Consider the following 121,896-nt stretch of genomic DNA (forward strand, 5'->3'; position numbering starts at 1 on the left):
TTGTCTATATCCTTCCATAATATAAACATGTTTATATTAACTTTTCCTGCCACAGAAAAGACACGCTTACTAGCTTCCATCAGATGACAATATTTGGGGGAAGGACTAGGTGCATGCCCACCCTATCTGACCTGGTAGGATAGATAGATGTCCTTAAGGAAAGAAGGTCCCACAGATAGCCTGGCCCCATGCCGTATAGGGCTTTAAAAGATAACAAACAGCTTGAATTGCACCCAGAAAGAAACTGGAAGCCAGTGCAGTTCATGCATCAGAGGTGTTACATGGGCAAACCTAGGAGGTCCCTATTACTGTGCATTTTGGACCAGTTGAAGTCTCTGGGCAGTCTTCAAGGCCACCCCATGTAGAGCTCATTGCAGTAATCCAGATGCCATTTTACTTGTAAAACAACAGCCATATTGAACTTTTCTGTATAATCCAATTTTGTTCATCTCTATAACAAAGACATTTACTAAATTTACTTTTCACTAAATATCACTATCTCTCAGCTGGATCTCCAGCATGGGGTTCGACTTTGCTGCATGCTTGCTATCGGCTGCCGTAGTAATGGGGAGCGGGGGGCAAGACATTTGGGTTGGGGAAGTTTGCTGGTGAAGTGAAGTCTCATGTGAACTGAAAAGGAGGTTTGCTCTCAAGAATTATTGCACGACTGAGTGGAGTTGTTTATACCCTGTCAAGGCCAACAGTCCTAGGACTCCAGATAGATGAAATATCTGAAGATGAGCTTCACACAACATCATACTGTACATTGATTGGATCCTCAGTGTTGGATCCTGGGGGAAGGGATTTGGAGAAATTTTCAATCTGTTGTTATTGTTGTTGTTGTTATTTCTTTTATTCATTAAACATGAAACTCAGTCAACTGAACATTTAAAAATGTGTCACAAATACCATTGACTAATGGCTGATATGGTTTGCTGCCAGTGTCCTAGGTATCAACCAAGTATCTTCTTAAGATATATGCTGTTCCGAGTAGCACAGTTTTTTGCAGTTCCACTGGTGTTATTGCAGGAAGCTGCAATTTCTTGATGTGTTTGGTAAAATTATTTTTGTAAAATTATCATCCTCATCATCATCATCATCAAGAAAGAACAAGGCCTACCAATATATTCATACTTTCAGTACTATCTGGATGAGCTGATTTCCAGATCTGTGACATTTTTCTGGGTTTTATTAACTCAAACAGGATAAGAATGAAGATTGGCATGGTGGGACTGCTGTGATTAATAAGAAGGATTGATTTCTGAGGCTTGTATTATAGTGTCAGCAATGTTTATAAAACAGGACAAGGAGAAAAAATGTACAGCACAGATGTTCTGATGTCTAGAATATACCAGCTGTAACCGATATAGATCCAAAATTGAGAACAAATACTTCATTTATGAATCACATAGATACATTTGATTTATATATTTTGTTGATCACCCATTCAGCATTCCATGCTTGATTAGTTTAGTAAATATTTCAAACATCTGAAGACCAATCAGACTTCAATAATAAATTTATTTAGCAGTTAGCTAAATCCACTCAAAGGCCAGGATCCAAAAGTTGGGATGCAAGAGACATAGCATCAGCCTCCGCTCTTTCGTTGCTTACTTGCTCGGCTGCCATGAAACAGGGGGAGGGGGGAGCTATTGGAATTCTTGGGAGGGGGGAAGTGAGCTGGAGGAGAAAGAAGAGAGAAAACTTTGCTGCAGCGTTTTCTTTGAAGCGGATAACGTCTCAAGATCAACGGTCATGGCATAGCGGGAGGATGACACTGCCAGACATTTGCACCCACATGACCCCTGGAGAAAATGTGGATTGGATGATTTAGGCTGGACAGTTGGGGGAGATGCTTTCTATATGGGATTTTCACACCTTTGCTTCAGACCTTGCTTTTCTTTGGTTGCATTCAGTTCTCACTAAGTAAAAGTACCTTTCTCTATGAAAATGGAGTCTGGGTTTTTCTTTCTTGAGTGCTGAAAGGAAGCATGCCTGACACATAGAAGTTGGGTTCAGATGATTTCTTCCCCCAGTTTACAGCAAGAAAAATAAGAAGCTGTCCACATCAACATGGAGAAGCCTTCTCCAAGTTGATGCCTTTCAGATGTTTGTTGGAATTCTGTAGCTCCCAGAATTCCCAAACATCATGGATAATAGTGATTGAGAAATGTGGAAGCTATAGTCCCAGAATATTTTGAGGGCACCAAATAAGGACATGCTGGCATGGCCAGAAATGGAATGAAGCGTTAACCCACACAATGAAGGGATGGTTGAAAAGATGTTGGGAGTGGCGAAAAGATAGTGAAACTGACTGCATTAAGGATAAGAATGTAAATAGTTTTATGGTTATTACGTCTAGACTGGAAACTACTTCTAGACTTTCTGCTTGAAAGAGAAAAAAATGAAATTTTTACTTTGGGTTCTGACATGAGAGTTATTGTTATTGAAATGGCAAGTTATTATTTGGCATAACTAAAAAGTTGATACTATAAATGTATTATGTTTCTTACTGCAGAGGTCCCCAACCCCCAGTCCATGGACGGGCACTGAGCTGTGGCATGCCAGAAACTGGGTTTTGCAAACAAGTGAAGCCCCATCCACAGGATGCAGGCAACAACAAAACCTCTCTCCATGGAACCAGACCTGGTGCCCAAAAGGTTGGGGGCCTACTCAGAGGTGGGATTGACTTACTTTCCCTACCAGTTCGCAAATGTGAGCGCACGCACCACCTCTGTGCATGCGCACGGCCTTCTGTGCATGCACAGTAGTCATGCATTATGTCCGGACAGGTGGGCGGAGCCTCCCACCGTCACCGCTCCCGGTTTGCGCGATCTGGAGAGAACTGGCTGAATCCCATCACTGGGGCCACTGTCTTACTGCACCAATAAAAGTTGGAAGTCACTGCTTTTTGTTTCTTTTTTATTTCTCCCCCCCTTACTTTAGCTTCTCCATTCACTTTCCGTTCCCATTTTCCCATTGTCTTTATTTCTATTTTATATTAAGAAAAAGTAACTTTTAATGCACATACAGAGACTAACACATCTCTCTATCTATATGACCTGATTAATTCATAAGAAGCAGTCACAGATGTTTTGATCTATGGACTCAAAATCCATTCTAAACTGGTATTTTTTATCAGAGCTCAATCTGATATCAGTTCTCCATCATTCTTTGCCAGATAGCAAAATGTAGAAGTGGAGATTCGAAATTTCACATAAATATATGCCGTACACCTGTAAATTAAAACCATCATAAAAATCACAAGTCTCATTAACTTAACTCTATTAAAGAAAAACTCAAAACAACGGGGGAATAGATACAAAATAGCTATAATTTTGAATAGTGGGTATTCAAATATTATATATACCACTAACTTGAAATCACTGGGGTTTTTTTAGCTTGAGAAGGAAAACAAAAATAAATCTCATAATTTTAACAAGTAGATTAATTATCTTAACTAATTAGTTAAGATAGGTAAAATTATCTAGTAATATAATTGATTACTAGATAACAGTCAGTGTAATCCAAAGTAGAGAACATTAGCTACAAGTTATAGGGTATATAACACCCAACAAGGATGACACAACATCATCTTCCTCTAATTTCAGGATAGGCAAGTAATAAGATTTATAGTTCTACAGTGCAGTATGAAATACAAATTCAACTAATGATGCCCTGTCAGTTGTCAGACCCATAAATACTATAGGCTTCTAATATTTCAGTTTTTATTCATGGTATTCTAATATAATTCTTTTCCATACTGTTCCATCAGTTAAAAAGTACCAGCCATCAAAATCAGCTGTTACAATCAGTCATCAAAATCTCAGTAGATTTGATCTTTTTCATTTATTTGGCCCAAGGAAGAAATATGGCTGTGCAAGATGGATTTATGAGTTTTGTCTGATTCACTGATCTGGTAGCCAGAAAGTTTTAACCTAAAGAAATTTCGTAAAGCAATTATAGAGTCATATTATCAGAAAAGATGACTGAATAAGTAATATTGTTGTTAGATTGTGCATATTTATATAGCTGTAGGTAGGTGGGTGGGAGGGGTGGGTGGATAGAGAGAAAGATTGAAACAGACAAACAGAAAACAAAATTTCTGGTAGTAATGCAGATGTTAACTAAGTAAATTATGTTGCTATCTACTTCTGCCGAATAGCACCATTATACTGCATTATTTAACTGTCCTAAAACATATAATAATTTAAACCAAGCAAACTGCAAGGTATTTTATAATGACAGTACTATCTATCCTGAATGGGCTTTGGTTTAAATTTTGGATTAATCATGATTGATTGAGTGATTGATATCTAAAGCCACTCAATTTTTCGAAGATTCTGTATAGAGTACAAATGGAAAACCAAGAAATAGCACAATAACAGACAACAGAAAAGGACAGTCATCCCAGTGGAACAGGCATTGGAAACCCTCATAAAGGATTTCCACAACCAGAACTAGCCTAAAACCTGGGAAAGACTCAAGTATTCAAGCCTTGTTTGATGACAGCAAGGTTGGGATAATTCACATTTTGATGTACATCTGCTCCCTATGTCAGAGGGGGGTTTGTAGATGATGACCAACAAATTGAATTGCACCTGAAAGCCTACAATAATCAATGCAGTTTGTAAAGCAGAAATGTTACATAGACATATTGTCGCATGATCATAACTGCTCATCCCACCAGATTCTAGATTGAGACCCAAGTGATCTTCAAGGTAAATCCCAAATATAGTATGTTATAGTAATTCATGCATGAGGTTATCATGGTATGAGTGACCATCAGAAGAGCCTACCTGCAGTGGTGAAATGCACTTACCTTCTCTACTGGTTCGGGAATGTGAGCATGTGCACCTCTTCTGCTCACATGCTCACATGTTTGCATTTTTGACCCTCTTCTGTAGAGGGTCAAAAATGGGATGTAATGATGTCCTGGCAGGTGGGCGGAGCCTCCCGCCGCCAGTGCTACTGGTTTGTGCGAGCCAGATAGATCCAGCCAGATTTCACCGCTGTCTCCCAGTCAAGGAACAGATGCAATGGACACACAAGATGAATTTTTGCAAATTCCTTCCAGGAAAGTCCAGGAAAATCTCAAAATAGCAAAAGTTTCATTTTGACCATTCAATTTTATAGTTTGCTGCTATAAATATGAGATTATGTCCTGTCTCAGATAATTCTAGTTATCAGTACAGATGAGTAAGAGCCTCAGATGGTCCAACTTGTCTTCTCTGCAGAGGCCCATGATATTCAGAGACTGATTACAGATTTCCAGTTTGGAATATAAAAATATCAAGAGGCCAAGCTCTCTTTTACCTCTGCGTTCCAGTTTTGACCTATTATATGAAGCTAGCCAAAGTATAAAGCCATTATTATTTGGAAGTGGCACATGAGACCCCAAAATCATCAAAGCTGTGCAAAATAACTTGCCTTCCCATGCAGAACTCCTCACCATTAATCAGTGCTTAACTTTCAGAATACCCCAAATTGTTCATCCCTTCCAATGTCAGACATAACAGGTATCTAAAAGTCCATACTTTAGAGCTAACACCTATGATTCACTGAATTCCCAGCCTACCCCACCCATTGTACAATCATTGCAGTAATATGTTCTCTTTCTCAGTATATGGAATATAATTGGTTGAATTATCAACACTGTAATCTTTCAGCTGCTAATCATTTTTTTTTAAATGGTATCTTATTTGTACAAGAAAATTGGATGTCTTGGATTTTCCTGCCAAATTGATATTAGTGGATTCTATAAACACTTTACCAATATGTCTCCAAGTAAAAAGGAAAATGGAGTAAATGGAGGCTTGGCCATATTAATCTCTACACATTTTACAAGTCCTTCTTTGCCCATTTGATTAAATTGCAGAAGGGGTGATAGCATCCCTTCTGCAATTTAATCAAATTCATATTCTTTGATATTTATTTAGCTCCACTTCACTCTCAAAAGCAGATTAAACAAACTTGGGATAAAGTAGCAAATTCAGTTGCAATGATATCCATCTCATAGCTCACATTTTAAGTGGAGATAATTTCAAATGCACAAATAAATCCAGACAATAAAACTTTATATGTCTACAATTCAAGACTACAATTTAGAGGAAGTTGAGGGTTTTCATCTGCCTACATGCTTGGCACAACTTATAACTATAAGACACAATTTATAATTTTACAAGTTATTTACCTGTCTTAATTAACCAAATCATTTGATATTCACATTCTAAACTGTATAATCTCTAAAAATAAACCAGCAGAATTTATTTATTGTCAAGATCATGAATATGGGTGATTGGCTTGTTTCTCATGACTTATTGGCAGATAAAGTCAAGAAACCCACCACTCTTGACAGCTCTTAAGCTGCTGGCCGATCATCAGAACACCACACAAAAGTGGATAGAAGTGTGGAGTAGCTATTTCCCCCAAGATATTTCTGAGCATATTAATCCTAATAGTATACCTCCAGGATTTAATTTACCCCGACACATATGGGTGACATACAATAGAATTAGAACGACTCATGGGGTGTGTGCTGACTCCTTGTATAAATGGGGAAAGACACCTTTAGCACAATGCGATTGCGGGGCCCCCTGACAGACTATCCAACATATAGTGAGGGAATGCTCTAACAGAAGGTATCCAGGAGATTTTAGGGACTTCCTCTGCGTAACAACGACAACTACTGACTGGATCTCCAAACTCGACATTAAACTCTGAAATGTTATTTCTGTTTTCCTCTTAGGTTTTCTTACTGCTCTTTTTCTAACTGTTTTTAATTGTTTTAACCTGTAAAAATGAAGTGTTTTAATATTGTGTGTGACCAGCCATACGCTAAATAAAATAAATAAATAATAAAATTGGCAGATGTTGTTCAAATGACAGGTGAATTGTGGGCACATAGTGGGGAATTCTCACTAACTCTTTACATTACATTATTAATTAGTCCACCATTTTAACACAGAGAATGCTTCCCTCATGGCAACTGTGGCAGGGTCTGTCCATAACAGATGGAACTAAAACAAGCTTCTCTGATATCTAAACTGTTACATTCTTCTAGACTGTTGGGAATTCAAGCAGAGATAGCAGCAGCTGGATTGAACAAATTAGTCATTACTCAATATACATTTCTTATCCAAATTTCACAAGAATAGCTTTGTTCCATCCAGAGTAATCATACCACTCATTTGAATGTCAACTGTAACAGTTAACTTTGATCAGAACTGTGTTATAGCAAAGATTGGATTGTTGGCACATATTTCCTTATATCAAATAATGCCTTTCAGGAGATGCTTGCTAAATTAGTGGACAGGAAAAAAAAACAATAAAGACCCATTTGGGATATTTTTTAAAAGAATCACTCTGATGGCCATTAGTTTACAAGCAATAAAGTTAAAAGTCCCTCCATTTTTTGGCAAATAAAAGCACATTATAAGAGAAATGATCTGCCCTCTCCAATTAACAATGTTCTCCTAAAATACTCTGTATTTCAAAGCCTTTTGCAATTCTTATGAAGAGGAATGGATGAATTTAAAAATGGAGATAAATCAAGAAACTTTCCCTAAATGACTCCCGATATCAGAGAGCAAAGAGACTCCTTGAACTCAGATCAAGTCTCTGGACACAATTTAGATCACATGGGTCATCTTTCCCCAGTTGAGATTCTACTAACATTGTGCCAATTTAAAAAGAGACACACAGAGAGAGAGACAAACAGAGGAGCTCCACAAAGTTATTACCCCCTAATTTTTAAAGTGCTGTTAGTAAATTTTATGTCCATCATTTGTATTGGGAATTATAAGAGTGGATACAGGAAACAGGCTGATAATCTGTCTCAATTGCTCTGCATTAGATCAGCTGCAAGAACAGGTCCACACTTTTTGCAAATAGAACAGAACAGAACAGAACAGAACAGAACAGAATACAATACTAGGAAACATTCAATATAAATCATAAGGATACAAGCAACAAGGTTAAAGTCATACAGTCATAAGTGGAAGGAAATGGGTGATGGGAACAATGAGAAGATTAATAGTATCCTATTTTCCCCAAAATAAGACATCCCCTGATAATAAGCCCAATCGGGCTTTTGAGCGCATGGCAATAAGGCAAAGCACTTATTTCAGGGTTCAAAAAAAATATCTAAGACAGGGTCTTATTTTCGGGGAAACACGGTAGTGCCGACTTCATAAATAGTTTGACAATGTTGAGTGAATTATTTGCTTAGCAGAGTGATGGCGTTGGGGAAAAAAACTGTCCTTGTGTCTAGTTGTTCTGGTGTGCAGTGCTCTATAGCGTCATTTTGAGGGTAGGAGTTGAAACAATTTATATCCAGGATGTGAGGGGGTCTGTAGATATTTTTACAGCCCTCTTTTTGACTTGTGGAGTATACAAGTCCTCAATGGAAGGCAGGTTAGTAGGAATTGTTTTTTCCACAGTTCTAATTATCCTCTGAAATCTGTGTCTGTCATTTTCCCCAGATAGTTATAGACTTCAAATCATCCTTTGTCTCCATTATGAGACCAGTTCTTTGGGACAAGCCAATATTGTCCTATTGGACAATACCAATAGGAATGAAGCTTTTTCTTTTCCTAATTCAAGAACTTTACAAGAAAGCTACAAGAATCAGATAGAGAGAAAGAGAGAAAGCCCAACAGGGTCAGATCTTTTACCAGCCAGTAAGGCCCCTTCAGAAGACCCCCCCTCCCACTGCCAAGAACACAGAGTTACAATGCAGAATGGGATAAAAAAATAAATAGAAGGGAACAAATTCTTAGTATAATCTTTTCTCTCTCTGCTGTCTTTATTTGAACCCAACCTGTACGGGCATGCAGAACAAGTATGCCCGTACAGGTCCTTGAAAACATGGCCGCAGTGCGTTAAGTCTCTGCCTAGGGGCAGGTGGCTTTGGACAGAATTTTGGAGGGTCGGGGGACCTATTCTGTTATCCCCCAACCTCCAGGGGATTATTAATGCTTCTTTGAGTGAGGGTGTCTTGCCTTCTGCCTTGAAAGAGGTTGTGGTGAGGCCCCTCCTCAAGAAGCCCTCTCTGGATCCGGCTGTTTTGGCTAACTACCGTCCAGTCTCCAACCTTCGCTTTGTGGCAAAGGTTGTTGAGAGTGTGGTGGTGTGACAACTTCCGCAGTACCTGGATCAAGCTGTCTATCTAGATCCGCTCCAGTCTGGCTTCAGGCCTGGGCACAGCACAGAAACAGCATTGGTCGCATTGGTGGATGATCTCTGGAGGGCTCGGGATAGGGGTTGTTCCTCTATCCTAGTCCTGTTAGATTTCTCAGTGGCTTTTTATTCCATCGACCATGGTATCATGCTGCGCCGGTTGGAGGGGTTGGGGGTGGGAGGCACCGTTTTATGGTGGTTCTCCTCCTATCTCTCTGACCAGTCGCAGTCGGTGTTGGCAGGGGGGGCAGAGGTCAACCCCGAGGTGCCTTGTTTGTGGGGTGCCACAGGGGTCAGTCCTCTCACCCCTCCTGTTCAACATTTATGTGAAGCCGCTGGGCGAGATCATCTGTGGTTTTGGGGTGGAGTTCCATCAGTACACTGATGATACTCAGATGTACATCTCCACCCCAGGCCATCCCAATGATGCCCTTGAAGTGATGTCCCGGTGCCTAGAGGCTGTGCGGGTCTGGATGGGGAGAAACAGGCTCCAATTAAACCCTTCCAAGACCGAGTGGCTGTGGCTTCCAGTGTCCCGATATAGCCAGCTGGTGCCATCACTGGCTATTGGGGGCGAGTTACTGGCCCCCACAGAGAGGGCTCACATCTTGGGCATCCTCCTGGATGCACGGCTGTCTTTAGAAGAGCATATGATGGCCATGGCCAGGGGGGGCTTTTTATCAGGTTCGCCTGATTCACCAGTTGCGTCCCTTTCTGGATTGGGACTCCTTGCGCACGGTCACTCAGGCACTTGTCACTTCCCACCTGGACTACTGTAATGCTCTCTACATGGGGCTCCCCTTGAGGAGCACCCGGAGGCTCCAACTGGTGCAGAATGTGGCCGCGTGGGGGATTATGGGAGTGATGGGGTACTCCCATGTGACACCCCTCCTGCGCGAGCTGCATTGGCTTCTGGTGGTCTTCCGGGTGCGCTTCAAGATGTTGGTTACCACCTTTAAAGCGCTTCATGGCTTAGGGCCTGGGTACTTACGGGACCGCCTTCTGCCATCGATAGCTTCCCACTGGCCAGTACACTCCCACAGAGAGGGACTCCTCAGAGTGCCATTGGCCAGACAATGTTGGCCGGTGACCCCCAGGGGGAGGGCCTTCTCTATGGCAGCACCTGCCCTCTGGAGTGACCTGCCCCCAGAGATATGTAGGATACCAGATCTCCGTGCTTTTCGCCGTGCCCTTAAAACTTTTTTATTTCATCAAGCTGGGCTGGCATAATCCCCCCTTAGATATTTTTAGATATTTTTAACTGTAAATTGATTTTAGTTGGGGTGTTTTAAATTTATTGGGCCAAAATTGTTTAATTCTTTTAAAAATTTTAAATTTTGTATGTGATGTTTTTATTTTTGGCTGTTCACCGCCCTGAGTCCAGCAGGAGAAGGGTGATATAAAAATTTAATAAAATAAATAAATAAATTATCCTCAAGGTACTTCATCAGATTTGATTGCTGGCCACAAGAAACGGGGCTGTAATTGAATAGCTGTTTAAACTATCTAGTAGATAGTCTATCCAATTTGAGCTTCTATCCTCCCACCATTGTGGAGGTGAATATCTCAGTTTGTTTTTTTTAAATGGGGGTGATGTTTAAGTTTATTTCAGTGAGACTCACATGAGCTTCTAAAGTCTTTGCCCATTATTGCCAAGAACATCTTCCAGTAATTAAAGACTAAAGAAAGGTAAAATGATGGTGTTTGCTAGAAAATGCAAAATGTTTATTTGGGCCATTGAAGAAAATGATGCAGAGCAGAGAAAAACTTTCAAATATTTAGGCCATAGGGAGCCAAGCCACAGGTGTTTATAATGCACACCAATCATGTTGCCTGACAAGTACAAATGCACAGTTATAACAATTATTATGAGATTTATCTGAACAAAGGGCAGGAATATATTCAAGCAGCAACCAAACATTTTGTAGAAAAACTGATGGCTGAAATACTCTATAACCTTCAGTTGGGACCCTTCACTCATAAATCTCATAAACATTTTTTTTTTTTGTAATTGTTTCAAGTATCTAAATCATTCTTTTTCAAACTTGGCAATTTTAAAAGGTGTGGACTTCAATGCATGGCTAGCTGGAGAACTCCAGGAATTGAAGTCCACACCTCTTAAAATTGTTAAATTGGGGGGGGGAGAGAACCTTGATCTTTATTAATATCTAATATGATTCTTAAAATGGAAACAAGGCAACAAAATTGGAGGGGAGGGCCTGATTATTAACACTAATTGTCAACAGTCAATATTGATGAAACTTACTCAGTATGTTACTTACTCAGCCATTCAGGTAATTGTTCCTTTTGGGATATTCTAAGCTAGGATAATTGTTAGAGAAAAGATTTTAAATATTGAATATCATAGTTAGGTTAGCCATATACCAAGCAATATTAGAACTTAGATGTCTTATCCCACATGACAATCAACATTCAATATGTTTGCCGGTTTCTGTCCCCCTCCCCACCCCTGTTACAGACTGATGACAAACTAATCTACATTTGTGGATTACATGGCCAATATCCATTATAGAAGTCTGATTAATGACTCAATTTATAACCAGGTAAATATTAATCATTCTGATGTAATATGCAAACTTTCCTGGATTCTGAAACAAAATGAGTCACTCAGGTTGTCAATACTTAAGGTTTGTTCAATCTACTCAATCATTTCCCCTGCAAAGATTCAATATATATCTTAAGAAAACTTGATTAGGTTTTCAAATGAAGTGAAGTGAACCCCATTTGTGTGACTTCAGTAAGTAAAAAATCCTGTACCAATTTATTCTGGGCATGTTCTTTTGCTTTACAGAGGGTCATTCACACAACCAGTAAGTCACATTCATAATTTGTGGCAGAGAAAGAGGGAAAGCAAGGGAAACTCTTCCATGGCTTAAGTCACATTCTCAAAGTGGTTGAATGAATTGCCTGTTTGTTTCTGAACATTAGTAGCATTTTTTTAATTACATCATACAAGTTTGGGGAAGTGGGTTACAAATGATTATCTAATTTAAAAAGTGTCACTATATTATTTTTTCCCTTTTTTGTTATGTTTATATACAGCCAATATATGTAGGGTTTTTCTCACAGTATAATTACTGTTGTATTTTTTTTTAACTTTTAACTTTTACTATTATTAGTAAACTATATTGTGTGTTATAGCTATGAATACTGTGTGTTGTATCTTTCAGAAGAGAATGAATAGTATTTCAGCCCAAGGAAAGCAGACAAAGTCATACTGAGGGTCAAATCATAGACTGGGTCAAATCTTTCTTCTCTTCCTGTTTAGGTAAGTCACAAAGCCCTCCTGTAGGCAGTGAGATGGTGGCAAATAAACTTTAAATTGTCTGGTCCATCCATTAGTTAAATTACATAATAGAGTAGCTGCAAAAACATTCCAATTTCATGGAGTAAATGAATCCTCTGGTGGCTGGCTCAAACTCTTTTGACTTGCCTTCCCATTTAGTAGCATTTCCCTGCATTCCAGTGTAAACTTATTTTCAAATAGACCTTGCATGAAATGTAGGTTTTTCTACTTTATAGTTACAGGTATAAAAATACAGAGCAGCTGGGAAACACTTCACATGAAGGAGATCCTTATCTTGAACCTATTTTGGCCCACAGAAGTTTCCTTCACAGGTTGCACAAGTACAAAGTACAGGTTGATGCCAGCTAATAGGAACATTGTCTAAAATGCCCAATATTTCATTAAGAACTGCTTTCATACCATGGAACACAGTGAATGGCTTCAATGCCCTGTTCTGAGGATAGAGCAAGAACAAAAAGTTGCTGAAATAGGCAGCTGTGAAAATAATCATTTTATTGCAAGGTCCCAACCTCTATTGAAGTTCACCCTACAGCCATTATATTATTATGTCACAGACTGCTTAGATCCTGAGAGCTGTTCTGAACATTCCCTCAAGTTGATTGTGCATTCATCACTTCTATTAAGACTTGCTCTTGCTCAGTTCAGGCTTCACAATCTGAATGGATAATTGTTGATCATTCAAGATCCATTTATTTATAGTGCCTGTTTATCTAAATTTGAATTGTGGTTCTATAAAACATAATATCTCCGAATTAATAAATAGTGCTGCCCATTGCGGAGACCTAATACTGAAGAAAAACAAGTGCCTGAAGGACTTCTCCACGTTGGCATTAAACTGAAAAAAAATGGTAGGGAGAATATTCACTAACTAACTTGTTTAATAGGACTTCAGTAATATTATCTTTCAGGATAATTCAAGCTAAGGAAAAAAAGACATCCTTTTTCAGATACACCTTATAAGCAATGGGAATCCCATCAACCAATTTCAGAAGTAATAAATAATCCTCTACTTCCATCTGATTTAGTTCCATTTGTTTCTTGATATTTCAGCATTTCCCAAGTTTTAAAATCAGATTTATTATTGTTCATGGTGAAAAATGTCTGACTTTATACTTCGGACTTCTACCATTTCAAAAGAGCACTAAACAATTAATAAAGTAAAAAGATTAGGATGTAAGAATAGTTCGTTCTTCTCTTAATGTAAGTGATGCTAAATCTGTAAAAATACAGATGTAATTTTTTTTAATAGCAGCATATAATCACATTGAACAGTATTATAAAAGAGTAATGCAAGGAGTTTGTGAAAGAAAAATCTTTGAGTATAATTTACCATTATTATAGTGAATTCCTGCCACTGTTTTGTCAATACTGCCTTTGCTCAAAGCCAGTCATGTATAGATCATTATTTTTGTAGCCTTTATTGGCTACATTATCTAGCACAACTTTTCTCCCAATACATTTTGCCAAGGCATGCTTCTAGAGGAGACAGAAGAAGTAGAACCATGCCATAAAAAGAAATACCAACATAGAATATAAAGTCTTAATGCATGGGATAGTGTGTGATAGTTACAAGAGGCAATGCAAGCTATAAATCCTTATATTGGGTTTTGAAACACCATGTTATTCCTCCGTTGAATTAAAATATACAATCCATTTCAGATTAACACTACTCTTGGCCTGTCACTGACTGAGCTTTATCAAGGGGTGTAGTAAGTCCATTCCTGTAGTTTTAGTACAGTAGGAAGTTGCTATGTATGTGAGAATTTGTCCTGCTTAATTGTAAGGTCTACTTCTTTAGATCATGCTCATCTACTTCTTACAATGAAGCTTATCAATCCATGATGCAACAAGATTTTTTTATTTTGTTTTTCAGCTAGCTTGTTGTAGATCAGGGGTGTCAAACTCACATTGTCACATCGGCATCACGTGACATATCGGGACTTTCCCCCCTTTGCTAAACCAGGCATGGGTGTGGCCAGTGCATGACGCATCCGGCTTGTGGGGCAGGAGTTTGACAGCCCTGTTGTAGATGATGAAGCCTGTTATGTATTGATACATTTCAGCGGGAGTTTCAAACCTGCCTTAGTTGCTGATTGACAGCCTCTCCAGGATTGTATATAAGGAGGGCTGCAGCCTCAGAGTTTTTGCTGAAGTCTCACTGTATATTAAAGACCTGTTGTCACTTGCTTGCTTGTGCCTCTCGTTATTCCCGAACCACTTCATTGGCAACGAAGGTGGGATTGAGGCCACAAGAAGCGAACCAGTGAGACCACGAGCTTCAGCTAGGCGACGAGGTGAACTACAGGAGGCATACCGAACATGTCTGCCTACGTTCCGCCCAAGCCTTTTGATCCGGCCCGCGAAAAATGGGTCTCGTATCTAACGAGGTTTGACTGCTCACTCGAAGCCAGCAACATGCAGGGACTCTCCGCTAATCGAAAGAGAACCCTCTTTCTAAGCCACTGCGGACCAGATGTGTTTGAGATGGCAGAGTCACTTTGTGAGCCAACACCAGTCCAGACTGTTTCCTGGGATACCCTGATGGCAACTCTCCGGGCTCACTACGCTCCCGTGCCCTCCAAGTTCGTGCAACTATACCAACTCAGACAGCGCGTACAATGAGAGGGAGAACCGGTCAGTGCGTACATGGCGAGCCTGCATAAAGCCGCAACACATTGCGACTATAGAGACTTGGACGATGCGCTGCTTGAGCAGCTAATCTGTGGCGTTCGAGATATAAGACTGCAAAGGCGACTACTCGCCAAGCCTGACCTAATGCTTGCTGGGGCCCTAGACGAGGCCAGGGCTCATGAAGCCTCCACAAAAGCCGCAGAAACGCTGCAGCATCCGCTGACCAGCAAAGACAGTCCCAAGTCTGCACCAGTGCACAGGGAAGACGCCGGATCCAGCTCGGAGTCCGAGTCTGATGAGGACGTCTTCCGCACAGAGCACCAAAGAAAAGACGCAGGCAGCCCCCGGCATAACTGCCCCAGCTGTGGCGGGCATCATGATAGACTGTCAAGCAAATACAGAGAGCCTATTTGCAGGTGTTGCGAGAAAAAAGGGCACTTGGCGCGAGTCTGTAGAGCCATTCTGCCCAAGAAACACCAACCACGTGAGCGCCGCAGCCAACCAGAATCAACGCGCCAGAAGTATCCAATGAGAGAAGGTGGCGCTAGAAAACGGCGCAAATTTGAACTGCGAGACGGCCGCAGCATACACATCGACCAGGCCAGCACGGCAATCGAAGACAAAGTCAGCACGGTGGTCGAGATCAACGGCAAACCATGCACGATGGAGATCGACACTGGATCAGCTCTCTCCATAATGTCATGGGCGACCCTGAAGACCATCCTGCCATCATTCCAGAAGGACCAGCTATCCAAGCAGAGACTGCGCATCCTAGACTACCAGGGGAACCGGGTCCCCCTCGAAGGAGTAGGCACGTTCTGAGTCACCTACGGAGACTTCGAAAAAGACCTGCCACTAACCATCATCACAAAGCAGCTGCCCAGCCTTCTGGGCATGGGGTGGTTCCAAGCCCTTGGCATGGGCTTCACCGGCGTCCACCGAATGTCCAAGCCGTCACTGAAGGACAGCCTCCTGACCGAGTTCCAGGACGTCTTCGGGGACACGTTGGGCAAGTATGTGGGGACCCCTATCTCCCTAAACTTAGATCCCAACGTAGCCCAAATAAGACTTAAAGCCAGACAGGTGCCTTTCGCATTGAAACCAAAGATCGATGCAGAACTGGACAAATTAATTAAACAAGGGGTGTTGGTCCCTGTTGACCATGCGAAATGGGAAACCCCCATAGTGACCCCAGTTAAATCTGATGGCTCAATCAGAATTTGCGCCGACTACAAGTGCACGATCAACAAGGCTTTGCAGCCGAGCGCCTATCTGGTGCCGATCGTGCATCATCTACTATACTCCCTGGGGCCCGGAAAAATTTTTGCCAAATTAGACCTAGCGCAGGCCTATCAACAATTACCCGTTGACGACGCTACGGCAGAGGCGCAAACAATTGTGACTCACAGGGGTGCATTCAAGTGCACCAGGCTCCAGTTTGGGGTGAGCGTCGCACCCGGCCTATTTCAGAGCACCATGGAGCGCCTCTTGCAAGGGCTCCCGGGGGTGGTGCCCTATTTTGACGACATCTTAATCAGCGCCCAGGATGAACGTCAACTAGGGGACAGAGTGAGGAACGTCCTAACCAGATTTAGGGAAGCGGGACTTAAATTAAAAAAGAATAAGTGCATGATCGCTGTCCCCTCTGTCAAATTTTTGGGGTACAAGGTGGATGGCACAGGCATCCACCCCACCGAAAGCAAAGTGAGAGCTATCAAGAGCGCACCAGCCCCCAAAACCAAATCGGAGCTCCAAGCCTTCCTTGGACTGCTCAACTTTTACTCTATGTTTTTAAAGAACAAGGCTACCGTCGCAGATCCCCTGCACAAACTGCTAGGGAAGAATGTTCCATGGGTTTGGGGTAAAGCAGAGGCAGCCGCTTTTGAGGCTGTAAAGAGACTCTTATCTGAGGATAGCTTCCTCATTCAATACAACTCAGCGCTACCGCTTGTATTGGTTTGTGACGCCTCCCCCTTTGGAGTTGGTGCCGTCCTAGGCCATAGATTGCTGAACGGCCTAGAGGCGCCCATTGCGTTTTACTCTCGCACTCTGTCCAGCGCAGAGCACAACTATAGTCAATTGGACAGAGAGGCTCTGGCTGCCATTGCGGGGGTTAAAAAATTCCATGAATATCTCTATGGCCGTCAATTGGAACTTGTGACAGACCACCGGCCCTTGCTGGGACTTTTGGCTGGTGACAAGCCCACCCCCGTTGCCTTGTCCCCTCGCTTGACCAGGTGGGCCATCTTCCTATTGGCCTACTCGTACCAGTTTGTCCATCGACCCAGACGGACTTTAGACCATGCGGACGCCCTCAGCCGCTGCCCCCTACCTGACCTGCTTGCCAACCCCATGCCGGAAGCCCCCGTCCTTTTGATCGACGCTGTGACTTTGGGACCTATCTCCTCTTGCGAGGTGGCTAAAGCCTCTGCTAGAGACCCTGTGATTCGTACTGTGATGGGGTGGGTCCTTAAGGGATGGCCAGTCAAGGTGGACGGTGGAGAGTATCAGGGTTATGTTAACAAACGTAACGAATTGTTTATGCAAGGGGGTTGCTTATTGTGGGGTGATAGGGTGGTGGTACCAACGAAACTGAGAACGAGGGTCTTGGAGTTACTGCACGAAGGGCACCCAGGGATAGTTCAGATGAAAAGTTTAGCCCGCAGTTACGTATGGTGGCCCAACATGGACCAGGTCATCGCCGAGTGGGTGGGGAAGTGCAGGCCCTGCCAGGAATCTCGCCCCGATCCCCCGATATCGCCCATCCAAGAGTGGGAGAAACCAAAAGGGTCATAGGGGATGATCCATATTGATTTTGCCGGGCCCTTCCACGGGCAAACTTTCTTAATCGTAGTCGATGCCTTTTCAAAGTGGTTCGAAATAATACTAATGCCTTCAACCACAGCTGAAGCAGTCATTAAAGCTCTTCGGAAACTGTTTGCCACCCATGGGCTACCGGATACTCTTGTATCTGACAACGACCCTCAATTCACAGCGACCCTGTTTGAGGGCTACCTGGCCGGACTGGGCATCCGCCATGCCCTATCGGCCCCTTTCCATCCGGCTTCTAATGGCCTTGCTGAACGTTTCGTACAAACGGCCAAAGAAGCATTGTCCAGGCTAGATAACAGGGACTGGCAGGCCAGGATAGATCAATTTTTAGCAGTCCAGCATGCCACACCATGTACGACCACAGGGAGAAGCCCAGCCAAACTCCTCATGGGCAGGAAGCTTCGGTGCGTGTTAGACAGGCTTCACCCTAATTACTCGCACGAGAATTTTAAGGGAGAGACCACCGGACTAAGGCAGTTCCAAGTTGGGTCCCCGGTGTTCGCTCGCAATTATGCTAGCGGACCTCTATGGGTTGCAGGAACCATAGTGGGCATAACGGGCCCAAAATCTTACACGGTAGACGTAGGGGTAGACAGAATCTGGAAACGCCACATAGACCAACTAAGGAAGAGAATAGTCAGCAAGGCAAACATCAACTTAGATATCTCCGAACCTAACTACAACAACTTTCCCAAAACAGCTAACTCAAGCCCAGGTTTGAGGGAATACTTAGCTGACAAGCCCTGGTTCCAGCGCTGCCCCAGCGAGTCGCCACTCCCAGCCGGGGATAACCACGCCCCGGACAAAATCCAGGAGGTTCCATTGGCGGAGCCGGGAGAGACAGAAAGTCCCTCCGACCAGCTCGACGCCCCACCAAACACTGAACTGCGCAGGTCGACCAGAACGAGAACTCACCCAGGTCACCTGCAAGATTTTGTGTGTACTTATGTAAATATTTGAATATTAGTGCCTTCTGGGAAGGGAGGGGTGTTATGTATTGATACATTTCAGCGGGAGTTTCAAACCTGCCTTAGTTGCTGATTGGCTGACAGCCTCTCCAGGATTGTATATAAGGAGGGCTGCAGCCTCAGAGTTTTTGCTGAAGTCTCACTGTATATTAAAGACCTGTTGTCACTTGCTTGCTTGTGCCTCTTGTTATTCCCGAACCACTTCAAAGCCTGATGATGATTTGGACTGAGAGGGAATGACTGGTCTAAAATCTCCCAAATGGTTTCCATGAAAAGGGGAGGAATAGAACCAGGGAAATATAGAGTATTCCTATATTACTAGCTACGACAGAGTAGGGTTTTTTAGTTGGCTAGACTTGCAATAAAGGTCTTTTTAAATAAGCATAGAAATATAACCATTATTTTTCTGCCCAACAAGCCCTTCAGACTACAGGAATCGTTCAGGCTCTGGCATATAAAGTACTGACACCTGATTATTGCTTAGTGCACTGAAATGAACTCTAGGACAAAAACAGATCCTAGGTCAGTCTGATATTATCTATGCAGACATGTTATGTATGTAGTCAATAACATTCTGCATGTGCTTCAATCAAGAATGAGGCTGTGGCATGGAATGCTTTCATTCAACATTGTTTCCTTCCCAGTGATACTGATAAAAGCCTTTTTCCCAATGCAAGTAGCATAGGTTGAGGGAAGAAAGAGAAAGAAGGGCTCTACAGAAACAAAAAGTTAAATTCTCCCACTCATCATCCTATTGCAATCTTACAGTCCATATTCCAATGACCTATATCTATCAACCTTTCAAAAAAAAAAAAGTGCATAATTACCCAATAGTTCTTTTGTCAACATTCTCATTTTAAATAGCAAGGCTGCACCAACCTATTGGTCAAATTAATGAATTAAAAGTTTAAAATTAATTGGAAAGGAGGTCCACTTAATTACAACCACTCTCTTATTTCCTTCTTTCTTACTCAGAAAAGAAGTCCTATTCTATAAACACACACACACACACACACACACACACACACACACACACACACACACACACACACACGAAGACAATCTGAATAGTTTGATTTATCTGAATTTCTGATTACTGGATTTTTGCAATGGATTGACTAGTTCCGGCAAATTAATCTGTGCAAACATTCAAAAAACAAGCTTTAGTTCACATATTGGAGTTTACCCAGAAACGAAGAAGGAGAAGCCTTCACTACACTGTATATGATATTGAATACTTTGTCACAATCTCTGTATGTATTTCAAAGCAGATTATCTCAAATCTACTCCAAAATATATTAAGAAAGGAAGGTTTGGGACCCAGAAACAGGAAAAAAAAAGTGTTATGTTTAAGGGGGAACAAATGTTGCATACAGTGCCCTTGATGTCAATAGAAATCAATGGAAATCTTTAGATTTATATCATTCTACAACAGCCAATTTGTCAGATTAAGTGAAATGAAACCAGACCTTTGCCAGTGCTGAAAGACTTTCCCACCCATTTAGTTTAATGATTCAGAACAAATGCATGAGCATACAAAGGTGTTCCAAGCTACCTAGACCCACACCATAAAAGCAAATTTACTTTTTTGTATTCACTCCCAGGTGCTCCAGATGAGAGAAAAAAAAGAGCTAAAGTGGGTCACCCACATTTATCTTAAACCCCATCATTAATCTAAATTCCAACTTTTGCACAAAATGCCTGATTTATTTATTTATTTATTCTTTCATTCCACAGCCTCTATAAAGTATCGTTCTTATGCCATTTCTGCAGCAGAAAATGAAATACTTACAGTCATTTTGGGGCGTTATCAATAAAGTTGTCAGGTAGATAAAAGTTAACGTCTTAAACCAACCCTTTGGGTCAATATTAATATGAGATCAACTGAAAGGCTTTTGGCACATTGTATACAGTGTTGGTAGTCAAAAAAACTACCTTCTCTCACATATTAATTTGGCTTTGAGACAAGGTTTGATATTTTTGAATGTTCATATTCTTTTGGACATAATTATTATATAAAAACTGATTGCTGGACAACAAAAATAGATTCTCCTCATGCTTGTTGTCAACAGACTAGTCTTTCAACAATGGAAAGATGAATTTTTGGCCTCAGTTATTCAGTAAATGGAAAATTTGATATTATTTGCAATTTATAAATGCTTTGCTTACAGATGTACAGGGACACGATGGCTCAGTGGCTAAGATCCTGAGCTTGTTCATCAAAAGGTTGGCAGTTCAGCAGTTCAAATCCCTAGTGCCGCATAATGGGGTGAGCTCCCGTTACTTGTCCCAGCTTCTGCCAACCTAGGAGTTTGAAAGCATGTAAAAAATGCAAGTAGAAAAATAGGGACCACCTTTGGTGGAAGGTAACAGCGTTCCATGCGTCTTTGGCGTTTAGTCATGCTGGCCACATAGCCACAGAGACATCTTCGGACAGCGCTGGCTCTTCGGCTTTGAAATGGAAATGAGCACCACCCCCTAGAGTCGGGAACAACTAGTACATATGTGCGAGGGGAACCTTTACCTTTACAGATGTACATTGTGTATGAATATGGTCACCTTTTACTGAAACTGTTTTTTCACCATGGACTCCCTTTTGTGGTCACAGACCATGGCCATGGATCCCCAAGACTTAATATTTAAATCATAAGATTTCTTCAAGCCTTCATGAGCCTCCTGTGATGACATCATGCCTCCCCAGGGGTCCACGGATCAGTTGTTGAGAACCACTGGCTTATGCAATATAGATAGAATCTTGCCAGGGGTGAAATCCAGTAGGTTCTGACAGGTTCTGGAGAACCGGTAGCAGAAATTTTGAGCAGTTCTGAGAACCGGTAGTGGAAATTTTGAGTAGTTCAGAGAACCGGCAAATTTTTTTTTTCATTTTATTAAATTTGTATACCGCCCTACTCCCGAAGGACTCTGGCTGGCCCCAGAGTGGGGAGGGAATGAGGATTTTGCAGTATCATTCCCCTGCCATGCCCACCAAGCCACACCTACCAAGCCATACCACACCCACCAAGCCACGCCCACAGAACCAGTAGTAAAACAATTTGGATTTCACCACTGAATCTTGCCAGACTAAACCTATACTACTCCAACATAACAGATATACCCTAGGAGATACCCTAAATCCCTTCCTCTTCCCATGATCCATCCCCTGTGCTATCTCTTGTCTCTCCCCCATTCTCCTCCGACTTGAAATGTGCTCTCTCCTTCCTGGGAACCTGCTGCATTATTAGAATCTATCACATCACCTTCCTTTTATAGACTCATTCCATCACATTCTAAAAGTGCCAAACTAGCACATAGCGGTTCAAGTAGGTAATTTTAGATTTTGGGTTAATAATCTCCTAGACTCCCCTATATATGGGACGATACACTATTTTATGTATTTTCAGACTTGTTATACCAGTTGCACTGGTTTGCTTATGAGTTTAAATGCACTCCTGATAGCTGTTAACTCAGGAATGCTTGGAGGGCTTCTCAACAGCTACATTTGCATGGCAGAGGCTGGCAAAAAAAAGGATATCTTAGATAAAGACACGACCAGAGATGTATTTATAGCTGTGTGGAGTAGCCAACTTGTAAGAGTGAATTGAGTTTGGACACACCATGTTCTACATATTTCTTTCTTAGCCCAGCCATGATGTTAGATGGGATGCTACTTCTTTATTTTTCTTAGGGATTAAAGGCACCTAACATTGATGCTTTAGAAGATCATTGAAATTACCTTGATTAATACAATTTTACAGCATATTTCTTGTTAGGGCTTCTTGTTGCAGTTGTCAGAGGTAGAGGAAAGCAGGTCGATGATGATTAATCTAATTTCCTATGGAAATTTGAAAATTCTGAAAATTTTGCTCTTTGCAAAAGATGTGCCTTTTTCTTATTTTTAAGGCAGCTTTAAATTTTTCATCAGCAAATCTGAATTTCAAAGTAACTAAATTCCAGTCCAAGGGGCAAATCAAAGTATGGCAAGTGAGTGTCGTTATAGTTCAAAACTTCCTTTATACTTAAGATAGGAGCAGGAAAGGGGATTTAGCATGCACAAATGTAAGGGATTCTGAGGATTACAAGATAAACTAATTTTACTTTGTTATAGGGTTACATTAACAGAATATTGTAAGTCTGATAGTGCAAACCTGCTGTCTGTTTTTACCTTCTGATTAGGAAGGGCAATCCTTTCTAAATTTCTTTATCTACCCATTACACAGTTGAGGACAATTTGATCATTCTTGAAGCAGAAACTCTTCTCCCCGTCTTCTGAGGTCATTCTCACATTCTCAGTCAGAACAGAGCTGGAAGGGACCTTGGAGGTCTTCTAGTCCAACCCACTGCTCAAGCAAGAGACCCTATACAATTTGTCCAGTCTCTTCTTAAAAACCTCCAGTGATGAAGCACCTACAACTTCTGAAGGCAAGCTGTTCCACTGGTTAATTGTCCTCACTGTTAGGAAGTTTCTCCTTAATTCCAGGTTGCTTCTCTCCTTAATTAGTGTCTTGCCCTGCCTACAGGTGCTTTGGTAAATAAGTTGATCCCCTCCTCTTTATGGCAACTACTCAAATAGTGGAAAACTGCTATCATGTCACCATTAGTCCCCCTTTTCTCTAGACTAGCCATACCTAATTCCTGTAATAATTCTTCATATGTTTTTGTCTCCAGGCCTTTAATTGACTTAGTTGCTTTTCTTTGCATTTTCCCCCAAAGTTTTTGTAATGCGGTGACCAAAACTGGATGCAGTATTTCAGGTGCAGTCTTACTAAGGATTTATAAAATGGTACTAATACCTCATGTAATTTTGATTCTATGCCTCTTTTACACCATCACATCCTGTCTGAACAGGTTAATGCCAAGTGTGAGAGAGATGAGACAGTATCCATCCATCCATCCATCCCTTCCCCCCTCCCTCCCTCCCTCCCTCCCTCCAACCATCATGTCTGGATCCATCTGCTGTGAATAAACATAGCATTTTAAGGTTAGGATGGTCCTAGATTCAGTTGAGAACAATTCTACAAAGAGTTGTGAACCATTTGGGAGCTAATTTTTGGCTGGCAAGCAAGATTAATGCATATATGTTCCTTTCAGTAAATTCAGTCCACCTTGTGTGCTAAAATCCTTCTTCCAATCACTCTTAAACAATGGAAGCTGAATGACTCATTGCATATATCTGGAGTATTAATTCTTACTCAAGAAATATGTCAGAGTTTTCCAGTAATTTAATCTTAATCATATAGGCTAACTATCAGAAGAAACTGATAAGAAGATCTGTAGGGATCTCCTTTAATGTTGCAAATTCACCAAGTGTACAGAAATACAAACACTTATCAAATAAAGTTATTTTTACAATATTGCATCACTTCTGTTTTATCAATTGCTTTATTTTATATTACATTTCCTGATGACTTAAATGAGCAGTTTGAGAGCTCTTGGGGGGATAAAACAGGGAACAGGTTTAAGCAAATGAAAGATATTTCCAAAGTACTGCATGTGGGGAAGGAAACAATCACAAATCTTTTTTCAACAATGAAAGTGATCCTGCCAGAGTTAAATACATCATTAAGAGCACATATTCAAATCTCCAATGAAATCAAAGAGTTAAATTTTGGCTGTATTTTGGAGTGTGCGACATCGATTTTGAAAACTACATATAATCTGTACTTCCATGCTGTGGTTTCTCATGGAGAGAGATCCTTATTAATTTGTATCCGTATACAAATTAAATTAGTAAAAATAATAATAAATAATTCATAATAAATGTATGACAAAAGTAAAAGAGGCATTTTCATAGACTGAAGCAGGGAGTGGAAAACAAAAATGTGGCTGATCTCTGTATCTTGTTTGCCCCAGTTGACTTTCTTAGGTCGAGAGAGAAACAGGCTTAAGACATGCCAATCATTCTGTTGCAAGTTATTCCATTGCTATTAGCTATATTTTTTTCATTGCATCATAAAATAATTTTCAGGTCACTGCATAATCTGGGTTTTCCCTCTTCTGTTTCATTTCTAAGATTCTCTCTAGCATGAAGATGCCAATCTAGTCATATAAGCAGCCACTCAGTCTACAGATTACTGATAATAGGCCGAGCACAGCAAATCTATGAAAAGCTCATGTTGGAAACAGGAATATTGTTAGTTCCAGTCCTGCCTTAGGCACAAAGCCAACTGGGTGTCTCTGGGCCAGACACTTTCTCTCAGCCCTAAGAAGGAGACAGTGGCAAACCATTTCTGAAAAAATCTTGCCAAGAAAACTGCAGGGACTTGTCCAGGCAGTCTCCAAGACTATGACATGATTGAATGGAAGAAAAGAAATGCTTCAAGTATATCATACTTCAAGGCCACTTCATGGACCGATGTGAATTTACAGACAAATTGAAGCTGCTGCATAGCTTTATGTGGTTCCTCCACCAGCTGGGAAGCTGAAAAAGGCTTTTCAAATATTCCAGGAATATATTGTGACTGTTGGAAAAGGGATACTAAACACTTTGAACAGGGATATTCTGTAACTTCTACTCCTTGGCAAAGCAAATTGCTTCAAGGTAAACTGCAACCAGCTTGTTCAAGCTTAAATCAAACTCCCTGTTCTATAGATATGAAATATGAAATATTATAGTGACAGCATACAGTAAGTTATGGTATCATACTGAACTTGAGCAGGAAATCCTTGTTTGAATTTCTGTCTGCATTTTGCACTTTATGCAAATGCTAAAATGATTTTAGCAGAATAATTCCTTAAAGACATCTGTTGCGATCTTTCTTTCTTTCTTTTTTAATTGAAAAATTTTACAAAAAAGAAAAAAGATTTTTTTTTTCAAATATTTCCCCGTCTCCCCCCTCCTTTCTTTCCCTCCCCCTCCCCCCAGACTTCCCAGAACAAAATACAGGGTAAAACAATTAACAATCATGTGCTAAACTAAGCTAACTAACTACAGATTCCTATCCCCCCCTCGACCTTTAACTCACCTTTTACTTAACTAAATATACATACTCTTAACTTTTCTATTCATTCATAAGCTATTTGATACTTTTTAGTTCAATATTTGTTTTGAATGTAATCAATCCATCTTCTCCATTCCGATATATATCTTTCTTGTGAATGATCTTTCAAGTATGCTGAAATTTTTGCCATTTCTGCCAGATTTGCCACTTTGAATGTCCATTCTTCAATAGTAGGCAATTCTTCCTTCTTCAGTATTGCGCCACCAAAAGTCTAGCTGCAGTTATTAAATTTAAAATCAATTTAGTCTCTATAACCGTACAATCTGTGATTATACCCAACAAAAACAATTGTGGAGTAAACTTTATCTTCTTTTTAAGAATATTTTGGATAATCCACCATATTTTAATCCAAAATGCTTTAACTTTTTTACAAGTCCACCATATATGATAATAAGTAGCATCATCACAATCACATCTCCAAAACTTAGATTGCAAATCCAGATACATACAAGCCAACATTTTAGGATCCAAATGCCATCTGTAAAACATTTTATAAAAATTTTCTCTTAAATTTTGTGCTTGCGTAAATTTTACATTTCTAACCCATATTTTTCCCCAAGTTTCCATCATTATTGGCTCCTGAATGTTTTGTGCCCATTTTATGTTGTTGTTGCGATCTTTCTGAAGTATGCCTTAAAAGGGGATAACTTTATTTATTTATCAAATTTAGAAACTTGCCCATCTCTTCCCAGAGGGAATATTACACATTTATATTCTCTCTCTCTCCCTCCCTCCCTCTCTCTCTCTCTCTCTCTCTCTCTCTCTCTCTCTCTCTCTCCCTCCCTCCCTCCCTCCCTCCCTCCCTCCCTCCCTCTCTCTCTCTCTCTCTCTCCTGCTTAAGGGCAGAATAACTTTAATTGAGATGGGTAAAGTATGATATGGCAGATTAGCCATCATTTCTGAAGCCCTGATGATAATGGTGACAACTCATCATCACTCCAATCTAAGAGAAGAGTCTGTTCTTGAACTTGCTAGAAATTTTCTGACATAAAAACCGGTGAGGCTTTTTTGCCACCTAAATGGGAAGAAGCTGAAATTTTGGAAAGTCAGTGTCCCCAAATACCTGGAACACATATGATGGGAAAGACAATTCCAGATACCAAAGCCATTCTACTCACATGGCAATCAAAGGAAAAGAAAGCAGGACCACTGAAAGTACCTTGTTGCCCATAATAAAGGAAGTAGTAAAAGTTGTTTCCCTCATACCCCACCATCACTACCAAAAATAAGTATGTGTTTATTCAATGTTCACATAAGAAACCTATGTTCCTCTGCTTTACAGCATATAGTTGCTGGGATAATTTGCCTTCTCTCTGTTTTTTGTTTGGTTTTTTTAGCCTCATGGTAATGTGAAATTTTGTTGTATTTTCCTCTTCATACCTTTTTGTTCTCCATCTCACCCACCCACTGATCTGATTAAGCCTTTTTACAGGATGAGTTTAGTCAATCTATCAACTCTGAAGCTTACCTGGCTGAATCTTTTCCTGCCTCAGAGTTGCCACAAACTTTGAAAGGGGGAAGGGAGGGGGGAAGTAGATACATGGGCTACCAGTCGAACAAAAAGTTTTCTTGTGGGAACCAAGGTCATCCCAACAGGTGGCAAGTGAAGGAGGAGAGGAGTGACCTAGCAGCCTCCCAGCTACTTTCATTGGACAATGTGACTGGTGACATCTGGGGAGGGAAATATTTGCTCTTTTAATTAAGGGAAAACTGTGGGAACTTTTAGAGTTGATTTTCACTAGCTGTGCTGATATGATGTATCTGATAAACATATTCTTTGAGGACTCTACCTGCCTCGGAGTTCTGCTTTTGGCGAATGTGTTACTCGGAATGCTGACACAGTTCTTACAACAAATATGATAATGAGTCAGACCAATCATCCATCCTCTATTAAAGATTTGCAAATGGCAATCTGGTTGCCAATTTGAAAATTTGAAAAGCATTTTTCAAAAGAATTTGAAAAGCATTTGAGAATTTGAAAAGCAGTGTACAGTGGCAGCCGAAAAAGCCAATGCAATCCTAAACTGCATTAACAGAGGGATATAATCAAGATCAAGTGAGATACTAATACCACTCTATAAAGCCTTAGTAAGACCACACCTAGAGTACTGCATCCAGGTTTGGTCACCACACTATAAAAAAGATGTTGAGATGCTAGAAAAAGTGCAGAGGAGATCAACCAGGATAATTAGGGGACTGGAGACTAAAACATATGAAGAACGGTTACAGGAACTGGGCATGGCTAGTCTAGTGAAGGGAAGGACCAGGGATGGCATGATAACAGTATTCCAATATTTGAGGGGCTGCCACAGAGAGGAGGGGGGTCAAGCTATTTTCCAAAGCACCTGAAGGCCAGATGAGAAATAATGGATGGAAACTGACCAAGGAGAGATTCAACCTAGAAATAAGGAGGAACTTTCTGACAGTGAGAACAATCAACCAGTGGAACAGTTTGCCTTTGGACATTGTGAGAGATTCATTACTTGAGACTTTCAAGAAGAGATTGGACTGCCATTTGTCAGAAATGGTGTAGGGTCTCCTGCTTGAGCTGGGGGTTGGACTAGATGACCTATAAGGTCCCTTCCAACTCTGTTAAACTGGTTATAAAATGCGGGAGCCAACCATCATTTTGATAAGAATGTCAGGTTGTAAGAAAGGGATGTGTACATACACAGCTATATGACAATGAATAAAAGAAGTTATTTCAATAAACAAGGACATCTTGACATAATCTAGGCATATCCTATTCAAGATTAGTCAAAATTGCCTGTAAAGCTCTGAAATAACTAATAGAAAAGTGCTATTTACTCACTATTAGATCAACATTGCATGTGATTTCTTTTTTTAAAATTCAGACACTTTGGTTCCATTTGCTTTTCCTTTTCTAGGCTCTAGGATTTGAAGTTATTTATTCTTAATGAGAAGGGGATGGAAAATCTTATTATAAAGTAAGATTACTGCAGGTTTCAACTCTTATTTTTTAACTCAAGTGTGCCTAAGTGCACTCCATGATGAAATGAAATCACACATTATGAAAACATATTGTGGTGCTTGGAGGAGTGAGGGACTATATGAGGAATAGCAGGCTTCAACTGAACTCTTGTAAAACAGAGTGGCTGTGGAAGGGGAGGCTCCTCTTTATCTGGGGGGTTTAGCATCCTTGGTCTTTGATGGGGCTGCACTGCCCCAGATAAATGTAATGAATAATCTGTGGATCCTCCTGGACTCATAAGGTGATAGTCATAGCTAGCAGGACCTTTGCTTAATTTTATGTTGTACACCAATTGTTCCCCTTCCTGGTCCGGGAACACTTCTTTCAATCACTCATACTCTGGTCATCTCCCATATGGATTATTGCAATATTATTGCAATAGAGTATTCAGAAGCTGCAGCTGATGTTCATGCAGCTGTATGAACAGTTTTGAGAACCCTGAGGCTGTGCATGTAACACTTCCATTGAATAATCTGCATAAAAGAGCCTTGATGGCGCAGCAGACTAAAGCACTGTTAAGTAACAGCTGCCTGCAATTACTGCAAGTTCAAATCTCACCAGGCTCAAGGTTGACTCAGCCTTCCATCCTTCCGAGGTAGGTAAAATGAGGACCTGGATTGTGGGGGCAATATGCTGACTTTGTATAAAAAAGAACACCACTTGGGGTGGGGGGCGAAAGTCCTACTAAGCAAGTATATACAAAAGTATGAAGGCTATTGCTTAACGCATTGTAAACCACCCTGAATCTCCAGAGAAAGGCGGCATATAAATTGAACCAATAAACAATAAATAAAGTTTGCTTCCAGGTCCAATTCCAGGTGTTGGTTACCACTTTTAAAGCCCTTTATCACATGGGACCAAGATGTTTGATGAACTGTCTTGTCCCAATTATATGAAGAGTGAAGATTGGCTCTGCCAACTGGCATGGGGATCAAAGAATGGTAGGAAACTTTGGGGGCTCCTTCCACCTTTTAAATTCTGTATTTAATACTGTTTTATCTCTGTTTTTTTTTAAGTGTATCATTTTGTATGGTTTCATGGCTTTGAACTGAAACCATCTAGAGTTACTCAGATACTGAGATCAGTGGTGTATAAATTTGATAAATAAATACATTTTGTACTTCGATATCCACCTGTGTCAAGGTATTTGTTGGGGGAAAACACTGTTAGGAAAAGAATGCAAACCTATTAGTTGTTTGAGGCTCAAGAAATGAAGCTGCTTGATTATCTAAATAAAATGACTGAAAATGCTTTTTGCTGTCTTTTAAGCAAATAAAGAAGTGGGGAAAAAACCCATGGAAAGCTGTGTGGGACTTCCTTCTTTCAAAATTAGGTAAATAGCCTTCACATTAATATATGGTCAAGGTCAACCTTTCATTCCTGGCTAGCTTCTGTGGTGATGAGATCTCATGAGAAAGAGGCAGGGTCATCTTTCATGCCAATATCTGCTAGCTTAATACTGACATTTCACCCCAGTTTAGTCTTATTTTTTTTTTCCTGCTATGATCTGCAACAGGAAAAGAAGCCTAGACTACAAGGCCATTTGAGACATTTGGTTTAATCTCCAAGGTCTGAATGTTCTAAATCTATCATACTGATCATCATGGGAAATGATTATTGAAAAACACTGTTAACATTTCTTCGACTGAAAAAAATTGTAGGCAGATTTATTTTTTTCTCACAATAACAGACATATTATTCTTAAAGCAGCAATATTAATTATTTCATCTTGCTTATTGTAAGCAAAGAAAGTAAGATCTCTTTTTCCACTGAGTTAGTGATATGCCATTTTCCAAAGAATTGATAGCTTCCTTAACATGGGACCTGAAGTAGAAGCAACTTCCTATGGAAGGGTGTTAATGAACTTGATCAACATTTATAATATTTTCATTTTATTTACAAATAAACAGGATCAACAAACTAGATGCATGAATATTCCAAAAGATAACCAAACTCTATTGGTCCTAACTTTCACAGCTGGGTATGGAAATAGAAAGATATGCCTCTTCTTTAATTGTTTTTTTCTTTTTAGTACATTCCACATATATGGTCTCGGAGAGACACTTGGTTAACTACATAGTTCTCTTAACAATGTATTATCTGAGGTTTATCTATCAAATGATGCACCTTGTTCTACCTGATCAGCAGGTTTGTCCATTACCTCCAACTTGTTCAACTCCCAGGTTCATAGCAATAATCAATAGTAATATGGCTGACATGTCAGAGGGAAAAAATACTTGTTTTTTTTCCCTTAACTTTACTTTGTCTAAATCAAAAATAAGCAAACTTTTCTCCCTCCAAGGCTGCATTCCTTGAGGAAACTGCTATGGCTACAATGTGCAATAGTTGGATGAGGCCACAAGTAGGTGGAACTGCCCATCTTCTCTCTCTCAATCTTCATTTTCAAATGAGGCCAAGGACTACATGAAGTGAAACTGCGAAATATAGTTGGATTTAAGGCTGGAGGTTGTGCTCCCTATTCTATGTAGAGTGAAGGCAATTTTCAAATCATTTTATGCTAATTAGTAGCCAGTCTCCACTACCAATAAAAGGTGTTTCAGTCCAGAAAAGTTTTACTACTTGATTCTGAGCAAATTGAGTAATCTTCAATGAACATATGGAGTATACATGTAACCCAGCCCTGTAGGTGTGCCTATAACTGACAGATAACTACTTAGTTTTGCTTATTTTAGGATGAGTGACTGATTGAAAACAAGTAACCTGGCTCAGATGTAAATATTGAACTGGATTGTTTTGTTTTATTTAGGATAACAAGTCTCTCAACCATAATCCCCCCCTTTCCAATAACTGGAAGCATTCTTAACAATATAATTTACAAAGTCATTTGTTACCGAGTTCCCATTTGTTTGAACTGCATTCTTTGTCCTTGCTTAGTTCCAGGCAACTAATAGGTTTCCTCAACTTTGTGAGTAATTATACCTACAGTACATACTTTTTTATACTATTGATTGTTGTGTGCGAGAAACATTATTTTCTCTGTCACTTTGGAAAAAGAAAGCTGGGTGTGGTATAATTCTCATTACACCTTTCTAGTTTAAACAAATCCATGACATGGAATGAAAATTCTCTTTGAGTTGAGCTCTTTTTTAGGGGGGACTTCATGGAAATGTGTGCAGAATTTTCTTTGCACTAATACAAAGTTGGTTTACCATTTCCATCAGATTATTTTTTTTAACTTCCTAATCTACGTTAAAGCCCTGGGATTTTTTTTTTTTAATTTGATTTATATTCAAATTAAATTCAAATTGATTCCCTGTTGATTTTCTATCCCAATACGTACTAAACCTGAACCATCTCAGCATTTTCTGGTATCAGCCACATTTGGCCAACAAATTTAAACACCTCCTAGAGTCATGAGCAGGGCTGGATCTGGGAAATTTGAATCCTCTTCTGCAGGAAGAGATACAATGTGACAAAGAATGACCACATCGAAATTAATATTCTTATGTACAAACCAAAATGCTCAGTATGGACTACTAGTATTGTTAATAAAATCCATCTTTTTAAGATGAGTTATTGCAAAAGTGCAGAACTAATTTAACCAAGTGATGTGAGGAAAAGAGTAATAGCTCTTTACACAAAGCCTAGAGTAAAAACCTTTACATTTCTTCATATACTGAAACCCTGTTTAGGCACCATGAAACAGGAGGGTTTAGCCATCTAGACAAACTCTGCCCCCTGCAAGTGTTTGTGACACCTGAATGGGATAAATGCATATAATTTTATATCTATATCTATAGACAGGGTTTTCTCTTTCTTTTCTGTTTTTTTGTCTTTCCTTCCTAATGAGCACCCATAGAGACAATCAACACCAAAGTACCATCGACACTTAAGTATCACCCAAAGATTCTTGAAATTAAATGTGTTTTATCATGATTTTTTAAATGGTCAAAATCTCATGAGAACTCAAATCTTAGAAGATTCACATGGCTTCACATGCAACTTTGCAAGATATTGGAAAGTGGACATTTTTCAACATCTGTGCCATCATCTGAGATCCTATAGTGTTCCCTGTTAATTGAACAGAGTACCAGCCCCTGATCTGAATACAGGCACTATATTGTAATATGTCTGGGAAGATACTTTTATTGAATTATTGTATTGATCTATACAGAGAAGAGTGACAACGATGATTAGGGGACCAGAGACTAAAACAATATGAAGAACGGTTGCAAGAATTGGGTCTAGTTTAATGAGGAAAAGGACTAGGGGTGATATGATAACAGTGTTCCAAAATCTAAGAGGCTGACACAAAGAAGAGGGGGTTCAACTAATTCTCCAAAGCATCTGAAGGCAGGACAAGAAGCAATGGATGGAAACTAACCAAGGAAAGAAACAATCTACAATTAATGAGAAATTTCCTGACAGTTAGAACAATCAGTAAAAGGACTTGCCTCCAGAAGTTGTGGGCACTCCAACACTGGAGGCTTTTAAGAAGAGATTGGACAACCATTTGTCTGAAATGGTGTAGGGTTTCCTGCCTGAGCAAGGGGTTGGACTAGAAGACTTCCAATGTCCCCTGTTACTCTGTCAAGGTTGATTAAACTAAAATTAATCCAAGTTGCAGGCTTGAGAAGCTGTTGCTTCCCTATGGGAAAACTTTCCCTAGCATACCGAAGTAAGGTCTTGATTTATTTATTTATTTGGCTGTTTGTTTGTTTGTTTACTTACTTATTATTTGCTTTTCGACATAGTGCAGGGTCTTTGTGGTTATGACAGAGTTTCCTTGATTCTTCCCCTTATTGAAAATTCAATTATACCTTTTCATATATTGTTTTCACCCTTACACAAAAATCCTTTTTAAAGAAATTATCTAAATAATTAAAACATCTACATCGCCATTCATTTAGCATTTGACCTGGGTTGTCTGGGAAGTTTTTAAGGAACAGCTTTAATCGTTAGTCTCTTTCTATTTTTGTTCTGTAATATTGTTCTAGTGACTGCTACTTTCAGCTTGAGTATTCATTTAAAAGGTTATTTGGAACCTGTGTATTCAGGATAGAACAACCTCACCCAATATTTACGTATTATTTAGGAGTCCAAGGTAATATCCTCCTGTAGTGCTCCCTCCTCCCATTTTCTCTTATTAACAAAATTCCTGAGAAGGAAGTTGGGTTAAGCAAAGGTGCATGACCCAAGGTCATCTATTGAGCTCCTGCAGCTGAGGAAGGACTTGAACATGGGCCTAGCCCAAACTCTTTACCATTCCTCCACCATGACTCTCAGGAAGGGCAAGATCCTTGAATTGCATCTTCTCTTTGACCTTATTAAATGGCAAAAGACGTGATGAACTTTGTTTTTCATGTCATCTGAATTTCTTCAATGGTCATAGCAACTCCAAATAAAGTAACACAGCATCATCTCACAACCTGTGCACCTGCTAAAGATTCTGAAACTCCACCTCTCTGGGAGCTTGTGAAACTATCTGGGAACTCAGCCAGAGTCCACACGCCTGCTATATAAGAGGCATCAAAAGACAAGTGGCTTCTCAGAAGCCCGTCATATAGTACATGCTGCCAAGCTCCCCAGGCAAGGATGGGGATAGGCAGGGGGACCCGAATACAACTATGGATACCCATACTAATGATCATCTTAAGCCATCAGAAAGGTAGGAAATTTTAAGAGAAGTTCATTTCCTATCATTTGGAAGACATTCAGCAAATGCCTGGCTTCTTTGAAGGTCTGATGATTTTACACTGTTTTCTTTGCTTTGCCTCATTAAATGTTATCAGGACTTGAAAAACACTTGCTTGAGTTTGCCTATCAATCACCAATATTCCAGCTTTTATTGACACACCGAGCAGAATTTTGATGGATAAAAATGATAAAAAGAAAAGAAAAACCGGTGGTTAATGGAGCCGCTGCAATATGAAAATTAATTCTCTCTTTTATGTACATTTCTTTTCTGCAAGAATAATTACAGTTTATCATATGTGAATGTGGAAACTTACAAACTTGAGATGGTTAATAAGGCAAATAAAAACACTGCATTGTTTAGGTGGCATTGTTAAGCTCTTGGAGTCTATTGCAAAGTTCATGCTATTTTTGATGAATTAGAAATTCAACATTGAATAAATTGTATTTAAAATCATCAGCCATTCAAGGAATGTGAACTTTAGGGCCTCCTGGGATTGTGTACCGTCCTTTAATATATCAGTCATTTTTTAAAATAAAGAACAGACCTTTATTTCATATGATCTACAGAGACAGCGTACTCTGAAAAGATTATGTTCTGGGTATTTTCCTAAGCATCTAACTTCATTTCTTAGAGAAAGTCAGGATGGAAATTATGAGGGTCAAAAGTGTTCAAAACTTTACAACATGTAAAAAACTGATTGAAACCATGACCAGAAATATTTATCTTTAGTAGTATCTCTATACATTGTCTTCTTGAGAAAATACTATATTTTTCTTCCATCCCTTTCATACTTGAAATAAGTGCAGGTCTCTTTTGAAACTTCAGGGGCTTTGATTATATCAATAATTATGATTAATAGTGCCTTGCAACCAGGCTATTTATGTAGGCTACATGGAATGTGATATACTGATACCTTAGCAGATCTGCCTGAATTAAGATTCCATTTCCTTCTTTTATCCATGCGTACTGGACAAGTAGCATTAAGATCAGTGCAGTTATTGCAAAACACTTTTACACAGTTTCTACTCAAGGTACATGTAATAAGAAGTTGATAGGAAGTTTTCTAAGAATTATAAAAGAAGAAAATGCCAGATTTTAATATACTTCTGGTTTCTGCATAAAATTCAGGACTCATTGTGGTAACATTGAATGATAATAATAACTTTATTGTCATTATATGTGTATACACAGTATACCCATACAGCAAAATTCACTTAATACCCAAAGACCAGGTCCAACACACAAAACTATCTCCAAATACACTCTCATCCACTACAATTCCCCACCCTTAAACCTCCCAAACTGCTGCAATAGTAGAACAGAAGTAGATGCTGAGATAGATTTATCTCAACTTTATCTGAAGTTGATTAATATCAAAGAATTTTGATTTATTTGAATGAAGTCGTTTAGAATTTGTCAAAATCTAACATTATTCATTTTGGATGGTAACTGATATGTTAGTGAGAGTATAAATGTAAGGCTTAAAAACAATAAAAAGATAAAATATATTTTAGGTTCTTCTCCTCCTCCTTTCTTCATTATTGTCATCATCATTATCATTACTACCACTATTCTCCTCCTCCTCCTCCTCCTCATTGTTCTAATGTAGCATTTCAACCAGGACAGACAGAAATATCATTCCATTCTATATAAACTAATAACACACTGTAGACATACATGCATATCCATCATAGTCTATTAATAAAATATATAAAATAACTTAAATTGTAAGTTATTTTGTATTAACAATAGACTTAAAATAAACTTCTAATGTACATGCGTAGGAATCAGTTTGTGCATTTGTATATACACATGCATATATACAATATTTAGAATAATCTACAGTTCTGTCTACTTTTTTATAAGAAAGGAATAGAGCAAAAATATTTAGCAGCATAGTGTTCTTCTATAGGAGTAAAATCAGTTGAAAATGTTTAAGTTTAGGGGAATGGTTGACTAAAAGGTGATTCATACTAGTAAACTTCAAAATGCTCTTAAGAAAGAAGTTCAAGAAAGTGTTCCTCCCTTCTCTTGTACTAGAATAGGAATACTCAATGAAATACACACATGGCAATTGAAGAGAGACTAAGGAATGTATTTCACCACCTGGCACACAATTATGGAACATGATGTTACAAGCCAAAAGAATTGTCATTGTCTTGAAATAGTTGTAGACTTCCATGTTCAAAGGCAGCACAAATTAAATTTCTATTTGTAGGGTGAAAGCAGAGGAAAAGGGTCCATTAACCCTGTGCTACTTAGAGACTTTCTAGAAGCATTTTGCTGAGCATAACTAGAAAGGTGGATGGTAGACTAAAACGTACTACTAGTGTGGCTCAAGTTTTGATACTATTGAGTTCTAGATGGAGACAAGCAGGCTTCATCTCTCAAAACTTACTTTTATAACATTTTTAGATGCTCTACATATTAGCAAGTTATTCCAATGGCTATAATTACTATGACCAGGTTCATGAAACAAAAAGGAGAAAGAAACAACTGACTTTGAAATATGTTGTATTTAGGACCAATAATACCAAGGGGGATTGCAAAAATATGTAACAAGACACTTGGTAGATTGTTTCCAGACTTATTTATAGAGAGAGTAGAAAAACTGAAATCAATAGGATTTTAGTGAGTTTTGACTGATGGAAATTTCACTGATTTTAAAGAAGCTGCCACATATATATTGAAATGCATGCACATCCACAGCAGAGTTGCACAGACAGATTTGTCATACCTGAAGGAAAGAGAGGGCGGAGGGAGGGAGGAAGGGAGAGACTTTAAATTGGAGGAATTACAAATTTCATACTTGTATAATGTCAGATCAAATTGATCCGCTATTGCTAGGATGCTCAATGTATTTTATATGCCTGGTGAAAGGATAGGGTTTTCAAAATAATGAGGCCAAAACATTGAAATACTTCACAGAACATTTCTCTAGAATGCCTTCCTTTCCTCCTAGATAGCAAGCCAAAGAGCCATTCTATAGCTGTGTTTTTGAAGGAGAAATGAACTGCCAATAAAGGAGAAGATTTGTAGCTCAGGGGTGAAATATGGGGTCCTTGGTACTAATGATGTTAACTAGTTTGGATCAAGAAATGCCTGCAAGAAAACAACCAAGCTCAGAGAGCACCAAGGACCCCTCAGAAGTGAACTAATTCAGACACTTGTTTTTCTATCCTAAATTCCATATTTCACTGAATACATTTAACTGCTTTAAGGGCTGATTGATGAACAGAGAAAATAAAATATCCCACAGAATAAGTAAAACACTAGAAGGACAATACTATTTTGCAGAATTGTTGCGGGTGAATTTTTCTCGTGAAGTCCATGACCATTAATGCTTTGCTTTTCTAATTATTGCTGCAGTACATGCCCAGTATGAGGAGCAGCAATCCCAGTATGAGGATCAGCAATCCCAGTATGAGGATCAGCAATCCCAATATGAAGATCAGCAGTCTCAATATGGGGACCAACAGCCCTTCAGTTCTGAGGAGCAGCAGGTGCAGCAGACACGTGACTGTAGGTATCTGTAACATTATGTACAGGGCAGAGCAAAAAGGTGAAAAATAAGACTGCATGGCCCCACGTTCCTATTGATCTTTCAGGAAGAGAAGCAGATTTTGCAGATTGATATCTTTGATTGAGCAACAAGATGTAGACACAGAAAGCATTGGGCTTTCTCTTAGAACAGCAGCATGGTGAAAGGAGCAGCCTGATTAAAGCATGATTAAGTGATTAAGACCTGGAGACAAAAACATATGAAGAACCATTACAGGAACTGGGGTATGGCTAGTCTGGAGAAAAGAAGGACTGTGGGGGGACATGATTGCAGTATTCCAGTAGTTGAGGGGCTGGCACTAAGAAGAGGGGGTCATCTTATTTTCCAAAGTACCAGAAGGCAAGACAAGAAAGAATGGATGAAAACTAATCAAGGAGAGAGGCAACCTAGAACTAAGAAGAAATTTCCTAACAGTGAGAACAATTAACTAATAGAACAGCTTGCCTTCAGAAGTTGTGGGTGCTTCGTCACTGTTTTTAAGAAAACACTGACAGACACCTGTCTAAACTGATATAGGGTCTCCTGCTCTAGCAGGGGGTTGGACTAGAAGACCTGCAAGGGCCCTTCCATCCCTATTCTGATTAAGCACAGAGGAGAGAGAGGAAAAGAGCTGTCAGACCAACAGTGAGGCATACCAGTGACTTGAAATGGTATGCCTCGCTGTTGGTCTGACAGCTCTTGTGAATCTATTTTCACAAAGCGTTTCAGAGATAAGGAACCAGTAGAGCCAGTAAGATCCAACCCCTTGCCAAAACAGGCCATTCATAATTACACAGATGGTCATCCAAACTCCATCATTGGCACTTGTGCCACCAGGAAGTTATTTTTAAATTAAAATTTCCTAATATATAACATTCACCACCCTCCCTCTCTCCTTTTCTCATTCTGTAATGTGAACTCATTGTTTTGGGCCCAACAGCAACTACTACATTTGCTTCATCACCTAGGCATAATAGCCCTTGAGATATGAAGATGGCGATCATATCACCTATTAATCATCTTTCCCCTCAGGCCAATGGGAAGTGGAGTGGAACAGGAATGTAGGCATCATCCCAAGGTATAAGAAGGCAAGAACTTGCAGACTTTATTAGAGCTGGGCATTGTTTGAGCTCAGCTGGGCAGAAGACTCATAAACACAGGGATTTGCCAACCAGCTGCTCTCTCATAGTAAGGCTTCGATCGCTTTAAAGTGAGATGATAGAAAGAAGGACTAAGTGGCAAGAAGTTTAGTACAAAGAAGCAGGCAATAGCTTCTTCCATCATCCTTCCACATACATATAGAACATGTTATACAACTAAGACATTACCAGGCTCAAAGTATCACTGAGAAAAAGCTTCTCTTTGTTGGGGAGAGAATATTTGGGGATATGCTTGCAAAGCCAGTCAAACAATCCTGTATTCTTACTTCCCTCAACTGGTCCTTTTAATTGTTTTTGTGATTGGCAGCTGTCCAGCACACTAAAAGCAAAATTAACTGTTCACCTACCTTCAAAGTTTACTTCATGCAAATAATTGCACATCCTGCAGCTGTTCTTTCCATTTAAAATGAAAGTGGAATCTTCCAAATGAGAGTTTGGTTAGCAAAAACTATGTTTTTTTAAGATGGGGCATTGCAAATAACATTATGTTTACAATGAATTTTCGTCAGTTAAGCAGCATACTTACAAACCACAGATGTATTTAATCTAAAACCATATTTGAATAATCTTGTTGAACAAATATATTCTGTGTAGTGTGGCTATGTAAGCAATACACCCACGATAGTAAGTAATTTAAAATTAGTTAGCCTTTTGATCTTTGTCATTACACCCCTTCCAATTTAGAAAAGGGCAATTTTCAAATCTATAACTCTTTGGTTGTAGTAAGAAAGGTTTGGATAGAACTGTTACAGAATCATTAAAATTGAAGAAATTAAAATGAGAATAAGGCATATACTGTATCTGCTAAAATACAACATTTAAGATATGTCTTTATCTGGGAAATAGATGATTTTTTTTCTTGGTTCAGCTCTAGATTTTGATAAATATTATCCACAAATCTAAATCTAATTTTCCAGTCAGTTTTTTTTCACATGTATTATGAAAAGAAACATCAAAATGGGCCTTAAAGTAGTTTAAGGCATGCATTTCATTCAATTCACTTTCTATATGAGATTGAAATAAACTCAACCTGAAGCCTCCATTAAATCATTAAACCTTTCAACCATAGAAAAACTATACTGCCACAATCATGTGGTGCCAAATAGTAAGGACTGGTTCTTCAGTTATATAGATAAGTGGCAAACATGAGTTGCTCTGCAAATGGAAGGGTGGAGAAATCTTGCATGATTCTTATGTTAAACAGATTAGGCTGTGATGAAAAACAAACTTGGGATGGTAACTGCTTATTGGCAAGCAGCCACACTTAACAGCTTCTGGGTAGATTAAGACCACGGTGAATGAAAAAATAATAGAAAATGCTTGGAGCAGTGTTTATGCTTGTGGGCCTGACCAGGATTGTCAGTTGTTGATTTCTTCTTGTATTTCTGAGAGAAAAAAATTATTTTTTTGTGAAGATGTTGCTGATGGTGTTAGCCTTAACATTTTTTGGGGGGGTCAATTTCTTCTCTCAAAATGGCTGGAAACCTTTTGGTGCCATAAAGGTCTAGGGCAGAGATGGCTAACCTTTTCTGGACCGAGTGCCCAAAGTGCATGTGTGTGTCCAAACCCCCAAAATGCAATGTGTGCGCAGTCCCACACATGTACCTCACCCCTGCACATGCGCACGGCTCTGCACATGCCCTGTCCCCCTGCGCATGTGTGCATGGGCCTCCGCATGTGCCCCGCCCCTGAACATGTACAAGTCCCCCCCACATGCATCATGCCCTTGTGCACGCAGCCCCCCACATGCACCCCATCCCCCACACATACGCACATACCCCCCTGCACACACCACGCCCCCTGAACATGTACAGCAGAGACCTAACGACCAGCTGGCCGGCGGGAGGCATGACCCCATGCACTGTGGAGCTGAACTGGGGTGACAGCTCGCGTGCCCACCAAGAGGGCGCTGCGTGCCACTTGTGGCACCCATGCCATAGGTTCGCCATCACAGTCTAGGGACTACCAAAAAAATCATGACAAGATTCTTTGGTTGAGCAGCCCTGTATTTGAGGGATCAGGACTCCTTTCCTCATACAAAATTCAATAGTCACTATTTCAGTAGTGATTTAAGTTCTTGGTTCAAGTTTGTCAACAAAGATATTTTTAAAAACAACATTTTATTAGAATTTTGGAATAAATAGAAGTATAAAAAGAAGAAAAACAGGAAATAGAAAAAAAGGAAAAGTGAAAAAAAGAAAAGAAATTGGACTTCTGCCCTTCTTTCTGTTGTGTAATTTCCATCTGGACAAAGAAATATTCTTTAAAGATAATCATATTTGGCCATGAATTGAAATACTGTTCCACTACCCATTTATAAAGAAATTTAAGTGCAGAAAGGGATTCATTCTTTCACATTTTGATATGGATTGCACAATGGAAAAAAAATGTTTGCCAACATGCCAATTTTTATATAAGATATCACTTTCAGAATTAAGATTACTTATATGAAGACAAATTCCCATAAAATAAATAAATGCTGCCCATCTCATTTACAGACAACTCTGGGTGGCTTAGAAGCATTAAAAATTGGTAAACATTAAAATGATAAACAATAAACAACAATAGTAACAACAGTAAAAATGGGGAGGAGGGAAACATGAAGTACCTCAGGAAGAATTCTTCTCTTAATCTATGGTAACCTCCAGAGTGGTATATTCCTATTTGGGGCCCAAACCAAGTTGCATAGCCAGCTCTTCAGCCCTTGTGGAAGATCAGGAAGGTGGGTGCAGATCTCACCTTGGGAGGTATGATGTTCCAAAAGGTAGGATCCATGGCAGAAAAGGCTCTTCTCCTGGACATCTGGATTGCAATTTGATGAAGAAACTATAGTTATTCCTTCAACCTGAACTCTAAGAATTGCACTGTATTCTTTGGAATTCCAGTTCAGAATATTCCAATTACTCAGCTAATCAGAGAATGAAAGATCTGCCAAAATAAATATTAAACATTTATAAATATTTGAGTTGCCTTGAACTGCAAGATAGGTGACAAATAAATCTGATCATAATAGAAAGAAATAAAAATAATTGTATGCTGAATTTAGAGAGAGAAATGTCACTAGAAAATGTAATCATTAGTGAGGTTTAGAAATACTTTGTGGCATCGCAAAAATGTTTGTTCTGTAATAGAATTCTTTTCTTTCAGATTTTACCACATTAGCTCCCACAAGTCCTGTGAGCATGATCCCTGCCTTGAGAACAACAATGGTTATCAATGGTTGGTCAAAGATAATATTTTTATATTGTAAAAATAGTTTTAGATTACTTGCTCCATATGAATTGTTGAGTTCACACCAGTAATGTGATCTCAGAGTGAAAATAGAAGACTTTAACATTCATTAGGAACAGAGCAATCAAAAAGAAGGGTGGAAGGGAAGGAAACTCAATGGCAAATAGCAACGAATAATCACACTGAAATGTTGCTTCATGTGAATGATTGAGGCTATGTATTCTAGAAAAGACAGCCATTTGGTATAATGGTTAAGGCATCAGGCTAGAAACCAGAAGAGCACCTTAGGAACAAAGCCTTGAGCCAGTCACTTTTTGTCAGCCCTAGGAAGAAGGCAATGGCAAACCACTTCCAAAAAAAAAACCCTTTCCAAGAAACTGCAGTGATTTTTCTAGGCAGTCTCAAGTAATTGGTCATGATTGAAGGGGTGGAAAAAAACATCTTAGAGGAGTGGATGAGAAAATAAATGGATGGATGAGGGGGTGAGTTGACTGAGTAGGTGGCTAAAGAGGGTAGTCTTGAACAAAAGATTTTACATATTACTTTGAATCCACAGCTGGAAACTCAGCTCATAATCATAGAGTGTGCAGCACTTGGGGCAATTTCCACTTCAAGACCTTTGATGGAGATATCTTTCAGTTTCCTGGACTCTGCAATTATGTCTTTGCATCCCACTGCAAATCCTCTTATGAAGACTTCAATGTGCAAATAAGACGCTTGGTGGTTAAGAATGTTACCGTTATAAGCCATGTGGTTTTAAAACTTGATGGAGTAGCTGTTGAACTGACCTCAAGTTCCATTACTGTCAATGGAGAACCGTAAGTTTCATTATTTAAACAAATATATTTTTGTTATTTCACAGCCACAAATTCCAGTCACACCAGGGCAAGGAGGAAGAATGCCATTTCATATTTTGCTCGTATTTCAGTTTGACATTTGTAAATGAGATATTTCCTGTAAGTGCATTTCTGTCACTTTCAGTTGCAATGTGCTTTATTTCCAGGGTTCAGCTGCCTTACAATCACTTAGGAGTTCTGATGGAAAGAATCTCAGGTTATCTTAAGATCCAAGGGAAAATAGGAGTCACCCTGTTGTGGAATGAAGATGATTGCCTTTTGGTAAGAACCTATTCTAGATATGGCAAGGAATTCCTATTATGGTTTTGGAAATGACTTGTGGATCTTTGCTTACACACATACATTATGTCTGTCTTTCTGTTTGTCCATCCGTCCATCCATCCATCCATCCATCCATCTATCAATTATCTATCTATCTATCTATCTATCTATCTATCTATCTATCTATCTATCATCATCATCATCTATATATACTGTATATACAGTGTGTGTGAGAGAGTGTATTTCTAAGTATGTTATGTATTAAAAAATTATAGACAACAAAAAAAGCACCCATGGATGTTATTTTGCAATTAAACATTCTTGACGGATAAGAATAGTAAGTTATTAAATTTATATGCTGTTTAGGAGTTGTCCCCACAAACAGTTGTATCTTCCCAAATATTTCTCAAAAAGTACTGATTTTTTCAATTGGCTTTGATACTCTTTGATTTGATTGAATATAAATCTAGTCCAATATAAGTGATCTATACATATGGATTGCTTCCTTATTTAATTGATGTTCTTAATTGCATGTCTGTTCTTGAAAATATCTTTGTTTGCACAATTAGATAATGAAAGAATAACGGTGAGGCTAGGACTATCAGATATAAGTTTCAAAAATCTGGATGATCACTTAGATGGAAGCAAAAAACGGAAAGGTTTTCTACATCTCACTGCTGTCATTTAGTGATTAGTCAAATTTTGCAGCCCAAAACTAGGAGCCTTAATGGTACAGGAATTAAGCAAGGCTGTCTTTTAATGAAGTGTAAGGAGAGTACTAATTACAAAGAATGGCAGTGTTGCACATTCTTTGTTGTGGTAGTTTTTACTTTTTATTTCTTTCAGAATTAAGGAATAATCCATTAACTCAAGGGACTCTGTAACCAATTTATTGGTTTTGCTGTCACCACCAAACCTTTTCCTAACTTGGAAACAAGTGTGTTTTTCCTTCTCTATCTTGTTTTTTAAAATGGGCACAGAGGTTATATGACTAGAATGGAATCTGAAGAACATACAGAAGAGCTCAGCAACCTCATTAATGTTTAAACAAAGAATCAAATGATTTTTTTAAATTCCTAATATTGAGCATCAGAACCTTTCTCTTCTCAGGAAGAGAAAATACTAGCAAATGCCATTGTTCTCATGGTGATTTGGAAGGTATCCTTCTTCAAATCACATAATTCAGTGAAGAGCCTTCCAAACCATTGCAAGAATGGGCCCTGCATGAAGGATGGAATGAGGTGACAAAAAAACCTCCGAGAGAGGTTTTTCAGATGCCGGTGGGTGCCAGGCCTCCGAGGGCCTCCTCTACTCCCTGAAGCACCCCCATACAGTCACTTAATGACATGCATGGTTGCTTAACAATGGCAATAGGTAGATCCTGGATTGTGGCCAGTTGAGCAAGATGGCTTAGTAATGACTGCGATGAATTATGACCAAAAGTTTGGACTTAGCTGTCATTATAAGTAGAGGAGTACTTTTAGTCTCATTTCAGTTATTTCTTATCCCTTTTCTTGTTGATTCTTCAGCACTTGTCTCACCTAATTTGGTGTCTGACAATATTCAGAAATGTTGCTAAATCTAGTTTATGCCCCCAATGAATGAGGCATAGCAAAATTGAGGGCTGTCCTTTGTCTTCTATTCTGGGATGACTTCAAGAAAATGTTTGGGAAGGTTCATTTCATTATAAACGGATCCAGTACCTAATCTGAGGATCCTCCTGGATTTAAGATTCCTGCTTGAGGAGTAAGTGGCAATCATGGCAAGGAGACCTTTGCTCAACTTTGAGTTATGTACCAGTTGCATCCCTTCCCTAACCGAGAAGCTCTTATTTCTGTACTCATACCCTGGTAATCTCCTGTATGGACTACTGCAATGTGCTCTACATATGGCTACCCTTGAAAAGTGTTCAGAAGTGTTCAGAAGAATGTGGTGGCATGTGCAGTTGTGGCTGTCCCTAGGAGTTGTGCATGTAACACCTCTGTTATGTGAGCTGCCTGTTTGCTTCTGAGTCCACTTCAAGATATTGGTTATCACTTTTAAGGCCCTTCAGAGAATGAATGGCAAGGGAGATATGTTGTGATTCCTGGCATGGGGTTCAAGATTGGCATGCAGCCATCAGGGTAGTTGCATTTCCCTCCCTCTTTTATTAGCATTTTACCTTGGTTTTAATACTTTTTTTAAACTTTACTTTTAACCATGTCCCTTTTTATATGGCTGTATGGATTTTATTTGTAAACTACCCAGAGTCACTCAGGTGAGATGGGTAGTATATTTAATTAATTTATTTAATTTGATTAATAATTTGAAGAAGCTTAATGTTTACCAAAATATTAATGGCTTATGAAGTAGGCTTGCTAAAATAAGTCATAGTTAATATTAAATACAATTTATTGATCAAAGAGACATCAGAACAAAACCTTTCTATTTTCAGCTTTAATTGTATCATAGGAAAAGGGAGCAATGGCCTATTTATTTTGTACAACACTATGATTTAACATGAGAGCCAAAGGCAATCACTGGATGTAATGAGAATTCAAAAATAATAAAGAAAACAGAATTTCACTATCAGACCTTAAACACTAATCCAAATGAACTTCATTTTAATCTCTACACATGCTCATCTCTATACCTCTTTACCAATGTTATATATAACCTGTTGTCAGTTCTTAACTTTCATTCTTAAAACTCTAGATCTTCATTATAGTTACATTATTTTGTCTTGTTTTAGCTGGAACTAAATGAAAAATATACTAATCAAACTTGTGGCCTTTGTGGGGATTTCAATCAAATCGCAACCTACAATGAATTCTTTTCCAACAGTAAGTGGCAAAAATAGCAGATTTCTGTTTTTATTGCTTTTGGGATCATGTCTCAATTCATTTGTAGAACTGGATTTATTTTGACAAATGCCACTGAAAGATAATTGGTTCGACAACCTTAAAGTATGCAACTGTATAATGTTATGCAAGGAATAAGATTGTTGAAATAACCACTTCCAAATATGAAAGGATCCTAGGTTTGTTTCTTTATCATTTGCTTTTTCAGAACTAATGTAGAAATTCCATGCATCTTTTAAACCTGCATTTCTGTTTTTCACTTCTGCCTGGAAAGAGGGCTACAAAATTTAATGTGGTCAGAGATGTGCTAGAAAGGGAAAATAATGGGTCTCTCTTGCAAGGAACTATGGCTCAGTTTTTAATCTGTGTTTCTCTACCTCATGCTGGTGGAGAATTCTAAGAATTGGAGCCCACATGTTTTAAAGTCACCGAGGATGAGAAATATTGAGCTAAATGCAAGGGCTGCCTGCAAAGTTACTTTTTCATCACAATCATAATTATGAAGGGTCACTAAACGTATGAATTTGGCAGGTTTGTAAAGCAAAAGAAAGCTGAAGTAAGCTCATAGTCACTGTCCAGGTTTCACTTAGCTTAATGATTGAATCCTAACTGTAGCTACTAAACAAGGACAACTTGTAATGACAACTTGGAAGAGAATTAATGCATAGGCATAAGATAAAGATTGATGCTTCATAGAAGTGAATTCAAGAGGCCTCATTGGCAGGGTCTGTGGTCTGTGAAGAGGAAGGCTTATAAAAACAAGTCAAGATGGCAATCAAAAGGGTAAGGCTTAAGACATGTGGTTACTGCTACCTTCTTGACTTTTAGTTCCTGAAACACCACTGCTCAGAGATATCCAAAACTGAGGGGACTCAGTAATATCCAAAACTCTTCATAATGGGAAGGAGAGATTGGCCTAATTAACCTCATCATCTTGCCAAAAATCAGTTTGGTTTCATACCATGCAGACTGATGATCTTTCTTGGATCCCTTTGCCAGATTTATTTCACACTGAGGGAATATAGTAAAGTTGCAGCCTATGTCCAGGCAGGTGTTTTTGTTTTTGTTGTTGTTTTTTGTAATCCTGCTTTGTGAGCAACACTAGAAGGCTTTCTGCTTATTGCAGATATCCAGCTGACTCCTTTGCAGTTTGGAAACATGCAGAAGATGGATGGACCCACAGAACAATGCGAAGATCCTGTTCCTTTACCTGGAGGCCAGTGCAGCCAGAAGTCTGTAAGAAATTGTATTTCATTTCATTCTCTATAAGGGAATTTGGCTGTCTCCCCTCCCTCTTCTTCTTTTCTCTTTCTTAAGAGCAAATAGAAGACAATTAAAACAGTAAAATCTTGAAAATTTTTAAAAAACCAAGCTTGTAAACATTAGCAATGCAGATCAATAATAGTGTAGTAGCTTCCTGTGTTTATATATAGTGTCATGTTCATATCTTACCAGCACTAAATTCTTTTTTCTAGACCACTCTGTGTCAAAATATACTGACTGGTCACGCATTTGAAGCTTGCAATGCATTGGTTGATGTGCGTGACTACATTGATGCTTGCATACAAGACTTATGCCAATGTGATCAATCTGTGACTGAAGTCTGCGTCTGTAACACCTTTGCTGAGTACTCCAGACAATGCTCCCATGCTGGTGGACAACCACTTGAATGGCGAACAGAAGATTTCTGTCGTAAGTATTAGTTCCAAAAGAAAATTGCATTCCTATGGAGCACTCTTTGCAATCAGTGTATAGAATCCTAAATAAGGCAGCTAGAGACCACACAATAGGCCATCAAGATCAATCTTATGTCTAAACAGGATAATCCAAATCCAATTGCAACCTACAACATTCAAATATTGCTGAAGGAACTTCAGATGATTAAGCTAACCAATGGGATACTCTGAGTTTAGTGAGGGTTATATGCAGGAACTCTGCATATCTTCAAACAGAATTTAGCTCAGTTTTGAACTGTTCTTATTAGTAAGAAGCTGGTGCTAATGTTTAATTTATCTTTTTTTAAAAAAAATCCATAAGATTCAGTCTTTAAGGTTTGTTTAAAAAGAAGTCTTTGCCCAGTTTAATGGATCTAAAGAGCATTACCATATGTTTCCCCTTGCTTTTCTCTACATCATGTCTTCTATTTTCCAGACTGATGATAAACTCAGCTTCTTAATATTTATCTCCCAGAAATTGTTCACTCTGAGGACTAAAATATATTGCCAACATTCTGTTTAAGGTATTTTTACCTCCAGAGAGGAAAAAAGTATAAATGGGGTTTCTAAAGTCTCATTGTTCATTTCTATTTTCAGCCAAGTCTTGTCCTTTCAACATGCAACATCGAGAATGTGGATCCCCCTGTTTCGACACTTGTACCAATTCTGAACAGTCCCAGTTATGTGAAGATCACTGCATAGATGGTTGTTTCTGTCCCCCTGGTAAGTCAGTATCCATGCTCAATTGTTTAAAGACTTGCAGTTGTCTGGCTGAAGCGTCTCTTGGTATTAAGAAAAACAAGTATCTTCTTCGTTATAGAAGTCACTACATGGAATTGCATTCCAGATAGCATGGAAAGGAAAACAAGTTTGCAATAAAGTGTTTCCTCTTCTCTGACAGGTGTAAAAAAACCTTAATATTTCAGTGCTCTTGCAGAAAAGACCATTTGAAGGATAAAAGTAAACACCTATTTTGTCTTCCATATGAATAGTTGACTTTAATTTGATTGGATGTGAGGCATTATAAAGATAATGTACATAAAAGGCATTTTGGGGGAAAAGACAAATTAAAATTGTTTGGATTTTAAACAGTTATTGATTGATTTATATATCTGAAGATAAAACAAACTTTTATCCTGGATGTTTTGTAGTTTAATTTTAATTCTGTTTCTACAATTGTTTTGAATTTACAAATAAAATAGATTTGTTTGATTTAACAAATCAAGGAAATTGGCTGAGTGCTAGAATGGAATTAAATCTGCTCAAGAAGAACAATTACCCTGTTTTCCCCAAAATAAGACATCCCCTGATAATAAGCCCAATCGGGTTTTTGAGTGCATGGCAATAAGGCCAAGCGCTTATTTCAGGGTTCAAAAAAATATTATACAGGATCTTATTTTCAGGGAAACATGGTATATATGTATTTTCTTGCTTAAATTTTACTACATGGCAGCATAAAAATCTGGTTCGCCCTCATAAAAATATTTTTACCTTGTACTTTTGTCTTGATGCTGGCTTTTATGAACATGGTAGAGATCTGTTTCTTTAACAGCTTTCCATAAACCACATTTATAGCAATTAAGGACAAAATTCCATCTGATACTAGTGATAGGGAGGGAAGGAGGGAATATCTTCATCAGAATTACAGCATCTGTAAATCTGATGCTGTAGAGGAAAAGCTTTACAAAGAGTGGAAATTTTATTGGGATCATGGCTTCTTTTTCCACACATCATGGTTTCCAATGAAAACTGGTTGATTTGTGGTTGTCGTAACACCACAACATGCTGCAGTGTGATCTGAAACCCTGCTCCAGATGTTGAAATAGTTTGTGTGCTTTCCTGTATTTAAGGAAAATATAATACATTATATTGATAACAAGAGTCACGGAGATGTATTAGTGGGAATGATATAAGGTACTCCATACTTCTTAAAAATAGTGAAATGAGCATGAATAACATACATTGGTTATTTCTTGTTTAGGCACTGTGTTTGATGACATTAACAATTCTGGCTGCATCCCCATTTCGGATTGTTACTGTACTTACAACGGGGATTCTTACGCTCCTGGTACTTCTTTTTCCTCCCAATGCATTTCATGGTGAGAATGATGATTCTCTATGATTTAATAATATTTTATTAGTGATGGTGAGATAAAGGCATATTATTTTATAGGTTGACTTGTTAAAAATATACTGGGCACAATTACTCATGCTAAGAATGTCATAAGACTGTGAAATAATGTTTAATTACACACATAAAAGGATTTATTTTTTGAACATGAATTCCTTGTTATTTTGCATGCTTCTGAACCCATCTACAAATTCTTGCTTTGTGGATGCATAAAAATAGCTCTTATTTACCAAAGAGTCTTTCACAAAGTTGAAAAATATAGAAATATTTTTTTAAAAAATTTGGTTCATTTTTCTACAAAAATTAAAAGCATTACAAATTATAGATATCTATAAATCTATAGGTATATTTTGATACTAAAAAGGTTCATTATGAAATTTAGTTATTTAATTAATTTAGGTATTACCCATTTCTATCTGACTCCAGTTGGCTCATATATTGCCATATCAATTCAATATATACCAAATTGGATGTGATCTAATCACTATATATAGGTAGAAACAAAATTAATAAGAATGCACCCAACAAGGGACTCTCTGTATCTTAACTAAAGGCCTGGGAAAACAACCAAACACATTGTTAGAAATGTCATAATTCTATTTGACTTACATGGTGGCAAGCAAATACTACCAAATATAATAGTTTATTGAACCTTGGGTGTCTTAAAAAGCTTGTCATGTATTGTGTAAATAGGCAAATAACTGAAAATCAACTCTGTTGATCTCTTTGGCTGCTCTTCATTTGACATGCATATAGTTGACTGCATTCATTGTTAGTGACAATAAGACCTAGTATTACCTTATATGACCTGAATCACATTTCTGAAGATGTTCATCTACCAAAAGAACAGCAAACCCCAGTTGAATGCATTTTTCATTTTTTCTGCATTCCTACATTAGTTTTACCCAAATCTGCTTTGCCAAATTGGAAGTCCTCTAGAGAGGTTTTGAAGAGAAAAAACCATGAGGAGGAGGAACATAAGGGGAAATCCCATTGCATGAAACTCTGTTTATATGACATTGACTATAGTTCTGAGCATTTAACCTAGAATGTAGCATATAACATTCTGCAAAATGCTGTCATGCCATGGCAGAGGTACAAAATATGTGGGCATAGATAGACTATCTATACCCATATATTTTAAAGTTTAAAAATCTCTGCCATCCACCACTGCATTTCACCAATCTTGCTTTCAGATGCTAAATGCCACTGCCTCCTATTTATCAAATGCTGGAAGACTATTATTATCAGCCATCAAATACGGAAGAAAAAGCTTCTGTAAATTATAGCAAACACCCAGAGAATGTTCTAGTATTTAAAACTGGAATATATTTGTCATCCAAATCCATGATGTAGAATTTGGATAAGGATTGGAGGAAACTGGGTATTCTATTAATCGAAGCCTAATTTGGGTGACCAATAGTCTTCTTAAGGGAGCTTTAATTTAAAGCTCCAAATACATTAATTTCTTTACCAAATGAAACAGGATTTTTAAAGTATTCTCTCTTGTACACAAATACTTCCTTCAGGATGATAGGAATTACACTGTTATGTTCATTAATACTGTGGGTCTTTTAAAACATTAAATAACACTGTAATAAAATCCTTAGCGAACATTCCATTTGGAACACCAATAAAAATTTATTCATTAACAAAGGTCATAGGCTACTGCTTTACTGAAAACATGAGAATATGCATAGTACAACGACCAACCTTTTTTATTATAAGGATTACTCTACTTTTTGTTTAATAATTTGTTGGTAATTTCTTCCTCTTCTGCTTTTTACTTCAGTTCATGCACAGGGGGACAGTGGACTTGCATCAGCCTTTCATGTCCTGGAATATGTTCTATTGAAGGTGGCTCCCATATCTCCACTTTTGATGAGAAATACTATTCCTTTTTTGGGGACTGTAGCTATATGTTCACTAAGGTAATCTGCGTGTACAAGGCTACCTGATTAGGTTGATGGACCTTGGAGTGACTTCCTATTCTTTAACATCAACACTGCAGTTTAAAGTTCCTGTTAAAGGCATTTATACCCATTCTAAAGAAGAGACCTAAACCATCGGTCCTGTCCACATGATTGTGATAACACAGTATCCAACTATGTGGAATTGTCACACTGAAAACAAGGACCCTCCCATGCATTGTTGTTACTGGGAGTAGTTCATCCTTTCTACCAATCTATGAATTATTACGTATTTTTATTCACATCAATTTTAAATAAGGCTCCCTTCTTCTTGATTACACTTGAAATCAGTGCTCAGGATAACTGAATCCTTTCCTCATCAAAAGTTTACAAAAAAGATTATTCCAACATTATCATCAGACATTATGAAATCATCAACCATGGCTCTGTTTTCTGTTATTTGGGGGATGGGTGGATACATGTCTAATGGCTGCACTTTTTTTTTATTTGTAAAATTGTGATGCTTTGTTCAAATAAGAGGGGGGGGAAACAAAAATTGCAACTTTTAAAGTACTTTATTTTTTTTAATTGTGGGAAGGAAATCCTGACCTACAAAAACGGAGTCAGGTGATTTTATTCTTATTATTTTAAAAGACAGGAAGCATGGTGGCTCAGTGGTTAAGACTCTGGCTGGTTGGCTGGAAAGCTGACAGTCCATGTTCAAGACAGGGGTGAAATGCTACCAGTTCGCACCGGTTCAGGTGAACCAGTAGCAGCGGCGGTGGGTGGTTCAGAGAACAAGGCTCCACCCACCCAGACATCGTTACTTCCTGGTTTTAACCAGGTAGTAACCTGTTTTTTACCTGCTGCGCATGCGCAGAGGGTCCAGGCGTGCATGTGTTGCATGCATATGGCGCGTGTACTTCTGAACCGGTAGGGAAGGTAAGTAGATTTCATCCCTGGTTTAAGACCTTGAGCACCATGTGACAGGGTGAGCTCCTGTCCTCACACCAGCTCCTGACAACCTAGCAGTTTGAAAGTAAGCAAATGCGAGTCGATAAATAGGTACCACTTAGGTGGGAGGGTAATGCTCTGTAATGTCATGCTGGCACATGAGACTGCAGAAATATCTTTGGACAGCACTGGCTCAATGTCCTTAACATGGAGATAAGCACTGCCCTCTATAGCTGGCAACCACTAGCAGAGTAAAATCTCTTTACCTTTTTTAAAATTTTATTTTAAAAGTATCACTAGTTTTTAGAAGGGATGTGATAGGTTCAGGCAATGCAAACTATTAAAATACTCTTTTTTTTCCAGCTCTGTGATAGCAATGCCTTCGCTGTTCTGGGAGAAATTCAAAAGTGTGGCCTGACAGAAACTGAGACATGCCTGAAAGGATTAGCTATAAACATTGATGGAGGACAGACAGTAAGTGTGAAGAACAAGAATGGATGAGAAGCATGCTCGCTCAATAATTTTAGGAGTATTTTTTTTCACCAGACCCAGTGAGAAACAGATTCAGTTTGCATGCAAAAATTAGTTCTCAGTTGAGCTCCTGATACTAATGTTAAACCTATACCAGAAATATGCAGTAAAAATGTTGACTTTCCAATTACAAACAACACATGAAGTTCATTTTCTTTGCACAATGTTCTGTCCATTGTTTCTTTGTAGGGGGATCCATGTTCTGGAATGTTTCTTTCTTTTGTTAATATTTCAGTATTACTTTTCACCGACTATCCTGGCTCCAAAGTTTATTTCCTTCAAACTTTTTGCCTTGAATATTGACTCCACTTCACTTTCCTATGCCTCTTTTCCTTGGTTTTACTCTCTTTCCCTGTTATTTTTCCTTTTCTCACATTTTAGTTCTTCCTCCCTAGTTTAAGCTATCTTCCTGCTGGGATCTGGCTCTTCAGCTTCACTATGTACCTAACTTCAAATTTGTCTTACAAAAATTCTCCATGGCATAGGAATGCTCTGGACATGAGTCTCTGAAAAATCTCAAGAAAAATATTTATCTCATCCCACTTAAAACCTGTTCCAAATATTTCAGCACTTTTATTTTTGGTACACAAACTTAATTCAACCAGTTATTGTCAGAACCTTCATTCCAACAAATAAAATACGATATAGATTCTTTATACAGATATTTTGTATTTAAAAAAATGCAGTTAGACAAAACAACAAGGGTGTATTTCCTAAAAGGGTTAATGAAAACCAAAATGACTGAAGGAAAGGAGTTTGGTTTCTTGTTTTAATTTATTGCTGTATGCTGCTTTGAGCCATTGTGGGTGAGTTGGACATATGTATTTGCTTAATAACTAAATACTGCAGTAAAGACATACTTTCTCAGTGTGCTTGCTCTAATCTCTCATTTTTCACTACCCAGGTGATTGTGATCAAGTCTAATGGAGCTGTGTATGTGAATATGATTCTCACTCAGCTGCCTATCTCAGCATGTGAGTTCTTTGCTATTTATATGCTAGTATTTTACACAATTTAAGGATTGATCTCTTGTTCCTGGAATTTATTTGAAATTCTTCAAAATAGCTAGGTGAATGAATAAAATAATACCTCATCATTTGACAATGATGGAAGAAAGAACTGAATGTTGTTAAAAGTCCAATTTAGAGCAGGAAAAGATTGATAGTAATGCATTACCAAAATGGAGTGGAGTGGAGTGGAGTAGAGTAGAATTCTTTATTGGAAATTTAGATATAATATTAAACCTTTCCTTTGAAGTAGGTACTAATTTATTGATCACAAGCAATTGCTAATTATGTTAATAAGAAATGTTAATCCTAAAAGTTATTAGCTTATATTCGTATCAGTTAATGATTGAGATGCAAAGTCTAAGCCTGAATCAGTATCATGCAAAGCCAGTGTATACATCTCTGTGCTTGTGCTGCAGCAACAACCACAGTTGCAAGACTCATCCCCTTTGTGGCAAATAAAATGTATGTTTTCATCTGAAAACTACTTTGTTGTATGGTTTTGTTTCTACAGCCAATGTCACCATCTTCAGCCCTACCTCATTCTTCACTGTGGTAGACACAAAATTTGGAATCCAGCTGGTGATACAATTTATCCCAATAATGCAGCTGTTTATATACATAGACCCAAGCCACAAAGGGCAGACATGTGGTAAGTGAATCAATGAGTCGTTCTCACTACACAGAAGAAGGATGTTACAATGATAAAAAATTGATGTCTTTAATTTTTGTTTCAGGTCTCTGTGGAAATTTCAATGGTATCCAAACAGATGACTTTAAAGCTATCAGTGGGGTGACAGAAGGAACCCCTGCTGCCTTTGCTAATACCTGGAAAACACAGGCAGACTGCCCCAACGTCAAAAACGTATTTGAAAACCCCTGTACTCTCAGTATTGAAAATGGTATGTATATTTGTTTCCTGTGCTTCTCCTGGGCACTCTTCTCTGACTTATTTCTCTCTGTACTGTTGATACTGCACTTTTCTAGAATTCACAGTAAGTATGGCTGTCCTAGAAACAGCTTTAAAAAGAGGCCCTATAAAGAAAAAAAATTAGAAACACATTTAGCATTGTGTTTAAAAAATATAAAAACCCAAACGGACTGAAATATTCAACCATTCTGGGATTAAAGTTGCTTGTATCTAGAATTATCAGGACATAAAATTCATCTTCACAATGGACAATAATAAGGATTATCATTATTATTCTATATTTATGTCCTGCTTTTCCTCCGAGGAAATTAGAACAACATTCATGATTTATTTACTCTCATTTTCTTCAGAAAAGAGTCTTGTAAAGAAGATTAGACTGATTTGGGGCTACTGTAGACTTTTCTTCTACAATGCCTTCCCCAAATAAATATAAAACAAATAAATAAAAATAGTGACATGTATAGTCACATGAAAACACATCAGCAGAAAATGAAAAATCTATAATGTACCCAAAGGTGACAGAACCATTATTACATAGCTGAGAGAATACAGCTATTTTGCCTGGTTTAAATTAGACATTTGTGTAGCACAAGACTGTCTCACTAAGGGTTTAGAGCTAAAACCAGTTCCAGAGCATGTACAGTGTCTGATTGTGATGATAAAATGGCAAGTGTGCTTGTGCAACCAAAGCCCCACCCCTGTTGGTGCTAATGCATTGAGTAGAAAACTTAGTAAAAAGGAATGGGGCTTTGATTACTCTATTGTGTTTGTCAGTTTGATATAGTTGATCATTGTTGCAGATGTAGACAGAGGATGTATAGCAAAAAAGGGTACCAAAATGACATCCCGTTTATCTCTGTTTTACAGAAAAATATGCTTTACACTGGTGCGGATTGCTGACTGACACCAAGGGGCCCTTTCAGAAATGCCACCCAGTAGTAAACCCAGCTGTTTACCACACTGTGAGTAGTTATTTCTCTTCCACTGAAATGCCAAGAAGAACCTAAAGATAATACATGGGAAGAAATGCATTGCCAGAATGAGAGAAACCCTTAAGATTTTAATTGGCCTTTTGTTGAGCTTTCTATGTATTGGGGTTTTTTTTTTCACTCCCTACATTTTATAATCCAGTCAATATAGTTCTCATTTTATATAGCACACCAGAACCTCTACCTAGTCAATAACTAACAATCAAATATTAGTATGAAATATTAATTGGTATATATAAATGGAATATATATTTCCATTCTGGTGTTAGGTCTTAATTGGAGATGTCAAATAATTTTTAAGCTGTTCTAAATATTTTGCATTTCCTGGACTATTATGTGAATCAAAACATTATTATCCTTCCTGTATTTCAGATCTTGCAATATAGTTTATGGTTTAAATTTGCATAAGTGCACACAGAGATTGGGGAAAGTTGTATATGATATATATATATATATATATATATATATATATATATATATATATATATATATATATATATATATATATATATATATGTATATATATGTTTTCTCAGGTTTTCGCGGGTGTTTGTATGTAGGTCTTTGGTTATTCGGGTCTTCTCCCACGTAGAATTGGAAGTGTCTTGGCGAAGCACGAAGCCGAGAACACCAGCCTGAAGATGACGAATGAGACTTCGTCGAAACGTCGCCAAGACACTTCCAATTCTACGTGGGAGAAGACCCGAATAACCAAAGACCTACATATATATATATATATATATATATATATATATATATATATATATATATATATATATATATATTAGGAAAACTCAATTAAAATATATACTGTACATTAGAAAAATGCACATTCTAAGTTAAGATGTGAACAGAATTCATACATTAAGGCAAGTTGTATAAAACAGTCAATGTAATTTTTTTTTATAATGTTTAAGAAAAAATGCAGAGGAAAAGAAATTTTAATGAGTTGGATTTAGATGAAGCCATTCATTTCCAGTGTAAACTCTAAGTTTACTTTAGTGATTTATAGCACCTGAAGTATATGGCTATTCACTTTGCAGGATGCCATAATTCATGGAAATCCCTTTCTTCCTGAAAGCTAATAAACTGTTGCATATTTATACACTGAAAGAACGCAACTGACGAGCATATGACAGACAGCTTAGATGAAAGCCAAAAAAAGACTTCCAATGCAGTCTCTCCAAGTTGCTCATGATTTTGGCAAAGCCGGGCTAAAGCAAAATTACAGAAGTGGTGGCTCTTCAGATATTAACGCCTATACCTCCTAATAGCCCCATAGGAAAAGAGGCTGGCTAATATAATTCAGCAATATCTGAAGGATTCAAGGATTGCACCCTGGATATAAAGGGAAATATCTCTGAAGGAAGGTGAAGTTTGTTTAATCCGAAGACCCTTTGTTTTTCTAGAACTGCATGTTTGACACCTGTAACTGTGAAAAGAGTGAGGACTGCATGTGTGCTGCTCTCTCAGCCTATGTCAGGGCCTGTGCTGCTAAAGGAGTATTGCTAAGCACATGGAGGACTACTGTCTGTGGTAAGTTTAGAATAACAAACAAAAAAGAGAACCAACCTAGAACTAAGGAGAAATTTCCTGACAGACAATTAATCAATGGAAAGGCTTCCCTTCAGAAGTTATTATGGGTGCTTCATCACTGGAGGTTTTTAAGGAAAGATTGGACATTTGTCTGGTTTGGTACAGGATCTCAAGAAGACCTCCAAAATCCCCTCCAACTGTTATTCTGACTGTCCACACTTGCTTTTAACTCAATTAAAAAGCTCCTGAAGGATCCCAGACTATTGGAAACTTCTTATTTTTCAGAGAAGAGGAAGAATATGCAAGGAAATAACTTTAAAAAATAACTCCAAAATTATCGAGCACATCATTTGATAAAACTTTTATTACATTTATTTTAAAATATGTTTGCATGTGTAAGCCTCTCATGCCTTAAGTTTGCATGTGCAAACTTCTCATGGTTCATACCTTGTGGGTAGGGTCAATTTAACTCTAGCCACCTCTTCTTCTGATTACTGAACTTTTATTGGGCTCCTATTGCTTTTCGACAGCTGAAATTTTCCTTCTCCTTCCAAGGCATCTAGTGGTTCACATGCCCCCAGCCTTTTGCCTTCAGTATCCTGTTCTCAGTTTCTGTAGGTTTTATAGGTTGATATCTAGTATTTTAACTGCACTAGTGGCAAAAGCCAGTGCAGTTCATTTAACAATCGAATTACTGTATGTGGCAATGGCTACTTTCACTGGTCAGAAACTTTTATTCTATGAGTTTTATTTTGGGGGGGTTGCAGAACATGTTTTGATGTTTGGAGGGAGATGCTGATATTTGCAGAGTTGAGAGACAGAGGGAGGGAGGGGGGAGGGAGGGAGGGAGGGAGGGAGAGAGAGAGAGAGAGAGAGAGAGAGAGAGAGAGAGAGAGAGAGAGAGAGAGACTGAAAGAGACATTGCAACTTCTTGTATGTAGGAATTTCTAGTTATGATTGCTACATGAGTCTTGCAAATGAATCAATTCTTTTTCCTTTTTCTCTTCTCAAGCCAAATTCCAAATTTGTCCTGAAACTTGGACCTATCATTACAACATTGAGACCTGTCAAGCCACTTGCAGAGCTCTCAGTGAGGTTGATGTCACCTGCAAAATCAAGTTCCCTCCACTTGATGGATGCACCTGTGAAGAAGGGACATACCTGGACGACAGTGGCAAATGTGTGCCTGCCTCTAAGTGCCCTTGTTACCACAAAGGATCTGCCATTCCATCTGGAGAAGTGATTCATGACAATGGCATCATGTGGTGAGAGACTTGAAATAAACATAGTAGTGGAAAGAGAAAAAGCAGAAAGCCGTGGAACAAAATTATAGGGGAAAGCAAGTGTATTCAACCTTGCTTGTGAGCTAACAGTTCAGGACCACAAATGCTTTCGCAAAGTCACTTCATCTACTAGAACAAATAAAACTTCAAATCTGGTGCTGCTATTTTACTGTACTTCTTACACTGAGCTGAATTTTTAAAGATGGAAGTACCTATTGATCAATTTTGTAAAAGCTTGTAGTATTTCCATCCCTCCCCCCTCCCCACATTTCCATCTATAAATATTTTGGGCATTAAAAGATACTTCTAAATGACCAAATCCATCTGATTTGAAAACCCAAGCCTTTTGGGAGACAGAAGAATGAAAACTTATTATTTTTGAAAATAGGCTAGCAAAACTGAAATAAAACTGAACTTAATCAGTAAGGGATTCACTTTTGTATTGTTTGCTTTAATCTAGGTCAAAGGTAAAGTGATAAAAATGGGGGAAGCTGGTAATAATACAGTTGACCTCTATGAATTTGTGGCCCGCCCATTTCTAACAGAAATTCTTCAAGTATCCATAGGAAAGGATCCTAAGTAAAAGATCTTTTGACTTCTAACAACTTGTGATCAAAAACAAATGCATTTCAGTATTTCAACATGTTCTGAAAGATTCTTTCCTTCTCCTTCTCCCTTCTCCTTCTCCCTTCTCCCTTCTCCCTTCTCTTTCTCCTTCTCCCTTCTCCTCCTCCTCCTCTGCCTCCTCATCAACAAAGAAACTACTTATAGTTTAAAGTGTAATAAATCAGAACTGTAAGTTTATTACATTTATTGCAATATAACAGCTGTCCTACTCTTTTACAGTACCTGTGTACAAGGCAAGCTTCAGTGCATTGGGGAAGTGAAACCACAAACAGGTACAACCACCATTTTTATTCCCTGTTTTATTATGATGGTTTTCCAGCCTGATTCAGATCCAGCAAGGGAAATCTATGCCTAAAGCAAGCATAGTATTTAAGTGAAGTACTTTATGAATAAATTTGCTATTTAATTTGTCTTAATAGCACCACCACCACCCCACAAATCTGGCAATGGCGCCATTAAATGGCAAGATTTGTAGAAACTGAATACCTCATTGGCTAATCTAAAAATAAGCACTGAATTAGATCCAATACAGCTCCCACAAGAAGACAATTTCTTGAGTAAAGTTGCTGGCTCAATATATTCTGGCAGCCGAGAGATCTGCAACTGATTTTTGCTGATTTCTCATTCCTCTGCAACATGCAGAATTCTGTTCTAGGATGTCCTCAACCCTCCAAACCAGAATTGGGGGACTGAGGAGGTTGCAAGGGAAGGAGGGCAGCCATTGAAGGCCCAGAACCGCTGTTTCTAAAACTGAAGTATGAATATTCATGTGGATTTAATTTGTGTACTTCACAAGAAAATTGAAAACTTGATCAATTCCTGTACATTAATTTTATGATTATTAAAAGGCATTTTCCAACTTTGGGAAACACGATTCAAAACTAACAAGCCTGAATAAAACAAGATTGTGATTCTTCTAACATGGAGTCCCATGTTAGTTGCAGCTATAAAATCTAAAATTTGGCATAATATAAATTGTGTGATTACCGAAATAAAATCTCAAGACAGAATTTTTTTTCTTCCAGATTGTGATGCTCCTATGGTATACTTCGATTGTGACAATGCCACAGCTAACGCTCATGGAGTTGAGTGTCAGAAGAGCTGCCAGACACTTGATATGGGATGTGTAAGTATGGCTAGCTATAAGTGGGTCTGATTTTAATAGCTTTTTCAGCTTCTGTGGGATTGTTTTCTGAGTGAAAATGCAGAATAGAAATTTAATAAATAAAACAGCATATTGAGTGAAGCTGTCTGCCAGCAGGTAATTGACAGTAATTAAAAATTGTCTTTCTGTCTCTGAAACTGCCAGCACAACTTGGCACACTATCTTCCTATCACTTGAGGAAGATATTGCCAAATAGAAATCAGTCTGATAGGTCACAAGACATTATGGTTAATGAAGTATCTAAAAATCTTCTCAGATCTTTCTGGGAGAAAGGAGAACAAATTCCTATGATACCATAAACCTGTTTAACAAGCATGGCTTAGTCATGATTCTACATACTTCGATATTTGATTCTATTACGATTATTAAGCTTATGCCAAGTCACTGTCCAGAGATGCATAAAAATAAAAATTCAGTGAGCCCTCTTCATATCCGTGAAGAGTACAGTGGTTAGAATGCTGTACTGCAAGCTATTTCTGCTGACTGCTGGCTGCCTGCAATTTGGCAGATCTAATCTTGACTCAGCCTTCCATCCTTCCAAAGTTGGTAAAATGAGGACCCAGATTGTTGGGGACAATATGCTGATTCTGTAAACTTCTTAGAGAGGGCTGTAAAGCACTGTGAAGCAGTTTATAAGTCTAAGTGCTATTGCTATTGCTTTATCAAAATTCCTGGAGGAAAGGGAAATTGAAACACCAATGTACACATTAAAAATAGTAAGAAGAACTGGTGCTAATTTGAAATCACTTTTCCTTTGTATGATATCTTAGAAATGTTACTTCTTGTTGTACAATTTTGTCACATAACACTTTTTGTTAATCTATTATTGCAGTACAGTGCACAGTGTGCCTCTGGTTGTGTATGTCCTGATCAGCTAGTGTCTGATGGCACAGGTAAATGTATACCTGCAGAAGAATGTCCATGCGTTCACAATGAAGCCACATATAAACCAGGAGAAACGATCAAAGATAAATGTAATACTTGGTATGTAATACTTGGTATGATGGCTGGAATAAAGCGGATTGTATCTATATTGCATCAATGCACGCCTATTAATATCTAGTATGTGTTTGGCTACCTAGCACATGCAAGAATCGAAAGTGGATTTGCTCTAATAAACCTTGTCTGGAAACTTGCTCAGTTTATGGAGATGGTCATTATATCACCTTTGACGACAAACGATATGCCTTCAATGGAGTGTGTGAATACACACTGGTCCAGGTATTAAACTTTTTCTCAATCAATTTCTACTATCATAAACTTATAATTTTTTAGCCTTGAATCTCCATATTTGTGTTCATAAAAACTTAATGTCACATTCTTTTTTGCAGAATCAGTGTAAAAATAAGACAAATGTAGACACTTTCCGGATTATCACAGAGAATATCCCCTGCGGTTCTACAGGGACTACCTGCTCAAAAGCCATTAAGGTGTTCGCTGGGGTAAGTAACTTAGCAGAAGGTAAAAACATTATGACCTATAGTATGAACAAAACATGTAGTATGGACAAAGCAACAAAATATGCAATATGAAATCTTTATATATTAAGTGGAAATCTTGAAATAGTATATGGTAAGCATAGGGCATCATATTTGCAAAAATATCCAAAAGCCAGTGCAGAACTTGCCAATAATGGGAATCTTCAACTGAAATTATTAGAAGTAGTGGCATTGGTAGGTGGTGTGAGTGGTTTCTATGTGTAGTGTTTGATCAATGTTGACTCCTGGTGACTGCCTGGAAAAATTCCTGCAGTTTTCTTGGCAAAGTTTTTAGGAAGTAGTTTGGAAGTAGTTTTAGGAAGTATATTTAGGAAGTATATAGTAGCATTAGGAAGTATATTCTAGGGATGAGAGAAAGTGATTGGCCCAAGGTCACCCAACTTCATATCTAGGATAGGACTAGATCTCATGGTCTCCTGGTTTCTAGCCTGATACCTTAACCACAACACCAAACTGGCTCTCCATTGATAGATATAGGTACAAATATTTATGTTGCTTATATTTTATCTTTTAGAACTATGAGTTACTACTTACAGATGGAAAATTTAAAGTGATAGAGAGACTTCTTGGTGGAGGCGAAGTGCCGTTCAAAATCCGATACATGGGCATCTACATGGTGATTGAAATTTTTAATGGAGGTGTGATCGTGATATGGGATAAGAAAACCACTGTGTTCATTAAACTCAGAGCAGACTTTAAGGTAAGGAGTGAATGCAAAATAGAAACTGAATAGTTCTTTTCATTTCTGAAGAATTGCACTGAAAAATTGTTAGAGAATGAATGATACATTCATAATATAATGATACAGTCAATGAAGAACAATGTTTAAGAGTTAAACGTGCACATTTAAATATTCAGTTGGTTTATTAAATGGATTCTATTATGGTTCCACTTTACAGTCAATTTAGCATTATTTTGGTTGCTAGAACCATTGATAACAGTGAAAAAATTGTCATGTCAAACACAAAGAGCAAGACAATGTTCTGACATTATATGATGCAGAGCAATAAACATGGTCATTATGAACGACAATTCTCTGTTGACTTTATTATAGCTAACATTCTTAACTGCCTTTTTTGCATTGTAAGAATACAGCTGATTGGCTATAGCATAAATATTTGCATTTCAGAAATACTGCAGATATTTTATTTGGGTGGACTGACCCCATTTAACATTGGTATTTATGTGGAAATTTTAATCATTCCTAATGATTATGTGAATAACTGAAGAGGTGTGTGTGTGTGTGTGTGTGTGTATCCCTTGAATTGATTGTCAACATATAACAAAAGCAATACTTGGAAATCACACTGAACTATGGTTCAATGAAATATGAGCAAGCATAGACCTCACGTACTCCCTTCCCTAATTTTCTTGCCAATGTTTCACATCTTTGCCAGCTTCCAGATGAATGAACTTCAACTCCCTGAATTCTCATTCATAGCCATACTACTATGGAATTCTGGGATCTGAAGTCTATAGACTTGAAAATTGCCAAGGCTGGGAAAGCAAGTTCCATATGGTTGGAAGAAATGCAAAAGCTTTCATTTCTGTTTCCAGAAGACCAAGGCAGAATACAGAGCATGCTCTCTTGCTTTTTCCCCCAGTAACTATCCTGAGATTGGATAGGCAGAAAATAAAATTACCACTCAGTGAGCATCTATGCCTGAATATAGGAATTAACTTCAGCTTCTCTATTTCTGGACCAATACTTACAATGACATCACATTAGTAGACAAGCTATGATTGACGTTATGATCTGGTTAATTTTAAACCAGTTTTGCACAACCTCCCTTCTAAATAGGTTGGGAAGTGAACTCTCAAAATCTCCCAGTTATCATGGTCAATAGCTGGAGACATCTATTTAAAGAAGTGTTTGAAAACAAATATCCTAAATCCTGGTTGCAGAAGTTGGCTTGTATCAATTAAACTTAATTATTAATGTTAATCATAGCTTTGTGTTCAATCTCGGGACAAACCTTTTGCATGAGGAAAGACCTACCTGCTCATTCTGTGAAACGTAACCTTTTTTAGTTCTGTTAGGGATACTTGTGCTCCATTCAAGGATAACTTTTCGAAGATGGGCTAGTCAATGTATGGTATACAAATATATGTACGCACAATGTTGCAGAAAACGTAATTTCATATTTTTGGATTTCTTTCATTTTGAGCAATGCCTTATTCCACTGAAAAGAACTGCGTATTTCATGCGACAATGACCACCGAGTAAAATACATAGCAATAGATTATTTAATAGTTTGAGGAACTCAAACAGCTTTTGAGGAAATACATTCTCAGAAGGACAACCATGTTATGCTTTTGAAGAAAAAAAAATTAATTCTTAAAACTAATTTTGGAATAAATTGGGGTTAGGGAGAGATAGGCATGTCTATTTCATTGCTATGAAGCACAATGCTGTTTCAGTGTAATTAAAAATGTATTGGTTTCATAGATCCTTAATCGTTTTGTGAATCCACATTAAACATTCCTAGACTTGGGTTTGTCTTTAACATAGACAGCTTTGAGTACATGAGTTCAAACTATGTGTGAGAAATATACTTAAAGGTCTCTGAGGAATGCAAAATCTTCAGCATTAAAATGGTTAGATCTCTAAAGCTAGAACCATCTCTGTCCAGCTTTCAACTTGTTTTGTACTTTTCTCTATGCAGGGTGAGGTCTGTGGCCTTTGTGGAAACTATGATGGCAATGACATCAATGATTTCACCACCAGGAGCCAGTCTGTAGTAGGAGATGTCTTGGAATTTGGTAACAGCTGGAAAGTTTCTCCCACTTGTCCAGATGTCCCAAACACCAGGGATCCATGCTCTGCAAATCCTTATAGGAGTTCCTGGGCACAGAGGCAGTGTAGCATCATTAACAGCAAGACATTTGCTCTCTGCCATCCTCAGGTATGAACAGATCCATGTCAGAAGATTATATAGATCATTTGAACAAACTTTATCCAATATAGGTAATCCTTGATTTACAATGGTTTGTTAAGTGACCAAAGTTACAATATCACTGCAAAAAAAAAAAAAAAGGACTTTTGACTAATTTTCACACTTAAAACCATTGCAGCATCCCCATGGTCACACCATCAATATTCGGGCGCTTGGCAACTAGCATGTATTTTCGACAGTTGCACTGTCCCAGGACCAGTGGTGAAATGTAAAATTTGTTACTATCAGTTCTGTGGGCGTGGCTTGATGGGGGGGTGCACAATATGACTGAGTGGGCATGGCCAACTTTTTTTTTTAACTTTTAAAACTATTTTTTCTACAAACTCTTCGGCTGAAGAGGTTGTAAAAAAATGCTTTTAAAAGCCTCTGACGATCCCAGCTGAGTGGCCTGATCGGCAGAGGCTTTCTTTTTTTTTAAAAAAAGCCTCTGACGATCACAGCTGACTTGCCTGATCGGCAGAAGCTTTTTTTTTTTAAAGCCTCTGATGATCCCAGCTGAGCTGCGTGATCATCAGAGGCTTTTTTTTTTTTACTTTTAAAAGCATTTTTTCAGCCGAAGAGGTTGTAGAAAAAATGCTTTTAAAAATAAAAAAAAAGCCTCTGATGATTATGCAGCTCAGCTGGGCAATTGTGGGTGGGGGGCAGAGATTTTTGCTACCAGTTCTCCGAACCACCCGCCTCCAAGGCTACCGGATCGGGCAATCCAGTCCGAACCGGGAGCATTTCACCTCTGCCCAGGACTATGTGATCATTTGTAATCTTCCCAGCTTGCTTCTGACAAGCAAAATCAATGAGGGAAGCCAGATTCACTGTAATGACTGCATGATTCACTTAACAACTGCAGTGCTTCTGTTAACAACTACGGCAAGAAAGATCATAAAATGAGGCAAAACTCACTTAACAACTACTTTGCTTAGCAACAGAAATTTGGGCTCAATTGTGCTCATAAATCAAGGTCCAGCCGTACAGTAACAATATTGCATGCATGTGATTGCTTAGATGAAGATATAATAGCCACAAACCAAGCAACTGCAAGGAGATGCTATCATTCCGGCATTTCAAGGATTACAAAAATAAATCAAACTTGTTTCAGTATTTCATAATTCTCAGAGAAGAATTCCTTTGTAACTGGGAGCCCTTTTACTACCAATTCTGTCCTCTCAGGCTCTGTTTATTCTTTGCCAAACTTGACATGGTAGTCGGAGGGAGCATTAAATATGGTTGCTAATAGATCTTGGTGATATAATGTGAAGTAGATATTGTGCATCTTGCTTTCAGAACCTTTTAGCTGTGTTTAAGCTATCCACAAGTATGTCTACATTCCTTTTTAATTAGTCCTAAGTGACATCTGCCCAAAACATTTGGGAATATTAATAACTGAAACACATTACTGGATGAAGCATTAATGGTGGATCTAATCAATACATAATCTTGCTCTAAATTTAGGCTAAATCCCCTGAATATATTTTTGCCATAACCTAAGTTTTAATTGACCAAGTAGCAATATATTACATTACTGGTGGGCTACTAAGAACACTATCTCCATTTTTACAATTTCATTGCCTTGGTCACTGCAACGATTTAAATTGATAATGAAGTCAATTATTTCTATAAGAGAAAATCAAAAGCAGATCTCACCATGGTTCGGCTTTGTATCCTTGATAGTAACATGCCCAATAATTGTTGGATCTGAACTATTCCTTAATAGATTTAGAGAATATCTTTTTGCTTCATTGCAAATTGCACCCTGATCCGTTGCTAATGACAGATGATTCATAACTGTTTCATGTCTATCAGTTACATCCCAAAACTATTGCTTTCATAACTACAACAAATTGCTTTGTGCATACAGTTGTTAATACAACAAATGGTGCTATATAAAGGAAAGAAAGAATACTGATCAATACTGTCAGTTCTCCAGAAGGATTTGGTTGGAAATATAAGAATGGCAACTGGGAGAAAATATCTCCCCATGCTTTATCAAACTCACTTACCAAAACTAAGGCACACGTCAAATTAACTTCATTATTTTCCTACTAGGTTGAACCAACTAAATATTACGAAGCGTGTGTATCTGATGCCTGTGCTTGTGACACTGGAGGGGACTGTGAATGCTTCTGTACAGCTGTAGCTGCATATGCGCAGGCATGTCAGGAGGCTGGTGCATGCATCGCTTGGAGAACTCCATCCATCTGTCGTGAGTACCCTTCCCAGGAATGTTGAAGGTGGGAATAAGGAGTAGACAATAGTTACAATTTGTTCACTTCTCAGGACCACACCAAACGGGATTTTTAATACTACAAAATCATCACCATTGGACTTAGGTTGCACGTAAATGTTGGAAGAGCTGAACATATTACCTCTCAGGGCTGATGGATACATTTAGTATTTCACATCATTACTGCAAACTTGTGTCTCCATCTCAGCCCAACCGAGAAAATGGAAATGAGATATCTCTATGAAGATCACTGGAAATGCATTAATACTTGCACATGCGATTTTGTGGAAGGAGTACCTGAATCCCTAAATGTTTGAATTACTTTAAGTTGAGGTTGAGATTTATTGAACCATGGTGTTACTACGTGGCTAGAATGACTATGATCAGATGTATCGTTAAACTAAGAAAGCCTTGCTAGATTGCTAGGGAAGTTATACCTATGTCATATGAATAAGGTGATATGAGAACAGAAAATGCAGAAGAACATGTAGAAACAGAATGATAATTCTTTTTATATATATATTTATTTATTTATTTATTTATTTTTTACAAATTTAAACATAAAACATAACTTTCAAGAGCAAAAATCTCGATCCGGTCATAGATGGTTACCACGCTTACATTCCTTTCACAAGCTCAATTCACAATTTCCATTACATCTTTTATAAGTAAACAAAAAAGAAAAGAAAAGAAGATAAAAAAGAAATTCAAAACTTATAAAAACCAATTTTAACTCAAATTTAACATTTTCATCTATATAAAAGAATGATAATTCTTGAACAAGTTGTAATTGTTCCAGTGTATAATGGAGTTGAATTTCCCCTGCCCCCACTATTAGATTCAAATAATTTTCAGTCTAAGGTCCTGTTTGCTGTCCATGGGACAATGAGTTCAGTGAGCACTCTGACATCTCAGGAGATTTAAGGGATTCCCAAAAAATTTAAGCCATTTTTAGCTTATAAATTGTCCTTGTGTGTGTGTGCATGTGTGTATCAGATTCTGTATATATTACTACTTTGCTGAATACCCATCTCCCAGAAGCTACTGATTTTAGTTGGAGTTCCTCCAGAACAATCCCATATGAAACAATTGGAGATGTCCTCTCATAGTATTAGGTTCAAGGGCACTTATTCCAAGATAAGTCTTTATTTTATGATGTCATCAAGTAAGAAAATGTAATAACATCATACCAAGAATATTAAAAGGGATATCTCTTGTAAAACAAACACATTTCACTTGAACTGTTCGTTTCCTTCCAGCTTTATTCTGTGATTACTACAATAAAAAGGGAGAGTGTGAATGGCATTATCAACCTTGTGGTTCTTCTTGCATGAAGACCTGTAGGAATCCATACAATTGTTCACTTGAATTATATAACTTGGAAGGTACAGTATTTATGCATCTTATCTTTGATCTACAACAATAATTAAAAACTGAAAATTGCATCAATTCTTCTAATTACTATAGTAGGAACTATTCAAGACTTATTTAAGAAGTGAGCATATATTTTTCCAATAACTATTTTATACACAGTGTTAAATTTATGAAAATTGATTTGTTCAATTCTCAATTATTCAAGTTTAACCCTATGGATGCATGCAGTTTTGCACATGCTAACAAATGAAAGATAATACCAAATAGTTGGCTTGCACCAAATAGTTGGTTTGAAATGAAAAAAAAAGCTGTTGGGGTTGTTGTTTTTTTTTTTTTAAAGCCCACTCTTATCTGATCTGTCTGCATAACATTTATTTTTTAAGCCTAATTTTGAAAAATGTTTGGAACTGTTTGCTCTTCTTTCTATCCCTCACACATCTCTATTTTATTACCTACTTTGCTCATTTTGTCTGATGAAAAGCTTACATTAAGTTATTTCTTACTGTAGGATGCTATCCAAAATGTCCAGATGATAAACCCTACTTTAATGAAGATGAAATGGATTGTGTCTCCCTTGATAAGTGTGGTTGCTTTGATGATAAAGGAAACTATTATAAACCAGGAGAAAAATTGCCTTCAGAAAAGAGCTGTCAATCATGGTAAGACTTGTGCTTAAAGTGCCAGGCTTGTGAAGTTTATTTATTTATTCAAGTTTATACAACTACCCATCCCATCAAAGGTGACTCTGGGTGATGCACAACAATGGATAAAGCAAGAAGTGTAAAAATAGCAAGTACAAATATATATAAAAAACATGACAATAAATATTCTAAATCCCCAAAATACAAGCAGAAGTAAAGGGAGAATTTTTTTAAAATGGCTTCCTTAACAGTAGTGTCACCTAGACAAATCTGTTTTGTGGTAACCCCAGGCCTAGTCACAGGATCAAGTCCTGAGGGCCTCTCAGAACATCAAAAGGGGTGGGGCCAGTCTAATTTGGGAGGGGAACAATACTCGTTATTCAAGTGCCACAGTAGAGAAGGCACATCTCCTGGGACTCACCAAGTGTACATCCCTAGCTGATAGTATCTGCAGTATCCCTTCTCTGCAATATCTGATGGGTTGAGATAATGTAAATGGCGAGAGACAGTCTTTCAGATAGCCTCATCCTGTGCCATGAAGGGCTTTAAAGGTTAAAACTGGCATCTTGAGTTAGACCTGGGAGCAAACTGGCAACCAGATCAGCTCACAGAACAGAGATGCAGTGTGAATTCTTTTGACAGTACGCATAACTGCTCATACCATTGTATTCTGTACCAATTGAAGCTTCCAGATAAGTGAAAGATCTGGCAGAGGCCTTACACAAAATAGAATTATGTTTCATAAAACAGGGGCAAGAATTAGAAGGCAACATTTTGAAATACTCTTCTGAGGATCAATTTCTTAAAAAATGCCATACTGTTAATAAATTTGACATTCAGCTACTGTGCTCCAGGATCTTCTGAACCCATTCTCTACCCTCAATTCTTGTGAGGAGAGACATTTTCTCAAAAATAATTAATAAAGTTTAATTTTATTAAAGGGAAAATTATTTAAGGGAAAAATATTTATAAATAAATAATTTTATTATTCCCTTAATTTTATTTCAGGGAAAAATAAGAATTCTCCAAAGAAAATGGTCAATCTGTTTATAAATTCTGCATTTGCCAGGAAGTTTTTTATTTTTCCAGAAGTTTTATTGTGTTCATTCCACACAATGAATTGGATCTACTTGTAATAATGTGTTGGTTTCTGCATGATTCTATTCCAATTGTACATAAGTACATTTGTTTTAACCTGTTCTGCTTTTTAAAATGGTGCCTTCTAACCTGTGCTCATTTGTTTCCTTACAGTTATTGTTCAATGGACAGTGAAGAGGACTGCAGATATGATGAAAATGGTAAGCAGACTGTGTCGATTTGATGTGGGTTGTGATTATTTGGATCAGCTACTGTGTGAGTTGAAACAACCTTAATAATCAATTTATTTATTTTTTTGAATGGCAGAATGCTACTGTATCTATGAAGGAAAGATAAGCAAACCTGGCGAGATCATCTACAATACAACTGATGGCATTGGAGGGTGCATCACTGCAATTTGCAGTCAAAATGGCACAATTGAGAGGAATATCTTTCTATGTTCCACAACCCCTACCAGTATTCCCACTACTACTGTCTTTGTATTTACTAACACCACTTCACCAGCAAGTACTACTTCAGGTACAAATTCTAACAACTCTGTGGACTTATCTTTTTTCTTGGTAAATGAAATGAAACAAAATGATTGTTGGCCATATTATTATAAAAAGTTTAATACATTTTAGTGTGTGTATGATAGGTTAATGTCCATAATGTGCAAACTCATGATGTCTGGGATAAAAAGATTCAGAAAAATCAGATATTTTCATTTTTAAAACAAACTGATTCATTTAACCTTTATTTTGATTTTAGTTGCAAAAACAGTTTGATGAGAGTGATGAGAATTCCTTAGGAAATTCCTGATAGAGGTTTAAGCGGAGACATGGAGGGGGGGAATTTATAAAATGTGAGCCCCTGAAGTTAGGAATAAAAATACTCAACATATGCTTAAATTTGTAAAATGGCCTTTTCAGCATACTATAGATATGAGGTGGAGAAGACTCTGTAAAGTGCTTACCAGTTTTGCTACTGAAAAAAAGATTGTTGTATGGAGAAGAGAGTTTAAGTTGTGGGTTTAATTTGCTATCCCACATTTCCACATTACAGCAACACAGAAGGATATCATGGGAAAATAAATCATTTGGGCTATTGCCATGGTATCATATGAAATGTTTTAACTATTATGAGTTCTGAATCACTAAATATAATAATAATAATAAAAAAGAATATCCATTTTGTCTGAGACTAAGTTGAGATGACTTATTCTGCTGCTGATGAAGCAATGCAATGCCACTCATATTTTAAAATAAATGTTTTAATACTTATTTTAGATATTAAAATAAATGTTTTAAATGCACTCCGTGCATATTCTTCTCTTCAATATATTAAATATGTAAAAATGCTCCTGCTTAGCAGGTGCTGAGGGTAATGTGAGATTAAAAATATCAATTAAGTTATCACAAAACCAAGGCATGCACTCTCACTTATTTATTCTCAGCCACCATGCTAAACATTTTTGCTCCTCATTGCCATTAGCAGCAGGAAATCAATGATCTTCAGTAGAATGTCCTGGGAAGGAAGCCAGTTAGACTTTCTGTAGTTATTTGCCATCAGAAAAACTTTGCTGAAAATCACTGTTTCCTCATATGAGAGTCTAAAAGAGGGATTCCCCCACCCCAAAGCCACTGAGAGGAAAAAGGAGGAAACTGTATGTGTAACAACTGACCCTATTACCACACATGGTCTGAGACCTCAAAAACTGTTCTGAGACCCAGTTGTTTCAGGGTATCATTTGCATGCTCACAATTATTAGAAAATATTCGTTGGAATCAGATGAAACATATTGATTTATCCTTCTAATATCTTTGCAGTGCCCATGACTACATCCGTCTGTGTTCAGGAAGTGTGTAATTGGTCAGCGTGGTATGATGGGATGCAGCCTGGCTCGGGAAACAATGATGGAGATTTTGAAACTTTTGACAATCTAAGGGCCAAAGGCTACCAAGTCTGCAAAACTCCAAAAGCTGTTGAATGTAGAGCAGAGAAATTCCCCAATACTCCATTAACTACACTGGGCCAGAAAGTAGAATGCAGCAGGACAGTTGGATTAATTTGTAATAATTTGGACCAGCATCCAGACATCTGCCACAATTATCAAATCAAAATTCTATGCTGTAGCTTTGTACCATGTGGCAATTATACTACAGCTCCCATACCTGAAACTACCACAGTCTCTCCAGTTCAAACAACTACAGTACCAGCTACTATTTTGACAAGTACCACTGCTTTCACAAGTACAATTAAAGGAACCACTAAAATCTTAACAACAACCCCAGAAACCACTGTTTTACCTACTAGCACTACAATCCCGTCTACCATGGAAACTGGATCTTCAACAACAGAAATGACAACTTGCAAGCCTATCTGCAAATGGACAGAATGGTATGATGTGCATTTTCCTACACTGGATAATGAAGGCGATTTTGAAACATATGACGTTATTAAAGCCACGGGAAAAGATATCTGTGAAAACCCAGAACATATAGAATGCAGAGCTGAGAAATTCCCTAACAAAACTATTGATGAAATTGGCCAAAAGGTCCAGTGCAACGTATCCTTTGGATTTGTTTGCAGAAATGAAGATCAGTTGGGAATGCTGCAAATATGTTATAACTATCAAATTAAAGTCTATTGCTGCAACAACGAATGCTTGACCACTCCTACAGAAACTTCAACCAGGGTCACAACACCTCAAACAACTTCTACAATCATTACTACAACTTCAGGAACAACAAATCCAAATATAACAACACCACAACGTACATCTACCCCAGAGACAACTACAATTACATTACCTCCTGCCACTACTAAATATACAACCACGCTTCCTACAATTTCTACTACAAAATTTTCAACGACAACTACTACTATTCACCCAAGTTCCACTACAGCTCCTCTAACTACAACATTTCTTCCAACAACATCTGAACCAACCAGAGTAACCACCACAATACCACTTCCAACTACAACACAGACACAAATACCTACAACTATTTTTACAACAGGCATACTTTGCTCTGAGGAAAAATGTGAATGGTCCCAATGGTATGATATAAGTTACCCAGGCAACGGACTGGATGATGGGGATTTTGAAACATTTGAAAATATAAGAGACAAAGGACATGAAGTTTGTAAAGCACCAAAAAATGTTGAATGTCAAGCACTAAAGTATCCAAATGCATCGCTTGAGGAACTGAATCAAAATGTTACATGTAATACAAAAGTAGGACTCATATGTTATAATAAAGACCAAGAAACACAAATTTGCAACAATTACAAGATCAGAATTCAATGTTGCAAAATGATATCTGTACCATGCCAAACAACACCAATCTCCAAAATAACTACTACATCACTGAAAACAACAAAAATACCTACATCAATATTAACAACAACAAAACAAGTAACAAAGACAACAGAAAAACAAATTTTTACACAATACCACACAACAAAGCGGCCATCTACAGCACCTCAGATCATTGAAACAACATCTTTTCCAACAACTGCCACTTCGAGAACCAGCCATCCAGTTTCAACCACAACACCCTTTAGAACACCAACACGGGAAGTGATAACCACAACCGGACCACCCACCACAACAGTGATAACCACCACCAGAACTACCACCAAACCAACAACTCCTGCAATCACAACAACAGTTAGCCCTCCGACTGCACCCATAGTAACCAGAACTGCTATACCCACCACTACCCAGTTACCCACCACCAGGAGTACCACCAAAAAAACAACTCCCACCATCACGACGAAAGTTATCTCTCCCACAACTCCCATAGTAACCACAACTGCTTTGCCCACCACTACCCAGTTACCCACCACCAGCAGAACCACCAAAAAAACAACTCCCACCATCACGACGAAAGTTATCTCTCCCACAACTCCCATACTAACCACAACTGCTTTGCCCACCACTACCCAGTTACCCACACCAACAACTACTCTCACTACAACCACTCCACCAATGACCACATGTGCGCCTGTCACCTGCCAATGGTCAGAATGGTTTGATGTTGTCTTTCCCACTTCTGGACCTGAAGGAGGAGACCTTGAAACTTACAGCAACATCCGAGCCGCGGGAGGGAGATTCTGTGAAAAGCCTATAAATATACAATGTGAAGCTGTAAATCACCCAGACCTAAGCATTGAACAACTTGGTCAAGTCGTTCAGTGTGATGTCACAGTTGGACTGATATGCTACAATAAAGACCAAACTGGAGAAACTAAGCAATGCTTTAATTTCAGGGTAAGGGTGCTTTGTTGCGAAGAAAACCCCGAATGCAAAAAAACAACCGTACCACCCACCTCAACAGTGATAACCACCACCAGCAGTACCACGAAAGAAACAACTCCCACCATCACGACGACAGTTATCTCTCCCACAACTCCCATAGTAACCACAACTGCTTTGCCCACCACTACCCAGTTACCCACACCAACAACTACTCTCACTACGACCGCTCCACCAACGACCACATGTGCGCCTGTGACCTGCCAATGGTCAGAATGGTTTGATGTTGTCTTTCCCACTTCTGGACCTGAAGGAGGAGACCTTGAAACTTACAGCAACATCCGAGCCGCAGGAGGGAGATTCTGTGAAAAGCCGATAGATATAAAATGCGAAGCTGTAAATCACCCAGACCTAAGCATTGAACAACTTGGTCAAGTCGTTCAGTGTGATGTCACAGTTGGACTGATATGCTACAATAAAGACCAAACTGGAGAAACTAAGCAATGCTTTAATTTCAGGGTAAGGGTGCTTTGTTGTGAAGAAAACCCCGAATGCAAAAAAACAACCGTACCACCCACCTCAACAGTGATAACCACCACTAGCAGTACCACCAAAGAAACTACTCCCAGAATCACGACAACAGTTATCTCTCCCACAACTCCCATAGGAACCACAACTGCTTTGCCCACCACTACCCAGTTACCCACACCAACAACAACTCTCAGTACGACCACTCCACCAACGACCACATGTGCGCCTGTGACCTGCCAATGGTCAGAATGGTTTGATGTTGTCTTTCCCACTTCTGGACCTGAAGGAGGAGACCTTGAAACTTACAGCAACATCCGAGCCGCAGGAGGGAGATTCTGTGAAAAGCCGATAGATATAAAATGCGAAGCTGTAAATCACCCAGACCTAAGCATTGAACAACTTGGTCAAGTCGTTCAGTGTGATGTCACAGTTGGACTGATATGCTACAATAAAGACCAAACTGGAGAAACTAAGCAATGCTTTAATTTCAGGGTAAGGGTGCTTTGTTGTGAAGAAAACCCCGAATGCAAAAAAACAACCGTACCACCCACCTCAACAGTGATAACCACCACTAGCAGTACCACCAAAGAAACTACTCCCAGAATCACGACAACAGTTATCTCTCCCACAACTCCCATAGGAACCACAACTGCTTTGCCCACCACTACCCAGTTACCCACACCAACAACAACTCTCAGTACGACCGCTCCACCAACGACCACATGTGCGCCTGTGACCTGCCAATGGTCAGAATGGTTTGATGTTGTCTTTCCCACTTCTGGACCTGAAGGAGGAGACCTTGAAACTTACAGCAACATCCGAGCCGCAGGAGGGAGATTCTGTGAAAAGCCGATAGATATAAAATGCGAAGCTGTAAATCACCCAGACCTAAGCATTGAACAACTTGGTCAAGTCGTTCAGTGTGATGTCACAGTTGGACTGATATGCTACAATAAAGACCAAACTGGAGAAACTAAGCAATGCTTTAATTTCAGGGTAAGGGTGCTTTGTTGTGAAGAAAACCCCGAATGCAAAAAAACAACCGTACCACCCACCTCAACAGTGATAACCACCACTAGCAGTACCACCAAAGAAACTACTCCCAGAATCACGACAACAGTTATCTCTCCCACAACTCCCATAGGAACCACAACTGCTTTGCCCACCACTACCCAGTTACCCACACCAACAACAACTCTCAGTACGACCGCTCCACCAACGACCACATGTGCGCCTGTGACCTGCCAATGGTCAGAATGGTTTGATGTTGTCTTTCCCACTTCTGGACCTGAAGGAGGAGACCTTGAAACTTACAGCAACATCCGAGCCGCAGGAGGGAGATTCTGTGAAAAGCCGATAGATATAAAATGCGAAGCTGTAAATCACCCAGACCTAAGCATTGAACAACTTGGTCAAGTCGTTCAGTGTGATGTCACAGTTGGACTGATATGCTACAATAAAGACCAAACTGGAGAAACTAAGCAATGCTTTAATTTCAGGGTAAGGGTGCTTTGTTGTGAAGAAAACCCCGAATGCAAAAAAACAACCGTACCACCCACCTCAACAGTGATAACCACCACTAGCAGTACCACCAAAGAAACTACTCCCAGAATCACGACAACAGTTATCTCTCCCACAACTCCCATAGGAACCACAACTGCTTTGCCCACCACTACCCAGTTACCCACACCAACAACAACTCTCAGTACGACCGCTCCACCAACGACCACATGTGCGCCTGTGACCTGCCAATGGTCAGAATGGTTTGATGTTGTCTTTCCCACTTCTGGACCTGAAGGAGGAGACCTTGAAACTTACAGCAACATCCGAGCCGCAGGAGGGAGATTCTGTGAAAAGCCGATAGATATAAAATGCGAAGCTGTAAATCACCCAGACCTAAGCATTGAACAACTTGGTCAAGTCGTTCAGTGTGATGTCACAGTTGGACTGATATGCTACAATAAAGACCAAACTGGAGAAACTAAGCAATGCTTTAATTTCAGGGTAAGGGTGCTTTGTTGCGAAGAAAACCCCGAATGCAAAAAAACAACCTTACCACCCACCTCAACAGTGATAACCACCACCAGCAGTACCACCAAAGAAACAACTCCCACCATCACAACGACAGTTATCTCTCCCACAACTCCCATAGTAACCACAACTGCTTTGCCCACCACTACCCAGTTACCCACACCAACAACTACTCTCACTACAACCGCTCCACCAACGACCACATGTGCGCCTGTCACCTGCCAATGGTCAGAATGGTTTGATGTTGTATTTCCCACTTCTGGACCTGAAGGAGGAGACCTTGAAACTTACAGCAACATCCGAGCCGCGGGAGGGAGATTCTGTGAAAAGCCTATAAATATACAATGTGAAGCTGTAAATCACCCAGACCTAAGCATTGAACAACTTGGTCAAGTCGTTCAGTGTGATGTCACAGTTGGACTGATATGCTACAATAAAGACCAAACTGGAAAAACTAAGCAATGCTTTAATTTCAGGGTAAGGGTGCTTTGTTGTGAAGAAAACCCCGAATGCAAAAAAACAACCGTACCACCCACCTCAACAGTGATAACCACCACTAGCAGTACCACCAAAGAAACTACTCCCAGAATCACGACAACAGTTATCTCTCCCACAACTCCCATAGGAACCACAACTGCTTTGCCCACCACTACCCAGTTACCCACACCAACAACAACTCTCAGTACGACCGCTCCACCAACGACCACATGTGCGCCTGTGACCTGTCAATGGTCAGAATGGTTTGATGTTGTCTTTCCCACTTCTGGACCTGAAGGAGGAGACCTTGAAACTTACAGCAACATCCGAGCCGCTGGAGGGAGATTCTGTGAAAAGCCTATAAATATACAATGTGAAGCTGTAAATCACCCAGACCTAAGCATTGAACAACTTGGTCAAGTCGTTCAGTGTGATGTCACAGTTGGACTGATATGCTACAATAAAGACCAAACTGGAGAAACTAAGCAATGCTTTAATTTCAGGGTAAGGGTGCTTTGTTGTGAAGAAAACCCCGAATGCAAAAAAACAACCTTACCACCCACCTCAACAGTGATAACCACCACCAGCAGTACCACCAAAGAAACAACTCCCACCATCACGACTACAGTTATCTCTCCCACAACTCCCATAGTAACCACAACTGCTTTGCCCACCACTACCCAGTTACCCACACCAACAACTACTCTCACTACAACCGCTCCACCAATGACCACATGTGTGCCTGTCACCTGCCAATGGTCAGAATGGTTTGATGTTGACTTTCCCGCTTCTGGACCTGAAGGAGGAGACCTTGAAACTTACAGCAACATCCGAGCCGCTGGAGGGAGATTCTGTGAAAAGCCTATAAATATACAATGTCGAGCTGTAAACCACCCAGACCTAAGCATTGAACAGGTTGGTCAAGTCGTTCAGTGTAATGTCACAGCTGGACTGATATGCTACAATAAAGACCAAACTGGAAAATCTAAGATGTGCTATAATTACGAGATAAGTGTGCTTTGTTGTGAAGCAAACCCCGAATGCAAAAAAACAACTGTACCACCCACCTCAACAGTGATAACCACCACTAGCAGTACCACCAAAGAAACTACTCCCAGAATCACGACGACAGTTATCTCTCCCACAACGCCCATAGGAACCACAACTGCTTTGCCCACCACTACCCAGTTACCCACACCAACAACAACTCTCACTACGACCGCTCCACCAACGACCACATGTGTGCCTGTGACCTGTCAATGGTCAGAATGGTTTGATGTTGTCTTTCCCACTTCTGGACCTGAAGGAGGAGACCTTGAAACTTACAGCAACATCCGAGCCGCAGGAGGGAGATTCTGTGAAAAGCCGATAGATATACAATGTGAAGCTGTAAATCACCCAGACCTAAGCATTGAACAGGTTGGTCAAGTCGTTCAGTGTGATGTCACAGTTGGACTGATATGCTACAATAAAGACCAAACTGGAAAAACTAAGCAATGCTTTAATTTCAGGGTAAGGGTGCTTTGTTGCGAAGAAAACCCCGAATGCAAAAAAACAACCGTACCACCCACCTCAACAGTGATAACCACCACCAGCAGTACCACCAAAGAAACAACTCCCACCATCACGACGACAGTTATCTCTCCCACAACTCCCATAGGAACCACAACTGCTTTGCCCACCACTACCCAGTTACCCACACCAACAACAACTCTCAGTACGACCGCTCCACCAACGACCACATGTGCGCCTGTCACCTGCCAATGGTCAGAATGGTTTGATGTTGTCTTTCCCACTTCTGGACCTGAAGGAGGAGACCTTGAAACTTACAGCAACATCCGAGCCGCTGGAGGGAGATTCTGTGAAAAGCCTATAAATATACAATGTCGAGCTGTAAACCACCCAGACCTAAGCATTGAACAGGTTGGTCAAGTCGTTCAGTGTAATGTCACAGCTGGACTCATATGCTACAATAAAGACCAAACTGGAAAATCTAAGATGTGCTATAATTACGAGATAAGTGTGCTTTGTTGTGAAGAAAACCCCGAATGCAAAAAAACAACTGTACCACCCACCTCAACAGTGATAACCACCACTAGCAGTACCACCAAAGAAACTACTCCCACCATCACAACGACAGTTATCTCTCCCACAACTCCCATAGGAACCACAACTGCTTTGCCCACCACTACCCAGTTACCCACACCAACAACAACTCTCAGTACGACCGCTCCACCAACGACCACATGTGCGCCTGTCACCTGCCAATGGTCAGAATGGTTTGATGTTGTCTTTCCCACTTCTGGACCTGAAGGAGGAGACCTTGAAACTTACAGCAACATCCGAGCCGCGGGAGGGAGATTCTGTGAAAAGCCGATAGATATCCAATGTGAAGCTGTAAATCACCCAGACCTAAGCATTGAACAGGTTGGTCAAGTCGTTCAGTGTGATGTCACAGTTGGACTGATATGCTACAATAAAGACCAAACTGGAAAAACTAAGCAATGCTTTAATTTCAGGGTAAGGGTGCTTTGTTGCGAAGAAAACCCCGAATGCAAAAAAACAACCGTACCACCCACCTCAACAGTGATAACCACCACTAGCAGTACCACCAAAGAAACTACTCCCAGAATCACGACAACAGTTATCTCTCCCACAACTCCCATAGGAACCACAACTGCTTTGCCCACCACTACCCAGTTACCCACACCAACAACAACTCTCAGTACGACCGCTCCACCAACGACCACATGTGCGCCTGTCACCTGCCAATGGTCAGAATGGTTTGATGTTGTCTTTCCCACTTCTGGACCTGAAGGAGGAGACCTTGAAACTTACAGCAACATCCGAGCCGCAGGAGGGAGATTCTGTGAAAAGCCTATAAATATACAATGTGAAGCTGTAAATCACCCAGACCTAAGCATTGAACAACTTGGTCAAGTCGTTCAGTGTGATGTCACAGTTGGACTGATATGCTACAATAAAGACCAAACTGGAGAAACTAAGCAATGCTTTAATTTCAGGGTAAGGGTGCTTTGTTGCGAAGAAAACCCCGAATGCAAAAAAACAACCTTACCACCCACCTCAACAGTAATAACCACCACCAGCAGTACCACCAAAGAAACAACTCCCACCATCACGACGACAGTTATCTCTCCCACAACTCCCATAGTAACCACAACTGCTTTGCCTACCACTACCCAGTTACCCACCCCAACAACAACTCTCACTACGACCGCTCCACCAACAACCACATGTGCGCCTGTCACCTGCCAATGGTCAGAATGGTTTGATGCTGTCTTTCCCACTTCTGGACCTGAAGGAGGAGACCTTGAAACTTACAGCAACATCCGAGCCGCGGGAGGGAGATTCTGTGAAAAGCCGATAGATATCCAATGTGAAGCTGTAAATCACCCAGACCTAAGCATTGAACAGGTTGGTCAAGTCGTTCAGTGTGATGTCACAGTTGGACTGATATGCTACAATAAAGACCAAACTGGAAAAACTAAGCAATGCTTTAATTTCAGGGTAAGGGTGCTTTGTTGCGAAGAAAACCCCGAATGCAAAAAAACAACCGTACCACCCACCTCAACAGTGATAACCACCACTAGCAGTACCACCAAAGAAACTACTCCCAGAATCACGACAACAGTTATCTCTCCCACAACTCCCATAGGAACCACAACTGCTTTGCCCACCACTACCCAGTTACCCACACCAACAACAACTCTCAGTACGACCGCTCCACCAACGACCACATGTGCGCCTGTCACCTGCCAATGGTCAGAATGGTTTGATGTTGTCTTTCCCACTTCTGGACCTGAAGGAGGAGACCTTGAAACTTACAGCAACATCCGAGCCGCGGGAGGGAGATTCTGTGAAAAGCCGATAGATATACAATGTGAAGCTGTAAATCACCCAGACCTAAGCATTGAACAGGTTGGTCAAGTCGTTCAGTGTGATGTCACAGTTGGACTGATATGCTACAATAAAGACCAAACTGGAAAAACTAAGCAATGCTTTAATTTCAGGGTAAGGGTGCTTTGTTGCGAAGAAAACCCCGAATGCAAAAAAACAACCGTACCACCCACCTCAACAGTGATAACCACCACTAGCAGTACCACCAAAGAAACTACTCCCAGAATCACGACAACAGTTATCTCTCCCACAACTCCCATAGGAACCACAACTGCTTTGCCCACCACTACCCAGTTACCCACACCAACAACAACTCTCAGTACGACCGCTCCACCAACGACCACATGTGCGCCTGTCACCTGCCAATGGTCAGAATGGTTTGATGTTGTCTTTCCCACTTCTGGACCTGAAGGAGGAGACCTTGAAACTTACAGCAACATCCGAGCCGCGGGAGGGAGATTCTGTGAAAAGCCTATAAATATACAATGTGAAGCTGTAAATCACCCAGACCTAAGCATTGAACAACTTGGTCAAGTCGTTCAGTGTGATGTCACAGTTGGACTGATATGCTACAATAAAGACCAAACTGGAGAAACTAAGCAATGCTTTAATTTCAGGGTAAGGGTGCTTTGTTGTGAAGAAAACCCCGAATGCAAAAAAACAACCTTACCACCCACCTCAACAGTAATAACCACCACCAGCAGTACCACCAAAGAAACAACTCCCACCATCACAACGACAGTTATCTCTCCCACAACTCCCATAGTAACCACAACTGCTTTGCCTACCACTACCCAGTTACCCACCCCAACAACAACTCTCACTACGACCGCTCCACCAACGACCACATGTGCGCCTGTCACCTGCCAATGGTCAGAATGGTTTGATGCTGTCTTTCCCACTTCTGGACCTGAAGGAGGAGACCTTGAAACTTACAGCAACATCCGAGCTGCGGGAGGGAGATTCTGTGAAAAGCCGATAGATATACAATGTCAAGCTGTAAACCACCCAGACCTAAGCATTGAACAACTTGGTCAAGTCGTTCAGTGTGATGTCACAGTTGGACTGATATGCTACAATAAAGACCAAACTGGAAAAACTAAGCAATGCTTTAATTTCAGGGTAAGGGTGCTTTGTTGCGAAGAAAACCCCGAATGCAAAACAACAACCTTACCACCCACCACCACTTCTAGCTCAACCCTCCCAGGTTCAACAATGACACAGGAAGTGATAACCACAATGGTACCTCAACCCACCTCAAGTATTACATCTTCAACCACCACCATAGGAAGCAGCACAAGTCATTGCTTTTGCCAAATTGGGGAAAATATTTATATGCCTGGTAAGTGTTTATTTCAATAACTTTCAGCTAAAATTTGGATTTTTTGTATTTATTTGCTTATTTGACTTTATAGTCACTCTTCTTGGGCAATTGGTCTAGGTGGTTTACAATTCAAAAATGTTATTACACTAAAAATACTAAAAAGAATTTAATAAAATAATCATGGCATCCAAATTAAATACACATAGTAGCAATTAAATCATCATCATTTAATGACCCCATAATCCCATGTGGGGTAGAGTCTAGGCAACTGAATGCAGCTAGTAGAGTGGTTTAACGGATGGATGCCCTTCCTGTCACCAATGCGGATCTTTGTTCAGCAGATACGTTCTCATTGTGCACACAGAGAGAAATATCTGCCTCTACGTTGATTGAACTCACAGCCTCATGACTGTGAGGCGAGAGCTCAACCTCTAGATTACTGCACCACGCATAGTAGTAATTAAATGTCCTGTTATTAATACAGCAAGGAAACTGGGACTTTGACACATTTAGCACCCAGGTACTGGAAGAAAAACAGGATTTTAGGGTCTTGCAAAGGGCTAACAGAATTGGGCCCATTTCAATATATGGAGGGAGGATGTTCCATACAGTATAGCAGGGATCACTGTGGAAAAAGCTAATTTTTCGGGCCTTCACCAGCCAATACTCTTTGGCTGACAGGATCTGCAGCATACCCATTCTGCATTTCTCCTTTTTGATTTGTGTGGCAGACTTTTCTCTATCATTGTGTTTGTTATGTATGCACTTATTTGATAGCTTTCTCAAATCCTACTGAAATGTTGTTGTTCTTCCCCTTCCAGGTGAAGTGATATATAAGCAAACCGACAGCGATGGCTGCCTTTATTTCGCCATTTGTGATAGCACATGTTCCATTGAAAGATACAAAGGGCCATGTGTATCAACTACAACCAAACCCACCTCAACTCCCACAATCGTCTCCACCACTCCTACTACCAGTACTGCTGGTACTACTCTACCACCAGGCTGTCCTGATGCTGTTCCACCCCGGGAGGTAGGGGTTTTTTTTTTTTTTTTTTTTTGTAATCTTTGATAATCATGTTTTCAGTGTAATGTGTTTTCCAGAAATATGTTGGATGTTTTTGGCCAGGGAAGGAGAAGTTAACCTTTCTCTATTCCAAATGTGATTATTGGAGTTTATGTCACACATGGCACTAACCCGATCTGGAATCCCAGAATCCCTCTTTTCCTTCATACATCTCCAGCCCTCAGTACCACAGTGCTATAAAGGCAAGTCATCATGTGGAATTATGTGAAACAAGCATGAAGTGATTCAAATTACAATTTCTGAACAGAAAGCAAGTGATACCTCAATTTTAAAAAAGTTGCTATTATCTGGAAGAGCGTCTGTTTGCTTATCACATTTTAGAACCACCTAGTTCCCTCACAGTACAGAGCTTTGCTGATACTAAGGAATCTTGTACGGCAAAGTGTATTTTATTCAGATATAGTTGCTTGCAAAATGTATGTTTCACAAAAATTACATGCAGATAAAGTATACATTCCAATTGCTCTTCAGATACATAAAGTCTCCTGCTGTATGTCCACTTTTAATCTTTATTAAACCTGTCCTATCTTTTAACCATCTTACTGGGTTTGGTTTCCAGAGCCTTCACTATCTGAATTCACTCAAATTTGTCCTACCATGTTTGAACTGAAGTGCCAAAACTGGACACAGTACCAAGTGAGGTCTGACCAGGGCACAGTGGACAGCACAATAACTTTCCCTGATCTAGGACTGCTAGTTGTTTTCTGCTATATTACAACAGAAAAGCAAGTGGCATGGCTCTCTGAAACAACTACCCAGGGCCAAAGACTTGCTCTGAAGCCTTTATTCTCAAAACAAAGGACTAAGCAGCCTTGAAGTTCACCCTGATTTGATATGCAATGCCTTATTCTGAGGAAAGAGCCACTCTGAGAGGATGAGTGTTCTGTCCCTGTACCATGCACACACCCAACCAGCCAATCGAGGGTTAAATAAACTCTTCAAACACTCAACGTCAGTGATAAGGAACTTGGCAGCAACTCCGTGGCTGCCTGCCAAGAACTTTTACTCCGATAACACAGACAAAAATACACACAGTTTGAATAGTCCAGTTTGTAATTAAATCCGCAGCAATTAGGCGTTGTGTCCAAAGGTGCGAAGTGCCTCGCCAGAGATTATCTTTGTCCGTCACAGAGTCCGAATGGCCACCACACTCCCTTTTATAGCCTGCGGGGTGTGGTCCAGTGACTCAGCTTAATCTCTGGCACGCCTCCTTTTCTGCTGCGCACGCTTGTCTCTCCAATGCTGGCGTGGGTCCAACCACAATGTTTCTTCGTCACTATCCGATGGCTCAGAAACACCTGGCTCCTGGCCAATCTCTTCTCCTTCGGGAGACACCTGAGGCATTGCCAGAGAGGAGGGTCCTGGAGAGGGAGGCCTGGCCGTCTCCTCTCCTTCATGTTCGGAGCCTTCTTCCTCTGATAAGATAGGCTCGGAGGACGGAGCCACAACAATGAGGGCATTAAGGAGTGACATCATCTGGGCAATATTGCTAATCAACCATTTTATTTGGTGCTATAAAACTAGTATAAATCAAGGAACAAAGGAAATTTATGCTTGATATATGGATAGTTTTGCAATTAAGTACTTTCCTACTGACCACTTATTCAAAGGCCATTCAGGGTTACAACAGCACTGAAAAGGAGACTTATGACTGATCCTGAAAGTTGCAATTATTACAGCCATGTGATTACAATGAGGATAACTTGGCAACTGGCACAGAGATGGGGTTCTATTAAGCTTGTATATTATATATCTTATTTTAAAAACCATTTCGATGTGGTGTTTACAGGCACCAAGCTAGAAACTGGGGGATTGTGAATTCTAATCCTGCCTTAAACTAATAAAGCCACCTAGTGACTGGACCAGCTCACTCTCTCCTCTCCCTCCCTCCCTCCCTCCCTCCCTCCCTTCCTGCCCCCACCCCCTCTCTCCCCTCTAGAAAGGAGACAGGGCAAAACACTTCAAGATTGACTTGGCACAATACACAGAATTGTATTTTATAGGCAATAACTTTTAATTAGTATTTATTACTTCATTAAAACAAATCCTGGCACTAGCTCCCCCTTTTCTGGGGTGATGGTGGTGGGGTGCAGAGAATTTATGCTTACTTGGGGAAAAAGAGATCTCCAGGACTGACCTTAGCTAGAACATTGCCAAAGGGGCCTGGTGGCTCAGCAGACTGAAAGCATTGTGATTAACACCAGCTGTCTGCAATTACTGTAAGTTCGAATCTCACCAGGCTCAAGGTTGACTCAGCCTTCCATCCTTTCTAAGGTAGGTAAATTGAGGACCCAGTTTGTGGGGGCAATAAGCTGACTTTGTATAAATATACAAAAGTATGAAGGCTATTGCTTAATGCATTGTAAGCTGCCCTGAGTCTCCGGAGAAGGGCGGCATATAAATCAAATTAAAAAAAAAAAGTAGGGTAGATGAGCATCATATGGGATTTTTAATCTATTTTTTTCCCCTCCTGTCTACCCTTCCTTTTGGTATGGGATCATCTTAAAACCAGATTTGTCCTCCTTTTGGGTGAGCTTGTTTCCTACTTCATATTTATCAACCTGATCAGGAAATAGGAATGTGTTAAAAGATCTGGACTTTGGATGCTGAGGTAAAACTTCACAAATGTCAAATTCCAGACATTCCACTTAAGAACAGAAAGATTATGCAACTCAGAGAACTCAGGGGTAGGTTCTACTTACCTTTACTACTGGTTCGCTACAGGATGCGCACGCTTGCTTCACTCACGCACGTGCCCTGCTTCTGCACATGCGCAGATCGCTTCTGATGACATCAGGGTCAGTGGGTGGAGTCTCACGCCGGTTCTATAGAACCGGTCCGAACCGGGGGCAACCCACCACTGAGAGAACTACAAAAAATGCTTTGAACTGATGCAGAATTGAAGTTTAATGGGAAATAGAATGTTATAAATAAACGTCCTACATCATGTCAAGTTATGTATATCTGGTAGTTACTCAAACAGAATGTCATCAGATGGGCAAATGTTTTTCCAAGAAGTGTCTCCTCTCTAGCAAGCTTGTTTAAAGAAAGGAAAGGAAGGATCATGACATCAAGATTTTTCTGAATTAAGTTATAAAATGTAGGGACCAAAAGCCAAATCTCAGTTAGACAGAGCAAAAATGTTCTCTTCCCTCTTTATTACTCATGAAACATAATTTAACGTATATGAAATATATGAATAGACACAGAGAGCTTTGTTGAGTAAAACTGTAAACAATTTTTTTTCTATTCCCAGGAGGGTGAGACGTGGATACAAAATTGCACTAAAGCAACTTGTTTAGGAAACAACAACATTGTGATAAGTAAAGTGGAGTGTCCACCGGTACAGAAGATTATTTGTGAAAATGGCTACGCACCAGTAAAGGTTCTCTCAAAGGATGGATGTTGTTATCACTATGAATGTGAATGTAAGTTCAAATGTTATTTCTGAATGGCTTTGTGATAATAATGAAGTGTGATCAGCTTTTGATAATATATGAGTTATTTCGTTGATATTAATCTCGAGGTGCAGTATTTTTTAAGGTCCTAATTGTTACCTTTTTTCTTTTATTTATCAGGTATTTGTAGTGGCTGGGGTGATCCTCACTTTATCACATTTGATGGAGTCTACTACACTTTCCAGGACAATTGCACTTATGTATTGGTGCAGCAAATTATACCAAAATATAATAACTTTAAAATTCTTATTGATAATTACTACTGTGACACAGAAGATCAACTTTCCTGTCCCCAGTCTATTATTATACACTACAAATCTTCAGTCATTGTGTTAACTCACCAACACTTTAATGGGATAGACATTAACAAGGTAAAATTTGAAAGTGAGATCTGGTGCCATTCACATGCAGTACAATAACCTCCACTCATTCCTCAAACTTATTTAATTCTCTGGAAAAAAACTGGGACATGTGTCAGTTATCGCAGTGGGGTGAGAACGTCCGCGAAAATGAAAGTCTTCCCACATAAGGGCACGATTAGCCCCATGCAAAATGTTTCAAGTACCTTTAGAATCATGCAATCCTAGTCTTGCTTATTCAGAAATAATATTATTCAGAAATAATTATTAATAATTATTTGAATATTTGAATAATTATAATTATTCAAATATTATTCAGAAATAATATTTCTGAATAAAGAAGTGCAGTACAGGTAGTGCTCAACTTACAACAGTTCATTTAGTGACTGTTCAAAATTACAAAAGCATTGAAAAAAAGTGACTTATGACTGTTTTTCAGTTACGACCTTTGCAGTCACATGCCCATGATCATGTGATCAAAATTCAGATGCTTGGCAACTGGTTCGTATTTATGACCGTTGCTGTGTCCCAAGGTCATATGATCACCATTTGCAACCTTCTGACAAGCAAAGTTAATGTTGAAGCCCAATTCACTTAACAACCGGGTTACAAACTTATCAACTGCAATGATTCACTTAATAACTGAAGCAAGAAAGATTGTAAAATGGAGCAAAGCTAACTTAACAAATGTCTCACTTAACAACAGAAATTTTGGGCTCGATTGTTGTCGTAAGTTGAGGACTACCTATATTCTCATGTATTGATGCCTAGAAGATAGTGAGATTTGTTTAAGCTTTTAGCCATCAATTAATGAAGTTAAAGGTATAGTATGCTTATCTAAAGATCTGAGCAGAAAGAGGAGGGGTAGAAAAGCTACTTTTCATCTGTAGTGGAGATCACTATAAATTGAAACCAATTTATAGAACAGTGAAGAACATTGAAAAATCTAATATGTTTACTTTTGTGAATCATGAAAGAAGATAGCTGTAGTAATAGTGGTGATAGTAGTAGTAGTAGGAGGAGGCACCCCAGCATTTCAGGCTTTATGTAATGGCTGAGACCAGCGGTGAAATCCACTTACCTTCGCTACTGGTTCGGGAACGGGAGTGTGCGCCTCTTCTAAGCATGCACAGATGGTAAAAAACCAGGACGTAATGATGTCCCGGTGGGTGGGCGAAGCCTCCCACCACCGGCGCTACCGGTTCGGTGAGCCGGATAGAACCGGGGGGATTTCACAGCTGGCTGAGACACACCAAATTGTAAATATACACAGATGGATTTATCTTAAGTCTAAATAACAATCTCAAAAACACAGCATGGAGGTAAAAGAAAGAAGTGATATTTCTTAAATGGAATGCCTAATTATTGGTTTTATTAAGAAATATAGCCATGTAAAGTTAGTTTTGCATAAAAGAGCACAAAGCATTCTTATGGATAATATTTATAGTATATTATAAAAATAGGAGGATTATGTACTACTTATTTGGTTTGGTTTGGTTTGCTTAGAGAGGCAAAGATACAAATAATTAAGGCCAATCAAAGTCTTAAAGCAGGTTCAGGTTCACAGTGATCCCTGAAGGGAAAAAAGAGGATCTCTTTTGGTGACTATCTGAAGCACCTCTTAGTATAAATCACAAGTGTGACTAGATCCATGCAGCCTTTCTTAGCAGATGTATGTCATATCCTTGGAAAGCCACCTCAGAAGAGGGAACCAGCCTCCCTAAAATTTTCCAAAGTTACATGCACACTAAGGTCAAGTAATTTTATTTTGCTAGAAAATAAAATACATATTTCTTAATTAATAATTGGAGTAAGCAAATCTATCCAAAATGTGTAGATAATTATTTGTAACATGCAGGTGCATTATTTTTTTAAAGTATGGGTAATCTATTTTTTTTTCTGATACAAAATAGCTCTCTGATGCAAAATTATTCTTCTGTGCAGATCTATTTCAATGGGAAACTCATCAAGACAAGTTTCCAGAAAGATGGCATTTATATTTACACAATTGGTATTGATATGGTGGTTGAAATTTCTGAAATCGAAACTTTTGTCACCTATAGTGGTACAATCTTCTCAGTAAAACTTCCATTCAGCAAGTTTTACAACAACACTGAAGGACAATGTGGTAAGTAAAACAGTTTAATCCCATCAAAGCTTTTGTTATTCCATGAAATATTTGCAAACTCTTATACATTTAAAGTACTTGAAACAACACTTTATATATTTGCTCTTAGAAATATGCTTGTTTCTCTAGTTAAACTATTCTCTTGCCAAAATGTCGCTTATTTTTCATTTCAGCCTGGATATTAGAACTTCTAATTACTGATATAAATAAAAATGGAAAAATATATCATTTGTCTGAAAGGAAATGATATTTTTTTCCAGGAGTATTCAGTAAAATAGCCTAGAAGCTTTAGAAGCAGTTCTACAGGGTGTCGTAGTTAACGAGACAAAAGCTGCCTTCTTCACTAACATGTGATAAAGAGTGCAAGTTCTCTTCCTATTTTCTCTCGAAAACCTTTTTCTCCTGCTTTTCTGTCAACTCTTGCAAACAACTGCAGAACACCTTCTCTTGCTACTAAGTATACTGTAGTACAGGGGTCTCTAATCTTGGCAACTTTAAGACTTGTAGATTTCAACTCCCAGAGTTCCTCAGCCAACAAAGCAAAGCTGGCTGAAGAACTCTGGAAGTTGAAGCCCACAAGTCTTAAAGTTGCCAAGGTTGGAGACCCCTGCTGTAGTATGTTTCAAAGTTTTGGTACCATCATTTTTTAAGTAGTGGTCTGTTGGCAGAAGAAAGTGCATGCTGTTTATTGAAATAGGGAAACTCAAGCTGGAGAGTGTTCCAACAGCATTGTGAAACTGAATAAAGAGCTAAAAAAAGAGATTGGATTCATGTTATCTGCTTTACCCAAGGGATAGATGGGGTTGAAAAAAAATAATCCCTCTCACCCAGTGGTGGAATTCATTTTTTTTTTTACTACCAGTTCTGTCAGTGTGACTTGGTGGGCGTGGTTTGGGCATGGCAGGGGAAGGATACTGCAAAATCCCCATTCCCTCCCCACTCCTGGGGGAAGGATATTGCAAAATCCCCATTCCCTCCCCACTCCTGGAGAAGGATATTGCAAAATCTCCATTCCCACCCCACTCTGGGGCCAGCCAGAAGTGACATTTGCCGGTTCTCTGAGCTACTCAAAATTTCCGCTATCGGTTCTCCAGAACCTGTCAGAACCTGCTGATAGCACCCCTGCTCTCACCCCAATGGGTGGTATTGTATGTACCTTCCTCAATATTAGGTCCGCTACTAGAGGCCTGGGAATTTGAAGGTACTGCACAGTATCTTAGCTGTTCTTAGCACCGCCCTCTTCTGAACAAAGAATTCTGATGTCATTCCTGGGATCTGTTGGAGCCACTCTTCAAGCTTAGGAGTCACAGCCCCAAGTGCTCCTCCTACCACCACTGGGACCACTTTGTCCTTTTCTTTCCTCATCCTCTTTAGTTCCTTCTTCAGGTGCTGATACTTCTCCAGGTTTTCATACTCCTTCCTGATATTGTTGTCACTTGGCACCACTACATATATTACCAAAGTTGTCTTTTGGTCTACTACCATGATGTCTGATTAATTGGTCTTGTCTGGATCTGAAAGTCCCACAGGATCTTATGGGTATAAGATCTAATAACAGAAGGCTGTTATTCTCCTCAGCCTTCTGTGGAATCTCCCATCTGAACTTGAGAGTCTATACACTATACAGATGTTCCTGTACACAGTGCCAACTACTTGTTTGTGCCATTCAGTATAAGCTGCTCCTGCTTGCATCGTACATCCTGCCCCTATCAGTAGTGCTGAGGTCTCTCTGCATAGTCTGTACTTCAGGTCCTGCCTAGTGAGGTAGACCCCTTCTTCTATGTATCTGGTGCTTGTCCCAAAGGTGCTTTTTCAGAGGCAATTGGTCTTCAGCTCAAGAAGCTTCTTGGATGAGAAGTGAAATGTTTTAAAGAAAAAAACCAGAAAGCCCAGTTGCCTCTTGAAAAAGCATCTTTGGAACACCCATAACCTGGATGACTGAGAATCTCCATAGATATCTGGTGCTTAGTGCTTTAGTGCCTGTTCATGTGCTGCTATGATAACTACCACAGTGCTGTCTTTTAGTCCAGCTCTTTCCACCACTGGTTGGATTTCCCAATGTCTGCCACTTCACCTATCTTTTGATAGTACAGCCCATGCAGGGTGTTACTTGCCATGGCACTTCCTCTGCTTGATCTTTCTTCCATATCTTCCTCTGCCTGAGTCACTAAACTATGTGGCCATTCTGATATTTTTACTTCTTCCATACTTGCAAGAAGTGTTGTCTGCTTAATTGGCCTGAGATCACAAATGTTTTGTCCTCTACATATGTTTTCATGTTATTTTCCCCAGGTACTTGCACTAACAATATAAAAGATGAATGTCGCTTACCAAACGGTGAAGTAACAGATTGCCCCCACATGGCTCCCCATTGGAGAGTGCCTGATCCTAAAAAGAATTACTGCTTCGGACCAACACCATCTGTACCAACTGAAATTACACCTTTACCTGAAATATGTAGCACAGCTCCTCTCTGTTCCCTTATTTTGAATGAGTAAGATAGGAATTATTTTATATTTATTTTTGGCATCCAGTGAATATAGATACTACTAAAACTCTTGTTTCACTATCTTTAACCCAGCAGAACAACAGTTTTTGAACCAAGGTACCTCAAATGTGGTAACTTACAGAAGGCATACAAATTCCTGGACTCATGACTCCCGAGAGAATGAAATTGCAAAAATTGTGGCTGTTTCAGTGCTGCTGGGTTGCTGCTGCAGTCACATGATCTTAATTTTCAACATTCTATGACAGTTTCCCAGCCAGTCCTGCAATCCCTCTCTCCTTCCCTCTCCCACTGAGTAGTAGACTTTTATCTCTCTATTGGGAGGGCAGGAGAAGGGACATTTCTGATGTTCCCTGCCACATTTCCATAAGGAAACTCAATGATAAAACCGGTGGGAAGTCAAAGGTTGCCCTGGTTCGCACCTATTTTTTGCCCACTATTGGTCATTTTGTCCCAAGCTGGACTTTTCTGGTTTTTCTTTGAAGACGTTTCAACTCTCATCCAAAAAGCTTCTTCAGCTCTGACTAAATGGTGGGGAATGAAAGGATTTATACTCCTTGCAGACAGCTGGACATTTGCATTCTTTTAGCTGGTTGTTAAAATCACCTGGAGGTTTATCTGTATCATCACAGATTGGATGTGGAGCCTCCTTGGAACTGTTGAAAGGACTGTGTTGTAGAAACAGTTCAACAGTTCCAAGAAGACTCCACATCAATTTGTACCACTCAGGTGACCCTGATGACACAGATAAACCTTCAGGTGACTTTAACGACCTGCTAAAAGAATGCAAATGTCCAGCTGTCTGCAAGGAATATAAATCCTTCTACTCCCCACCATTCAGTCAGAACTGAAGAAGCTTCTTGGATGGGAAGCGAAATGTCTTCAAAGAAAAACAAGGAAGTCCAATTGCCTCTTGAAAAAACACACCTTTGGGACAGCCATGACCTGGATGACTGAGAATCTCCATAGACATGTTGGTCATTTTGTTTCTCTGTTTAGGTGAGGAAATATTTCTGAGACTATGCCCAAACAGGATATTAGGAACAAAGATTTAGGAATATTCCAGTAGATTTTGAAGGCTTGTTGGAAGCTCCAGTATCAGAGACAAATCCTGATTCTAAGCAGAAACCGTTTTCACTCAAAGAATCCTGTTTATGGATTCTGACCAATATCCTCTGATAAACAGAAAATTCTCTCTCTCCTCGTCCCTCTGCTTCTCTCTCAACCAAATGCATTATCTTAGTCTACAAACTTGAGTGTCATACAATAGAAAATTATACCAAAATTTAGATCTCTGCAGTAATAAGTCTTGTTTGATGGGCCATACAGTGGAGCAGCCTTTCTCAACTAGAGTTATATGGGAGATATTCTACAAAACAGTGTGTGTGTGAGTGAGGGGGGAGGGAGGGAAGGACGGAGGGAGAGAGAGAGAGAACGTACAAAGCTAGCTTTAGATATAATTTTATGCAGAGTGTCCCTGACACCTGAAAATTATTTCAAGACTTCATCCAGGGTAGAAGATTTGAGAAAGGCTACAACAGAGTATAACACTGCTAGTCTATACAAACTGTTTGGTGAACAAGCATGGTTAAAATTAGATTTCACAAGAGCAGAGTTCTAAAATGGACAGTTTGGCTCACATTCTAAACATTCTCACATTTCATTTAGCAAGCTTGGGATGGAAATGCAGGCATAACCTATCCAGCTGTGCCACTTTATATTCATATATCAAGCCCACAAGCAGAAAACTAGAAGAGAGGATAATCCAGCCTGATATCTAACCAGAAAAATCTATTTTCTAAGGATATTGCAGAGGGGTTTTTTTTAGATAACTTTAGCTAGAATCCCTCAAGTCTTTCACCAGGATCCAATTTGGATGCAACTGTTAGTGGAACCAAGTCCTTACAAGGATCTAGAAAAAGATGTTCAAAATCTGAAAGAACATGTAAACTGTTTATGACAATATGTTAATAAGAAAAGACAATGTGTTTTTGTTTCCTGTAAGTTTGGGATAAAGATGGGAGCAAAGAAGGAGGAGGAGGAAGTTATAATAGGGATAAGCAGAAGTGGGCTGAACAGCACTTCTAAGAGTAAACATCTTTCAGTTGGGAAACTCAAACCAGCAACAACAAGGGGCAGGTTCCAATGATGCCTCCAATGATAAATAATGTACAAAAATGACAATCCTTCTCAAATGGTATTTCTCCACAATTATAACACATCCATGGTTGCTGATTAAAAAGTGTGCTCAAAAATGTGATATGAGTGGTAAGCATAGTGTAGTAAAATGTTCTTTAAATCCTTTCCATTCTGTTGGTTTAATGTACATTTGCAGAATCACTGAAAGTTCACATAACTCCAGAAAACTGTCCTTTTATAATAGATAGATTTTATATCTGGAAAACCTCATAGTCTAATCCTTGTGGAAAGTTCTTTGGCACCAGAAATTCCACATTCTGACTTTTAAAAAAAAAATCATTCCCTTTCATTTTTCATTTAGAATTCATTCCATGATTTAAAAGAAACTTCAATTAAATGAGTAAATCAATTTGTACTTATTCAGAGATATTCATTTTACAAGTACTTTTTGTATGTTTGCAGAATCTTCTCTGAGTGCCATGAGATCATACCTCCGGATCCCTACTTCCGAGGCTGCATCTTTGATGCTTGCCATATGAAAAATATCTCCATGCAGTGTTCAGGATTAGAGATATATGCTTCTCTCTGTGCCTCTAAAGGTGTTTGTATCGATTGGCGAGGGAAGACCAATGATAAATGCCGTAAGTTCTGGGATATCAAGGCATCTTACTGTGTTTTCTTATTATATGATAATTCCTTCTTTCCTTCTTTCCTCATTTTGAGCTTTTTAAATATATCTTCAGTGAGAATTTGGTGTGGCATTCAAAAAAGTGATACCGAGAGAAAGAAGGGTACTAGAAAGAAGTTCTGATTTATTTACCAATTAAACATTTTCTTAATAAACACAAGAATATTCAACTGCTATTCTTCCAGATAGACAATGTATTTCATTAAAAACTGTGATTTGAAAGAAATATGCCCAGTTTAGGGCACAGTTATACAAAAAGTTGGTATGTGTGTTTGTGTGTGTATGAACAAAGCCAAAATTATGTGAAAAATAACAGATGCATGTGGCTGGAATCATTGTTTATTCCTGCTTATTTAATTCAATTAATATTTTTATAAGTTTATAATCATATAATTCTATTTCTATTAATTATTAATTATAATTATATAATCAAATAATTAATTACACTGTCCATCTCATCTAAATGACTCTAGTCTAGGCAGTTTGTAGCAGTACAAATGTTCATGCTGTTAATAAATGTTGTTATTGTTGTAGTTCCTGGGGTGTTTTATTTTTCTCCTTTTGTTCCCCATGTGTAAATAGAATAATGGATGGAAAGATAATGAGAAAAAAAGTTGTACTGAAACTTTTTTCCAAATGCAAAATGTATGAAAAATACATTTCTATATTATGATGAACATTTTTCTCTTATAGCCTTTAGCTGCCCTACAGATAAAGTATACGATCCATGTGGCCCCATCAATCCTCCCACCTGTGATAACAGGTAAGAAAAACTCAAAAGAGCTGTGAAAGTTTATAATTGTCATGATGAAATGAACAACATATGAAGTATGCATTTAAACTACATAAGTGGAATATTTTTTTTTATTACATTCAAAAAGAAGAGTAAAGAAGCAGTTTTTCAGTGAAAATGAAAAGAATAACAAAAGGCTAAGAAAAGGACAATAGAAAGAAAAATAAATAAGGAACTATTTGTACTCAGATTTAGTCAATTGCAAAGAGCTGCCTGAATTAACTATATTTCAGATCAAGCATAATAGAAAGGAACTACCTCCTGATATTGTACACTTACAAATTTCAGAGTAGGGTGATTAAATGGTAGAAATTGCTATAGTTTTGAATGTCTAATTATTTATGAGAAATCCCGAAGATCAAATGGACGGGGGGAGGGGGGGCAAAGGTTATCTTTAGAAAGGGAGCAGGAAAACTACAGATTACTCAGTCTGAAAATGATACCGGAATGTTCTGGTGGCAGATCACAAAACGGCCAAACACTTTGAAACCAAAGCCATCATTACTAGAAGTTAGCATGGATTTGGTCAAGAGTAAATCTTGCCAGATTAAACCATTTTGAGTATGTTCAAAATATATACCATTGGGTAACTTCTGTTGTTCAATGCAGGACTCTTTATTTCAGCATATCATTTGACAAAGCAATACCTGATATTCTGATTAGCCGACTAGTTAAGATGTCATGTCATTAGCTGGAACTACAATTTGCTTTCTATCACTGCACTTTGAGCTCATCAGTAGTTCCTCATCAAAATAGAAGGTATCAAGCAGGATGCCAGTACCTTTCAAAGTTTCCATTAAAGATTTAGCTGAAGAAGACATTGTTATCAGATTTGCAGAAGATATAAAACTAGCAAAACATTACCAAGAGGTTTGGAGAAGTGGGAGGAAACCGATAGAATGGAATTGTATAGGAAAAATCGCAAAATAAATCACTTTGAAAGAAGAAAGAATATGCCCAGAAATATAAAAGGGTTGCTCAGCTTAGAAAACCATGGATGAAAAAGTAGTTGAATTGATCACAAATTGACTATAGCTTAGCAATATGATGTGACTTTTGAAACACAATATAATTTTAGGCTGCATTGACGCAAACAAAATTTCTAGACCATGTGAAATAATTTTCTCCATTATGTAGACCCTCCCTTTGACTACTGTGTTCAGCTCTGGCATCACATTAGATCAGTTAAATTGGAACTGGGCAGAGGTGTGGATAGACATGAGCAATGGAATTGAACAGAGGATTAGAAACAAAAATTTAATGAGGAATGAAGGAACACAACGTATTTAACCTTGAGAAAAATGAACTGACTAGGAGACAAACACTTGATTCAAGCCTTTATACAGAAGCCAGTCAGGCTTATTATCTATCATTTTTAAAGAGCAAGAAACAAAACAATGGTTTTAATATACAAAAAGACTCCATGCTAGGAAAAGGGTCTTGATAGTACGAGCACTTTGATAGTGGAACTGATCATCAAAGGAAATAGTAGGTTCAAGTATAGATCAAAGAGCCTTTTGTTGGGAATGCTTTAATTAGAGTTCTGCACAAAGCAGGGAATTTGATTCAAGAGCCTAAGTAGCCTCTTCTCACTTTATGATCTATGATGCTATTGTTATAATACGTTGTATACCTTTCCTCCCTCTGCAAAATCATACATATCCCCAAAGTTTGTTCCAAAGAGATGGGGAATCCTCTAGAGTACATTATGAGAACATAAGCAGAGAATAAAAATTCTCCTTTCCACTTTATCAGGAAAAAATGTATTTTTCTTTGTTTTTTTAAAAGTTTTTTATTTTTTTATTTTTTATAAAAATGTCAAATTAATGCATGAACAGTGTGGCACCTGGGCGCCATACATTCCAATACAAAGAAAACTGATCAGATTAAACATTGTTATTACATTCAATCAATTTATGTAATTCCCATAACAATACACATTTATATTAGGTTACAGTCTATCATTATTCAATTATTTCCACCTATTTTTCATTATTACTTTCATTTTATGAAATAAAAATGTAATACATTAATATTCCCTTTATTTCTATCACTTATTCTAGCTTTTAATCATATCACCCTGTATTTTTCTATAGATGGAAGAAAAATTCTATGGATTTATTTCAGTTATGGTTTCATAAATCATAAATTTTAACCTGTTAAAAATTAGTCTAGTGCCATGGATTTGAACTTCATGGCTGGCTCCAGGGGATTATAGGTGCTTCTTTGGGTGAGGGTGCCTTTCCTGCTGCCTTGAAAGAGGCGGTAGTGAGGCCCCTCCTCAAGAAGCCTTCCCTGGACCCGGCTGAATTAGCCAACTATCGTCCAGTCTCCAACCTTCGTTTTGTGGCGAAGGTTGTTGAGAGCGTGGTGGCACGACAACTTCCCCGGCACCTGGATGAAGCTATCTATCTAGACCCGTACCAGTCGGGCTTCAGGCAGGGGTACAGCACAGAAACGGCATTGGTCGCGTTGGTGGATGATCTCTGGAGGGCTCGGGACAGGGGTTGTTCCTCTGTCCTAGTCCTATTAGATCTCTCAGCGGCTTTTGATACCATCGACCATGGTATCATGCTGCAGCGGTTGAGGGGGTTAGGAATAGGGGGCACCGTTTTGCGGTGGTTCTCCTCCTTCCTCTCCGACCGCTCGCAGTTCGTGTTGGCAGGGGGGCAGAGGTCGACCTCGAGGCGCCTCGCATGGGGAGTGCCGCAAGGGTCGGTCCTCTCGCCCCTCCTGTTCAACATTTATGTGAAGCCGCTGGGTGAGATCATCCGTGGTTTTGGAGTGAAGTGTCATCTGTACGCTGACGATACCCAGCTGTACATCTCCACCCCAGACCACCCCAACGATGCCCTTGATGTGATGTCCCGCTGCCTGGAGGCCGTGCGGGCCTGGATGGGGAGGAACAGGCTCAGACTCAACCCCTCCAAGACCGAGTGGCTGTGGCTTCCGGCGCCCCGATATAGTCAGCAGGTGCCATCGCTGACTATTGGGGGTGAATCTTTGCCCCCCACGGAGAGGGCTCGCAATCTGGGTGTCCTCCTGGACACGCGGCTGTCTTTAGAAGAGCATATGACGGCCGTGGCCAGGGGGGCCTTTTATCAGGTTTGCCTGATTCGCCAGTTGCAGCCCTTTCTGGATTGGGACGCCCTGCGCACGGTCACTCATGCCCTTGTTACTTCCCGGTTGGACTATTGTAATGCTCTCTACATGGGGCTCCCCTTGAAGAGCACTCGGAGGCTCCAACTGGTCCAGAATGCGGCCGCGCGGGTGGTTATGGGCGCAACCCGTTATGCCCATGTGACACCCCTCCTGCGCGAGCTGCACTGGCTCCCGGTAGTCTTCCGGGTGCGATTCAAGGTGTTGGTTACCACCTTTAAAGCGCTCCATGGCATAGGACCCGGGTACCTTCGAGACCGTCTTCTGCCACCAATAGCCTCCCACCGACCAGTTCGTTCCCACAGAGAGGGTCTCCTCAGGGTGCCATCAGCCAAGTTATGTCGGCTGGCGACGCCCAGGGGGAGGGCCTTCTCTGTGGGAGCCCCAGCCCTGTGGAATGAACTGCCCCCGGAAATTCGTAAGATATCTGACCTCCGGGTGTTTCGCTGCGCATTGAAGACCCTGTTGTTCCGCCAGGCCGGACTATCAATACAATAGTTTTAAATTGGGGTATTTAAATTTATTGGGGTTTTAAATTTGAGCCATTTATTTAATTATTTTAAATTTTATATCATTGTTTTGTTTGTGTTTTTAAATAGGCTGTACACCGCCCTGAGTCCTTCGGGAGAAGGGCGGTATAGAAATAAAATTATTATTATTATTATTATTATTATTATTATTATTATTATTATTATTATTATTATTATTATTATTATTATTATTACTTGAAACTCCTCTTTTATCATGACTAGTTCTCTCACAGGGAAGATAAAATGTGGATGATTAGTGGCAGTTACATCAACTTGAGCCATTTCAAAGAAAGTTGGGTTGACCTTATATAACCTCGTTCCTTCATTCTTATTAGTTGCATACACTGTGTGGTTGTTCGTAATGTTGGGGTGCAGCTATTACTCTAATTTGTGCTTCTTTTTCATTGAAGTGGTCCTCCACAGACTGGAATAACAGAAGGTTGCTTCTGTAAAAATGGAACCAAACTCTTCAGTACCCACAGAGATATCTGTGTCTCTGATTGTGGTAAGTGTTCTTATTTAAGAAAGGGGGGGACATAATGCAAAGGGACTGCTGGACAGACCAGCCAGCTAGATGTGATTTCAGTCATTTCTGGGAAAGAAGATCAGAAATTATTCATTGAAAGGAGATAATCACTTAAATAATAAAAGATGGATGGATCAAAACCCATACACCCAGCAACATGGACATGTGAAACATTTACCATAAAGAGGCCTGATCTAGATCTATCAACTGCAGTGCACAAAACTGAGTAAAAGATCTTGAAGATCATTTGTATTAATATGCAAGATGTATAAAAATATGGTCTTCTTTCACACAGAGATGGTTTTGTTCAACAGAGGATTTTTCCCCCTCCACAAATACATTCTAAAAAGTGTATGATAATCCCTCCATAAGTATCATTTACCAGTGGATCATCATCCTTACAGAATGAAGAACCTCTGTTATTATTTGCCCATGAAATCTACAAAGTAACCGACAACTTTCCTTGTGCTATCTGAAGCTCAGGTTATCTGACATTCCTAGCATCTTCCTATTGATTGTTATCCAGGAGACAAAAGAAATTGCACTGGATTCCATACGCCTCAACAGTCGGTGGCCCTTTGCTTTCTAAACAAGTTACATGTCTATCCCTCCCATTAAATATGGCAGGAGAGGTAAGCTATAGATCATAGGTCTTCAAACTTGGCAGGTTTAAGACTTGTGGACTTCAACTGTTGAAGTCCACAAGTCTTAAAGGTGCCAGGTTTGAAGACCTCTGCTGTAGAACCTATCAATTAAAAAAATGTCAGCTTGTGGGACCCAAGAAGTAGGCCTTCTCATGTGCTGCTCCTTCCATTTGGAACACAATTCCCCTTGAGAATAGAGTGGATCTGACCCTGCTAGCCTTTCTGAAGGCCCATGGATGTTTTCAGACTTGGAGGTTAGTGTGTTAGAGGGAAACCTTAATATGCGTAATGCTTTCTCTAGACTGGTTTGGTTTCTCAGCTGCTGCATGCATTGCTATGTTTTATATAATGTTCTGTGTTGTTTTTAAATGTTATAAGCTACCTACAGTAACTAGTATAAAACATAATAAAATATTATACATCAAATGATGAAACTTAGATGATCTTCAGTGCAAAATATCATACGTATACATTTTTTTCCAGGTTGTACTGGACCAGATGGGTTACCCAAAGTGGTAAGTATTAAAGCTTTTATTATTTCATAAAATGTAAATGGGTGAAACTCTATGGGTAATAGGACCTTCATGGAAAATATTTTTTTCAAGACTTTTTCAATGTTTGGTGAGTTTTAATGAGGAAATAGGAAAAATTGCATCCATTCTCTCAGTGTCAAGTAGCAACAGGAAAACCCACTATACTAAGTGTGCACACTTTTGCTTGTAAATCTCTCTTTCCCCCATATGTGACCAAATCCACTTCCCCAAATCAATGATGTATGGCAGCTGCAATGGAGGTGCTTAAGCACAACACAGAAATTTATACTGTATGTATGCATGTCTATATATGCATGTATATGTACAGCATATATGTATGGGTATGGGTACATATATATTTAAAGATAGATAGATAGAAGATAGATAGATAGATAGATAGATAGATAGATAGATAGATAGATAGATAGATGATAGATGATAGATGATAGATGATAGATAGATAGATAGATAGATAGATAGATAGATAGATAGATAATAGATAGATAGATACCGTGTTTTCCCCAAAATAAGACCCTGTCTTATATTTTTTTTGAACCCTGAAATAAGCACTTGGCCTTATTGCCATGTGCTCAAAAGCCTGATTGGGCTTATTATCAGGGGATGTCTTATTTTGGGGGAAACAGGGTAGATAGATAGATAGATAGATAGATAGATAGATAGATAGATAGATAGATAGATACATACATACATACATACATACATAGATACATAGATACATAGATACATAGATACATACATACATACATACATACATACATACATACATACATACATAGATACATAGATAGATATAATATATTTAAAAATATCTCTTTTCACAGCCTGGAGAAACTTGGATTAGCAACTGCCAGAAATGTATTTGTGAGGAATATTCTCTTATGGTACAATGTATTGAAGAACCATGTCCTACCAAAACTACTCCTGTGGAATGTTCTTTTGAAGGGTTTGTACCCATCACAATATTAACCCCTGAAGAAAAGTGCTGCCCTCAAAAACATTGTGGTAAGTATAATTTTCACCAATATTGTACTGTAAATGACCCAAGCTAGCAAGCCAGTTTTCATTTTGGAAACTCCCATTTGTTAGATTACAGTGGCTGCTTCAGTTTAACCAAGGCTCTGTATTATAAAATCATCTATTAGAGAAGTTAATCTGTCTGCTTTACAAATATTTGCTTTGAAATGAGATGGGCAGGAAAATAAACTTAGTAACAAATAAAATAATAAAATAATATAGGAGTACTTTAGAAGAGAATATATTTAGCTCCGGATTTGACTGTAGGGTCCTTGGTGCTCTTTAAGTTTGGTGTTTTTTTACCAAACAAAGTAACTTCCTCAGTATACTGTTGATGTTAACTATTTGATACTGAAACCTCTGTAAGAAAAACCCCAAGTTCAGAGAGCACCAAGGACCCTAGAGATGCACTTTCTAGTCTCTACAAGATCAAAAGCTAATGCTTAGAGGATAGAGCTATGCTGTTGAGCAACTCACTGACAATTCTGTTTTGATAAAAATGAAGTTAAACCATTGCATCAGAAATTATAAAGACCACAGGTCAAATTTATGCTTAAATACACAATGTACTGGATTCACTATAACTTAATCCACTCTTTGATTTGCTCAAGATAAAGTGTAGACAAAGTGATGCTAATAAATATTAAAATGTATTAACCCACCCATTGCTCTTCCACCTTTTTATTTTTCATTCTGTAGTGTGCAACACTTCTCACTGTCCCGGGTCTGTTGAAACCTGTCCACTGGGATATGAATTAAAGAAGGAAAACTTGCCAGGAGACTGCTGCATTAACACCACTTGTGGTAAGAATTGGGCCATTTTAAAAAACAATTGCTGTGTTGCTTTAATATTCTCCCCTACCCCCATATTCTACTGCCTGCAAAAATGCAGAAAGTATATTCATCCTCTCTCATGGACAGCCATTTCAGAGGAGATCTCTTTTTGTGGGCTTTTTGTATTTCCTGGTGTAAGCTGATATTTGATCTACTCTGGCTCTGAGGATGGGCATCTTTAATTCCTTATACATGTCATTTCTGCTATTAGCTTGTTAGCAGCATACAGTTTTAAAGGGACTGGTTCAGTGGTGGGTTGCTCCTGGTTCTGTCCGGTTCTTGAGAACTGGTAGTAAAAGTGACGGGAGGCTCCGCCCACCCACCCTGATGTCATATTTAATTATCTACGCATGCGCAGAAGCATGCGTATATGAGCAAAGTGAGCGTGCACACATGCTCCCATTGTGAACCAGTCAGTAGTAAAGATAATTAAAACCCAGCCCTGGACTGGTTGTTTCTTCCACCTTTAAATCACGCAAGGACTGTCCCAAATAAATTGACTGACCTTGCTGAAGGTGATTCTAGCAACGTTACTGAATGTTTCTCTCAAAGATGCTATTTGTACAAAATACATACGGATAAAAGTAGTCTATTCCCAATCTGTAAAAATATGTTCTACCTCATCTCTGCTTAATCTCTATTTTTTAAAACACTTTATCAACATTAACATTTGCAAGTCAATGCATTATCATTCGTGTCATAGAAATAACTGTTCTTCTAAATGAAGCATTCGTTTTCATTGTCATTGGATCCCACTGCATATTGTTGTGTAACAGTAAGAAAAATACAAATAGGTAAATTTCAACAGTGGGTCTGAAACGTATCTTGCAAAATTGCTTAAGCCATACTTGCTTGAAATAGTCAGTATCACAGCCCAGCATATATGGCGCCCACCAGGGAAAACTCTATTTGAGAAATGCATTGGGTAAGACCTAATGCTTTAGAATTCCCAAAGATTAAATTACTCAAGTTTCCTACTCCGTACTATGTGCTAAATAAACACTTTTTTCTGTGTACTGCACAGAGTGTACGGCACACACTCTTAAAAGGAAATCTTTAAAGAGCAAATTGTATCATTTTATGTCATTTTTCCTTCTCGGTTAATTTGATCTGTTGAGAACAAATGCTAAGATTAATTATAATATTATCTTTGTGTCCCACAGTGAAAGTACCAGGCTGTGTTGTCGATGGAAAATTCTACAGTGTAAGTAATTTTCATTAAAATGAAGAATAGCACCACTTAAACAACTAATTCAAGTCCAATGTTAACAGTGATTTTCCTATAGGAGACCATTTTTGCTTCTCTAGTTTGCTAAAGATTTTCAGGGATGACAATGGTAAAATTCTTCCTTTTTGAAAATACAAAAGCTTGCTCTTATTTGCATTTGTTCTCAACCTTATCATTATTTATTTCATGTTTCTATCTTGTTCAACAAATGGAGTTCCCTTGTAGAAATACCATGAAATTAAAAACATTATGCAATCCATGGTTAAGCAAAAACCACAACATACACCAGGATGAAATCATTTATCAGTATTAAGAATGAGAACAAAAGCGGTTATAACACAGCACTCAAAATCACAGGAAGACCACAATAAAAATAAAAGCCAAATAGTGTGAGAACTTTTTTAAAAATAATAATAATAAAAAGATCTTCACCTGACATCTTAAAGATTAAAACAGAAATATTGAGCATGATGGCTCTTTCTGAGGAGCAGATCACAAGCAGATTGATTGTAGTAGTTCCAGGTATGAAATTAGGTTAGAATTATTTATTACTTTTCACTTTTCTCTTTCTTCAGCCTGGGGCAGTCATACCAAGAGGATTATGCGAATCATGCAAATGCTCTGAAAAAGAAGATCTAGAAAACAACGTGGAGTGTGTTTCTAAAACATGTGACCAAAGATGCCCGCTGGTAAGCCCCATTGTTCTTTTTTAAAAACAAGAAAAATCCATGGCTTTCAAACTCTCTGAATCTATCCATCTACTCACTATTTATTAAAAAAAAAGATTTACGATTTTATGATTTTTTCCCATTTTTCTGAATTACAGGGTTACGAATACCAGGAAGTATCTGGACAATGCTGTGGCCAATGTATGCAGATTGCTTGTGTTCTGACATTGGGTTCCTCTCCTACCCAAGTGATCAAGGTAACTTACAATTTTGCTAACTCCACTGTTCAACAAATTCACATTTAATCCACTCGTGTGGATTTTATAATCTTTTTTGTGGCAGTTGCTAAGCAAACACCAGGATCATTAGCGAACCAGTTTTTTGCTATGCACCATTTTTTGCCGAAAAAATAGAAACAAATGCCAGCTTTTGGCAAAACCATCATAGAATGCAGTCACATGAGTGCAGGATGCTGCAAATGGCCATGTATGTAGGCCAGTTGCCAAACACCTGAAGTGCAATCATATAATTGCGGGGGAGGCCCAGCCATTGTAACTTTGAATGCCAATCATTAGTAGCTTTTGAGAGTGCATTGTAACTTTGAATGGTCACTAAGTGCCCAGTTGTAAATTGAGAACTACCTGTAGTGAGTTTGGATTGGGTACATCCCTTTTTCAGGATTCCCTGGATGGGCAACCATAACTTAACCCCAGGCCAAGCTTCCATTGTTGGTGGGAATGCCAAGTCAACTGTTATCATCAAACTACATATGCGCCAATTTAACAAATCACATTCAGTATAAGTTGAGGAATGCTAGGACCCATCCAGTTGCTGTATCCCTCAGCCATCCAAAATTTTCACTTCTATTGTTTCACATTTTGAGGACACCTCTAATTGAACTGCATGCCAGCCTCCACCCCATTCTCAGTTCTGTTCTCTGAGAAATTAAGGAATTGAAGATCATGAATTATTTTTATGTTATCTTCTAAAATAAATAAATAACTACAATTGTCGCTATTTTCAGCCAGGAGAAATTTGGTACCCACCAGGAAACAATTGTACTTCATATGAATGTGATCTTGTTGACAACCAATATATTACTGTCACTATCAAGAAAACTTGCCTTCAATGGGATCCAAACTGCCCGCCTGTAAGTTTCACTGATTGAACAGTCTTTGTTTTTTCATATTTGGTTCTATGTGATGAAAGTGGATTTTATCAAAAGTTTAAGTTGGAATTAATTGGGTTTATTATGAAAGGTTTACAACTGAACTGTATCAGTTGATTTTATTTTTTTTTATTTTTTTATTCATTTTATATTTTAAATTACTAACATTACAAACAACATATACAATATTTCACCCTGTATCAGTTGACTTTAAGCAAAAGCTTCAGCCATCATCTGACATTCTGTTGCTAAAATACATTGTGATCTAAACAGCTCTATAAAACTGTAAAATAATTGGCTGCCATTGTTAGTAGTACTCAGCTTTAGCGCACTAAAGGAGACTATATATTCAAAGCAAAGTGAATACTGAGATAAAGAATTAGTGAGAATGCTTCTGTTGTTGTTTCATATATAATATTTATAGAAGAAGTAGATGCATCAAGATATATAATATTCTTTTAGGACTCTTGCCCAAATATTGTTGTTTGGCTTTTGTTTGTATTGAAGTTCTATTCTTCTAGCTAAATTAAATCAGTTAGCCATGCCTGACCACACTTATAACTGGATCATAAGCTTTCTAACAGACAGGAAGCAGCAGGTGAAGCTAGGCAGAATCACCTCAGATACTTGTGCAATTAGCACAGGGGCCCCCAGGGCTGTGTGCCCTCTCTCTACTTCTCTTCTCTCTCTATACCAATGACTGCATCTCAAAGGATCTCTCTCTCTTTTTTAAAAAAGTTTTTTTTAAAGTTTTTTATTAAATATACAGTTAAAAACATTGGACATAGTGCGACTTTTCTGGTTCAAACATTTCCATCAAATTTTACTTTGCAACAAATACAATTCATATTCGATATATAAATATGTACAGTCTATCAAAATTCAGACACATAAATCTCTTCGTCTGTAAAAATTACTTTCAATACCATTACAATTCCTACCTATCACATAATACTAACATAATAATTTTCCAACTCTCAACTTATCAATATTTCTTTATTGAGACATTCCTCCTCTTCTCCAACCATTGATACATATTATTCCACATTTACATATTAAAGTACTGAAGTTTGCAGACCAACAGTGATTGGTCTCACTACGCCAACTAGAACTACTCCGACTTCAGTCTGACCTAAGCATAGTACATAAAATTATCTGCCACAATGTCCTTCCTGTCAATGACTACTTTAGCTTCAACCACAACAATATACAAGCAAATAATAGATACAAACTCAAGGTAAACTGTTCCAAATTAGACTGCAGAAAATACAACTTCAGTAACAGAGTAGTCAATGTCTGGAATGCACTACCTGACTCTGTAGTTTCTTCCCCAAACTCCCAAAACTTTAACCTTAAACTGTCTACTGTTGACCTTATCCCATTCCTAAGAGGTCTGTAAGGGGCGTGCATAAGTGCACCAGCGTGCCTACTGTCCCTGTCCTAATATTCCTTTTTACTTACTCTTTTCATGTATTCAAATTATGTTTATACTTTTACCTGTTATCTTATATATGCTTGACAAATAAACTTATCATTATGATTATGATTTGAGACAACGACAGATCTGCATACAGATGGGAAGTTGAACAACTAGCCTTCTGATGCAGCTGGAACAGTCTTGAACTGAACACACTTAAAACTGTAGAAATGATAGTAGATTTTAGGAGAAGTCCTCCTGTACTACCACCAGTCACAATGCTAGACAACGCAGTAGCAACCTTCAAGTTTCTAGATTCTACAATATCTCAAAACTTAAAATGAACACCTAACATCAAATATGTCATTAAAAAAGCACAACAAAGAAGGTTCTTCCTGAGCCAACTCAAAAAGCTCAGGCTGCCCAAGGAGCTGCTGACACAGTTCTACAGAGGAATTATTGAGTCTGTTCTCTGAACCTCTATAACTGTCTGGTTTGGCTCTGCAACCAATCAAGACAAACACAGACTTAAATAGATAATTAGAACTGCAGAAAAAAACAGTTACTACCAGCCTGCCTTCCATTAAGGATCTGTATACTGCACAAGTCAAAAAGAGGGCTGTGAAAATATCTACAGATCCCCTCACATCCTAGACATAAATTGTTTCAACCTCTACCCTCAAAACAACGCTATAGGGCATCTCATGTCAGAACAACTAAACACAAGGACAATTTTCTCCCTATGCCATTACCCTGCTAAACAACTAATTCCCACAACACTGTCAAACTATCCAGAAAGGCAGCATTAACTCCATTATTCTCATCTTCCCTATTTCCTATCTCCTTATCTTCTTATGACTATAACTTTGTTGCTTGCATCTTATGATTTGTATTGTTTACTTAATATCCTAGCATGATTTCTGTTGATTGCTTATTCAGTATCCATGACTATCACTAAGGCTTTGTATTTAATGTTTTATGATGAATGACTATGATAAAGATCTATCACTATAGTTGCATGTACACTGAGAGTTTATGCACCAGAGACAAATTCCTTATGTGTCTAATCACACTTGGCCAATAAAGAATTCTAATTCTAATCCTATATGATATACCTATGGGGAGAAATGATGGTTTTAACATCATAAATTAAAGTCTGAAATATTTTATTTTTATAGGAATATGTGAAACCCGCTGATGATGGGTGTTGCAAGAAATGCGAACGTCCAAGTAAGTTATGCAAATTATATTAGCATAAATAAAAAAATTCAGATTTGTATTAGCGATAAAGCCATTTTTTGTGTGTTGCTATAAATTCTACCATAGCCTTTCAGACATCACTGGACTTCAATTCTATTCAAGCCCACTTATTATAGTTGGTGGGCAAAGTTGCTAGGATTTATAGCCACACAATTCTCTACAGAAGCAAATTGGCATGGTTATCATCACTTGTCACATACATGCACACATTATACAGGTAATCCTTGTCTTACAACAGTTAATTTAGTGACTGTTCAAAGTTAAAACAGCACTGAAAAGGTGACTTATGACCATTTTTCACATTTACGACTGTTACAGCATCACATGATCAAAATTAGGACACTTAGCAATTGGTTCATATTTATGACAGTTGAGGTCCTGTGATCACCTTTTGTGACCTTCTGACAAGCAATGTCAATAGGGAAGCCAGATTCACTTAACAGCTGTGTTACTAATTTAAGAACTGCAGTGATTCACTTAATAACTGTGGAAAGAAAGATTGTAAAGTGGGGCAAAATTACAACTGTCTTGCTTAGCAACAGAAAGTTTGGGCTCAATTGTGGTCATAAATTGAGGACTACCTGTACGTGTACGCTTTCTTTTATTTTTTGTTTGTTTGTTTTATGTTTGTGATCAGAGACTCAAGGTTTTTTTTTTTACTGTTTCTCTTTTCTTCCGCTCTCAAGAGATAGAATTCTGTGCACCAATAAACATCACCAAAACAATAAAATACAATGGCTGTGAATCTTCTTCACCTATTGAAGTAACACATTGTGAAGGCCAATGTGACAGTTTTTCAAAGTAAGTAACCTTGAATTTTATTGCATCTTCGGTAGCTCATTGTGAAACAACTGTTTAAAAAATCTTCATATGCCACGAGATATAAATGCAAAGAAACTATCCAAGATCTGGTTCTTAGGATATCTGCAAAGTAGTCCAGATGCCATTTTAATTTCAACTTTCAGCATTTGAAATGGAAGTTCAGCTAAGACTCAATTCCATTGCTGGTGCATTGCCCAGCATCTTAAATTATTCCAAATGAAGATGAAATTCTATTTAAGGTTGTTTTAGATGGATCGGGGTGCAGGCCTAGCTCCCATTCCTTGAGGAAAAAAATTGGCAGATGATCAACAAATGGGAGATGTGGTGTCTGGCAGATATCAAAGGAAAGGTAGAAGCAAGCAGGTGAGTGAGAGGAGAGAGTGCCAACAAATAACAAGGAGGAGGGAAGAAAAATGCTAAAATGGCCCATCAACTGTAAGGACCTCAAAACTGATTCCATTGATAGAGATACCATAGGTCAGGGGTCTCCAATGTTGGCAACTTTAAGACTTGTGGACTTCAAATCCCAGAATTCCTCAGCCCTTCATGCTGTGTGAGGAATTCTGGGAGCTGAATCCACAAGTCATAGAGTTGTCAAAGTTGGGGACCCCTGCTGTAGGTTATAATGTTTTGACTGTCCAACACTATGCAAAATGGCATTGAAAAGACAAAAATCTGATGAAACCAAATAATGGTTGGTGAAGGGTCGCAGACTTCATCCTGCAGCAGCTCATCTCAATCTCAATTTGCTTTCGCCATTCAGGTATTCATATAAGGCAAACATGATGAATCATACATGCACCTGTTGTCAAGAGCAAAAGACTACGAAGAAGCAAGTGACCTTGATTTGCCCCGATGGTTTAACCATGGATTATTCTTACCTCTATGTTGACAAGTGTGAGTGTGTCAAGAGTGAATGCAACATTTGGCCCACACCTGCTCCACAAGAATTGTCCAGCTTCCCACCACAGCAGCAGGAGCAGCAGCAGCAGCAGCAGCAGCAGCAGGAGCAGCAGAAGAAGCAGTAAGAATAAAAACTGCAGCAGGAATGAAAGGGACGCTCAGGACCAGTCTAAACATTTCCAAAAAGTGACCCAGAATTGAATAAAAATTAAAATGTAATAAAATGTAAAAGTTATGCTCAAGCAACATTCAACCAAATATTTCCTCTATCTACTCTTCAAGGAAAGATTTTCTCTTCTGCATACCAAGCATTTTGAAATGTCCTGACCTTTTTTTGGGTGCAGACTCAACTGAGACTATATGAGGTTTTTTTTTTTTTTAAACAAACAAACTTGGAGATGGAGGGGAAGAGGCTTGGTGTCAATAATTGGAGTTGGGGGTGAAGAAATAAAAAAGATGTATTGGTTTGGTTTGGGATCTTCTCTTGAGAAGCGACAATTCCTGCATTAAGTGACAGGTAGTACTATTTTAATTAAGACTGGTGGAGTTTTTAGCACTAGCTGACAGAAGCCAGACAATATCTGGAAACTGAGTAGGATTTTGATCCAATTCATCTCTGTTGCATGTGACAAAAACATTGGTTGGTATTTGCTAAAATGGCAAGCATAGCTCTCAGTTCTCTGACATAATTTTTCTTACTGTGCTTCCAAATTCCTTTTTCTACAAACTTCATTTTTTCCCCCTATTCTTTCCAAATATGAGACAGGCTATATAATGATGTGAGATTCTTTGTAGATTTATTACTATTGCAAGAAGGAAAAAAAAACATGAAGTGTGGCTGCTGCTGAAGAAGACTGTTTACATGATACCATCAGCATAGTAGTTGTATGAGGATCGGGATTATTTTTGTAATTGTTTACAGAATGAACTAACATAAGTATATGCACACCAAAAGGTAATTGGAGAATTTTTGTAAACCAAAGTAATAAATAACAGTAATATAACTTAGAATTTCTCTTCTAAGTTAGTTAATTGTTTTCGAACATCTAATTACTATTTATTTGTTTCCAGAAAAATATATTTTCAGGGATATTTTCTTCTGAATAAGTGCTCTACTGTCTGTCAACTAATGCCTGGTTGAGGGAAATTTTCATCTTTTTTATAGTTGTTATTTGTTGCTCAACAACAGCTAAATGATTAATAAAATTTACAACATTTTGCAAGGGATATGCTTCTTGTATGTGTGTCAACTGCACAATAACATAACACATCAGTATCTCATTTAACTTCATTAGTAATATTCTTTAAATAGCCAAAGAACACATTTGTTCACATAACAACGTTATTCCTATTGTCTCATTAATAATTCTATTTTGCATTGCTTAATATGGAAATTACCATCATTCCCCCCCCCCAACTTCTGTGCTGCCTCATTGGAGTGGTGGGTAGGGGACGGGGTTGTTCCTGAGAGAGACAAGCAAAGAACACAAGGAATGCATTCCAAGAGTACAAGTAATGCTCAACGTACAGCTATAATTGAGCCAGAATTACAGCTGTAAGTCATTACAGTTATTAAATGGGTAACCATGTGACTGTTTGCAGGATTCATTCAGTGAACACCCTACATTCATTAAGCAAATCTATTTTACTCAATTGGCATTTTTTCCCTGATAACTGGAAATAAATGCCAAAAAAACCAATAAAAAAACATCAAAAATTGTCGTCATGTGACTGGAAGCTACTGCAAACTCTGTAAACGTGAGCCAAATGTGGGCCAATTGCCAAGCATCCAAAATCTGATCACATGATCAGGTTGGAGGATGTGATTGATGGAACTGCAAAATTGTGTCGTAAGTACCTTTTGGGGAATCTATTATAATCTCAAACAATTGCTAAGCAACCAGTCATTAAGCAAGGACTACCTGTACATACTCTCAATGAAGATCATCCCAGATGCCCAGCTAAAGTAAGCAGGCACCAACATTGAGCAGCATTGATATAGGAAGATGCCAGAGGCAGATGATCACTTTAGCAATAGCAATAGCACTTAGACTTATATACCACTTCATAGTGCTTTACAGCCCTCTCTAAGCAGTTTACAGAGTCACCATATTGCCCCCAACAATCTAGGTCCTCATTTTACTGACCTTGGAAGGATGGAAGGCTGAGTCAACCTTGAGCCCAGTGGGATTCAATCTGCCAAACTGCTGGCAACTGGTGATCAGCAGACGTAGCCTGCAGTACTGCACTCTAACCACTGTACCACCACTGGGTCTCTTTAGTGATAATGGCAAAGGCTTCAATTCATATTGCATGGGAAGTCAGAGATAAACCCCTCCTGTATTTTAACAAGAAAACCATATGGATAGAAATTTTATTCCATTAATCAATTTTATATGACCACCTGTCTCATTGAAGGTGATTGATAATATAGTGCCAAATGATGGGCCCTCCGGTTGGATGGTGCTCATATGCTACTGAGGAAGAGCAGTGGATCTTTCACTAGTAGCAATAGCACTCAGACTTATATACCATTTCATAGTGCTTCACAGCACTACAACAATCTGGGTCCTCATTTTACTGACCTCGGAGGGATGGAAGGCTGAGTCAACCTTGAACCGCTCAGAGTCGAACTCCTGGAGTAAGCAGTGAGTTAGCCTGCAGTATTGCATTCTAACCACTGCACCACCACGGCTCAGTGGTTATGACATGGCTAGATTAAAACCTTCGGGACATCTAGGGACTGAAGCTGCCACACAGGAAAAGAAAATCTGAAGCAGCAAAAACAGAATTACATTAGGAACATGAAATGTAAGAATTACAGGAAAGCTCAGTACGGTGAAAGATGAAATGAAACAGTTACAAATTGACATATTAGGCATGAGCAAATTGAGAGGGACTGAGATGGGACACTTTCAGTCAGAAGATTACACTCTTTATTACCCAGCACATGAAAAACAAAGAAGAAACCGTCTTGCTTTTATGGTGAGAAAGGATATAGCAAGAACAGTATTAGGCTACAACACAATCAGTGATGAAATAATATCGATTCAACTTTGTGGACGATCCTTTCATATGATGATCAATCAATATAGAAGTAATCAACCTCTTTTTCTTCTACATCAGTGAAATCAATAGAACATGCAAGCAAGATGTGCTGTTTGTGATTGGAAACTAGAGTGCCAAAGTTGGAAATATGAAAGAGGAAAATAGAGTTGGATTGTGTGGTTTAGGAAATCAAAATGAAGCAGGAGGCTGACTTATCCATTTCTGCCACTGCAAAGATTTCTTCATAGCTAACAAGATCTTTGAACAACCAAAATGATGCCTCTAGATATGGACATCACTAAATTTAATACATAGAAATCAAATTGATTATATTGTTGCTAAGAGGAGGAGGAAGAGCTCAATTATAGCAGCAAGGCATGGCCAGGAACTGATCACAAATTGTTCATGTGCAAATTCCAGGTTAAGCTAAAGAACATATATCCACCATTTTCAAAGAGAACATTAAAAATAGCTCTGAAGTCTTGCACTTCATTGATAGAGAACCAGAGGAATTCTAAAATGAACTCAAAGAAGGTTTTGTTTTTTTTTGGTTTTAAAAAACAAACTTTATTAAATTTAAAAAGATAAAATTATATAAAACATTCACAACCTTAAAATAAAATCAACAAAACTAATCACAACAAACAAACTATATATATGTAATATATATAAGTACAAATATACACAGTGACTTATTTCCTCTTTTATCTTAATGACGGTGTATAATTATTACTTTTAATTTCTTACTAAATTTTAACTTTACCTTCTTTTCCATTGGTTTATCCACTCATACCAACTATCCCATACCTTAAAGTACTGTGAGTCTTCCTTGTCTTTCAATTTCAACGTTAGTCTATCCATTTCTGCACATGTATAAATTTTTTGAATTATTTGCTGCTCCATTGGCAATTGATCTGTTTTCCAGACTTGTGCTAGGGCTAACCTAGCTGCCGTGATTATATGTAATGTTAGGTACCGAACTCAAAGAAGTTTTTAAGAATGAATGTGAAAAGAGACTGTCAAAAAAGAAAAGAAAAAAAAGCAAACCTGTCAGAACCATGGGAATTGCCAAGAAGAGAAGAAAAGTCAAAGCCAAGAAAGACAAAAACCTCAGAAAGGAACTTAAGGGGTTTCAGAGAGCTGTTAAAAGAAACAAGAAACTGTATTACAGCAACATCTCTAAAGACATTGAAGATGAAAGCAGACATGGAAAACAGAAGTCTTTCAAAAGATCTCTGAACTCAGAAAAAGTTCCAGCCTTGAACTAAAAGATGCCAATGGACAAGTAGTAGCAAATTCTAAGGAGACCAGAGGAAGATGGAAGGAATATAATGAACATTACACAGTAGAGATATCAATATCTAAGATACCTTAGATTAGAAGATCTTTTTCACTTACAGGAATGTCTAGTACTAAAAGATGAAATTAAATCTACCTTCTAGTCATTGCCAAGTTAGAAGGTTATAGGAACTGATGGAATACTCACTGAAATATGGCAAGCAGCAGAAGAAGAACCAGTCAAGATTCTAACCAAGCTATTCTAGCAACTCTGAATAATGGCACAGTGGCCGATTGGTGGAATAGGTTAACCTACATTCCAATATAAAAAGGGGGCTTAACAAAGTGTATAAACTATTGTACAATGTCCTTCATTGCCACTGTATGGAGAGAACTTTGCAAAACAGAAATGGCTCCAGTTCAGCAAAGAAGTGCAATAAGACTGCATACTCTCTCCTTATTCAACCTATATGCTGAATATATATTAGGGGACAATGGATGGAATTCATGATGATTTAGCTCTAACCCGTTCTTTCAAGTCTCCTAATGGTGCACTCATTGTCACTATAACTGAGATTGTGTGCCTTACTATTGGTTGCCCTTGTCTTCTCTTCTGCCTTTTCCAGCAGGTGGAGCCCTTTCCAGAGGGGCAGGTCTTTGCACAATGCAGAGGTCTTCCAACTTGGCAGCTTTAAGACTTGTGGACTTCAACTCCCAGAATTCTCCAGCCAGCTATGCTGGAGAATTCTGGGAGTTGAAGTCCACAAGTCTTAAAGCTGCCAAGTTGGAAGACCTCTGGCATATTGTGTCTGAAATAAGATAAATTGAACTTGGTTATTTATGCTCAAGAGAAAACTTTGGGTTGATTTGTTTGATGATCCATCGTTTGTTTTCTTGGCTGTCCACAGTATTCTCAGGAGTCTTTTTTTGACTCCAAAGTTCAAAGGCATCAATACTCTTCCTATCCTGCTTTTTAAAAGTCCAGTTTTCACTTCCATAGAGTATCCCAAGGAATACCATGGCTTGCACAATACTGATCTCTGTAGGTATAAAAGTTGCCAAGGTCTTCCTGGATGCTCTACCAAGTGCTAGTCTATGGTGTATTTCTTGACTGCTTGGTCCTCTTTTGTTGATGTTTGATCCCAGAAGGCAGAAGTTGTTCACCACTTCAATAACTCCATTGTCAATTCTAAGTTTAGTTGTTCTATCTCTTGTCATTAATTTGATCTTCTTTATATGTAATGTTGTTCAATAGACAGGGTTGGAAGATATCCCAACTATGTCTTCCCTAACAGTAAACCAGATGGACTAATAGTTTGACACAACACAACACAATTTTCTGTGTTACATTGGTAAAAGTTAAGCAGGAAAAAGAATATGAAGGATTATTTTTACTAGTTGAGTACAGGTAATCCTCGACTTACAACAGTTCAAGTTTGAAGTTACAACAGCACTAAAAAGAATGACTTATGACTGTTTTTCATATTTATGACCATTGCAGCATCTCCATGGTCATGTGATTTACATTTGGATAGTTTACAACTGACTCACATTTTTTTTTTTAATTTGATTTATATGCCGCCCTTCTCCGGAGACTCGGGGCGGCTTACAATGCGTTAAGCAATAGCCTTCATACTTTTGTATATTTATACAAAGTCAGCTTATATATTTATACAAAGTCAGCTTATTGCCCCCACAAACTGGGTCCTCATTTCACCTACCTTAGAAAGGATGGAAGGCTGAGTCAACCTTGAGCCTTGGAGAGATTCGAACCAGTAGTAATTGCAGGCAGCTGTGTTAATAACAGGGTGCTTAGACCACTGTACTATCAAGGCCACATTTATGATGGTTGCAGTGTCCCAGACTCATGTGATTTCCTTTTGTGACCTTCTGACAAGCAAAATCAATGGGAAAATCAGATTCACTTAACAATCATGTTTGTAATTTAAGAACTCCAGTGATTCACTTAACAAATGTGCTGAGAAAGTTTGTAAAACAAGGCAAAACTCACTTAACAAATTTCTCTCATTAGCAACATAAATTTCAGGCTCAATTGTAGTCGTAGGTTGAGGACTACCTGTATTTCTATATTGAACTTGCACATCTCTTTTACTGTCAAAAAGATTACAATATAGAAGTTGTACAATGTATGAATTAAACACATAGCGTTCTAGCACAAATCCTTATCACAGGAATTGAAAAAGCAGTCCAATCCAAAAAATAAACAAACAAACCCTGTGAAACCCACAAACAAGTTATGTGTAATTTTTTAAAAAGGAAAATAGATTTCATTTCTTGAAAGAAGTGCAAAATCTCTGATCCTGACTTTTTAAACTTGCAAACAATTGAAAGCAGATATAAATTGGAATACAGTTTTAAGACATAATTTAAGACAAACCTGAACATGGACAATTCATTCTTAAAATAATAGAACTTGATGAAGTCCTTGACCAATGCCACTCCTGCATCATAAGGCATGCAGATAAAATGTTAAACAGCCCTTTAGTAAATGTTTTCATCACATGCTAAACTGACACTAGAGGGCAATGCAGCCATGGTTAATAATCTGACCTCCAACAGAGGCATATTATAAGATATTGCTTAAAAGTGAGACATTTTTATGATGCAATTATATTTTAAATGCAATCCATCCAGGTTTGATAGAAGATGATGCTTCAGACTTGGTACCGAAAAGCCATTTGATAACAGGAAGATCACAAAGGTAAAAATCAGCATTTGTATTCCAACATATTAATAAAAGCAATAATTCTGTTTTACATTATTATGGATTTCCCAATTTAAGACATCAATTACATAGACCACATTTTCTCCATATGAAGTTAGTGAGATTCTAAGAAAGACTCGGTACGACATATCACCTTGGGATGGGAATTTATATTCTTTTGGGAAGGAAAGCATCACTTGGAGGGAACAATGAGATATATGATATATACAGTCATATTAGATATACGAGAAGAATCTGATTTTCTGGCTTTTCCTTGCTTTACAGCAGGGCTGTCAAACTCCTGGCCCACAGGCCGGATGCGTCACATGCTGGCCACGCCCACATCAGTGGTATGGCTCAATTTTTTTTTACTACCGGTTCTGTAGGTGTGGCTTGGTGGGCATGGCATGGCATGGCTTGGTGGGCGTGGTGTGGTGGGTGTGGCTTAGTGAGCATGGCAGGCGAAGAATACTGTAAAATTTCCATTCCCACACCACTCCAGGGGAAGGTTACTGCAAAACCCCCATTTCCTCCCGATCAGCTGGGACTCGGGAGGCAGAGAATAGATGGGGATGGGGGAAGTCAGAGGTGGTATTTACAAGTTCTCCGAACTACTCAAAATTTTCGTTACCAGTTCTCCAGAACTGGTCAGAACCTGCTGAATACCACCTCTGGCCCACGCCCGGTTTAGCGAAGGGGGGGGAGTCCTGATACATCATATGATGCCGCCATGGTGATGTGAGTTTGACACCCCTGCTTTACAGAATGGATGGGGAGAAATTTCAGAATGCTAAACCTGTGTTAAGTCTTACATTACAGTTTTGCATGTTTCCTGTGTCAAAGTGAAAGAAACTATGCCAACAATGTCCAGTTTTAGATAAATGAATTCAGGGAAGCACAAATAGGAAAAGAATCTTGGTGTGGGAGTGGGCAGCTAAATTTATTGAATCATGAGATTGGAGAGGACCTTAGAGATCTTCTAACTCAACTTTGTAGGTCTGCCAATAGTATCTGCCAGTCCCACATCCTTTAGTAGGGTAGACATGCTTCAGATCCCTTCTTTAAAACAACATACTCTGGTGGGAATCAGAAGACAGTCTTTGTTCCACTGGAGTGTCTGTGTCCTGAAATGGTCTTTCTTCCCTCATTCCCTCATATGTTTGGCCCCAACCCCACTGGCCTTTCGAAAGACTTCATAAACCTGGTTCTACCTTTGGGCATTGCAGTCAAGTTAATTGAGGTTCCTGCCTGGAGGAGGAATAATATAAATTTGGATTTTCAAACAACAATTTTTTAAAAACTGAACTGGTTGTTATTGTTTACTTGTTTGTTGATTGTATGCCATCCGGGAACACTTTTTTTTTTTGAGCTGGGTGACCATATAAATTAAATAAGTAATAAATAAACTTCCTGCCTAGATCACAAATCCTCAGTGCATCCTGTCAAGTGCCAGGAAGTCAGGAGAGTCAGGCTGTTCAAATGAGTATAAAGATTTATTGCAAGCTCTCTACAAAAATCTGACCAACTGGTAGTTAAAGGAGATGAGCAGAAAATAAGAGAGGAATTCAGATGGGCTGGACTGGATCTCTTGTGGCCATGTGAGATAATAACTCGTGATTTATGATGCGTTTGGCCCCTCCCTCAGGCTCAATCTGGTCATCTTCTGCACATTCCAGATAAATGGCTATCCATCCTTTGTCTGAAACTCTCCCATGATGGTGCACCAACAACTCCAGGAGACAGGCTGTTCCACTGTTTAAGAACTCTCATAATTAGGAAAATCCTCCTTATTTTAAGTTTGGATTTCTCTTTGTATTGTTTTCACCCATTGGTTCTTGTCCTAACATCAGATATTAGAGAAATCAGTTATGGAACTGGATCTGGATTTATTGGGTAGAAGGATGAAGATACCAATTTTCATTTATCAGTTGTTGTTTAACAGCCAGTAACAAAGTATGTCTAATTAAGGGTTTGGTTGTTAGCATGTTTATTATGACTAAGAGTAAATCATAGAAGTCCTATCTCACAGAAGATCCCACTCTCAGTGATGGGGCACCTTCCTTCAGAAAAACCTTGGGGTCTCAAAAAAGCATTTGGTTTGCTTCAGAGAGGAAAAAGTCAATCCTAACTAATTCCATTCTTCTTGAGAAATTCAAACATGAATTCCTCACTAAAATCTGATCCAGAAGATGGAAAGACCCTTAACAACAAATGCAAATAAGAAGTGGAAGTTATAAAGGGAAAGGGAATTAAGATCAGCTTTTCTAGTAATGAGAGCCTTCTAAGCAAAAGTCAGCTCAAGAAACATCTTGACAAAAAAAAAAAAAAAGGAACTGCGTTCAATCCTAATTATATTCATTTAAAATTAAATTTCATTTAATGATTGAGATCCAGAAGAAATGAAAGACATTTGGAACTTAGAGGTCACCTCAATGCTCCGAGGATATCTTACAACCACAACATCAACAACAAAAGAATGAGTGGAAGTTAGGGAAATTGTTTCTTAGAAGAACAAGAAACAAGAAAATTATTTTAGTGGATAGGATGAAAGCTACTTGCTTTCTAAAAGTGCATTAGTTTATCTGATATTCCACCTTTATATGCAATCTAGTCTGAAATCTAATTAAATAATTATTGATTACTTACCTATGTTTTAATAAATACAGTGCATAAGTGAAGTTTAATTAGGCAAATGTAAAAATGTACTTAAATGTATTGAATACGCCATGAATCATTTAGCGAATCACAATACAATAATAATAACAAAGTGTTAAACTATTAAAATTCTGCTCCACAAATTACAGGTACTTTTTGTCAATGAATCACTAACAATTGATTAAGTTATTTGAGCCTAAACTGATTAATATAAGTTTAAATCTGAGAAATCTTTCCCAAGCTTTTCTCAAGTTAAGATCTAACAATTCCATTCTGTGGACATGTTAGATTTCATTCTTTCATTCTCTGCTAACTGCTAGATATTTCCTAAGCAAAATCAAATCAGAACAAAACAAAACAAAACAAACAGATATATATATATATAATTCTAGATACATAATTCCATTTCTGCTGCTTCTATTTTTTGTTTTTGTTTTCTCTTATAGTGCTGTCAAAAGCACCACCCTTAGCTATAAACCAATACCAGAAGTTTTCTGACTGCCAAGAGCACAAACCTATTTAAGAAAGTTTTTAATTCTAGATAGTATTGAAGTCCTATAGTCAGTGACATTATTTTCTTTTGTTACAAATGACTAGTTTAAATTGAAGAAAGTAATCCAGATCCTGGTGGCTTGCTATTCAGGTAGAAAGGCATATAGATTAAAATTACATAACTAATCTAATGTAACTAATTTAGCCCCTCCCTGGAAGTTTCTTATCATGCTTGATTACTGTGA

General features: G+C 38.7%; 1 protein-coding gene across 1 annotated transcript; it reads left to right on the forward strand.

Annotated features, from left to right (window-relative positions):
* The first annotated feature begins 34,460 nt into the window (after positions 1-34,460).
* MUC5AC (mucin 5AC, oligomeric mucus/gel-forming) lies at positions 34,461-115,627 on the forward strand. Its single transcript, XM_070935046.1, is given in 54 exon segments — positions 34,461-34,484; positions 34,486-34,558; positions 37,958-38,110; positions 42,437-42,508; positions 43,077-43,338; positions 43,524-43,638; positions 46,370-46,460; positions 47,605-47,714; positions 47,954-48,170; positions 48,791-48,916; positions 50,175-50,292; positions 52,117-52,255; positions 53,552-53,662; positions 54,624-54,693; positions 55,241-55,378; positions 55,464-55,628; positions 56,525-56,619; positions 58,056-58,182; positions 59,195-59,447; positions 60,312-60,364; positions 61,118-61,218; positions 62,090-62,241; positions 62,340-62,478; positions 62,589-62,699; positions 63,271-63,456; positions 65,423-65,662; positions 67,754-67,910; positions 69,191-69,316; positions 69,814-69,964; positions 71,198-71,244; positions 71,351-71,563; positions 72,853-74,642; positions 74,868-76,468; positions 76,841-77,476; positions 77,849-83,586; positions 84,390-84,601; positions 87,912-88,083; positions 88,234-88,484; positions 90,417-90,600; positions 92,893-93,094; positions 95,708-95,886; positions 96,627-96,696; positions 100,826-100,920; positions 102,069-102,100; positions 102,961-103,141; positions 103,853-103,957; positions 105,151-105,191; positions 105,791-105,904; positions 106,042-106,140; positions 106,908-107,033; positions 109,647-109,692; positions 110,415-110,529; positions 111,314-111,575; positions 115,571-115,627. Coding segments are annotated over 54 exon segments (16,443 nt in total).
* Positions 115,628-121,896: the final 6,269 nt, after the last annotated feature.

This window comes from Pituophis catenifer, unplaced genomic scaffold (genome assembly GCF_029215685.1).
Source record: "Pituophis catenifer annectens isolate HBS135680 unplaced genomic scaffold, rPitCat1.0.hap2 SCAF_1, whole genome shotgun sequence".
In the NCBI taxonomy this organism is placed as follows: Eukaryota; Metazoa; Chordata; class Lepidosauria; order Squamata; family Colubridae; genus Pituophis; species Pituophis catenifer.